Source organism: Perca flavescens, chromosome 19, assembly GCF_004354835.1.
Source record: "Perca flavescens isolate YP-PL-M2 chromosome 19, PFLA_1.0, whole genome shotgun sequence".
Taxonomy (NCBI): Eukaryota; Metazoa; Chordata; class Actinopteri; order Perciformes; family Percidae; genus Perca; species Perca flavescens.
This window is the reverse complement of record NC_041349.1, coordinates 8,335,192-8,479,370: the sequence shown is the minus strand read 5'-3', so window position 1 is coordinate 8,479,370 and position 144,179 is coordinate 8,335,192. Positions and strand designations below refer to the sequence as shown.

The following is a 144,179-nucleotide window of genomic DNA, read 5'->3' as shown; positions in this document are numbered from 1 at the left end:
TCCTTATCTCAGGTACTGTCAGGGAATCATACTCTGCTTCTGACTGGCTAGTAGTTTTATCTAGGTACTGTCAGGGCATGCCCTCATACTCTGCTTTGACTGGCTAGTAGTTTACCTAGGGACTGTCAGGACACGCCCTCATACTCTGCTTTGACTGGCTAGTAGTCCTTACCTAGGTGTTTTGGACTCCCAACAAAGATGGAACTAGTGAGATGTCTCACATCTATTCTAAAACGGAGGCTCAACACACAGGGTGAAAAGAGGAGCTGCAGCAATGTGCAGTACAACAAAAATATGGTGCATTTTTTGAAAATTAAACCATGTAAACCTATTCTGGTATAACCTCTAAATACAGTTATGAACCTGAAAATGAGCATAATATGGGCACTTTAAGTATTTTATTTTATTTATTTTTTTATTCTTTTGCTTTCTTTTTCCATAGAACCAGAGCCAAAAAAGTATCCCGGTAAGTAATAGAAAAAAAGAACCCACAACAGCAGGTAAAGGGACAGACAGTAGAGACCAATACCGCTAAAAGAGAGAATATTGGACTGACATTCATCAGGTGAACACAAAAATGAATCATCATGTTGTTCTGTAACGGCTCAGTCTTGCATTGCCAGACCTATCTCCACAGCGCTGCGGAGGAAGGTCTGGCAACGGGAGCATACACTCCTTGAAAGGGGTAAAAAAAAATTGCTCTGGGTTGTTTGCATATATGCAACTATCCTGTAAGTGAACCGTCGTCAAACCAGACTAATAACAGACTAATAACGGCTGGATGTGGAAATAAGCAACAGTTTGCTAACAAATTAACATATCAAGTGTTCAGGACTCAGTTATTACAGGTTGGAATATTTACTCAGATTGATTTTATTGCTTGTTCCCTTTTTTTAAACTCTGAAGTAAGTACCAAACCACATATCTCATCAGTTGAATGAGTTGGTTCAGTATTTGTGTTTTGGAATCCTACAGTAAAGAACTAATCTTGACATTTGACATCTGTTCTCCAGGACGTGACAGTGACACTGGTATTGGCTACGCTTACATTGCTGTGTTTGCTGCATTACTAGAGAAATATGGAACGATCAGTAAGTCACAAATTTCTCCTCTCTTCATTCAGCAGCTTTATCTTGCCATAAGCAGTCCTTTTTTTCACATCGGACATTAAAAGATCCTTTGATGTGCTTTCAGTGGAAGTGACGGGAGTAAAAAAGATTAAAACTGGTTTTGTGTCACATAGGTACGAGTTCAAGACGAACCAGGAGAGGACGCAACAGTCAGCCAAACAAGAAAAGAGAAAAATAATATTCCTATCAACCTAAGCCCGGACAACATATAAAAACACTCCAACATAACTCTTAGCTACAAGCCAATATAAGCTACCAAATAAGAAAAAGCTTTTATTACATCCTTGTCTTTAATCAGGTGCCTCCAGGAAAACACAGTGGTTGCTAGAAAAACGGTAAAGCATTATTTTTCTATTTATTTTCTCAAAAAAAGGCAAGCCCGAGTTTGTGTATTCATTGTATCCTGGATGTACCTGATAGCAGTGGCTCCTCTGTTGGACTACATGATGGTGCTGTTTCCGTACTGTTATTTTGTTTAATTACAGCTGCTCTGGGAGATAAACTGCACTTGAGACTACATTACTGAGATCGCACAAACTAGTACGGGTGGGCAAAAGAATAAGACACTGCATTATATCGCACTATTTTTTTGTGGCAATACTGTATCGGTACACAGACGAAAGTATTGGTCTTTGCTTGAATTGTACATGAGATTTTAAGTTTTAGGTACTAGATGAAGGAAATCAATTGTGTTTACAGTCCACTACATGTTTTATCTTTTTAAATAACACAGATGTTGACCAAATTTTCTTTTGAGGGTGTAATTTCAAGCTGAAAGAAAAAGGTAATAAACTGCAATATATCTGAATATATCGTGACAGTATCGCATCACGAAGGCCTCTGGTGCTTCCACCCCTACAAACTAAGTTGCAAGGACGAAGGATGAAAGAAGGGATTAATGTGCTGACTCCGTTAATCCACGGGTTTATCTGTTATAGAAGTGATGCGGTAGGACCAAATTATGCACTTAATGGTTAAAGCAGAAGCGACAGCCATGTTTCTATGAAGGAATTCCAGTACAGAATGTTTACTATGATATAAAAATTATGTGCCTGTTCTCCTGAGCTCTGAAATCTTTGATATGTGATTGATTTTGTGATATTTTTGCATATACCGGGGGATTTTTCATATGTGCTTTTTGATACTTGAGCTTGTGATACATCAGATCAGAAAAATGTGAGCTTTGTAAGCTGTGAAATATCTGGACACACAGGATGAAGTGCTGGAACTGGAATAAAATTATGTTTTCATCATGTAGGCTACTTGAGATTTTTCTTACACTTTTAATTGAATTAACATTTCCTTCCTCATTGAATGATAAGATCTTTTTTTTCTTTTTAAAGCGCCCATATTATGCTCATTTTCAGGTTCATAACTGTATTTTAAGGTTGTACCAGAATAGGTTTACATGGTTTAATTTTCAAAAACACCATATTTTAGTTGTACTGCACAGCTCTCTCTCACTGCTGCAGATCCTCTTTTCACCTGGTCTCTGTTTTAGCTACAGAGTGAGACCTCTTTTCATCTTCTTCTTCACTACTATCTTTGATTGCACTCATGCTCAGTAGCTCAGATGTAGAGCATGTCAGCTAGCTAACTCTAGAGACAGTAAAAGAAAGCCTGTTTCTCCAACTTTGGTCAGTTACAAGGCAGGATTAGCGGATTTATTCATAATATGGGCACTTTAACACTTTAAACGTGTCAGATACACAGAGAAGACATTTGCAGTCTGTTCCCTAAAAGTCAATTCACCTAAAAGATACTTTCAGTTTTCGATTAGTTGTTGTCAGGAAGAGATTCGCTTGATTTCTAATGTAGCTGTGGTCAGTTTGTCATGAATGTGTAACAGCGATGCAGAGTAAGAAAGCTTGTTGTTGAAGAGTGAGAGACAGAGGTCAGAGAGAGAAACAATGAGAGAACAGGATCGTTGTGCTGTGCAGAGATAATCGCTCTACTTCGCAACGCCGGCAGACTGACTTTTTGAAACTAGAACTACCACCTTGTGATCGTGTGCTTCCGCCAACCAGTCAAGCTGCAGTTTACATCGATCAATACGTTTACATGCACATAATATTATTGTTTTTGCCCTAATTCCGTAAAAGACAATATTCCGACCAAGCGGTTTACATGGCTAATGAAAGAGAACATTCCACTAATATTCACGTTTAAATGCAGCCGTGCAAAATACGATTTTTTTTCAAAGTTTACCAGCGGTGGCAGAACACAGCGTCCCTCTTTCATTCCTTCAACCAGCTTCTCGAAAAGGTCGTTGTAGCGACGTGTGCTCATATTGGCTCCATCTGCGTGCATATAGTGACGCAAAAGTGTGTGAAATGCAAGGGGGTGAGCTTCGCTTCAGAACTCGAGCCATCTATGGCGCCATTTTGTTGCTAACTGGCCATCACCTCCTGTTAGCATTCCGCTGACCGCCATTATTTTTTTACGTCACTTGACAGACGAATAACTTTACATCCGAAGCGTTTAAAGACTCTATTTGTCCGTTGTTTAGTTCTAAAGAAACACGACAATGTTTAAAAGGCTCCATTACCTTGTAGCTCACGTTATGGCTCCGTAGCAGACGTTTTTGTAAAAATAGGCTAACGATTGTGTCATAACCACGAGACTTACTGTCGCATAGTAGAGGAATTACCGTATAGTACAGGAGAAGCTCGCAGGCAGTTTGGACTTCCATTAGCTGTTTAGGTTAAATTACTAAGTTAACTAGAATGTTAGTGATCAGTAATTAGCCTGTGCCCATGTTATCTCCTTACATATACCTACACTCTCCGTCTCTGTAAGATTGGGAATGATTGAGATTTCTCTTGTCACAGCTACCAGAAGACTTACAACTTTCAGACACGTTGCTCACGTCACATTTACGCTGTCTCTCTCAGTTGGAGGCTGCGCAGTAAAGCTGGCCATCACCGGAAAAGTGCTTCTAATAGCCTTCACTGGTCTCCGTCCAGAGCAACGGGCTCTGTTGGTCCATTATATATATGTCAATGGTGAAATGCGATCCACCAAGTCCGTGCACCTGCGTAGAGCCTTCCTTCTACTTGTCTCCCTCTCCTCCTCCTCTCTCCCTCTCCTCTCCCTAGTAGCGCAAAGCGAACAACAAATAATTTTGACAATTTTGTCTGGACAGACGAGGAGGTGGAGTTACAGTATTGCTCCAAACAATGCACACACACGGCGTGCGCACACACACACACACACACACACACACACACACACACACACACACACACACACCCTTTGACGGGAACACGGCGCAGCATTTTTAAGATTTCCACTCTGGAGGGTGTTTTTTTTTTAGGTTTTTAAGCCCCCAAAACGCCATCGCCGTCTAAACAAAAAGGCACATCTGATCAAATATTTTTACGTTTTCACCCACAAGCGTATTCGTGTAAACAGGGCATTAGTCCCGCCCACAGGAGATTCGAGCCGAGGAGTCGGGGGAGAGCCTCGAGGAGAGAGAAGTCGGGGCAACAGGCATTTAACAAACACGAGACATCTCTGTCTCCGAGCCGCCATTAAAAGCGACGGCAGTTAGCATAACATATGACGTGCCGCACCACTGCATCAGCTGTCCATAGTTTAGTCATACGCTGCATTTTATGATCTCCGACAGAGGAGCAGATGTGTTCGTGAAAACTTCTATATATTTACTTTGAATTCAATTCACAACGTGGATGAGAATGTACGGGGTCATACATTTGTGTATTTGTTGTATTTAACACACACACACAGGCCTATATATTTATACCAGCCTTGCCTACGTACACAGTATGGCTATAGATTTAGTGTAAAACACTACAAATGTTTGTTTGAAAAGAACTATACAAATATAAAGGCTAGGCCTATATTATGTACACACAAACACACTCTATTAATGCGTGGATAAGCTCTCTATGCTAATCCACCTGTAAGCGTAACATCTTCCACCCACCTGAATGAATTATTTTCTCTGATTTTAAATCCTACATCGTCCTTCAGCAGGCCCCTTTGCTTTTTAAATGATGTATCGTATTAATTTAGCCTTTGAGTGTTTTCTATAACAATTTAGCTTACTTTAATGATTAGAGCTGCTGCTTGTAAACGTTTCCATCCATCCACTGCAGTAGATATTGCCCGGTATTTAAGCAGCAAAACTAACTGTAGTTATATAAACTGGACAGAGCAAACAGAACTAGACCTTTGGATTCTGAAATAATCCTAATGAAGTCAAGTTGTTTCTCAAACGTCTCTCAGACTTACAAATGAAGCTGTCTGTCTGACAGCAGCTCTGCTATGTTCACATTTTAGAGAACGTTAATACTATTTTCCTCATTGATTGTGTATTATTTCACCCAACCGCTATCAATCAGAATGGTAATTTGTATGATCTGATCGGCCCGATCCGTAACGTTAACCACGGAGCTGTGGATATTATCTCTCTCTCTCTCTCTCCCACCCATTTTCTTTATATCTCTCTGCCCTTTTCTCTATCTCTCCTCCGTTCGCTCTGGTACGCCTCTTTGTTTACTTGCGGCGGGTGAAAAGTCTTCCGTGAGGATACATCAGTGTACCCTGGATTTTAACTCCTCGATCCTCACTCCTTAATGTGCATTTTAGGAATTGGGACGTCCTTCAACATAGCATGCTGAGAATGATTTCCGGCCGGAGGATCTAGGAGTCAAGGAGGTACAAATTTGGGAATTGGGAAAAGCCCCTTTAGTCTCAGTGGATGGTTCTGCAAAAAATTTAAGAGATTCCCTTTAGGCATTCCTCAGATATCGCATTCACAAGAATGGGAAGGACAACCCAAAAACATAATGCCTCTGGCTACGGCTATTGCTGGCATGAGGCATACTGGAAAAAGTGAACTGAACACAATTAAGCAGTAACATTTTCTCATCTACTTTTATTTCACCAAAAAATATAAAACATTACTATCATACCTGCCAATATTGGGCTATGAAAAAGAGTTTCATCCATTTTCAGTACAGTTGACTCTTGACTCAAACGGAAACTTGAATGTTCCGAGTGACGCACAGCACTGCAGGCGGGGTAGTTTATGTTACATATCCTACAGTATGCACATATCACAGAAACTGTGAAACACCCATTTGAGTCATATCACAATGAAATCAGGAGAATAGCGGGACAAATTACAAATCGGGGGCAGGGCAGGAGAAGAGGTTAAAAGTAGGTAGACTACCGCATATATCGAGAGTGTTGGCAGGTATGATTTTTATCCCTCAAACATTAAAAGTATGATGCACATGTGCCTGCTTATGCATGATGTACAATAAAGCTCACTGTTTTTTGTAGTTAACAATAAAAAGTTAAAAGTAGCAATCAACAGAAAACAGCGAGAGTAAAAATAGAGAATTTGTGTTTAAGGCACGACATGAAAAGGAATTTGATTTCATTGCAAGGTTTCTAGCTGAAAAAGTTTCCACCACATCCTATGTGAAAAAACATTATCATCATCATCCTCCGTATTTGCCATTCAGGTTAAGGGATTATTAATATAGAGTTTACAATATGATTTAACAGTTGTTGAGTTAGATAAAAAACAGGTCTGTGTATTGCTATGGTGACAACATTTTCTGACAGCATCAGAAAATTGCCGTCTTTGTATTAAAAGACCTGTTGATCAATTTCACAGTGAAAGCAGATTACAAATTCTGCATATATCCTTATCCTTTGGTAGTAAAGCATTCCTTTTCTGACCTTAAATGTAAATTAATTAAAAATTAGCTGCAAATTATTGAAGAAATAATATATACAATTATACTTTAGGATGGATTTAACTTTAAAAACACCAAAGCTTATTTGATCTGACATTGTGCAGCTTATTTTTGGGTAAATGCACTTGCAGCTTCTTCAATTTTAATTCAAACTGGCAATTTTCTACGTCATTCATTCAAATGAGAAAGAATGTGACGAGAAAAAAGTTCAAAGTCGTATGATGACTTTGTCATAACTATACTATTCTTGTGTATAACTCAAAGCATATATGTAGTAATTATAAGTGAAACATTTAAAATATTGCATGCACATTTCTCAATTACTAAACATGTAAATGTGATTATAAAATGCAACAATTGGACAACATGAACTATCCATATTTTACTGGCATATTTACTGTAAAACTGATATAAAACGCAACAACTGTAGCTCCAACTTCTTGCTACTTTTACTGAAGTTGTCTCGAACGGTGTTCCTTCACCATTTTCTTCATGTCATTGGCTTGTTTGAGATCAGCTACGGTGAGCAATTCTGTTTGGTCACCCTTTGGATCATGTTTGTCTCTGTAAAATAATGTTAAGTTAGTTACTAGAAAATACAAGGAAACATGCCCAATATAAACCTTGGGGGCCTTATTTTTAAGATGGGTCTAGTTTCAGACTCACTACCTAATCAGCACAATTATGACCTATCCTTACATGCAATCTCATACAGTCCATACTGTACCTACTGTAAGTATTCACATGGTTCACAGATTTTATTGTATTATGACATAATTTAATGTGACTTTTTTGACACTGATCAACAGAAACGACCCTTTAATCTCAAAGTGACATGTCATGTCATTTCAATTCAATTTTATTTATAGTATCAAAACATAACAAGAGTTATCTCGAGACACTTTATAGATAGAGTAGGTCTAGACCGCACTCTATAATTTCCAAGTCCCCAACAATTACAGTAATTCCCTCAAGAGCAAGCATTAGCAGTGGCTATTGCGACAGTGGCGAGGAAAAACCTCGGACAGACCCAGGCTCTTGGTAGGCGATGTCTGACGGGGCCGGTTGGGGCCGGTTGGGGGTGTGATGAACAGTGGCAATAATAATCATAATAAAAATAATGGAACAGTGACTTCAAAGGTAGTCGTAATTCATGTTATAGCAGGGCACATCGTGTCACACTGAGTAGTGCACACTTAACACTTAACAGATAGAATAGGTCTAGACCACACCCTATAATTGACAGAGACCCAACAATTAGTCTCCAGTATGGGTCAAGCTCGAAAAAACACTGGATGTTACACTACCTAAATGCAACTCAATGATTCAATGATGGGGGATCCCTCTCGTAAGCAAAATGACCAAAATACATCCTCCTTGTTAACTTGCCATTCCCCCTCTCCATCCCATAGTGTCATAGAGAGGGCAGGGGCTGCTTAGTTTAATATATGTTAATCTAGTCTGCCTGACTCATTGATCCTTTATCTGACTGAATATTGTGCAAGTAAATGCTAACTTCTTTCAAACTCGCTTAACTTCGGTGAACTTTGACCACAGATTTGCGCCTTGACCAATAACAAGCCGTCTTGACAGTGCCGACCTTTGAGGAAGCACCTCCAGATTTGTTGTATTTAAGTCTCAGGTCTAAATCTAGATAACCCTGATAATATCCACAACAAAAAACTATGAGGTATGTATATTCTGGACTGGTACTTTCTTTTTGTGTTTTTGCTTATGTGGTTGTTACAAAAAGAATACACTGAAAAGGTATTCTTATTCCTATCATAATGGCATTGAAGTGTGTTGAGTATGATATAAATGTTTCAGGGATTAAAATAAAATGAAAGCCCAACAATAATGAACACAAAAAATAAATAGACTTACGTTTTGAGGTGTTCTTCAATGGCCTTTCGTTCGTACACATTTCCGTTTTTTGTTCTCACTGGTTCAACAAACATCTTGTTGGTGAGTGGACAGATTAGATATTGGGGTGTAAGCTGTTTCCCAGGATCCACCAATTTCTTTTAAATAGGAAGTAAAGACAGTAAGTGTACCAGTGATACAAAGAAAATGATATGCAAGTTGCATTGTAACCCTAACTTTTTTTCATAGGTGGTTTATAACCTCTTCTCCTAAGACCATCAATTATCTGACAGGAAACAAAACCAGTGCAGAGCTTTGACTATACACCCAATGATTACCAAACCATCACTAACAAGTCTTTGATGCTTCAACAGAACATTGCCTCTTAATTACCTTTTATTAAAATATTCACTATTGGAGCAACTCTGTCTCCTAAGAAATGATGTTCCTACACAACTTAACTGCTTTCTCAAATAAGTTTTAAGAGAAAAGTATTTTCTCCCAGATTACACTAATTCGTACCAGCGACAGGCGCACATTGTTAAATGATTGCAGTTTTAAACATGTGAATTGAAACAAAACTACATTGTCAGGGGCGCCTGGTTGTTCACCGGGTAGAGCATGTACCATGAAGGCTGAGTCCCAATTGCAGTGGCTCGTGTGAAACCAAAGATGAAAAGTCCACATTGAGTTTTGGTTTCACACGGGACACCACTTGCTGTCTCCTGGGTGAAAGTTCTGCTTTTGTTTGAACCATGTCTTGAACTTTGATTAGATTGATTGGATTTGATCAGAAACAAATTTTGATATGTCCAAAATCAGGGGACAAAATAACGCAATTAAGAATGCAGCTGGACTGTATAGGAATGTCATTTTTAGGAGCTGTCGCCCTTTTTGACACTTTGATCATTTACCTTCTCCATATCATCCCGTGATTGCGAGGCACTTTCCTCTGTATGTCTTTTCGCCTCCTTTTCATACGTCTCACGGCTGGTCATGAATTCCTCAGCCAGAATGCTTGAAGGAAAAAGACACGTTATTAAATAAAATGCTTCACTGCCACTGAATCGTAAGATACTTGCGTGGTTTAATGCAATTTTAAACACAATTACACGTATATATTCAAATACAGTAACTTATAGTATATTTCTTATTCACTAGTTTTGTCTTTCTACCTAATTACAGGATTTAATCTTTATCTTATTTTTAATTGATCATATAGTAACATACACTAACCTAAAGGATTATTAGGAACACCTGTTAAATTTCACATTAATGAAATTATCTAATCAACCAATCACATGGCAACTGCTTCAATGCATTTAGGGGTGTGGTCCAGGTCTAGACAATTTCCTGATCTCCAAACTGAACGTCAGAATGGGAAAGAAAGGTGATCTAAGCAACTTTGAGCGTGGCATGGTTGTTGGTGCCTGACGGGCTTGGTCTGAGTATTTCCCAATCTGCTCAATTACTGGGATTTTCACACACAACCATTTCTAGGGTTTACAAATAATAGTCTGAAAAAGGAAAAACATCCAGTATGCTGCAGGCCTGGGTGGCAAAAATGCCTTGTTGACGCTAGAGGTCAGAAGAGAAGGGGCTGACTGATTCAAGCTGATAGAAGATCAACTTTGACTCAAATAACCACTTGTTACAACCGAGGTATGCAGCAAAGCATTTGTGAAGCCACAAAAAATGCACAACCTTGAGGCGGATGGGCTACACCAGCAGAAGACCCCACCTAAAAATAGGAAAATGAGGCTACAATTTGCACGAGCTAACCAAAATTGGACAGTTGAAGACTGAAAAATATTGCCAGGTCTGATATGTCTCGATTTCTGTTGAGACATTCAGATGGTAGAGTCAGAATTTGGCGTAAACAGAATGAGAACATGGATCCGTCATGCCTTGTTACCACTGGGCAGGCTGGTGGTGGTGGGGGTGTAATGGTGTGGGGGATCCCTTTCGCCTTCAGAACTGCCTTAATTCTTTGTGTCATTGATTCAACAAGGTGCTGGAAGCATTCTTTAGAAATGTTGGCCCATATTTTTAGGATATGGTCAAACACAGTATTAGTATGGTGTTCTTAATAATCCTTTAGGTGAGTGTACATTCAGTTGTAGCAACTCAACAGTGAGTCTGTGCTATTTACACACACACACACACACACACACACACACACACACACACACACACACACACACACACACACACACACACACACACACATACACACACACACACACCTGTTATACACTCCCATCTGTATTGACACACCTAGCACGGTGGTGTGGACAAGAGTAAATGTGAGGTTCTATTTACACACACGGTTCTGGAATCCCCAACCTTTACCACTGTGAAACTAGAGGCCTGTATGTCTCTTCTTTGGACATGCATACATTATTAAAAGCATACAATTAGCCTATTAAGATCACAAAACATAAACTGAATGAATATTAAGTTAAAGAGAGAGCTTATGAAGCCCTCCAGCCCCACCGCTGATTGTTTTTCTTGCCCACATGAAGTTTGTGATAAAGTTTTCACCAATATAATGTATTTAAAGTAATGTGAAGTGTTACGCTTATTTGTGTATTACTTTGTTCACGTAGGATTTCAGGGTTCAGCTAAAAAACAAAAACAAACACCCAACTAGAAATGGAGACTGCAGTCCTCCACAAAGGCCTCGGATGGTCCCATTTCCCAAGTTGGAAAGTTGTTCTTGCGACTTTGGTGTGTTCACGAGCATTCAAGTCATACATGTTGTTGTTCAGATTGTTTAAACAACACGTTGATAGCAGTTTCCATTATTTGAGTGACAACGAAGAGCATTGAAATGTGATCGATAATCATTTTTCAATCATTTAACACCATGTGAAGGCAGCACAAACGCCCTATGTGGCAATGTTAACAAAAGTAAAAAATGATTTATGTATTTGCCCTGTGATTCAGCTCTGCCCCAAAATATAATGGGTTCTTCCAAGGCCAATGTTTCACCCTTCCACCTAGTTTCATGAAATTCAGGTAAGTAGTTTTTCTGCAGTCCTGCTGACAGACAGACAAAGCAACCAACCAATAAACAAACGGACAAACCAAGCCGAAAAACATAACCTCCTTGGTGGAAGTAGCAAACAATGTAAGATGGGGTTTGATGCTGTGAATAGGTTGGTAGAGCAGATTAATAAATAAAAACAAATGCCAACTCAGTTCTTGGAATATGATTAAAACTAACATAGGGGCATGTACAGTATTGGTGTATTATGAGTGTGTGGGGTCTTGAATCTAACCTGTCCAGTGGATCGTCAGGCTCAGGGATGATGAGCAGTCCATATACAGCATTGAGGATATCTCTCATGGTGATTTGGGCATTGTAGTTCCGGTCAAATATGTTGTGGCAGATACGCCCAACACTGTTGATATTACAGTGGTACACCTTTGTTCATGTTAAGAAAATGACAATGCATTTAAAGAACATACATTTTCTACAATTATTTCAATTCAGGCAATTTTATTTGTCTATGAAGCAATGCTTTGCCATTGTTTAGACTACTGAAGCTGTTGGCTTATTTGGCAGGATACACGTGTGACAAAGCGAACAAGTGGAGGCTTCACTGGGTAGTCGGGACCAAACTGGCAGAACAACTCAAAGGCTCCTTTCTCATAAGCTGTGTCAGGAGGTCCATCCATTAGAATCTTCCAGAATGCTGAAAAGTTTGAGATTGCAAAATTGACATGTTGCCCTTTATCCAATATTGCTCTAAACGAATTGACTGTTGACATATGAGAAGAGGCTGTACACATTATGCTGAACATGATAAGTGTATTAAAAAAGATTTGAATGCATTATATGGGAAAAAGGATGGAAACAAGTACTTGCAAAGCAGTAGTTATTTTTACCTCAAGTTGTTTACTGGACTCACTAGTGCAAAAGCTCATGGGCACTTTTCACTTTACACAATGAACCTATCAGGTGTGGATGAACCTTTAGCTGGATTGTTCTCAAACTGCAGAATACATGGACAGTGTTGGAACTTCTATTCCCAAAGAAGGAATCAACTGACCTGGGCAGGCTTAAATGGTACAAATGGTCACTCATTTTTCTAAAGCTAAAAGTTCCTCAGCTACACACTTAGGAGTTGTAAAGTGTGCACTTTGGTTTAACACAGCTCACTTTGTTATATGCTTTTATTGTTGGTTTGGTGAGAGATGCAACAGCTGTCAGAATCTGATCTGTGATTTGATGATTGATAAGCAGTGTTGGGGTATTTACTCAAAAAAACCTGCTTAAAACTCAATATTTATAATAAAATCCTTGCCACTTACTGAAGTCAGATTCTGATGGGAGGATAGTAAAGTAGGGGTGTGGGTCACAATGCAGGCTCCTCAGCTCCTCCAGGATACGTTTGTCCTTTTCCATCAATTTCCCAATTTTGGCATCCCGCATCTTCTTTTTCAGAGCACTAGTGTGAAAGATTAGATTTTTTGTGGTCCTCTGTCAAAGATTTTCAATGAATAACTCTCATTTGGTTTCTGGCATTGTTCTTCCATAACTATTTTATTGTACTCAATAGATATTTTGAATATGTACCCAATAATTACAAAATAATAACTTTATTCCAAATTCATTGGGTTGCAATGTATAATATGCAAGACAGACATGTTTCTCAAGGTGTGGCTTGAATCATAAGTTAACCTGGCTACAATAAGGCTGCCATAATGCTTTCATGGCTAAATAAATAAGGTTTTGGCCAGTGTTTTCCACCTTTTATGATCAACATTCTTCAAGTCAAGTCAACTTTATTGTCAATTCTGCAATATGTGCCAGACATACAGAGCAATTGAAAATACATTTATCTCCGACCCATTGTGTAATAAGAACACGTACATCAAGTATAATATAAAAGATAAGTAATATGTACAAATAAGATAAAGAAAGATAAGTAATACATACAACTTTCCTGGATCTGTAAAACTGCAATAGAGCAGCTTTTCAGGTGTAAGTGTCTGAAGCTTTATGACTGGGTTTGAGGCAGAGTGTCAAAATAATCAACTACTGACCCTAAATTCAAGAAAATAACAGTTAAATGAAAAATCAAAAGGTTCCTTTCTTAAAAAATTATAAATGAACATTGTAAATGCTATTTTTTTGGAGGTTGACGAAAAGAACAGAAAAACAAAGGATTACATTTTCTTACAGTGAAATCTATGAACACTGAACAATTCTACAAATTTCAAAGCAGTATCTTCCTTATTAGTTAATGCTTGATTTCAATGTTTATTTGTTTACATGTCTGTTCCATGTGACCACTTAAAAAAGTGGGCCTGACATGATTGCTGATAAGGAAGCCAAACTATACAAGAACGTTCTGTTGCTTACCTCTCTGTTACTGTCACTTTACTGCTCATCTGACTTGGTAAGACGGTCTCTGGAAATTCATCATACCCATGAGTAGCAGAGATGGTTGTTAAAAAACTCTGAAAAATACAAAGTGGGAAATTAACAAGCACATCATTACAATGTTCGAAAGTCATTACTGCGATGGTGTTTAATTCTCAGAGCACTCCATTGATGCACTCACTGTAGTGATGGAAGATGGGTCAGCTTTGTTCTTGGGTTTCCTCAACTCCAAAGAGAGAACAGTCTCGATCTCAAAAAGCTTCAGACCATCTTTGCTTGTCTCTGGTTTGAAACAGCAACCCCCTGAAAGCAATATAGATTTAAAAAAAAAGTTAATTTACCACTAGTCTGGCACATAGGCGTCGCCACGTAATTTTTTTAATGTTTTGACTGTAGCCCCGAATGTAATTTTAAATGTAGGCAACACAAAGTGCAGGTGCACAACAATAATGATTTTGTTACCGTGACATGACGTCTACACACGGAGCTCTAAAGCAGACCAGAGTGTCACTTTGTGTCCACTCTCTCCGTAAAAATAGAGATGAGCAGCTTGGCTACTGTGGTCTGTGCAGCTTCAGGTAATCATAATGGAAAGGAGACACTGTGTCCGCGCTCCATGTATTTCTATTTCCACCTCCGATGTAGAGCAGCGTACAGCCGTTCCCCTAAACTTTGTCTCATCCAGAGACCAGCATCTCAAACAGGGCTCTGTGTGAGATGTGCATTTGACTTCTGAGAAGACTTACTACTAGACAGCTAGATATTAAGATAAGTACTTATTTTATTAGGCTTCTATGCCCCCTGTCATTGGATCTGCTGCCTTATGGTTAAATTGACTGTGTATTTTCCGCTGATTTTGCTCATTCTGCTCATTCTGCTGCCTTTTGCTGTTTGCTACTTGGTTTTGCTGCTTTTGTTGCTTGCCTCTTGTCTTTGCTGCTTTTACTATGGGTTCTGCTATTCTTTCTACTTCTGCTGTGTGTTTTGTGGATTTGCTGTGTTTTTTTGCCAGAATTTTGTGGTCTTACTTAAAATGACTGAAACCGTTATAATAAAACTAGCTTAATTTGAAGTGTGGAGTGGTGCTTAATGACTGTTCAATTTTTTTGTTGAGTGATTAGCTGGGTTGGGGCCTCCCTACCTGTAGCCAACACCAATCACCTCCTTGTATTTAATTATTTGTGTGAAGCGGCAGTTTCATCGGACGAAGACTCGAAGGACAAAGACAAAGGAGTCTACGCAGAAGTCTTCGTGGGAGGCTAAGTGGAAAATTAAGTGGAAAATTAAGTGGGCTTGATATCTTCTTGATATCTAATATCTTACTTGCACTGCTAAGTGTCTTTATCTGTAAATGTGCTGCTTCTCCATTTCTGTCCATGTATCCTATCAGAGATACTGAAAACCTTGCATAGGTTCGCAACATTTCCGCAACCCAACCTCTCTTACCTATCCCACCCGTTTCACACAACTCTCCAGTCTATTGCTCCTGACCTTCTTCCTTTCCTCACCCATCTCATTAACATCTTCTTGTCAACTGGTTGTTTCCCCGACACCCTCAAAGAGACAAGAGTGACCCCACTACTCAAAAACTCAACACTGGACTCGTCTGAGGTAAATAACTACAGACCCGTCTCCCTTCTTCCATTTCTATTCAAAACTCTTGAGCGTGCCATTTATAATCAACTCTCTACTTATCTCCACCAGAACAACCTTCCTGATCCCCACCAGTCTGGCTTCAAGGCTGGCCACTCACCAGAACCTGCCCCTCCTTGCTGTCACTGATCTGAAACTCAACCTTGACAAGACTGAGCTCTTTTTCCTTCCAGGAAAGGGCTTTCCTACCCAAGACCTGACTATAACAATTGACAACTCTGTGGTAGTCCCTAACCAAACATGGTTGTGACACTTAACAATGTTAATGTTGGTGCCATCTAACTAACCTCTACAAACTGGGCAGCTGAAATGAACATACTCTGCTATTAACAAGCTTGGCAGGCCAATCGCCATTTTGTATTGCATTAACTTTATTTTAATGGAGCCGGGCTAAGCCCCAGCTTTAGCTTGTTTAATCCAATCACAATTGTCTTGGGCCACGCAGAATAAGTGACGATGCAAAATAGATAGATGAGATAGCGGAAGGAGAGGGATAAAATCTGACATCGTTTTTATTGCAAGCAATGTACATTCAGTGACAATTAAGTAATTTAGGACTAAAGTATTATTTAAACCCTTTAAAGCACAATGTGAAACCATTGCCTCCACTAACTTAACAAGTCAAAGGCAAATATTTCATCAACTGATTAAATTGATTAATAAAATGGAAATAAATATGATTTGGTCATTTTTAGCCCATATAGTGCTGGTCTACTACAGCTTCTGAGAATATGCACACAGTATGGTGCTGATTTTGAAATAAAATACAATGCTAAAAAGAACAAGATCATGATTTTCAGAAGTAGAGAAGACAGACAGTCAACCTTACCTGACTTCCATCTGTCTGGCACTGTCCTTAGGGTGTGCAGTGAGTATTTGGGTCATTTTATTACAAATGACCTGTCTGATGATAAGGATATCTATAGGCAGCGTCGGAAGTTGTATGCTCAAGCGAACATGCTGTTTCGTAAGTTCAGCATGTGCTCTGTACCTGTGAAGATCTCACTCTTTAAAGCGTATTGTACACCTTTGAATTCTGCCTACCTGTGGTGTCATTACAAGCAAGGCAGTATTATAAAACTCATAATGGCTTATAATGACAGTATGAGGCTGCTGCTGAGAGCTCCAACAAGCTCCACTGCAAGCCATATGTTTGTCAGTGTCGGGGTACCTACCTGCTCTGCTGTTTTACGTAACCTGATGTATAGATTTATTTGTAGGGTGTCTGAGTCAGAAAATGACTTAATTGCTGTTTTTGCTAACCCTGTACGCAGTACTGTCAGATTTTCTTCCAGACTGTGGAACCATTGGTCAACATGTCTGTATGTTAGATATTGAACATTGTGGAAGGCTTTGTATCTATGTATTCTTATGTTTTACCCTGTGTGTTTTTTTTATTGTGATATGAATCCCCATGGGTCTGAAATAAAGCTTATATTATATATTAATTTAAGTTTGATAGTACACAGTGTATACGTACCAGCATTCTCTTTGAATTTCGGACTGTCCGGTAGCAATGTACCAACCAGCTCAGAATGCAACGATTCAAACCAAAAACTTGGTGTCCTGCAACACTTTGAAACTTTTCTTTGGAACTTTTGCCCAACAATGCCAAAAATAAAGTTTCTACCACAGCTTTAACAGACAGCAACGTTTCTAGGAAATTATCTAATAAGCTTTTAATTAGACCCAGGTTCCATAATCATACTTTGCTGTAACAATGCTAAGGCATACCAAGGCTTGATATGTACCAACTGCTGCTTTCATGCTGTACCTGTTGCATTGCTGATTCCACAGAGAATATTGTTCTCCACTTTTCCAAGAAGAATTGAATCCACAATGATGTTGGATTTTATCAGGTTGGCAGCAACAACATCGGGCTTGTTTAAAGACCTACGCACAAAGAATAATTCTCAATCTTTTTTCATATTAAAAAGCAACATGACAAACTAAGTGACACACACAGATTTTAACATGAAGCTAAACCTAATTCTAAGCTTGACCTTAAAACCAAGTATTAACTTTCAAACAGTTCTTTAAAATAGTTTGTCTGGACAAAATATCCCCACAATGCAGAAATGTCCTCACTATGATGGATTTTTAAATGAAGAGCTGATTGAGACAGAATATTTACATTGACCGATGCCTCGTGTTAGCAAAGGTATCATTGGAAACTAGCATAGAGAAAGAATTACCCAACATCATTTCCATCGGTGAGGCAAAGAATCCGAAATTTACAGTCTAGAAACTTCTTTGCTTTGTCCAACTCAAGAATTCCATGTTGCAGGGCATCGTACAGCTTAGTTTGTCCGTTCGCCTCAAGGGTGCGCACTTGTTCCTGGAAAAGTAAAAAAAATAACGGTTTATTTATTTATTATTTAGGTTTCACAACATATTGTTACATGGCACAGGAGCCCATGTTCTATGACACACAAAGAAAGAACCGATCACAACCTTCAGTACAGCACGTACAGTACATAAATGAACAAGGATCTGATATAATAAATGTTGATCAGGGTTTTGCAATGTGCAATGTATTGAATTTACCTTGAACTTCTCAAGTGATTCCGTAAATGTGTGGAGAGTTTCCACTGTAGAGTCAAACTTCACAAGGCCAATGATATGATGAAAGTCATAAGCCATGGTCCGTGTTGCAAAGTTGTCAAAAAGCTCTTTAACAGCATGGATTTTCTGTATGTCCACACTTCCATAGCAATTCTCTTCCATGGATGAACTTGTATCTACCATGACCTGATGAAATTAAAGTCAAGAAGGGATACAAAAATGTGTGTTAGTTTCTCATACAAGAATGAAGCACAACTTGAATATATACTTCATAGGGATCCTGAAAGAGCACTATCTGACAAAAAACGATTGGATGGTGTCTCTCTTCCAGCATCTGTTAAGTCTAGTTAATGTTATCAGCTTAGAACTAGAGGTCTTTGACCACAGTTGAAAGCTGCAGGACTTCTGACTTTTTACATTTGCTGATGCATGATGTAAGCAGACTAACCTACAGAGCTCCTGTTCAATATCTGATTGCACTCAGTACATCAGTGTGACATTTAGAAATGAGAGTGGACCACAATGACATGTCTTTGTATAGTTGTTTCACTCAGTGCACTGCGTAGCACACACTGAGCCAGATTTGTTTGGGTGTATTTGCTGTTTAGTGGAGAATGGATATTACCAGTATAGCCTCTTTTGGAGTCCTGGTTGTGGCAAATGAAGAGTCATCCCTATGGTCACCAGTTCTGTACAAAAATTAAGAATTTCATCAAAAATGTACACTGAAAATATTACACTAATATGCATTGAAAACAAATGAGATGGCGTTAGTTGTGGCATTCTTCTGACTGGTATTCTTAACAAATGACTCCTACTGTACATTTCTATTATATCTCTATGTCCTTAAAGGCACACTATGCAAGATTTGTACCTTAATATAACAGCTTCAAAGTAATTTCAATGGTAAACAAACTAGTAGGGTGAATCTTGCCGATAGCAAAGCAGGGGGGTATGCCGCTGGCCAAACCAGAAATGCAGGTTTGGGAGTTGGAGCCCCACCAAAATCTTGCGAGAATCACAAATTGCCCCTATCTGTTCTGCGAACATCCGTTACGGATCGGTGACCAACACCAGATATCTATTTTGAGTGTCTTTCATTGTGCGCACAACATCCCAGACAACATAGCGAGACCGCAGGGCTCTCCATGGATTGTTGTCGGGTGTAGGAGGTGGCACAGACGGAGGAGGGAGAGGAATAGCGGGGCGGCAGGTCCGGTGTTATGCTAAGGCTAGCATTGCACACAAGCCATCTCCACCACTTTAACTGGTAATATGCGAATAGGAAAAAAAAGTTGGTTAGTTCGTCATTTTGCACCTTGGTCAGTGAGGGACCGGTGTCTAGCGATCCGTGATTTACAAAGGGGTTGTTCAGTTATTTTGATGCTGAGCTTCAACAGTATCCATACTGTCCACTACCACAAACAAGTCCTGGCTTTAAAAAAAAGTTCCTATCCTAACAAGCACAAAATGGAAATATGTTGTTAGAATTGGAATGTTGTTGGTTTTATTCATGGATATATTTTAAGACTGTTTTATTTTCTTTAACCATAAGCAAAGAAAGTGTGTGAAGCAACGGAAATGGGGAGGCGGAAGAGGTCCAGCCAAATAAATAAGATATGAACGCATCTTACGTAGCCTAGCGGAGAAGTAAACGATGCTGTGCAGAGAAATAGATGGCAACTATGATTTAAAAACGGGAATAAAACAAATTTCATTTTCACTTTTACCGGAGGCTGTATTACCGAGGGTCAGCGGCGCTGCGCCCGGGCTCTGGCGCACCGGAGCCGGCTTGGAAGCCGATGAAGGATCGGTGGTGCCCCATATTTATAGTATCTATGCCATGGCAACCAAACTTCACTGGTGAGACAAATGTGACGGTCAGGAAGACGTTTTGCCAGGGGGAAAAACTGATCAGAAAATAACAAAAATGTAACGGAACATTGTAGAAATGTAGTGGAGTAGAAAGTATAGGTAATTGCTGCAAAATATAACAAAGTAAAAGTCAAAAGTATGCACTATTGATTCTACTTAAGTAAAGTACAGCTACGTGAAAAATGTACTTAAGCACAGTAACAAAGTATTTGTACTTCGTTACATTCCACCACTGGACAGGACTGAGGACTCCAGTAAGAGCATAGGAGGGGGCTGTGTATGTACGTGCATGAGAACTGGTGTAATAACAGGACAATTATAGATAAACACTGTTCCCCAGACCTTGAGGTTATGCCAACCTTTTTTTCTACCGAGAGAGCTAACAGTAGTGATCACCGCGGCTGTGTATATTCCACCCAACGCCAATGCAAACACGGTGCTCTCTCTTTCCTGCTCAACACCATAAACAAACAGCAATGGGCCCACCCCGACAATGTTCACATAATCGCAGGAGACTTTAATAAGGCCAACTACAACTTTATCAACATGTCAAGTAAACTTGCTTGCATTCTATGTTACTTTCTCTTTGTATGTCAGTTTTTATAAAGTTGTTGATTCATCCATAGTTGATAATAAGACCAGTCCTACAGGGGGGGGGGGGAATCAGGCTGTGAGTGAAGAGATGGCTCTGCTTGAGTGGTATTTACGGCAGTAATGTTAAATAAAAATACTCCACAGCGACTGTAGGGGTAGCTGTTTGACAAAAAACAAAAACTGCATAGTATGCCTTTAAGTTTTTAAGTAAATTTATGACTTGTTGAGATTTTTACTGGACTAATAGATGTGTTTCCAATAAGAAGAAAAATGAGAACAAAGTTATATCTTGTTCTTATCTAGTTTGAAAAAATAAAAATATAATAAGTACTTACATTGTTGCTAATACATTCACATCCATAGTTGTTGTTTTGCCAACCAGACAATCATGCACTTTGATCATTGTAGGCTCCAACTTATTTTTTGTCAAATAGACACCAAGGTTGTCTGCCAAAAACAAAAGTACAGCAAGTCATAACATTACTAGCACAAAAGAATAAGCAAAATGTGAGACATGGGGAATTCTGTAGTTCTTCACATAAAAGAAGCCAGGAATAATTAAAGTAATACAGAAGTATTAAGTTCAACAATTGCAGAGTGTTTTTTTATGGTCAAGTATCGCCCCCCCCCCAAGACGACTGTGATTGGTATAAAGAAAGGTGAACAATACAGACCGTACTGCAATGTGGAGATAGGTCTGGCAATGCAAGACTTCAATAAAAATGAACCAGGTTAGAACAATGTTTGTTTCTATATTAAAATGGTATCTACATTTTTGTTTTAGTTTGGTACCCAGGAATATAATCTTCTGACCTCTTTGAATTTAATTGTGATTGGGGCCTTAGGTTAGGCAATTAGGTTCATGTTGCAGTTACATCCATGACTCATTTTAAGCCAAGCTTGATCTTTTCCCTAACCAAGTTTTTTGTTACCGAATTCTAACCATATAGTTTTGTTCCTTAACGATAACCATGCAATTCTGTTGCTCAAATCTAACTAGTTCTGTTTCACAATGCTAAATAGAACGGTCTTATATGTCATTTTTAGAGTCATTATAATATATCTATTCTGTTATTTAGGTAAAAGGGGTGTTGGACATATTTGGTCAGGAGCACTGATTGAAGCTGCCTCTAACCAAAGCAGAACTGCTAGTACCTACGATGCAGCTGCCTCTAACAGCCTCTGGATGCTGATTTTTTACTCAGCCAAATGTCATATATTTATTGAATCATCAAATTTATGAAGTTAGGCATTCAGATTTGTGCAGTACCTTTACTCAGGTAAACCAGTCGTACATCATCCAAACCCAGTTCCTTCAGAAGCAGTGGTGGAGTGACATTAAGTTGAGGAAAAGTTTTCAATTCCTCTGCCATGTCTCCAAATGTCTTCTCAGTATGTATGTGAAAGCTGTAATTTAATCAATTGGGTTACTGTCAGAACTGTATTAACACACAAGGTGAGATGGAAAACAATACTGTTTTAAGAAAGTTTGTGAAGTAGTGCACTATTGTATCTAAATATCCGGTAAGGACTTAGGCGGCCGACAGGGCAAACGCCCTGCAACTTAACCCATTTAGGCCTAAAACGCCTGCTAAAAAAGGACTTTTTTGCCTAAGTACTTTTCTGTAACCCCCTCCCAAAACCTAAGGGTTTCCAGAAATATTTGTCAAAATTTGTCAAAGCCTACTAAAATCTTAATTTCTCAGGCTTTATAGCAGATAAAAACATGGAATAAAAAGCATTTGAAAGCTTAATTCTTTGGCTTTCAACTTGACCGACTTGCTTGGCCATAATCTTCAAATGCATTTTAAAAAAAAATCTATAAAAAAAAATATCAAGAATATTTTGAAAATCCGTACAGATCCATTTTTATTTCATTATTTCATACTTTTGAGGTACCAAAGTGACAAGCGAACATCACTGATACAAAGTTATAGAAAAAAAAAAAAAAAAAAAAAACAGAGGGTTACTTCTCCTTTACATAACAATTACATATTAATTTATGTTAATTTTGTTTCTTGTATTATTTGGATCGGACTTTGGATAAAAGTGTCTAAGAAATCATAACAAAATCCCTATGCATCTCTGCCACTCACCCCAAGAATATGTCAGCCAATCACAGTACATATACAGTAATTGGCCATGTGCCTTGAAAAAGACGACACCGCTCAAAATGACGCAGATGTGTGATCAGGTCTTAAAGGTAAACACACACAGATGTGTGATCAGGTCTTAAAGGTAAACACACACAGATGTGTGATCAGGTCTTAAAGGTAAACACACACAGATGTGTGATCAGGTCTTAAAGGTAAACACACACAGATGCGTGATCAGGTCTGAATGGGTTAAGAAAACACCTGCAAATACACACAACACAACCAAATACACAAACGCGCTGCAAATAAAGAAATGATGCAAAAAGTGAAGCACACAAATCCCGAAAACAAATGCAACAAAAAAAAGCTGCATCCAGATTACACAATGTCAGTTCTCCAGGCCACTAGAGGGAGCAGCTAAGTGCAACAGCTTGATTTTCCACCCCATGGGGAAAGAGCACTCTGCCTTTTTATTTGAGTCGGGTATGGCTGCATAGTAAAAAGAGAACTCTCGTCTCATGCCCTCCCGTCCATAGACTGTATATTAAATTCATATAATTATTATGATTATTATTAATAACATAATATATTAGTAATATACAGTCTATGCTCCCGGCTGGTGCCGTCCCCGAGCTTCGACTTTTGATGTTTTTGAACTAAACAGTACGGCAATCATGCTAATGAATACAAAAACTATTTCAGCAGATGTCTTAGTTACAACACGATGGAGCAAGCAAAGCAGTTTTGTGTTTATGTGCAGGCTGGATTTATTCAGTTTGATGAATCCCACGGTAAATTGGCTGGTTTACTAAACAGGGAGGGATTATAGTCTGTTTTTTGTATTTCAAGAGTGAATTGCTCAACAATATGAATACAGATTGATCACTTATTTTGCTGTATAATCAAAATATTACACTTGAGGAGGCCTACACTTCAGTGATGCACCTGGAAATTAAACCCTCTCATGTAATATGGCTTAGACAAATGTCAACGTTAAACGCTGATGCAGTTTTAAATGTTTTATTACCATGAGTTTACAGACGTCTCTGCTGATTGAGTATCACCTGTGACCTGAACAGAGACACACCCACCAAATGAGAGAAAACCTATGTCAAACATAGACTCTCTCTCTCTCCCTCCCTCCCTATCTCTCGCTCTCTCTCTCTCAAAATCAAGCTGTTGCACTTAGCTGCTCCCTCTAGAGGCCTGGAGAACTTCCGTTGTGTAATCTGGATGCAGCGTTTTTTTGCTGAATTTGTTTTCGGGGTTTGTGTGCTTTTCTTTTTGCATAATTTCTTTATTTGCAGCGCGTTTATGCATTTGCTTGTGGTGTGTTTATCTGCAGCGCGTTTATGTATTTGCTTGTGGTGTGTGTATTTGCAGCGCGTTTGCTGAATGCTGCGCATGTGTTGTCAAATTAATGAAATTGTTTTCTTAATTTGCTTCTATTTTGTCTATTTGCATGTGTTTTCTTAAGTTGCAGGGCATTTTTCCCTTTCGGCCAACCTAGTATAGGCTTACTACATTGCCCACACTAAGAACCAATCAAAATCAGTAAAACAAATTAAATATTGATCAATTTGGACAACTTACTGGAAACATCATTACCTATATTTTAATTTTATTGTTTAGGTCTGTGTACTAAATGTTGAATGTTCATGCCAATTGTTTGTTCACAAATGTGCATTTTCTAATTGTCTCAGTTTTCATTAATATGAAATTCGACAATACATACTTCTGACCAGTCACACAGTCATGAGATATCCAGAGAGGATATGTTTTAATTGACGGATGAACGCTGAGCAAAATCCTCTCAATGTTAGTGGCTCTGGTGAGGGACGTTTCTCTCAAAACCACTTCAGAGCAGTTTGGAATCTTCTCGCCATCTTCAAGAAATAGAGAAAGTCAAAATAGTATACCCGTCATTACGCATAATCAGCCGTTAACCAACAACATAGGGGAAAAGAAAAAATATTTCATATTTGAATGACGTGACAATCAGGTCAACCTCATCAAAAGACCAAAGACATTTCTTCTTAGGCCTTTAGATTCCCATAGGAACATAGGCCATCGACGAAGCTCTTCCATCCTTTTGTCTCAAAGACATTTACACCCAGCAATTAAATAAATCCCAAATCCAGTGTTCAACAAAAAACTCTGTGGCACATACATCTGGAACAATTAGTTAAAAGCCAGCCCAAGGCTATATCGGTGTAAGTATTTCTTAATTACTGGGAATTTACTGTTTCATGGTTTGTACCCAAATTAAGCAAACATTCACAGCAGCTTGAAAACAGGAACTTGTTTGTTTTTTTCTCTAATACAAAAGGAGACCCTGAATATTAGTTTGAATAATGCATTCAATAGCGCTCAAAACAATTTAGCCTCAAGTGGCAATCCCAGGGTTCAAACCCTTTTTCGGGGCTAAGGCTTGGGTGTGGCATGGTAGCTCCATACTGCCCCCTAATTAGTTTAAGCCTTAGACTGTATTGTTGATGCCCCCTATATACTCAAAAATTTGGCGCACACATCAAAACCTATGAGCATTGCGAGACTGTCCAGGGATTTGGGCCATGCATGTTTAGCAGGCTCCATAGAGCCCCCACAATCTGTAGAACACCTTAATTTGGACAGAGTTGCTCTGCTGTTCATGAAATTTGGGACACACATTGCTCAAACCGTTTCTGACATATCTCCACTTTACTATCAGTAGCCCTACCCAACAGAAATTCAGCAATATTTCATTTTATGTTTATCACATATTTTACCCACATTTTGTCAAACTCCTAGGGGCTTTATCCGTCTCGGTATCCATATTATTTGTCTTGTGTTTTATTGGTATAATCTTCTGACTACTGTGACCTTAAATTCACTGATTCACTGGTTACCAGTTGCTGCACGCATCTGATTCAAGACACTAGTACTTGCATACAGGCCCAGGAATGGATCCAGCCCAGCTTACATCCAGGACATGGTCAATCCCTACACCCCAGCCCGCCCACTGCACTTGGCTGCATCATCCAACCTGCATGCTGCCCCCTCACAGCGAGGGACAACTAATCACTCAACAAAATCCTGACTGTTTGCTGTCATGGCTCCTAAATGGTGGAATTCACTTTTTTTTTATATGTATATAGGGTCTAACCGTGCTCCTCTCCCCCTTTTTTGCAGTACTTATTTTATTCCATGTTGTTATGTTTTTTTACGTATATGTTGGCACTGGAAAAGGAGTTGCTTTAAATCTCATTGTACATGTGTATAGTGACAATAAAAGGCATTCTATTCTATTTTATCACGACAGCCAAATGCACTTATATGTGGCTCTTTGTAGTTTGGCTTATTTAAAGCTAATGTATTTGCACTTACTTCTTGCTGTCCGGAGTTTGTACCTTTAAGGTTGAAAGCACTTAATTGGAAGTTGCTTTGGATAAAAGCGTCAGCCATCTTGTGCGTTTTGCCATAACACAGGAAGCTGTTGTAACTTTACATAGTCCAATCTGCCTGAAACTTTGCATGTAGGGCTGTGCTCGATTCAAGAAATTATTTGTCGACTAACACTCATTCAATTGTATCGACTAATCGATTAGTTGATTTAATCGACAGATCTGTAAATCTGAGTTTCTCCGCAAAGAGTCACGCAAAAGCACCACTTTAATTCTTGTGTTTACCAGAGATGTGCTCGTACGTTTCTTGGAAATAAGTCATTCAGCATGAAAAAAAGCATCAAACATGACTAATGGACTAAAGAAATCTAAGTCGACTAAGACAAAAACGACCGATTAGTCGACTAATCGACTAAGAGGGAGCAGCCCTATTTGCATGCATGATAAGAGTTCCTTGCTGCTTGCAGCTATAAATCACCTTTGTTATGTTATCTTTATCATATTAGGCGTTTAGATGAGCTGGCTTGGCTTCACTTGGCTTACTTGGCGTACTCGACTTTGTTACAGTGAAACTGCATCCAAACATATTAGCAATAAACTTGTTTGAGGAAAATGTTTGAAATGTGTAGGAAGGTTTGCTCATGTAATTTTAAACCATAAGACATTTTACTTTTACCTTTGATTTTTTGAAGTACAACTTCTCTTTCAAAAACACCTGGTATTCCAGGTACATTGACGGGATCACAGAAACGGCTGCCTTCTTCAGACATCAGAGAACATGGTGCGTAGTTCTCGTGGTCTGATGTTTCTTTCTATGAACAAAAGGATAAACAAGGGGCATTAGGCAGTAACCCTCAACTGGAAGTCTATAACACTTCTATATTCCATTCAATTCAGTGTTCATACTTATACCCACAAAAGTAATAAACAATCAGTTGATAACCCACGTAATTGTGAGCTACGAGGAGCAGCTTTTAATGACCCCTATTGATATTTGTTGTTATATGCCCATAGATATTATGACAGGTGTAAAATAGAAAGTAAGGTGACTTAGTTTAAAGAGCGACAAAGTCTGTGTAGGGAGAAGGGATGAGTCAAACATACACAGGACTTTCACACAAGACACCGCTGTTCATGTCACCTAGGAAACCAAAAGTCAGTGTTGTTATATTTCAAGTCACGTACGCAAGTATGTAACTACATCCCATATTTATTTTTACCCAATCTGTGATCTTTTTCTAAACCTAAACATATTGTGCAGGGCTCGACATTAAGTTTTTGAGGCACTTGTCCTTTTAACAAGTATATCTACATTTCACTTGTCCATGCACAAAATTTATATATATAATATATGTATTTAACTCCTAATAAGACTGTAGAGACATGCCTATAGGTAGCAGTATACAGCGCTATGTTTAACTCCTAATAAGACTGTAGAGACATGTCTATAGGTAGCAGTATACAGCACTATGTTTAACTCCTAATAAGACTGTAGAGACATGTCTATAGGTAGCAGTATACAGCACTATGTTTAACTCCTAATAAGACTGTAGAGACATGTCTATAGGTAGCAGTATACAGCACTATGTTTAACTCCTAATAAGACTGTAGAGACATGTCTATAGGTAGCAGTATACAGCACTATGTTTAACTCCTAATAAGACTGTAGAGACATGCCTATAGGTAGCAGTATACAGTGCTATGTGTACGACTTCTTCATTTGGTTACAACAACAACAAAGGTGCTTAAAATTGTAGAAAACCACAATGTTTACTACGTGTGATGCACGACGTAGCCATCTTTGAAAGTGAACTCAGGGTCCTCTGAGTTCAGACGACTTGACGAGTCGTATATACGACCTCGGTTGCGTTCTTTTTGTAACTTCCGGTTTGTAACTCCACAAAACGACTCGTAAATCGACTTCAGTGGACAAAAAGAACGAACGATAACTGACGGGCAAACGAGCAGCGGAGTTGACACGCTACGAGGCAGAGTCAAATTAACTTCATGCTTCATCCACACAAAGCACACTGCTATCTCCAAGAGTGACAGCTTTATTTGGCTCACTTTCTGTGAACAATGTGGCGACGGGGTAAAGTTAAGGCAGAGTTAGCTAGCTAACGTTAGCTAACTAACACCGGATGGTTGGCTTGCTGGTTCCGCCGTGCTTTTATGCTGCATCGCTTACAGAGAACGAGCTGAACAGCTAGCTAGCAGTCCGTCCGACATTAGCGGTCCGCTGACCCACTGCTGCTGGGTCTAACGTTAGCGGTCCGCTGCCCTGGATTGTGGGGAAAACATTAATTTGTTTCAAATCGGTAACATAGACGTAATGAGTGGCACATAACGTGAAGTTCTGTTTTATTTTGTTTTATTTGAGTTTTAACTTGTCGAGTGGGGCAAGTAAATTTCTCTTCCACTAGCCCAACAAAAAATCCACTTGTCCCGGACAAGCCTTAATGTCGAGCCCTGTAGAGCCGTTTCAGAATATTAACCACGTGTTTAAAACTGTGACCGCTTCACAACGTTAAATAGAATGGTCATATTTTGTAAGATATACGTTGCACATTTAAATTATACATTCATGAATGCGAACCATACGGGAGAACACATGAACTGAACACCTTTTCAAGTGGACTTGGGCATGGATCATTTTCACACTAATCAAACAAACTGGACTTGGGATCAAGTCTACTCTGATCCGGCCCAGGTCTCTGATCCGAATAAACTAGTAGTAAAAGCCCCTTTACAGCTTTACATTATATTTTTATATTTTGAATTGTCACCTGTATTGTACTTTACATGAATAAAAATGTTTCCACCATAAATTGGTGCATTATAATGTATCAGAATGCAGGAAATGAGTGTTTCAAGTGTTTGACGCTCAAAATGTCACCCCATGGTCAGTCATGTAAAGGAAATGGCCTCATAACCTCTGTGAATTTAGATTCTGCCTCCAAACTAATGTAGAAATACCTTTGCTTCAGATAAGAGGTGTGCCCAGCAGTATGTTGAATACTCAAAGACATCAAGGTCATCAATGATCTTGTCTCCACGTTTTGTTCCAAGCGTTGGCAAAAGCTCTCTAAAGAGCATGTACAAGCCTTCAACCACTGCGATCTACAGGAAAAGAAAAAAAATATTGTTACATGAAGAGGACAATAACATTTCAAGCAATGAAACAAAATGAATGATGCCTCAGTTTAAAAACAATGCAGTGTTAATGTGAATGTACTCAAACCTTCAAAACACTTCAAAAAGATCAGTGCTGGAAGAAGTATTCGGATCCTTTACTCAAGTAAAAAGTACTAATTCCACTCTGTAAAAAATACTCTGTTACAAGTAGAAGTCCTGCATTGAAATTGTTCCTTAAGTAAAAGTATGTAAGTATCATCAGGAAAATGTACTTAAAGTATTAAAAGTAAAAGTACTTGTGTGTTTTTTTTGCAAAAGTGTTAGCTTGTAAAGTAAAGTCAGATGAATTTAGTGGAGTAAAGAAGTACAATATTTCTCTCTGAAATGTAGCAGAGTAGAAGTAGAAAATGGCATGAAAAGAAAAGACTCAAGTGCAAAACAAGTACATCAACATTTGTACTGAAATATTGCAATGGAGTAAATTAATTACACGTCACCACTGAAAAAGTGGTCCATGCAAAAAAAAAAAAAAGGTAATGAAAGTGATCTTGCATAGTTTACCTTCTGATTCCTGGATATGACCTCATTCCTCCAGAGTAACTGATGCAAACTTTGGGCCAGAGGATTACATCCAGTCAGTTGTCGTATGTATGCCATTAAATTTTTTTCTAGACCCATATCTTTCTGAAGTGGAAAATATCAAAACAATTACAAACTACATTGTCCACACACAAAGGGGAAAGAGCATCTCAAAGAGTTAAACAATGTAAAGAGTTTGTAGTTCTTTTCCTGAAAGGTTTGTCAATTATGATGCCAATAAAACAAAACACACATACACAGAGCAAAGGAGCAACATATATTTTCTTTTATACAACCTTTCTTCAAAGTTCATTTAATTTAGCATTGTATCCAGATTTCTGCTGTTTGTCTGAACTGCATGTGTGCGAAATAAATAAATATGTGGCAGTAAATATGTTAATACATTTTTAATGCATAGAATAATAAGCTATTAAAATAAAAATTGTTGGCATGACATTATAAAATATGTTTTAATGTTAAACGTGCACAGTGAGTCTTAATGATTTACTGGATCTGTGGATGGCTACCTTAGTGACTATCTTAACTACAGGCTAGTAAGCCTATAAATGTTACGACATTTTAAATGGGCAAAGACAACATAAGTAATGAAAAAACTGGCTTATCCCAAACAGTTCAGACATACATGTGTGACTCTGCTGGGAACAACTGGACACAGCAAAATAAATAAATAGGTCGGGGGATAAACAGTTATGTAAAAAAATAGATCCACAATTTTATATATATATATATATATATATATATATATATATATATATATATATATATATCTATCATGAAACTGTGCTTACAATGATATAAAGTGAAGACAAGAAGACACTGATTCCTTTGGTGGTTTGTTGCACTGAGGGCACAACATCATCGATGAAGAATTCGTTGTGGTCTGGAACGTCATCAGGAAACGTGGACAGGGAGAAGTGCGCTGTCGACCCATCTGAGATTCCACAACTTTCCAATGTGTCGCCACTACCGTGTCCCCCTCTGAAAATATGAATAAGCACATCACAATCTGTATCATTATTTAGATCAAAAGCCATACTATACATGCAAAACAATAATTCTGACATACTTGTAATGAAGAACATGTCCTGGGATTCCACTTTCATTGACGAGCTTGTTCTTCAAATTAGCTATTGTGTCGCTTGCCAAATTCACCGTCACCTCAAAGTCTCCCTAGATCAAATATTCAAAATAGAAAATTATAGCACCACCTGCTGGTGGATGTGTTTAATTTTTGGTACGTACACCAGTCTATACAGTACCACCCCTGAAATTCTCACTTGCAAAACTGAGAAAGGAAGAAAGTTAAGGGATAGAAAGTGCTGTCCTTCAAGTAGTTTACATCTCAGAAGTTTAGACAGGAACAGTGCACAACTGAACATTAACCTTATATAAAAATTAGTAGATGCATTGTACAAAGTTTAGCACAATGGACAGGTACTGTGGATAGAACATTGAATGAATAACAGAATTCAATGCAAATGGAATACAAAACACCAGGTTGTACAGTTTAACAAACAATACAGTTCACATTTCCCATACCACCTAATCACGATAATTCACAAATATCTAAAAAAAATTGTAGCAATAACATTATCAGGGGCTCAGCCATTCCCACATCCTAAAACCATGCTTTAATGGAAATTTTTAACATCTTTTTCTTTTACAAAAGGAAAAGCAGCAGGGACGAAAACTATTTTTATAAAAGTATTTAGGTCAACTTTAACACCTCCGGTTCAGACAAAAGAAGCAATATTTACAACTGATAGCCATTTTATTATATCCAGAAGTCTTCGATGCTGCTTATCTAAGGGGAAGAAATTCATAAACCTACCTTGAGCATGATGTGGCATCGAACTTTATCAGTCCCGTAGGTTTCAGTAACCTCTCGCGTCAGCATGTGAGGAGCTGCTGTCAGGTTCTCCTTTGGCGTGAATATGGCATAGATTACATCCTTATTTTCAATATGTCTGTCTTTTAAAGACCCTGTAGGTGAAAACCAAACAAAAAAACACTTTCCATATTTTGTTGCACAGAAAAAACATTGCTGACCTTCTACAGTCTCAGTGTACAGAGAATTATGCACTGTATCTGTTTCGATCAAATCCTACACAGAGTGGTGTTAAGAATTACAAACATATTTCCATTTTGTATTTTTTCTCTATTATATATACACTTGTTTTCACTGACTGGCACAACAGTTAATTGTATGCACAAAATGTACAAACGACAAACCACTGAAAACTTAAGATATATTATTTATTTGAAGGCCTAATAACTGTTTAAAAAACATATCTATCTTACATGTGTTGAAGAAGGGATCATCTGTCAAAGGCATTCCATCCACTGTGTAGAGACAGACCCCTTTGGATTGATTTACACTTTCCATGTGACAGATCCTCAACATCAGATCTTCAACTGTATTGTGCGCAGGATCCATATCTGCATATTCAAAATGGCAATGGTAAAAGTATAAAATGGCATGTGGATGCTATATTTTTCACAATTACTGTCATATACAGTCCCATCCAAAAGTATTGGAATGGCAAGGCAAATTCCTTTGTTTTTATTGTTCACTGAAGACATTTGGGTTTAAGATCAAAAGATGAGTATGAGACAAGAGTTCAGAATGTCAGCTTTTATTTCCTGGTATTTACATCTAGATGTGTTAAACAACTTAGGACATATAAGTTTGTTTGAACCCACCCATTTTTCAAGTGAGCAAATGTATTTGAACATGTGACTGAAAGATATCTCTCATTGACCAGATGTTGCCTTTGAGGTTGATTGTTCAAACATTAAATAGCTCTGCATGACTAGTCTAAGTTTTCATCCTTGGTTTAAACCTATAAAGAATGCATTTCCTGTTAAAGAGGATAAACCAACATGAAGACCAGAGAGCGGTCTATGGGAGAAAAGCAAGCCATTTTCAAACTGAGAAAAGAAGGAAAATCGACCAGAGCCATTGGAAAGACATTGGGCATAGAAAGCACAACAATTGGGAATGTCCTGAAAAAGAAAAACTAATGTCAAACAGGTCAGCCAAGGAAAACAACAGTAGTTGATGACAGAAATATTGTGAGAGCTGTGAAGAAAACCCTCAAAAGATCAGCAAGTGACATCACCAACGACCTCCACAGTGCAGGGGTGAAGGTATCACCATCCAGTGTTCGAAGAAGACTTCGAGAGCAGAAATATAGAGGCCATACCACAAGATGCAAACCACTCATCAGTAGTAAGAATCGGAAGGCCAGATTGGAATTTTCAAAGAAGTACAGAGATGAGCTGCAAAAGTTCTGGAACACAATCTGATGGACTGATGAGACCAAGATGTATCTCTACCAAAGTGATGGAAAGGCCAAAGTGTGGCGAAAGAAAGGAAATGCTTATGATCCGAATCATACAAGCTCATCTGTGAAGCACGGTGGAGGTAATGTCATGGCTTGGGCGTGCATGCCTGCTTCTGGAACAGGCTCATTAATATGTATTGATGATGTAACTGATGACGGTAGCAGCAGAATGAATTCAGAAGTACACAGAAACATTTTGACTGCCAATTTAAAGAGAAATGCAGTCAAACTAATCAGGAGGAAGTTTGTCATGCAGCAGCACAATGACCAAAAGCATACTGCCAACAAAACAAAGGACTTCATCAGGGGGAAAAAGTGGAAGGTTTTAGACTGGCCAAGTCAATCACCTGATCTAAACCCTATAGAGCATGCATTTCACCTCCTGAAGAATAGACTGAAGGGAGTGAGAACTGGAATACAGGGTACATTTCAGAAGAAAGTTACTTTTATAAGTCTTACCTACTGCACCTTTAAACTGCAAAATATCCGAATCAGGTGGACATTAAACAAATCTTTCCCCTGACAACTCTTGAATACAAACTCTGTGTAATGTCCGATTGAGTCCATGTGTGAATAGAGCAGCTCATTGTCCGGAAAATTCACAGCGAAAAGAGTGGGCATGTTGATGACATTTCTATCATGTGACTTGCGCCCAACCAGAAGTAAACAAACATCTTAGGGTGAAGAAGAAGGATGATTTACAGATCATACTTTCCCTCCATCCATTCACTTTCAGCCTTAGAAACTATATATGGATGCTGCTCTCCCAAAACTATTTGTGCATTCTCTCACCTAAACCAGACAGAGTATTTCCAGGAAGTATTTTTTTTTTAAATTCAATAAATTAGGTGAATTTCTTACCTCTGATATATTTTGGTTCAGGGCATTTGGGATACGTGTACTGCAGACAGAAGGACTCCAACGACTTCTTCACAGACGTTGCAGCTGATGGAGCTCTAAGTCTGCGAATGCTGTCTTTCATGGTCGAAAAACGATTCCTTTCCACCTGACTTAATCCTGTTTGGAAATATGTATGATTATCACATTATATTTTAATATGGAAAACTATTTTTACTTGGACCATTACGTACTGTATCCTTTATAGTGTTAAACAAATGTTATATAATTAGCCTAGAAAATAAATAAATATTCCAAACATATGAGCAACATGTGTTGGAGTATAGAATAATTTATACCCAGCTTTGGAGAAGAATTAAAAAAAAGAATAATTAGGCCTGTTCACAAATAATTTATTGTATTTTTGTCTAAATCTTCCCTTTTGTTTACTTATATCTGCTCTCTCTCACTACTATTCACTATGTATATTTTTATTTATTTATTTTATTTATCTCAAACAATCAACAATGTTGCAAGAGAAAACAAAATAAAAATAGTTAAAACCACCAAATTAAAACACAATCAGAATTTACCAAAGCCCAACAAAAAATACATATAATAAAAAGGATAAGTTTGAGAAGGAGCAGGCAGAAGCATACAGCTATCATATTATTACAAAACAAATAGATATGCAAATACAGCATACAATCTTTCATATCTTTCAATAACTTACAATACAATACAACACAACAATACCTTTACATTGCTTTTAATCGCAGTTTGCAGAAAAGGTTGTTTGAACATACATTGTCCTCTTAAATGATATCCCCCGTTTCTTTCATTAAACATTGCACGTATGTTACATGGTAAATTATTTTCTTTAACTTTAAACATAAATTGTGCAGTTCTGAATTTAACAATGTCCATACATTTCAGCAAATGTGAATTTAAAAACAGATGATTCGTGTGCTCATAATTGCTCTTTTTTGCAATATTTTGTAAGGTGCTTTTGTAGGTATTTCCCCAAACGTTCACACATTATAACAAATATGGTAAAATAAGTGTACAGTACAGAGTATGTAGTATATTTTGGTTCAATATGTATCTAGTTTTGCTCAATATACCAATACTCCTGGCCATCTTCATGCACATATATTTAATGTGGGGCTTCCAGCACAATTGGTGGTCAAGGACAACACCCAGAAATTTACTTTCATAGACTCTTTCAATTATTTTGTTATCAATTACTATTTTAACTTTTGTATTTATTATACAATTTACAAATATCATGAATTTAGTTTTGTTCAAGTTTAAAGATAACTTATTTGAATCAAACCTTTTTTTAGATCAACGAAAATCACCACTGCATAGTTTTTGTATTCAATACAATTTGTTAATCTTTCTACTAACTCAAGTGGGCAAATACTGCCTTTCAAAAGGTCAAGATCCATTTGTGGTTATGTAAATTAAACCAATGACTCATGTGGTAATCCTCAGTAGGTATGGCACACTATTTAATTAACTCGCATTGGACGATGAATGTTTTCTGAAAAACCTGTTTTGCCGGTTAGTTTTAGCTGTATGTGTATAAACCTCAATTCCTTCTCTCTTTCTTCCAACAGTACATGGCTTTCTATTATTCATGCTCCAAGACCACAGTACATGTCTTGACATTAAAAAACAGAGAACAACTCATGTTATAATGTAAAAATCGGTTGTCTTTTAAGTTCAACAAATAATTGCTTCTGAAATCTATACTAAATACTTAAAGGTGCCCTGCCACACGTATTTCATTACTTTGTACTTTGTACTTTGATTTCTGCCAGTTCTCATTAATATTCAACAAGCTAAGCTGTTTGAATCTGATTGGCTAACCAATGCTAAACCAGCTAGCCAATGAGAGCCTGGCTGTCAGCATTCTTTACCCAGTGCAACTGGTTGAGCTTAGGCAACATTATGTCAGACTGACAAGCTTTTGTAATTGGCCTGATTTCTCCGCTTATTTCTGTTCACTGGCCAGAGCTGACAGAGGAGGTAGCAGTTCATTTTCTCATTCACAACATAACACAAAAACATATAGACCTAGCATATTTAAAAAAATATACACAAAAAACATGATTTGATAAATGTAAATGGGAAAATGTGTTTCATTTGAAACCAAAAGAGAGTGTAACCAGCTTAGGTATTTTGTTTATATTTGATATTTTAGGTCTTTATATTGATAAAAAACAAAATGCATGAGGAAAAGAGAGATATTTTGCATATTGGCAAAAACATTCTGCTCAGCGAAGCCTGTCTCAAGAACAGAGAACAACTCATGCTATCATGTGTACATCTTTGGTATCTAGACTTGTAAATAGTTCAGTTATCCTTACCGATGTTGTTCAAGTCTTCATCTGTTACACCATCAATGAAATCTCTTTCATCCTTCACACCAAACTCAACAAATTTCAGGTAGTAAGAGTCCAGTCTGTGCTGCTCAAGTAAGTTGAATATTGCATTCATCTAAAATACACAGAAAAACACACCAACAGCAGAATATTCAAAATAAAACCCATAACTACTCATAAGATATGAACTGATATCTTCACTTATAATGTACAGAATATTTAAAGAAGAAAAACTTACCTTGCTGTGTTGAAGATGAAGTGCAACAGTTGTGCCATTTAGTTTCTCTTTCCAGCATTTATTCCAGCTCTGTGTGGCTGCTTTGAGGAAAACGAAACCTAAGTAAATGTGGCTAAGGGGATTACCCAATAGATATCACGAGGGAAATACTGTATGCACAGGCCTGCTTGTGTTTTCTCCTCCCTTTGTAGGGGTGTAGGCCGATTCCAGAAACTGGGTTTAGTAATTAAAAGCGTTCCATTTTAAAAAACACAGTGTGGCTTTTATTGTGAAGCAGCCACAGGAAATGCAGTCTACTTCTCGCTGACATTAACACCGCTGTTTGGGGACTCAAAAACTAGACATGGATATTTTGGGCACTCAAAAAAAATACCAAAACTGAATGGCCATGGCATGTACACTAGCCTACTGGGTTGTCAAAAACACTTAACACCCTGCTTAACAGCGAGTAGCAAATTGAGAATTATGAATAATGATTATTAAGCTTTATTACCGTATGACTATAATTTTAGCACTTATAAATTATGCAATATGATTGTGGGATTGTTTGTGAAAAAAAGATAGATCTCCATGTATTGTATTGTTACTCAAAATAGATTTCATTTCAACAGAACAAGTCTTCTGGAAAAGATTAACTTGGACCAACCCTAACTAACAAAAGAACAAAATATTCCTTCTCCTCCCATAGCTTTAATATCCAATCGGTTACCTCGTGATGCTACTAAGCAGAAAGTGTTTTTGTGAGTGGTGTGATAACATAAGCTTAAAATATCCAGTGTATCTGTCCTTCAGATCCTATTCAGCACTCTGTTTTGATTGAGCATAATAATAACAATAATAATAATGAAGGAAAAAGTCACTGAAAGCGTCAAAGTGTCAAAAAGCGACGCTTGGTCAGGTGTTTCTGGTGTTTGTTACTGACACAGAAAGTCTTCTTTAGCGTCATATTTAGACGCCCTTGGTCGAGACTCTTGGCGTCACTTTTTGACGCTCTCGGGACTCACGCCTAGATCTTTGGTGTCATATTTAGACCAATTGGTCGGGACTATAGGCGTCACTGTTTGTCGCTCTGGGTCGGGAACTGAGATGCGGCACAAGAACGGGACACAGGCAGCGCCAGCAACAGGCTTTGCTCTGTATGTAGGTCACCGTTGTTGCCAGATTTAGATCAAGCAAACACCATGATCCTTGCTACCAACAAGGTAGGGTTGCCAGGTCAGTCAGAATCAGGTAAAGTTAGATGGGTCACGGTCACGGTCTGTGTCGCAATATTGTTTTTCCTACTATGGCCGAGCCAAGGCCCGCCCCTCAATAGCATTCGCACACTACTATTGGCCAGGCGTCCATGCTTACATGTACAGGTCCTATCCCCTGACCAATCGGCTATCCTAACTTTAACAACTCAAGGTCAATGCCTAACCCCAACCAATCGAGCTGCTATTGAAGGGCGGGTCTTGGCGTGGCCATAGTAGGAAAACATTTTTTCGTCCGGGTCTATGGTCGGAGTGAAGTTTGAGGGGCCCCCAAGTGGCTGCTTCCCCCTAAGCAGCCACTTATTTTGCTAATAGGAGGGCCGGCTCTGCCAAGTGTCAAGATTTAGGAGTTGGGAGAGATAACGGGCGGGTATTTCATGCTTTACTGAACTTTATGTGACCCTTAACTTTCTTGAGTTTCTGTTTTCAATGTTTAAATACTGGTGATGTTTGTGTTTAGTTTACACAGCTGCTTAATGAGAAGTAATGTAAAAAAAAGCCCTTATTTGGCCATCGGTCATAGAGCTTATAAGTGAGCCTTGTTAAGTATGATGTAATGAGAGGTAGGCTGGGTCTAGCGTGGTAATAAAGATCATGTTGCATGAGAAAATGAAAGCAGTAATTTCTTTAATTTGCAAGTCTAAAAATACTTGTGGAAGAACATTTAGGAATAGTTTAAGTGTGGTTGTCTGAGCTTCTTCTCCATAGTCAGTGCATTAGCTACAGAAGATGTTTGGAGAGTTTGGAGAAGCAGGCAGGAGTACAACACAGAAGCTTAGAAATGTCCTGCTGTGGACGGGGAAGCAGTTAAACACATTTTAGACACCTAAAAACATCTATATCAATTTCAGTGGATGCTATTTTTAGACAGATGGTTAATTCAATCCCCTGCCAGGTATTTTTGAAAGTGCTTGCCCTTTTCAAATGATTCTGTGTGGTGTAAAAATGTTTTGCATTTTAGTTATAAAAAGTAGTTTGTATTTTTAAATCCATGTAAGATTTGTGGTGGAATGTAACTTAGTACATTTACTCAATTACTTAAGTCCAAATGTTGAGGTACTTGTACTTTACTTGAGTCTTTTCTTTTCAAGCCACTTTCTACTCCACTACATTTCAGAGAGAAATATTGTACTTTTTACTCCACTACATTCATCTGTTACAGCTTTAGTTACTAGTTACTTTACACATTAAGATTCCTGCACACAAAACACATGTAGTTTATAAAATCTAATGTTTTATTATAACTGAAACTAGCCAACAATAGAACGGCCTATCCAGCTGGCATGATTAGACCATTAAACACACAGCTGTTTGGATCATTAAGTACTTTTTGTACATTTTCCTGATGATCCTTACATACTATTACTTAAGTAACAGTTTCAATGCAGGACTTTTACTTGTAACAGAGTGTTTTTACAGTGTGGTATTAGTACTTTAACTACTTCCACCACTGGATTTCTTTAACGTGACCTTCCTGTTGTGACCATTGAACCCACTATTTCCTCCCTCATTAGGTATCGATGATAAATCTAACTAACTTGACATTAATTTTACTGTCCCAACAAGTGGCCACTTTACCACCATGTACAATTTACACAGCACTGCCGCTAGTAACACATTAAACCCATTCCCAGTGTTGTTGCCTAAACCTAACCCTAACCTGCATGTTGAAAAAGGTGCCGACCAAGCGGACGATGTGACGAGTTCAGAGTGAGAAAGTGTAGACACAACAGTATTTACCTGGAAAGTTAGAGACACTGTGTTCACAGGGAATTTGAGACTGATGTGTTGGGTTCTAGCCACAGAACACAACCGAGAAACTTCACTCAGAAAAAACAAAACCACAAGAGTTTCATGTCACGCCACAAATAACAAAATATTAAACATTTCATTAAATTGAATCTGCTAAAACACATACTCCTACCTTTTTACTGGTTTTCAGTTTACTCGCTAAGTTGATTTGACAATGTCAGTTTAAATCAGTGTTTGTAGAACAACTGTTCCACTTCTTAGAAATCAAACCGACCTACTTTCAATTCAAATAATCTCACCACAACTGACTGACACCGGCAGGAACGGCTGAGTCAGTAAATCACTGACATTACAACAGAAAATGTCTGACCCTTTCATGTATGTATTTCAAAGTAACATTTATACTACGGAAGAACAAGAAAGTGAGGGGTTTGACACAAGTTATTTAATCTGCGAAAGATTTACTCAAGTCGATTCTGGACAGAGACTAAATGTCAACTAGGAAAAACAAAACCGGCAGTTGGACTAAAACTTCGCACCTCTCATATTTGCGGGGTGAAAACAAACCACAAACACCCTCCACTTGCTTTTCACACTCTGCAGCATTTAACACAACAGTTATGTATTTTGTAACCAACCCAATGTACAGTCCAAACCAGACTGTTATGAGCGATACAACTTTCTTTATAAGCAACATTTTAGACACAAAGGTCAGAGGCCATAACACCCTGATGGGATAAAGGCTGCATTCTGTTTCTCTTTTCTTTCCCACTTGTCTCCTACCTGTGAGTAACTTAGAGGAAGCGAGGGACATAAGGAGGAAAGCAAAGCAGTCTATTCCAGATGTAATGACCCAAAAACAATCTTTACTTTTATAGCTCCTCACAGGGGTTTTGTGAAGCAACATACATGAAAAAAAAAACGTACTTAAAAAGGTCCAGTGTGAAATGTTTTTAGTTGTTCATTATCAAAATCTGTGTTGCCCGTTCACAAACTTGTCATTTTTCATGAATATTTACCTCCACCATCAATTCAAAGTATTACTATTGGCTTGAAAGTTTACGCTTGCATTCGCATGAACTGGGGTAGACGCTCCATATTCATGCTTCATCGATCTTGAAATACGTTATCCGTTGTCACATGATAAACTCACACGTGCTACTAATGCTGCTAATGGCTATCGTTGCTTCCCAGCCCCGGCAATTTTGAAGAAAGAAACATGGGGTCTTCCTCGCCCAGAAAAAGAAAAAGGATATTGAAGACTGAGACCGGCTTTTTGAAGCATGAAGGCTACCGTAGCTGTAATACGTACTTTTAACTGCGTGGTGCGAGAAGGTTGATTGCCATATACAATCTCAACGCTAGATGGGAGAAATTCCCATACATTGGACCTTTAAATGTTATTCATTTGCATCTGAATTTTTATTTATTACAATACTGCCTACTTTAAGAAAGATTTTTTTCTGGACTGGCGGGGGTTCTCTCGGGCCTGAATCTTTCTTAAAGCCAAAATAACGGCAAAAATCCTTTGTGTTTCACACAGAAATTACATTTCAATGATGTTTCCCCTATATTCATTCTGCGCACACCCATGAACTGCAGCATTGCACTGCTGTAAGTCCATGAATGCAGCTGTTTGTATACATCCATGGGTAACAGCAGGACAGTCAAATGTGTTATCTAAACTGCTAAAGTCAGTTGAAACGTTGTTGGTAGCCTAACGGTAACAAACAGACTCTGTAGTAAACGACACGCTAACGTGCCAACCAAGCCGGTTACTTAAGCTGAGATGGAACAGATTATATTCGTTTAAAACCATAAAAAGATTAGTGGTGCTGTTTAACCCTTATTGGTATCTGTAAAGTTTGCTGGATATAATGCAATGTTGCATTTTAGGTTGAGTGAGCACTGTGCTAAAGCAGTCAACCTAGGGGAAACACTGCCTTCACTTCAATTGCTAATCACAGAGATTTGATGAAGCAACAAACATGAAAATGCTTCCTGAAATGTTCTTTATTTGCATCCGAATTTGTAGTAGCACTTGATCATATTTCTCAATTAGTTCAGATAAAGTAAAGTTGATGTTGCAGATCAGTCTTCAGATTTAAAGAACTCTAGCATGGATTTAAAAGAAAATAAAAACATCATTTATATGTAGTCAGATAATACGACTGAACGCTGGAGGTCAAGGGGATCTCCTGTGTTGCATGTGATGCTGAGTTTCTTTGACACTTTTACCAGTGTGTAGGACTACACAACTATTTCCATGATGACATCGTTGCTGCCTCTTCTCTCTGCAACCACCCCAGCTGCTGCGAGCAGAAAGACATCAAGTTTCCATTAGCATAATGAGATTTCTTGTCTTAATAATCATCAATGATAATCAGATGAAGGTTATACGAAAGATTAAGATGTTTGGGTTTCCTTTGAGAGCAACTCTTTCAGTACAGAGAATGATCAGTAAATTGCAAAAGCCGCCTGCACATTGTGTTGCAATATGCAGGTGGCTGCAGAGCTTATGTCCAACCTCAGACCACAACACGTCGTTCCAAATTGACATAAAAAACTAGAATTGGCGTATTTCTTTCTGACCAACATAAGAAAGGAGGATTAGGTTAAATGCTGCGAGCAACTGCCACCATGTCTCCTAAAAATGACTTCTGACTGTAACTCCCATTCCCACACAATATACAGCCAACATGAACACAATATTAGACTAAACAATGAAGTGACCTAAAATAACTCTTGCAGAACAGGATGTGGCCTAGAAAATCTTTAGCATGAAATGTCAAAAAGGTGAACTGAGTGGTGAAATGTGTGAGTCACAGTTGAATCATATGATATATTAAACTTTATTCACATACATGATTATGTCCATGATCGTCTCTACAAAGAGATATCTATATGAAGCCGAATCTTTAGGCAATGGGACAAGATTTTGATGAGAGATTTTGTTTTGGGCGGGTTAGTTTAAACGGAAATTAGTTCTAACTCCGCTTAAAATCCAAAATGTTCGTACAATTCCGAGATTGAATCCAATCGCTGGAATCATCTTTTATGCAGATGATACAAGTGTCTTCAGCTGATTGTGTTTAAGTGATACTTTTAGGTTTAAATTCATTTTCATCAAATTATTACCCTAAAATGTTGAAAGATAGCGTAGTTGTAGTAAACAAAAGTAAAAAAAGTATTTCAGGGACCAAACAAGCTAAATGATAGCACACCTAGCTAACAGCACTGTTTTGTTGTCATGGCGTGATCTGATTAGCTAAAACATCAAGTATAGACAAGAATGTCTGCGTGGACACTTGCTGAAGTGTTCTTACCTCTGTTCCTGTCTCTGTATATGAGTCCCAGTAAGATAGTGGACACCACGTAAGGAGTTCCCACCAGCAGGTGAAACAGCACCCTGGAGAAAGAAAGTGAAAAGGAAGCTGCAGGCGGAGCTGAAGATGAAGGGAGAGGGGGACCTGTAGAGAAAAACTGATGTCAGAAACAATGTGAAGAAAAACTCAATCAATGACTAAAAAAAAGAAACTCATATTTCATTATTATATACATTTCAGCTCCTTCTTAAATTTTTTTTTGGCATTTTTGGCAGTTTTAATCTACCTATTTTTGATGTATGAGAAATCTACATATTTAGCAGAGTAGCAATTTTTTACAATACATGTTACAAAGTGCATTAGCATTTAAGAATGCAGCACAGAAAATAGACCTAAATCTACAAAATTAATCCACAAAATAATCAAGTTAACATTTGCAAAGACAAGTTTCTATAATTCCAATCCGTGTAGTTCAGCAGTATTCTTCCCCAACTTTGTTTGTGTACTGTTTTGTTCCTCTGCAACTTTAAATCATTAGGAAACCATTGAAAGTATCAAAACACACAAAATGGCGGCCTGCTCATAAAAACATTACTCCACAGCGCTACTAGTGGTCAAAACCTCCATGTGTCCCTTTAATACCAGGCTGAAAAGCAGCGACTTCTCCGGTCTTCAGTACTACAACAATGCTCTGTAGCACCTGTAAGTGTACTGGCACACCCAGCAGTCAAGTTGCATTGTGGGTAATGTAGGTGCCTGGTTTGGAGTGAAATAAGATGATTCTGCTGCATCGATTTGGATCAGTATAGAAATGCAATGCTGAACCAGAGGAGTATTTAGAGTTGCTTATTAAAAAAACATTGTGGGCAGCTCAAATGTTGCCCTGTTGTGTAAGAACCTATTTATATATTTGACAGACTTTTTCTCAGTTATTTAACAACTGTAGACGGTTTATTTTACCTTCAACAGCCATCCAGTTGCCTAGTGACTCTTCATATCCAGGGATGCTGCATACGTAGAGTCCCTCATCAGATTTGGAAACACTTTGGAGGGTCATCTCTCCTGTAGAGCTGCTGCCGATGACTCGGCCATCTTTATGGAAATCATACGTGTGATTGAGGAAGGGTGTGTCTGTTTTACAGCGCAGAGTCACGGCAGCGCCCGGCAACACAGGGAGGCCGGGACTCTCCAGGAGCACATTGCGATCTTTGGAACAGAAAGAAAGTCAGTTTGTGCTTTCATCAAATACTTCTTCATAATTTCTAATACAACATTTACTTTTAACATGAAGCTTTCGTACATATGAAGTAGCTACGAAAAAGTAAGGCACTGTAATTGGTATGTATTGCATGTATTTCTCGCAGTCAGCACCACTTTGGGGTGGATGATGGTGTGGATGTTTGGGTCATAAAACAGGACTTTTAATCCAGGGAGCAGAATAAGTGTCTCAGGGAAAACACAAGACTTTCACCCAGGAAACGCAGGAGTGTTTTAATCCAAACCACAATCTTCTTCCTAAACTTAACTAGTCGTTTTGGTGGCTAAATCAATTTGGTGCGTGACGCCCACTTTTTGTCAGCTAAACTCAACTGCCACGGCAGGTCCCTCGAGAAAAACGCGATTACGCGATCACATAATTCAATGCATAATCAGCCATCAGCCAAAGTCTGCATATCGATGCGGGGGCCGCATTTTTTCAAATACGCCGCATAAATTGCCGATATCCGCGCAAAATATGCGGGGCTTGCCATGTTGCCATGGGAACGTTACGAAGTGACGTAATTATGCGATTTGAACATTGAAAAGCAGGGTGTTGGGGGAATCACTTTTTTTTCTCCTTTTCATCAAACCGCAGTTACTGCAAGTTCCCGCAATTTTCGGTTCGAGTACGGATCACGTTCTTACCACAAACGAACCGCTCCAGAGTTGGATTGAAAGCGTACTGAGACCCCCCCCCCCTCTTCAAGCAGGTCTCGGTACGCTTGTTTGGTCCGCTTTTGGTGCGCACCCAAGTTCGATTGCCGCGTTCTCACCTGCCCAAACGAACCACGCCAGCGGGGCAAACAAACTCTAGTTCGGTTCAACCGAACTGAAGGCTGTCGGCGTAAAAAACGCACCAATTCTCTTCTAATTTTCAGAGCAGAACATGAAAACATCACGACTTGTTTCCGGGTGTTGCGTGCAGTACCGGTGACGGTGATGTTGACGCCGTTGCTCCTCTCCCCGCCCGCAGACTCGCACCAGTACGTCCCGGTGTCTGATGGGTAGGTGTTTTTGATGACGCAGGTAGAGCTCGAGAAGGCGGTGCCCCAGCCGGCGGTGCAGGGTCGGACCCCGCCCTCCGGCGTTTTCCTCTTCACCTTCCAGCCGGTGGAGTTGAGCGGATCCTCGCAGCGCAGGGTGACGGTCTCGTACCGGAAGAACTGAGACATGTCAGGGCTGATCTGAAGACAAGCTGCACCGAGGGAGGACGGAGAGAGAACATTTTATGAAAAAGAGCAAATGAGAAAAGATGAGACCGAAAGAAGCAAACACAGATGTGTTGGAAGAATGGCCGACAGCCAGATGAAAAGGAAGTACAGATACATTTAAAGAAAGAAACAAAAGGAAGGAGGAATGAAAGGATCAAAGAAAACAAAGTAAAGACAGGAAGAAAGTCAAACAAAATAAAGTGACAAATACATTTTATGAAAGAAACAAAGGAAGAAAGAAAGGATACAAGAAAAAGTGAAGACAGGAAGAAAGTAGAGGAAAGCAAAGAGTAAAAAAAATATGAAAGTGTGACAAGGATGGTGGAGGAAGGTGTGAAACGTGTCAAAGACAAAGTATGAAAAGTATAAAAGCAGAGAAAGTATAAAAGCACAGAGAAAAAGATAAAAAAAAAAATGTGAAAAGGACGGTATGATATGAAAAAGAAACAAATTTGAAAATGACTCGACGAAAAGAAAATAGCACAAGAAGTAAGAATTCAACCAATAAAGACAAACAATAAAGCCAAAAAGGACAATAAACAAATTAAATCAAGGATTTTTGAGTTCATAACGTCAAATATCACTTTAGCAGCACGTTAAGACTTTGAGAAAGACAGATTGTTTTTGACACAGTAAACAAAGAGTTTGTACTCACACAGCACCAGGCAGAACGGCGTTAACTGCATCCTGTCTCACTGACGACTGACAGGACCGGTGGTCTGATCTCTGCACTTCCTCCCTCAGAAACTCCCCCCTCACTCACATGTTAGGTGCCACGGTAGCTGCTTGAGTGCAACAACTTCAACAATTCAGTTTTCCTCTAAAGACGAAGATACACAAAACAAACGCTTTCATTTACAGTTTCTCTCGATTGCTAAGACATAATTCATGAAACCGGCACCCATTCTTCTCAAAACTGTAAACACAAAACTAAATTCTCGAACTATGTATACAGAAAAAACCTGACTCTGCTGGCAAAATCAAACAATGCTTTCAGATCATACACACAGCCAGTGAATACCTTAACACTACAGAGCATTCATTAGACATTACCTTAAAAAAATGAGAGAACACAGTGCTTGGCAGGGCATGTTACAGAAATTTTATACGGTAAACCCATTTTGAATATTGAATGTCTGTATATTAGGCACTTGTAGAACAATACAGGGGTCCAGCTGCAAAAGGCCAAAGAACAAAGAAAACTAAATTAAAAGCACTACACTACACTAAAAAAAGCGTAGAAAAACTGCAGTACACTAAAAAAATATCGTGAACCCACAAAATTGAACATCAACATTCACTCTAAACTGGGTTATATTCTCTACAATCAGTTTGATCGCCTCAGTAGAAACATGCGTTGTAAACGATGACAACGGAGTTGTAGTTGTGTTTAACGTTTGCTGCAAGTGAGAATGTGTTCAGAGATTTGTAAGTTCGACAAATGGGTTTAGGCCGCTGAGCATTTGGTTCAGATAATGGGGTTTAGTGTTTTAGCAATTCAGAAAATCTGTAATTACTTTAAAGGTCCCATGGCATGAAAATTTCACTTTATGAGGTTTTTTAACATTAATATGAGTTCTCCCAGCCTGTCTATGGTCCCCTAGTGGCTAGAAATGGTGATAGGTGTAAACCGAGCCCTGGGTATCCTGCTCTGCATTTGAGAAAATGAAAGCTCAGATGGGCCGATCTGGAATCTGCTTGTTATGAGGTCATAAGGAGCAAGGTTACCTCCCCTTTCTCTGCTTTGCCCGCCCAGAGAATTTGGCCAACACATGAGAGAGAGAGAGAGACATCATGGCTTTCAAACGAGAAAAGTGGCAGTTGGTCAAGACCACACCCCCACCCTCCACCTTGGCCCCCCCTCTCTCCTCCTCAATAGCTTCAGACACAGAAATGGCACATCCTAAGGAAAGCTCATTGTTGGACTGGCTCTAGTGGCTGTAATTCTGCACCAAAGCTGAAATTCAGGAAATAGACTTCAGATACAGTATTAGGGGACCACTAAGGTCTATATAAAAGAGACTTCACATACAGTATTAGGGGACCACTAAGGTCTATATAAAAGAGACTTCACATACAGTATTAGGGGACCACTAAGGTCTATATAAAAGAGACTAAAAGAGGGGACCACTTCAGATACAGATACATTAGGGGACCACTAAGGTCTATATAAAAGAGACTTCAGATACAGTATTAGGGGACCACTAAGGTCTATATAAAAGAGACTTCAGATACAGTATTAGGGGACCACTAAGGTCTATATAAAAGAGACTTCAGATACAGTATTAGGGGACCACTAAGGTCTATATAAAAGAGACTTCAGATACAGTATTAGGGGACCACTAAGGTCTATATAAAAGCATCCAAAGAGCACCATGTCATGGGACCTTTAAGGAAATACCTAAACATAAGACGGTAACACTTTACTTGAAGGTACCGACATAAGAGTGACATGACACTGCCATGACACATGAACCCTAACCCTAATTCTAACCCTAACTTGACAAAAAACAAATGACACTTACTAAATTAAGCGTTATGTCATAAACATTTGACTTGTTTATAATGTTTATGACACATTCATGACAGTGTCATTTCACGCTTATGTGGATACCTTCAAGTAAAGAGTAACCCATAAGACTTTGCATTCAGATTCTTTTGGCAACTTTTGGTTTGGCACAACAAGCTGTAAACACGGTTTCCCACTGTTAATATATTTATTAATGTAGCTTTGAAAAGAAAAAAAAAAAAAAAAAAAAAAAAAACAGTTGGAAGTCAAGTTCTCCTACATTTCCCAAACTCCCATTCAACAACAACCGGAAATGAGAGTGAACTTATGTTGTGTCTGTGTTTAACGACCGGATCATTTCCCGATGGGACCCATTGCAAGTCATAACATTTTGAAAATAACCTTTTTTAAAGATTAAAATTATATCTCATTAAACCTATTTGAACTGAGCTTTTGGATTGTTAGAACTGATCCACCAGGGGGCGCACTATGTGTGTCATCAGGTGTCATCTTGTATTGTGTGAATGAAGGGAGCACTGAAATTAAACAAACAAAGTGCTTTATTGTACAAGGCAGATTAAAAAGTACAAAAATACAATTCCTATTTACATAATTTGTACAGAAATTACATAAAAAAATACTTAATTATATAGAACCCGAGACATCTTATTGTAAAACATTACAATATGCAAAATCTTTTTTAAAAAGGTCCCATATCATTCTCATTGTCCTACTTGTAGGAAAAGGCCATAATGATCGCTCTCGAGAGAGACGCTTGACCAATCGGTGTCGAGAGCCATCTTGTCAATCACTCGCGCTCCGACAGCTGAAGAGGACAGAACGCAACAGCTGTTAATTGTTGTTTAACGTTCTTTTCCCCGTTTTTGGACTTCTTGAAGGGATGTGTGTAGCCCGGACACCCTGCAGCGGCCTGGTTTCCAGTAGTTTTTACACTACTAGAACATGTGTACATGCTTTAAACAAAAAATAAAAAAAACAAATTTTTTTAGCAACTGTCTATTAAAGCCCCCTGCTTGAAAAAGCCCAGTCCACGCTGATTGATCAGCATTTCGGGGTCTTCGCATCTGGACTCAATGCACCGTCATTGCAGTCGGGGGAACAACCGTAACGGCAATGTAGCGACACTTTCTACCTATATATGGTATTGTTGTGACATCACAACCGTACGGAAGTCCGTGACGGCTCGTTTAAAGACAGTTTCTGAATACGGGCTGTGTGCATTTCTCTGTGGGTTGAGCATTTCGATACTTGTGTGGTATGCCTCGGTTTTGACTTTTTAAACAAAAGCCTACCTCGTCTATATACTTTTATAGTGACTTTAAGAGGCTCTTTCATGTTTATTTATTCACCTGTTTTGCACTTTTGCTGATGTTTTTCACAAAAAGGACTGCATTCAAAAATTCTATTCTATGTTTTCTATGAATCATAAACTGCTTTGTGGTCTTTCGGCCTGGGTCCCAAAGTCAATACTTTTAAGCCACCAACCAAATGGCCTCTAAAGTATCGAGTAAGAGTATCGAAAAATGCCTCAACATTCAATAGCACTTTTTCACGGCAGACATGTTGACGTATGATGATGTATGAAAAAACAGGTGTATTCAAACCATTACTGAAGGCTGCATTCCACTTAGGAGAGGCCCTGGTATTGTAAATGCTGACTCACCGAAATAGCTTACTGGGACACTTGATGGAATTGTTAAGGTTATCAATTTCAGCTGTGCTTTTCCTACAATGACAAGTCAAAATGTCTGCTGTGAAAAAGGTCCATACCTAAGCAGTGAATCTCATCAGCGTCAGTGAGCCAATACGCATGCAGCGTGCTTCTACCAAGATGTAATAATGTTTGTGATTGGCTGTCTTACGTTACACGTCATAGAGTCAGGGCTCACGTAGTAGGAGCTGAGAAATATCTAAAAAGATTTGTGCTGTAATGTAATTTCTTTTTGTTTTATAAAATTGGTATCGAAAGATGGTATCGTTTAGGACTTGAGTGGTTCTCAACCTTTTTTGTGCCAGCGCCCCCCTATCCATTATCCAGGTCCCTAACACCCCCCATCAATTATGTAGGCTAAATGCCCCGAATATTAATGATTACGCCCCAATATAGGCCTATTATTGTTGTTACTATTGTTATCAAAAAGAATCAAAAAATCTAATCATTGAATGACAAACACCTGTATTAGTTTCCCAGGTATCAAAAAAGCCATGTGAATAGAAATGATATACATTTACAGGTTTTAAAGAAAAATGCAACCATTTGACATTCAAATTAAATAACAGCAGCCAATCAGAACGACTAGATATGTAACATTCAAACTATAATTAGGTATTATCAAAAGACCTGCTGCATGGTGTGAACCTCAGCACCTTTAGAAGATGACTATAATTTGAATGTCCATTTTTTGTTTGTGAAGTGACCTTGGGTGTCATGAAATGAGCTTTAAATAAAATGTATTATGCTTATTATTATTATTACAAACACTAACAGTAGCCAATCAGAAACTGCTAGCAATTTAACATTCAAATCTATTTTTCATTCAAATCTAAAATCGAACTGTTCCAACGGAAAAACAAGCTGGCACTTATCAAGGGGTAAAAGCAGAAGGATCTCACACACACAAACACACACACACACACACACACACACACACACACACACACACACACACACACACACACACACACAAGTATTTTGGTGATGACAAACGACTTGAAGAACGACACCTTCTGCCGAATGGAAATAAGTTTACAACCTTTGAAAGTTAGTGAGAGCCCTTTTTTTAATGCTTAGAAGAGTCTAGCTATGTTTGCTATCGCCTGTCTTGCGAGTAAATAGCAGAAAAAAACATTTGGAGAAAACGCAACCCCACAACGCGCTGTGTTTTGTGGAGGTGTGAGAGTCCCGTACAGTAAACGGTGACATCACTGCCTCTATCGCTTCCATAAGAAAGTTTTAAAAAACCAAATATAAGCCCTGAACTGGCCGGGAGTGTATGGAACAGCTACATGTTTGCCAAACAAAAAAAGCACAGTCAATATCTCTCGCACGTCTCTTTTCTTTCTCTCTTTCTCCGTGAAATGAAGCTGCCTTCAGGTACAGTTGTGAAGAAGTACGTTGTGTTTAATAAACCATCTGACGAAAAAGTGTTACGGTTAAATATAAAGTCTACTTGTGCTACATCCCCAGTCTTTACATCATACTATGTAAAGACTGGGGATGTTGCAGGGCCACAGATTTAAAGACTACACCTATACTTGATTTGAAAAATGTGACCAAGCTAGCTAGCTACCGTTAGCTGGTGAATTAAGGAAAGTTTACAAATATTCTGTTCTGCCGACAGTGGAATTGTTTTAAAGCTTTTTGGTGCAAGGACAGCATTATTATGGCTCTTCTGTTAAATCTGCCAGGAGTGTGAAGCGGTTATTGGACGGTGGAAGAACCGAGGAATGTCGGCGTTGAGGCTTGGCGAATGGAAGAGGCTTGTCACGAGTTTCACTCTTCGAACGGCCGATGCTGGAGAGCTTCATCTTCGAAGCGCTGACAGCAGAAGAACTGGTCAAGAAGTTCAAAAGAGCCGGGCTGCTGTTCCTCCGACGGGACCTGTAGACCGGGGGGTCGGGCGACGGATTACTGCTCTGCCTCATAAAGCCAGGCTTTGGGGTCCTTTTCTGCGGTACGTGGACAGATTCCTGAGGGCTGCTGTTGGCAAAATCTGCGGGACTGTGGAGGAGCATCGGCTGGTCGTGCTGCCAAACAACCGGACTTGGAGATTTAATTTCGCTCTCTAGCTGGCAGATTGTTTCTTCTTTCTCACGAAGCTTCGTCTGGAGGTCCTCTATTGTCAGCTTCTCATTGACGCAGCAGTCCTTCTCTACCACGACGCAGCGCAGCAGCGACTGATTCTCAGATATGTCACTTGATGTGCTTTGGTCTGACGACTTTCTTTTCACTGGGAATTTTTGTCCCTCTGCTGTGTGAATACAAAACAGAAAAAATTCACTGTTAATATGCACATTAAAAGGTCCCATGACATGGTGCTCTTTGGATGCTTTTATAGACCTTAGTGGTCCCCTAATACTGTATCTGAAGTCTCTTTTATATAGACCTTAGTGGTCCCCTAATACTGTATCTGAAGTCTCTTTTATATAGACCTTAGTGGTCCCCTAATACTGTATCTGAAGTCTCTTTTATATAGACCTTAGTGGTCCCCTAATACTGTATCTGAAGTCTCTTTTATATAGACCTTAGTGGTCCCTTAATACTGTATCTGAAGTCTCTTTTATAAAGGCCTTAGTGGTCCTCTAATACTGTATCTGAAGTCTCTTTTATATAGACCTTAGTGGTCCTCTAATACTGTATCTGAAGTCTCTTTTATATAGACCTTAGTGGTCCCCTAATACTGTATCTGAAGTCTCTTTTATATAGACCTTAGTGGTCCCCTAATACTGTATCTGAAGTCTCTTTTATAAAGGCCTTAGTGGTCCTCTAATACTGTATCTGAAGTCTCTTTTATATAGACCTTAGTGGTCCCCTAATACTGTATCTGAAGTCTCTTTTATATAGACCTTAGTGGTCCCCTAATACTGTATCTGAAGTCTCTTTTATATAGACCTTAGTGGTCCCCTAATACTGTATCTGAAGTCTCTTTCCCAAAATTCAGCCTTGGTGCAGAATTACAGCCACTAGCACCAGTCCCACAATGAGCTTTCCTTAGGATGTGCCATTTATGTGTAGATAAAATTGAATTGTGTCTGTAGCTATTGAGGAGGAGAGAGGGGGGGCAAAGTGGAGGGTGGGGGTGTGCCCTTGACCAACTGCCACTTTGCTCGTTTGAAAGCCATGATGTCTCTCTCTCATGGGGTTAGGGGCCAAATTCTCTGGGCGGGCAAAGCAGAGAAAGGCGAGGTAACCTTGCCCCTTATGACCTCATAAGGAGAAGATTCCAGATCGGCCAATCTGAGCTTTCATTTTCTCAAAGGCAGAGCAGGATACCCAGGGCTCGGTTTACACCTATCACCATTTCTAGCCACTGGGGGACCATAGGCAGGCAGGGGGAACTCATCTTAATGTTAAAAAAACTCAAAGTGAAATTTTCATGGCATGGGAACTTTAATCTTTGATTGAAGGACTATTCCGGTTCTGTGCTGTGTGTCGTTTTGTGCCAAGCTCTGCTTGTGTTGTCTCTTTCTTGCTTATTTGTATTTTAAAAAGCCCTTTTTAACACAGAGGACTACAGATTAAAAAGAATTGCCTTTTGGCTATCTCGGGCATTTTTAACCCATGTAAAATCAGACTTTTAATGAATTTGCACTGTCCCCTCAATATTGAAATTGTGATTATTTAACACGATTGCTCTTTGTTTTTTTGGAAAGACGTTGCAATTATTGAAGTAAAAAAAACTAATAATAAACTAATAAAGGACTATTCCGGTTTATCATATCTCTCTGGTTTAACCACAGTCTCAATGATGGGTTCCAAAAGTGTTGTACTCGCCAAATTAATCTCGGAGAACTGAACACGGTGAAAATGCAAAAAAAGAAGTGAGACAAGGGAAGAAATACTGGTGGTGATGTTTAAAACAAAACTCCAGGTTAACCAATGTTGCAAACTTTGTGCACACCTGTATAGGGGGTGGGTATCGTTTGGATTTTTAAGATTCCGATTCCTAATCCGATTAATAAAAACTGAAAAATATGTAAAGATGTAATATGTTTACCAGCGATCACGTGAAGTGAATGATTAATATGCTTTTACGTCCGTTTTGGTGAGTGAAGAGGGAAAACATGTCATTTTAAAAGTAGCCTACATTTACGGTACCTAGCTAACGGTAGACTACAGAGAAAGTGTGATATTTTTACGTCGGTTTCGGAGCGACAGAGTGAAAATATTTCAGTTGACACATTTAAGTGGAACCGAAATGAGGAACCGAAATTTGTGTTCTAATCCGGTGCGATTCCTACCGGTTGCGTAGGGAACCGGATTTCGGTACCCAACCCTACACCTGTATGCATGTCATTTTGTCTTTTATTCTCTGCTGTCTGTGAAACGAAATGCCCCCCCCCCCAGGGGATAATAAAGTTTACCTATCTTAACCTCAAATAACGTTCAATGATTTGTGGTTTTAAACACTAAAACCTGGCAGACACAGAGAGCACACAGCTAGTCAATCTCCATGCAAAATAGATTTGCACTTTTACTGCTTTTTCTAACTGAGTGATTCTGTAGGCCAAATGTAGTACCGTCTCAGTGTTCGGGACTTACCAGATTTGCCACATCTCTTCCACAGACAGACAGCTAACACACATAATGGAGCCGACAGAAGTAAAATGGTCACTCCGACAGCGATGGCAGCCGGCAGAAAGCAGGACCGCCCTCCGCCAACTGAAAGAATAATAAACAAGACGCTGACGTGAGTCAATTTTCTGACATATTTGATCAAATATTATAAACCCCACGGTGTTTGGCAATCCAGCCGTACAGAGAGTTTGAGCGGCAGTGTACCTGGTATGATAATCTCTGTTTCCCTGGTCTGGTTGGTCTCCGGCTGGTGAACTCTGCAGGTGACCCTGTGAGGAAAAGACTTAGTTACGTTTTAAAAGTGGAACCAAACAGGCCTTTGGTAGAATCTGAATTGAAGTTTGAAATTTGAACCTGTTGGCAGCAGCATCCTGGAGAGTCACTCTTCGTGTCACAGTGAAACATTCGTGAGCACCTTCATCTCTTTTGGGTTCTTCGGCACGGATGTATTTTCCCCGTTCATCCAGAAAGTTGATCTGTGGCTCCGGCAGCCAGCATTTGGCCTCGCACTGCAGAGTCACCCCCCCACCCTCAGCTGACGTCACCGAGACTTTTGGCTCAGAAACGGCAACTATAAAAAAACAGGAATTACACAAAGTGTGACCTTTGTTGCGTTTTTTTAAAGATTATCTTTTGGTCATTCTTAGGCCTTTATTTGACAAGACAGCTGAAGACATGAAAGGGCAAAGAGAAGGGAACGACATGCCGCAAAGGGCCGCAGGTCAGAGCCAAACCCGGGCCCGCTGCGCCAAGGAGAAAACCTCCACATACGGTCGCCACCAACCTGTGACCTTTGAATGTTCTATCAAACGACCATTACATATTAATGGGGACAATACTTACTGAAGACATTTCATCTCTTTGGCTCTGTGAGACATTACATCATCATTTAAACATTTGAAGTGTGGATGCAGAACTTCCAAGGGGGTTTCAACCATTCATAATTATAATATAGACCTACCACGCCCAGCCATGTTGGAGTGGTTATTAATCTCTAACCGTTTTTATTGCCAGGCTCGGTTTGTGACACTCCCTTCACTCTACCATAGCACCTTATCATGGTCATTGCATCACATGGTCAGTCCATACCAGACCTTTGTAATCACTTCACAAATTGTTCTCTCTCTCTCTCTCTCTCTCTCTTTCTCCCTCTGCGGGAAATCAAATATACGACTCAATATAACTGTGATCCACACCCACAGCGTATAATTCCATAATTACAGCTCAATGTTCTTTCATCTTGGTAAGATGTCCAGTGTAAACATGATATATATTTAATAATCTTTATATAGTGCTTTTGAAAGAACTCATTAAATGTTTTAATCTGCACAATGTAAATAAATATAATGAATGCCGCAATCCGTAACAGTCCAAAAAAAACGGCATTTGAGACACTGGGACCAAAGGATGTTAGGCGTTTGTTTTCTAGGTAAATGATTGAAACAATCTAACAAATCTAAAACCAGAATCTGAATTAAACTACAGTATGTTCCAGAATGTGAAGAAAAGGTAGTTCCCAATCTTTTGCATGTTTGTGTGATGCTGTGCTTGCCTGTGTGTGTAACAAGCATAGTGTGCACGCCGTGCATAAGCCTAGGCACATTTTACTAATTTGCTGTTAAAGTAACAACGAAATGCTGTCAATGGCGCGATCACTTCCCACCGCCTCGAGATAGCAATATACGCCCAGAATTCACCTGAACACACCTCCCTGTAAGACCAGCGTGCCCATGGGCGCAGGTGCTTTTGCTATTTAAACGAAACTGACAACTGCGTAGGTCTTAAACTAGCATGCGTCGGGATCTGCGCTGTGCCGGGGGCAAGATAGGGCCCTGAAAGTTTTATCAGCCTAAGTGAAGAACTGTCCCCGTCTAAACACTAGGACCACACCGGGATTGGGACCTAACTGACATTAATATTTGTTTTTTTTCCAGAGTTGAACCAGCAGATGAATGGCTAAATTAACGGGCCCTGAGGCTATACTGTAGATGTTTTATTTTCTAAATCTCCGGGCAACCAGGGTTGTCCTCAAAGAACATCAGCCTGACATAATTAATAACGTTTAACATAGTGTGCTTTTCAGTGGTGGAATGTACTCTTACTCAAGTACAAATTTGAAATACTTTGAGTTTATCCATGTTCTGCTATTTATTTAGTAGTAATCCTCTACATCTCAGGAGATGAATATTGTACGGTTTACTCCACTACATTTGTCCGACAGCTTTGGTTACTTTTCATCACCCAGATGAATAAACTTGACAGGACGTACCCACAACAAGCTCCACTGCTGTAACGTCGTGGGGGGCGTCCCGCCCCAGCCTCTTGCATCGGTACATCCCCGCATCGGACAGCCGCACGTTGGCGATCCTTAACGAGAAGTTTCCGTTCTTCTGCTCTTTTGCGATGAGGCTCGTCCTGTACCAGAAGGCCGGATGCTTCTCCTCATTAATCTCGTAGCCACCCCGGTACAAGAAGACGATGTCGGGATGCAGGCCTTGCTTGGACCACTCCACTGTTGGGACGTCGGAGCTGGCGGGGAGGCTGAAGTTGCACGGCAGAAGGACAACGCCGCCAGCAAAGGCCAGGACCATCTTCGCTGGATCATCCACTGAGGATTCTCCTGGGGAGAGACAGAGATAAAGAAGTTCAAGACATACTTTACACATTGGGTTATTGTGTTATAGAGGGGGGGTCTGTTTCCAATATATAGCCTACCATAAAAATTTGTCTCAACAAAGACTGACCGCCTGGATCAACAACGCAAGTACATTTCAAGGATAAAGCCGGATGTCAGGCTTTGCCCCTCCCGTCGTGCTGTCTGTTGCCATTCTCAAATTCCCTTCATTTCGGGAGACAACAACAACAATAAAACTGCAGCTAACCTGTCCCACAGACACAAACACAATATCATGGTATACTTTAACCTTATCATACTATATGACTCATCTAGGTAAAATACATGTCTAAATAATAGAAATAGCTTAACAGACGTTTGGGGACAGATTGGTGGGATTGCTGTGGATGAAATTCACACAGAGATACACTGGTAAGAGCTAATGAGTTTTAACCATGTATCCAGCTAATTTAAATAGCTCACGTTACTCTATTGTGTCAACAGTTAACTTCATTTAATATTGTATGTGACGTTTCCTTTTGCTGGTTGCAAATGTTCCACCAAAACAAGTTCCTTCCTGAGACTATTTTGCAGAGCCACTGTCACTGCGTCAGGAACTTGTGATTGGTTTAAAGAAATGCACACAATCCAGAGCCTTTTATTCTCATATAGCCTAGAATATAACTGTGGTGGAGCCAGTACGACACCGATGAAGGTACAATTCATCACAGGGCTGTTTAGATCAGTTGTGTATTTAATAAACCTGGCTGTTGGAATAGTACAATGCCGAGACATTTCAAAGAGTTAGGATTTACCCGCAACCTTCAGGCCTTTAACAATTATTTAAATTAAAGACTCTTTGGTCACAACTCAAAGACAACTTCATTTGAGGTGGACCTCTAGAAAGACAATTCATTTAACAAAATGAAGCACACACAGATACTTGAAATGTATCTTGCATCATAATAGCATTTTAGGCTGCATTAGTTACTATTAGTTTGAAGTCATTGCTTACATTGTTATGCTATCTTTCTGTACATCTCCTCCTTGACATCTACGCACTTCAACTCCAAATTACGTAACACCTACGCAGTGGGACTCTCCTGACTCTGAACTGGGCTGACAAGGGTGTGGAAGTGTGTTTAACTGTTTGTGTGATAAGATTCTCCTCTGTCTTTTCATTTGTTTCCTTTTCCAAGAAATGCTCGTTACTAACCCAGCTCTGGGGAGTTTACTCCCTGGAGTCCATTTGTTTTTTTTTTTCGGCCAGAATATTCCATGGCACCAAGAACTGGGTCCTGGGTGCACTGGCGCTGTGGTCCTGATACACCCTGCTACGTCCTGCAGCGTCGCATCTACTGCGTCCACCGATGCTCTGCTGTGCCACGCTACATCGTGTAACGCCCTGCTGTGCCCTTCTATGACATGAACTACTACGACTACCATTGTAGTGACATAGTCACATTAAAGATAATGGAGCAGTCTCCATCATCTTTAATGTGACTATTATTGCCACTGTTCATCACACCAACGGGCCCCGTCAGACACCGCCTACCAAGAGCCTGGGTCTGTCCGAGTTTTTCCTCGCCACTGTCGCAATAGCCACTGCTAATGCTTGCTCTTGGGGGAATTACTGTAATTGTTGGGGCTTTGTAAATTATAGCGTGTGGTCTAGACCTACTCTATCTGTAAAGTGTCTCGAGATAACTCTTGTTATGATTGGATACTATAAATACAATTGAAATTGAATTGAAGATTCACCCTAGCACCATGGTGCTTGCACATATGAACAAGTCTGCAACTCCAAACTGGGGTGAAAATGTGAAAAGGAAGTAGGGCTGGGCAACATATCAATATTATATCGACAGGGCCTGAAATAAACACCCGACCACCAGCCAAATGCGGGTGAATTTTGCAATTGGCGAGTTGCACTGTCAATCTACCTGCCCCATTGGCACAGTGACATTGTCAGGTAGCCAATCAGGGGCCCGAATCACTGGAAGACATTGATTGACACCCAGGGCCCCCTATTGCATTTTCATTACTCGCGACGATCCCAGCAGTCCCACGTGCAGCCACTGACCAAGCGGGAGTGAGAACCATTGACATATATACAATGGACCAATAGACCCCGTTGCTCTGGACGGAGACCAGTGAAGGATATTAGAAGCACTTTTCCGGTGATCACTTGCTTTACTGCGCAGCCTCCAACTGACAGAGACAACGTAAATGTGACGTGAGCAACGTGTCTGAAGGTTGTAAGTCTTCTGGTAGCTGTGACAAGAGAAATCTCAATCATTCCCAATCTTACAGAGACGGAGAGTGTAGGTGGATGTAAGGAGATAACATGGGCACAGGCTAATTATTGCTAACTAACATGCTAGTTAACATTAGTAATTAAACCTAAACAGCTAATGTAAGTTCAAACTGCCTGCGAGCTTCTCCTGTACTATACGGTAATTCCTCTACTGTGCGACAGTAAGTCACTTGGTAATGACACAATCGTTAGCTTATTTTTACAAAAACGTAAAGAAAAGCAGTCTATGCTGTCCAATGCAGTGAGTAAATGCACATACATGTTTGTTGTGGAAACCAAACAATTGTTACAAGGGGCGTGAAGAAAGATTACAGGGTTACCCAAAGTGTTTGCAAGCCCGGTGGGCCACCAGGCCTTAATTGGCCCCCACCAGGCCTAAGTCTCTGTCAAATTTCGTTAATGTATTTTTAAGACGTTTTCGGTTACAGTGTGACGGCTTGGTTGTAAACTTAGAACTAGTCAGATTTTCAAAACACCGGTTAGCTTTGAGCACTGAGTTAATGTGCAGCCCTATGGAATCTGTGAGGAATCTCAATTTTGCAACTCCTACCATGACTGTTATCACAAAAAACATTGGGCTTTACATTCATGCTTGCCCTGTCAAAAAAAAGAAGACACTTTCCAATGGGGTAAACAACTTTTCTGGGGGAAACCCTGGATTATGTTAGTGTTAGTCAACAAGAGTAGAGTGATTAAAGTAGTTAAATTCCAACACACAGTTTTTATCCACTTGATCATATTGGAATCCCTCTGATATCAGCTGAGTCATTAAAGTGTGACGCAAACACAAAGTGCTTTCGGAGTGTTTTAGTGTTTAAATCTGTCCTTGCAAAACCTTTGGCATGTTGCAATAACTCGGCAGGTGACTTCACACTTTGCTGATAACAGGGTTTATGGGAAACGCATTCAAATATAGTTCTCGGTTTTCAGCAGAAAATGTTCCTTCAGTAAATGATTATTTTCAATGTTGATTTTCTTTACTTGCAGCCCTAAAATGTATCTCTTAACTAATGATTATTCAGTCATTTTGGATTATTTTAATACAAATCCCATTAATCAATTGTTGTTGTTTGGTTTGTAAAAAAAGTAGTAGTGAGAAATGAATTTGTTTTGTCCAACCAACAAAGTCAAGTTCCTTAAAACACTTGAGGAAATGTACTTAGTGACATTCCACAAGTGATTTCTAACCATTTTTCAGTGAGGCATACATTTTTAAATTCACGTGCAGCCTGTTAAACACTAAACTAGCATTTAAAATGACAAAAATAGTGAGAACTTAGTTTGTTTTGTCCAACCAACAGACTCAAACCAAGTAGCCCTACCTCACATTTCATTTGTACGTAATTTGAGTAAAATGGCAATGTACGGCGTTCATTCACGTGCAGCCTTTCGAAGACTAAACTAGCATTTGAAATGACATTAATTCATTGTTTGGTTTGTAAAATAAAAGTGACAAATGTGTTTGTTTTGTCCAACCAACAGACTCAAGTCGAGTACTGTACCTCACATGTGTACATAGTTTGACTAAATGTACTTAGTTACATTCCACCACTGACTTATTTACACATTTATATTAGCCTGTTGAAGACTAACGTTGCACTTAAAATGACGACATAAACTTACTACATACCGGAACAACTTGGCAGCAGAGCGGCGAGCAGAAACAGACGATAATCCATCACCAAAACATTAAAACTAGGGTTTTCTAGTGAGGTTACCCGTGAACCCCCTGCTTCGAGGCATGTATCGTAAACATGAACCAATTTGGAATGAAGCTTTGTATCGGAGCTCGATTCGTTTGGAGATAATCACGTGACCAGTGACGTCCGAAGCTTCGTTTCACACACACCCACGTCACTGCTTCGAAGTTCAATTCAAAAGCTGCGCGAGCAGCGCGACACGGGGGCTGGGGTTGTTGCAGTAGAGAGTCAACAGAGTCAGGAGAGTTAGTTAATAGAGAGATTATTATAGCCAGTGAGAAAGTGTATAGCCAATAGAAAGTTCATAGCGAGTAGCCTAGTTTATAGTGAGTAGAGAGTTTATAAAAGAGAGTTTAGAGTGCCTTGCACTGCCTATCTCACCTATTTGGCTGAGGAGACAATGGCCCAATCCCAAAGTGAGCCCTGAGGACTAAGGACTAAAGACTCACAGACTTAACTGATCTCAGGTGCTAAGTGAGTGAGTGTGTGAGGCCACATGGGCTCAAATAGGTATAAATGGGATTGGGACAGCACTTCACACGAGATCACATGTTACCTTGGCGACGTTTAATAAAAAAGATGTTGCTGACACTTGCCGGTTTGGGAATTTTCACTTTAAGTTTGTTGCTTTCCACACGGCCAAGGCCCAGGAGACGGCTGCGTGATTCCACATTATTTCAAGCTCTTGTTTTACAAGCTGGAAAACAGGTTGGTCTGTTCCGTGGCCGTGTGTCGTGCTGTTGTTTACCTTTGTAATTTCCGGATTTCCATACGGTCTCCGCGGTAAACGTCACAGCGCTTTGAACTGTGGGTAATTCCCTTTGGTGAAGTCTGCTGCAGACTCACGGAAAGGGCTCGGTAAGTGTGTACTCAAACCCTCACGCCCTTTGAAATTCGACATTGGGACAACCCTAAGCCCTTACGAATTTCGCGAGAACGCGCACCAAAGTCCGTGAGTCTGTGAGTCCGGACTTTGGGATTGGGCCAATGTTGCTCTAGGCTACATAGGCCTAATCACAGAAATGAGTGTGCAATGTGCAATGTGTTCTTCATTCATTTCCCTCCCAAATTGATGTATTTGTTTTCAAACACAAGACAACCAAGTTCACAACCAAAATCCTAACTTTATAGTTCTTTTTTTTGGCGGAGAAGGCAATTACATTTTTATTTATGCAAGGTCCCACATCTAGGCTTAGTTATTTAGGTCATTATTTGTTTATCAATGAATTCATACTCAAAATGTGTTCATCTTCAACTCTAAAGTAGAGTTTAGATTCTCTGCCCAAGCCCGAGCCCGCCAGACTTTCGGGCCGGGCCGTTATTTTCCGCCACTATCCTGGGCCGAGCCGGGCCAGGCCGGGCCCTTGATCAAGCTTTTGTGTTTTTTACTAGGCCTATAGCCTAATTGTTTCCTTTTTATTTTCATGACTATTTACATTGTAGATTCTCACTGAAGGCATCAAAACTGTGAATGAACACATATGGAATTATGTACTTAACAAGAACGTGTGAAATAACTGAAAACATGTCTTATATTTTAGATTCTTCAAAGTAGCCACCCTTTGCTTTTTTTTTATTAATAAGGGATAAAATTCCACTAATTAACCCTGACAAAGCACACCTGTGAAGTGAAAACCATTTCAGGTGACTACCTCATGAAGCTCATTGAGAGAACACCAAGGGTTTGCATTGTATCAAAAAAAGCAAAGGGTGGCTTTTACTTTGAAGAATCTAAAATATAAGACATGTTTTCAGTTATTTCACACTTTTTTGTTAAGTACATAATTCCATATGTGTTCATTCATAGTTTTGATGCCTTCAGTGAAAATCTACAAAGTAAATAGTCATGAAAATAAAGGAACACATTGAGTGAGTGAGAAGGTGTGTCCAAACTTTTGGCCTGTACTGTACTGTATATATATATATATATATATATATATGATACATTTTAAACATTTCACACATCCTGCTGCCTTTTTGAAATCTAGTTTGGCCCAGTATTTTATTTGTCGGTGTGTCCCACCTTGTGTCAAACATGCAGTGATTAAAAGCAAACCTAAACCCAACAGTCCTTGGTAACTTCAGGCCTATATTCTTTTATACTGCAGGTTAAAACATGTTCAAAACCTCGGTTTTAAAACCGGTTGTTCTGGTTAAGGTTTTGATTGAGAAGTGTGCTTTTCAGTGGTGGAATGTACTTTTACATACGTGCTGTACTGAAATTTGACAAACCGGTTGAAAAACTTAGACAGAACCATGAAAGTTCATTTAGACTACTTACGGACTGTCTAACCTTTGCCGCTGCCAAAATATCTATGCACACAACAACTTTTCATACCTCATTTATTGTGCTACCTCACGGTCGCAGGCAAGTCGGTATGTGACTAAACCATTAGAGAGACTCTACAATTGTGCATTGAAAATATTGGCTAAAAGTCCAACCAGATCACATCACTGTCACGTGCTGAGAGATCTGAATGTGTCCAGATTTGACAACTACATTGCATTTAAGTGTTTACATGAACAGGCTTCTCAGGCTCACTGTGACATGGTGCAACCATTACAGGCCAGTGGATCTCCTTTCGAAAAATCTCCTTTGGCCAGACATCATTCACATTTAAGGGAGCCAAGGCATGGAATGAGCGGTTATGTCAGTTACTGTGTCTACTCTTTTGTTTTATTTTTATCCATTGTGTCTGAATTATTCTGCACCCGGTGCCAAACATCACACCTGATCCACATCAAACTGAAGACATGGCAGAACTGTGCGTCATTTTCCTTCATCCCCTTCTGCTCATCGCTCTCATTCTTCACGCGTAGTCGGAAATGTACTATTTGTGAACAGCTGCACTCTGTTCAACCACAAGAGGACGCAGCAGGCATACAACAATCTTCCGGTCCTCGCATCCACCATGAGCCTATCAGGCGTCAGTATTCACTGACATCAGGCACACCCCTGAGTGTCAAAGTATATGGGAGCTGTACCACTTTTAATTTGGGTATGACGTTTAGACCAAAAAGCATGGATTTCAAGCGTTTCTTCAGCCACTTCTGTCTACAACAGTCGAGAACCCTTTTGCAATTATGTTAAGCACATTATGTAATCTGAAAACTGCTGCCCTGATTAAAAAAAAAACACAACTGATCTCAGCTGGTATTCTGTCTGGAATGGAAATTTATAAGTGACCCCAAACTTTTGATCGGTAGTGTACATACACATTGTTTCCCATTGTTAATATGGATATATTTATTAATGTAGCTTTGAAAAGAAACAATAAATACATTTGCAAGTCAAGTTCTCCTACATTTCCCAGACGCCTGATCAACAGCAACAACCTAAAATGAGATTGAGCTTATTACATTGTGTCCATGTTTTTACTGCTTTTCCTAGAAGACACAAACACTGACGCAAAAGACGACCAGATAATTTCCCGATCTGACTCATTGCAAGACATTTTTTTTTTTTAAACTTTGAAAATAATAAATAAATATCTATCAAACCTATTGGAAAGGTTTTGGAATTCTGGCTGCTGGTGGATAAAAACATACAACGCAAAAGCAGAAAGAGGTTTTGCATTGTTAGAAGTGATCCACCAGGGGGCGCACTTTGTGTGTCATCAGGTGTCATCTTGTATTGTGTGAATGAAGGGAGCACTGAAATTAAACAAAGTGCTTTATTGTGTAAGTGTAGAGGACAGAAAAGGCAGAAAGAAAAGTACAAAAATACAATTCCTATTTACATTATTTGTACAGAAATTACACTAAGCATACTTAATTACATAAAACCCCAGACATCTTATTGTAAAACATTACAATATGAAAATTTTCAGGTTCATATTTTAGGTTCCTACTTGTAGGAAAAGGCCGTAACAATCGCTCTGTAACAAGACACTTGACCAATGGGTGTCGAGAGCCATCTTGTCAATCACTCGCGCTCCGACAGCTGAACAGGACGGAACGCAACAGCTGTAAATTGTTGCTCGTTGTTCTTTTCCCCGTTGTCGGACTCACTCGGGGAAGTGATGCGTGTAGCCCAGACACCCTGCAGCAGCCTAGTTTACAGTAGTTTTTACACTACTAGAACATGTTTACATGCTTTAATAAAAAAAAAAAAAAAAAAAAAAAACTAATTTTCCAAATTTTGTCCGTCCATTTCTCTGTGGGTTGAGCACTTCGATACTTTCACTTGTGTGGTATGCCTCGGTTTTGACTTTTAAAACAAAAGCATACATCCTTTATATATTTTTATAGTGACTTTAAGAGGCTCTTTCATGTTTATTTATTCACCAGTTTTGCACTTTTGCTGATGTCTTTCACAAAAAGGACTGCAATCAATTTCATACTAGTAAAATTGCAATAAAGACTCTTCTATTCTACGTTTTCTATGAATCATAAACTGCTTTGTGTTTGGCTTTGTGCTCTTTCGGCCTGGGTACCTGAGGAGTAAATCTCATCAGCATCAGTGAGCAAATATGCACGCAGCATGCTTCTACAAAGATTATAATGTTTGTAAGTAAGTAAGTAAGTAAAGTTTATTAGTATAGCACATTTTCACAATAAAATGTAAGACAATACATTAAAATACAAGAACATTTAAATAAAAATAGAAACCAAAACAAACAACCATAAAATCCCCTCGACTAACTAAAATCCCACTTGAATAGCAGAGTCTTGAATTGCTTTTTAAAAGATCCAACAGAATTCATACAACGTAGAGAGGGAGGGTAGTCATTCCACAGCCTAGGAGCCACTGCTTGGTGTGATTGATCCCCTTTAGTGTTAAAATGGGTGCACCACTAATAGCCTCTGACCTAATGACCTCATACTACGGCTGGGAGTATGAAGCTGTATCAAGTCAGAGATGTAGGGAGGAACTTGACTGTTGCGAATGGCTGTCTACCGTTTCACGTTGTAGAGGCAGGCAGACAGGGCTCACGTAGTTGGGGCTGAGAAATATCTAAAACAATTTGTAGTTTAGTGTAGCTGTAGTTTTGTAGTTTTCATAAAATTGGTATTGGTATGTTTTCTCCGAAACTTCTTCCAGGACATGAACACCTGTTTCCTGGGTGAAAGTCTTTCCTTAACTCACTGTGTCTGAGACAACCCTCCCTTTGGAGCGTATTAGATTGTGATTGGCTTAAAGAAATGCAAACAACCCAGAGCATTTGTTTTCCTCCTATCCCAGAATGCATCTGTGGTGTAGCCAGACCTTAGTCCACAGCGCTGTGGATAGAGCTAGCAATGCAAGACTAGTAAAGAGTAAAAATGCTTTATGTGTCTGCATTTGGGTCTTTCACGTTAACTAGTTTCTGAATTGTTCTTAGTATTAACAGTTGTTGTAAAACCAGTTACAGACAGATTCAGCAACCTGTATGGCCTATTTCTCGCTTAAAAATGTTTTCAGAAAAACATTTCGGTGAACAATTTTCGTAAAATGCGAGATCGTATCCCGAACGAGCCGCCATTATGGTCGGCTTTGAAATTCGGGAGAAGCCAGACCTACGTGACGCATTCGTCATTTACGGTTTTCATTTTTTGGGCGACAATACAGATTAGTGCCGCCTGCTGTTATGGAGACATATTACGTCTCGCGCACGTGCAGAACATACACTCAAGTCGGCGTAGCTTCGGTGCGTTCCGAGGCACTTTTTGGACCGACGGGAGGCGAATGACCAGTAAGACAGCCTTTTCTGCTGAGTGACTGTCGGCCATTGGGTTGGTGTGGCAGGGCCTTAAAAGGTCCAATATGTAATATTTATACTGTAATAAATCCAAAAATGACACCAATGCCTCATCAGATATTAAGGAAACATGTTAAACTGAAATACTATCTTTTCTGACAACAATGCTAATTTCATTATTTTTTCTTTTTGAAATTTACATTCCGTGACGGAATTTATGTTTTGATCTGTGTGTTGTTATCAACGGCCCAGTTTGACAGGCAGGCTGGGTTGCCAGATATACCTGTAAAAACGTAAACCCAGCGCGCTACAGCTGTAACGGTAGTACAGCCATGAAAGCAGCAAACAAACGAACAGGATCAACGGAGATAGATTCTACAGGACATAAAAAAAGAAAACAGCATGTTTCTAACAGTTGCGTGACCAGAGACGTAACAACCCCCTGGTAAATATTGGAGATGTATTTGAAAGATGGAGGCAGCTTAGAGCCCAAAAGGACGCAGAGTTGGCTTATTTTCTCCTGAACAGGTAAGCATTAGCTTCAGGCTAATTTATCACAGCTACTAGGGACGGGCATTTTTTGTCATTTCAACATTTGTGTACTCACATTGAATTATATAGCTAGAGTCTCCGAGTTGGTTACTCGCAAAAACAATTGAGACATAGCCAGTAAAGTGATCCCAACTGGTCCTGGCTAACGCCGCCATGCTAACCCTGCTAACTGTTGTCATGGCTGTTTACAGCGTGTAGCCTCTTCAGCGGCCGGAGCCGACAACGGTGAGTTATTTTAAACCACGAGAGGGGGGCTGTAAATCGGAAAGAGAGGACTGTGAGTTTGCAGTGTGTTTAGCGATTGTTGCCGTAATTCTAAGCCAATGAAGTGTGTCGGCAAGGTAGTGGTATTTTTAGCGTTTCGTATTGTAATGCTAAGCCGAGGAAGTGTGCCTGACTGGCGTGTGGAGAGGACAGTGAGGTTGTTGTGTATTTAGCGGTTCATACTGTAATTTTAAGCCAAAAAAGTGTGTCTGTCAGTTGGTTACAGAGCTCCACGTGAGGACGGGCTTTTATGACTGTCAATATAGCCAGCATCTAACGTTAGCTACTCCGCTGTGCTGTGGAGTAATGTCTGGCTATGTGAGACTAGCATCTAACGTTAGCTACTCCGCTGTGCTGTGGAGTAATGTCTGGCTATGTGAGACTAGCATCTAACGTTAGCTGCTGTGCTGTGGAGTAATGTCTGGCTATGTGAGACTAGCATCTACCGTTAGCTACTCCGCTGTGCTGTGGAGTAATGTCTGGCTATGTGAGACTAGTATCTACCGTTAGCTACTCCGCTGTGCTGTGGAGTAATGTCTGGCTGTAACTATTTTAACCGCTAGCTGCCAGTATTACACACAATATTACATATTGCACCTTTAATACCTACCAGACACTAGAAGACTTAGAACAGACTTTGAAAAGACTAAAGTCTGACACCACCTCACATCTGACGTTGAAGACTGTCATAATATGTAAAGACAGGGCCACAGATTGAAAGACTATAAGTATACTCGTTTTGAAAAATGTAACCAAGCTAGCTAGCTACCACTAGCGTTAGCTGGTAACTTGAGGGAAAGTTAACAAATATCCATTCTGCCGACACTGGAATAACTTTAAAGCTTTTTGGTGCAAGGACAATATTATTATGGCTCTTCTGTTAAATCTGCCAGGAGTCTGAAGCGGTTATTAGACGGCGGAAACACCGAGGAATGTCGGCGTTGAGGCTTGGCGAATGGAAGAGGCTTGTCACGAGTTTCACTCTTCGAACGGCCGATGCTGGAGAGCTTCATCTTCGAAGCGCTGACAGCAGAAGAACTGGTCAAGAAGTTCAAAAGAGCCGGGCTGCTGTTCCTCCGACGGGACCTGTAGACCGGGGGGGCGGGCGACGGATCACTGCTCTGCCTCATAAAGCCAGGCTTTGGGGTCCTTTTCTGCGGTACGTGGACAGATTCTGGAGGGCTGCTGTCGGCGAAATCTGCGGGATTGTGGAGGAGCATCGGCTGGTCGTGCTGGCAAACAACCGGACTTAGATGAGATTTGTTTTCGCTCTGTAGCTGGCGGGTTGTTTCTTCTTTCTCGCGAAGCTTCGTCTGGAGGTCCTCTATCGTCTGCGTCTCAACGACGCAGTCGGCCTTGTCTGCCACGACGCGGCGCAGCAGCAACTGATTCTCAGAGCTGCCACTTACTGCGCTTTGGTCCGACGACTCTCTGGTCACTGGGCATTTTTGTCCCTCCGCTGTGTGAATACAAAAAAGAAAAATATGCACCGTTACTATGCACATGATGACTTTGATTGAAGGACTATTCCAGTCTTGTTTTGCATCAAGCTCTGCTTGTGTTGTCTCACAACGAGGACAGGGGACTAAAGAATCAAACAATAGCCTTTTGGCTATCTTGGGCATTTTTAACCCATGTAAAATCAGACGTTTAATGAATTTGTAATGTCCCCTTTATAAAACAATCATAATCACGATTATTTTGGACAATACTGAAATTGCGATTATTTAAGTAAAAAAACAACACTTGAATCAACAATGAAAACACCATGAACTGTGCCATTTCCTTTAATACCTTTCCCGTTTGAACATGTTTTTTTCCCCCATTCATAACACGAGACAAACTAAGAGTTTACTTGCAAAACCTAATGTGCAGAATAATCGGTTTTCTCGATTACTCTGTTTTTGAGCCGGAATTGTAATTGCCATTGAAGTTTCAATTACTGCACAGCCCTAGTCAATACCCAAACTAATCTTTTATTAAAAAGGACTATTGCGGTTTATCATATCTCTCTGGTTTAACCACAGTCTAACGATCGCTTACAAAAGTGTTGTACTCGCCGTGTTAATCACTGAGATCTGGGAACACGGTGACAACGCAAAAAAGAAGGGAGAAAGGGGGAAGAAATGAAGGTAAGGTAAAGATACTTTATTGTCACATACACATACAAAAGTCATTCTCCGCATTTAACCAATCCCTTAAGGGAGCAGTAGGCAGCCATTTACAGCACCCAGGGACCAACTCCAGATCTGAGCCAGTGCCTTGATTAGCTTCAACCTAGTCCCTGTTTTTTGATGGTGGGGGAAACCGGTGCACCCAGAGGAAACCCACACAAACACGGGGTGAACATACAATCCCCACACAGAAAGGCCTGGAACGACATGGATTCAAAGCCAGAACCTTCTTGCGGTGTGCTAACCATTGGGCCACCATGCTGGCAGTGAGGTTTAAAACAAAACTCCAGGTTAGCCAATGTTGCAAACTTTACTATCCCCTATGGCAGTGGTTCCCAACCTTTTTTCCTTGGCCCCCCCCCTACTCATGTCTAAGAAAAGTTGAGCCCCCCCCGCCCCCCCCAAAACCGAAGCTGGGGTAACTCTCGAGATAGAGCCTTACTTTCTTTTTTGATACAGAGTTATCAGCACTGTTACGTTTCTCCGCCATGTTTCATTCAGAAAATAGTGATGCCATGGCAGCAGGAAAAACGAGGATACAACAAAATATATAGTTTTCATACAGACTTTTGTATACATTATATATTCTAGGGTATTATCATAATTTGTTTAAATGTGCAAATATATATATTTTTTTTACCTCAACCTCAAACCAGATAAAGACTTGCGCCCTCCCTGTGATCTTTGCCGCCCCCCTTGGGGGTGCCCGGACCCCAGGTTGGGAACCACTGCCCTAGGGGATAATAAAGTTTACCTATCTTAACCTCAAATAACGTTCAATGATTTGTGGTTTTAAACACTAAAACCTGGCAGACACAGAGAGCACACAGCTAGTCAATCTCCATGCAAAATAGATTTGCACTTTTACTGCTTTTTCTAACTGAGTGATTCTGTAGGCCAAATGTAGTACCGTCTCAGTGTTCAGGACTTACCAGATTTGCCACATCTCTTCCACAGACAGACAGCTAACACACATAATGGAGCCGACAGAAGTAAAATGGTCACTACGACAGCGATGGCAGCCGGCAGAAAGCAGGACCGCCCTCCGCCAACTGAAAGCATAATGAAAAAGACGCTGACGTGAGTCAATTTTCTGACATATTTTATCAAATATTATAAACCCCACGGTGTTTGGCAATACAGCCGTACAGAGAGTTAGAGCGGCAGTGTACCTGGTATGATAATCTCTGTTTCCCTGGTCTGGTTGGTCTCCGGCTGGTGAACTCTGCAGGTGACCCTGTGATGAAAAGACTAGTTACGTTTTAAAAGTGGTACCAAACAGGCCTTTTTTAAAGTCTGAATTGAAGTTTGAAATTTGAACCTGTTGGCGGCAGCATCCTGGAGAGTCACTCTTCGTGTCACAGTGAAACATTTGTGGGCACCTTCATCTCTTTTGGGTTCTTCGGCACGGATGCGTTTTCCCCGTTCATCCAGAAAGTTGATCTGCGGCTCCGGCAGCCAGCAGTTGGCCTCGCACTGCAGAGTCACCCCCCCACCCTCAGCTGACGTCACCGAGACTTTTGGCTCAGAAACGGCAACTATAAAAAAAACAAAAAAAAAAACAGGAATTACACAATGTGTGACCTTTTAAGATTATCTTTTGGGCATTATCTTAGGCCTTTATTTGACAGGACAGCTGAAAACATTAGCTGCTTTCTGACCAAGTAGTTACAGGGACGTAGTTCTAGGAAAAGTCCACTTCCAAGTAGAGATGTTCCGATACCGATACCAGTATCGGCTCCGGCTCAGATACTGCCTAAAACGCTGGTATCGGTATCGGGAAGTACTGGAGTTTATGCACTGATCCGATACCACGTAATAAAGCCTTAAAGAAAATCTACGTTAAAGTAGTTTATTTATGTTCTTTTTCCGTTATAACTGACTGTCAAACTGGAGAATAAAAGAAAGTTCTGGGGCATTCATTGTTTGGGTTTGTTCATGTTTCACAAAGAGTTTAACCTGAGCCAGACCGACAACAAAGATAGAAATAATATCACATCCATACAGGGATAGTAGTATACAGCTGTTAAAACATAACGAAATATAGGACACTCTGGTATCGGATCGTTACTCGGTATCGGCCGATACGCAAGTTCAGGTATCGAATCGGTATCGGGAAGCAAAAAAGTGGTATCGGGCCATCTCTACTTCCAAGCAGTTCTACTAACTACTCTCCCCCAAAAACGTTTTTTCCATTTGCATTCGCACTGGCCAAGTGGCCATAGGTACTATAGGAGGGGTAAGGGAGTGATGCAAGCACGGCAACGGTCTTTATACCGTTAAAATCAGAAAACAAATACACCAAAAAAAGTATGAACTAAATACTAAATCTAATGTACATAGCCTATTTGTCATAATTTAAACAAGTCTCCTGAAGAGAAATGGGTATCTCTCTCTCACTTCATGGAGCTTATCAACCCCAAAAACTTTGAAGCAAATTGTCAATTCAGCATCAATCTTCGCAAGACTGTCTATATTCAAAATCTAAACCGTTAATTTCTCGCCTAAAACGTTGTCAGAAGTGAATTTAGTGGTGAATAAGATGGCGAAAATTGTTAAAATTGTCCCTTTGTTGGTCTGTCTGTACCGGAAACCCGACCCTCGTTAACCGAGGTTCCTATGTTGAAAAGGGAACAAAGAAAAAGAGTTTCAAATTATAATGATTTAAAAACATAAAAAGATGCATTGAAGACACTGGGACCAAAGGATGTTAGGCATTTGTTTTCTTCATACCTGCACACTCAGAAGGGCTGCAAAAGTTGACAAGTCATATCTCTCTTAAAATAAATGGAAAACACAACATTTTCCCAGTGCTAAAACAATACTTTTAAAACGGTGCCTGAACTGAAAGATTTATATAAAAAAAAGGAGCACCTTGTTTAATTGTATTTTGATGTTCAAAAATATAAAACAATAAAAAGTTGATCTGAAACAACAAAATAGGAGCACAAACGGTGACATTAAAGAACAACTTGTGTATTGCTAAGGCCACAGGGGTCAAAATTAAATCATTTATTAAAAATGTAATAACAGTAACTTATTTCACCAGTAAATTCCTGTTAACGACAAAAACAACCACTGGATGGATGGGAAAATTACTATGAATGAATGCACCACGAGGTTGGCGAGGCAAAGCTTGTTTCATCAAACAAATGAATGTAGATGTTTTGTTTTATTTTCTAAATCTCCAGGCAACCAGGGTTGTCCTCAAAGAACATCAGCCTGACATAATTAATAACAATTAATACAGTGTGCTTTTCAGTGGTGGAATTGAAATACTTTACCTGAGTATATCCATGTTCTGCTACTTTCTACTTGTATTTCTCTAAATCCCAGGAGGTAAATATTGTACTTTTTACTCCACTACATTACATTACATTACACTACATTACATTACAGACACTACATTTGTCTGACAGCTTTGGTTACTTTTCAGACAACGGTTTTTCATCCCCAGATGAATAAACTTGACAGGACGTACCCACAACCAGCTCCACTGCTGTAACGTCGTGGGGGGCGTCCCGCCCCAGCCTCTTGCATCGGTACATCCCCGCATCGGACAGCCGCACGTTGGCGATCCTCAACGAGAAGTTTCCGTTCTTCAGCTCTTTTGCAATGAGGCTCGTCCTGTACCAGAAGTCCGGATTCTTATCCTCAGGAGTTTCGTAGCCATACCGGTACAAGAAGACGACGTCGGGATGCAGGCCTTGCTTGGACCACTCCACTGTTGGGACGTCGGCGTTGGCGGGGAGGCTGAAGTTGCACGGCAGAAGGACAGCGCCGCCAGCAAAGGCCAGGACCGTCTTCGCTGTATCATCCACAGAGGTTTCTCCTGGGGAGACACCAGAGGTAAAGAAGTTCAAGACATACTTTACACATTGGGTTATTGGGCCCTATCTTGCACTCAGCGCAATTGACTTTGTACACCGACGCATGTATCATTCCTATTTTGCACCCGACGCACAGCAGACTTTTCCCTCCACAGATGCACATCGGTAAATTAGGGAATGTATTGGCGCTCCCGGGGTCGGTTCAGCGAAAAGAGGAGGCGTGTTCCGGCGCAAATGTTCCCTGGTGCTATTTTGCAGTTTCAGAAAACAACTCCGCAACTGACCAGGAAAGTGGCGCTAGTCTAAAGTCAGTGGCGCTAGTTTAAAGTCAGTGGCGCTAGTCTAAAGTCAGTGGCGCTAATCTAAAGTCAGTGGCGCTAATCTAAAGTCAGTGGCGCTAGTCTAAAGTCAGTGGCGTGTTATTCAGATGCTATTTTAGGGGCACATGCTTGGCCATAATGTAGCGTGCGCACAATGCGCATACACTTTGCTGGTCTCATCCACATGGACGCAGCAGTTCCCATTTTTGCAAACCATACATAATTACAAAGAATAATATTACTGAAAATGCGCTTCATGTGTTTGGATAGATCAGGAGGCACTTTACAGTACAGTCCTCAAATAGTCGCAGCATTCTTTGTGGCTTGTTGTGTTTTACACAACATTTCCATGAATCATGGATGTGTTGATGACATAAATGAGGAAATATTAGAGGACTTAAGGAGACGTGATGTTGAACTTTGGCGGGATTGGACACTTGAGGGTCCTGGAGTGCCAATGCGCAATGTTCTCTTAGTGGAGCAGGTGGACGGAGATGGAGTGGGGGGGAGGAAGGGGCACAATAGGAGCAGGTGGTGCGTTCGGAGGCCCACGCTTTCGGGGAATGATTGTAAAGATTTACAAAGAATACATTTCCTCTCTAACTGGGATGTTTTGGGACCGATTGGTGGGATTGCTGTGGACAAAGTACACATGGTGATACACTTGTAAGAGCCAATGAGGTTTAACCATGTATCCAGCTAATTTAAATAGCTCACGTTACTGTATTGTGTCAACAGTTAACTTCATTTAATATTGGATGTGGAGTTTTCTTTTGCTGGGTGCAAATGATCCACCAAAACAAGTTCCTTCCCGAGACCATTTTGCAGAGCCACTGTCGCTGCGTCCAGAACTTGTGATTGGTTTAAAGAAATGCACACAATCCAGAGCCTTTTGTTCTCCTATCCCAGAATATATCGGTGGTGGAGCCAGTACAACACTGGTGAAGGTACGATTCATCACAGGGCTGTTTAGATCAGTTGTGTATTTAATAAACCTGGCTGTTGGAATAATACAATGCCGAGACATTTCAAAGAGTTAGGACTTCCCCGCAACCTTCAGGCCTTTAACAATTATTTAAATTAAAGACCCTTTGGTTGAACTGGTCACAACTCAAAGACAACTTCATTTGAGGTGGTCCTCTAGAAAGACAAAATTTATTTAACAAAATGAAGCACACACATACTTGAAATGTAGCTTGAATCATAATAGCATTTTAGGCTGCACATTGCTATTAGTATTAAGTCATCTAGTCATCTACTGAACTGGGCTGACAGGGGTGTGGAAGTGTGTTTAACTGTTTGTGTGATAGGAGTCACCCTGGCACCATTGTGCACGCATGTATGAACAAGTCTGCCACTCCAAACTGGGGTGAAAATGTGAAAAAGAAGTAGGGCTGGGCAATACAGTGGGGGAAATAAGTATTTGACCCCTTGCTGATTTTGCAGGTTTGCCCACTTACAAAGAATGCAAAAATCTACAATTTTAATCATATGTACATTCTAACAGTGAAAGACAGAATCCCTAAGAAAATTACAGAAAATCACATCATATGAATTTATTAAAATTGATAACCATCTGATGAGGAAAAACAAGTATTTGACCCCCTGGACAAACACCATGTTAATATTTTGTAGAAAAGCCATTATTGGCCAGCACAGATGTCAAACGGTTTTTATAGTTGGTGACAAAGTTTGTGCACATTTCGGCAGGGATGTTGGCGCACTCCTCCCTGCAGACAGCCTCCAAATCATTCAGGTTCTCGAATTTTAAGCTCCCTCCAAAGATTTTCAATCAGATTCAGGTCTGGAGACTGGCTAGGCCACTCCAGAACCTTGATGTGCTTCTTCTTCAGCCACTCTTTTGTTGCTTTGGCGGTGTGCTTAGGGTCGTTGTCGTGCTGAAACACCCATCCTCGACCCATCTTCAGCTCTCTCACTGAGGGAAGGAGATGTCGGTCCAGAATTCCACGATACATGGCCCCGTCCATCCTCCCCTCAATACGATGGAGTTGTCCCGTCCCGTTGGCTGAAAAACACCCCCAAAGCATGATGTTGCCACCACCATGCTTGACGGTGGGGATGGTGTTCTTTGGGTTGTACTCGGTGTTCTTTGCCCTCCAAACACGACGAGTTGAGGCCAAAAAGTTCTATTTTGGTCTCATCTGACCACATCACCTTCTTCCAGGCCTCTTCTGAGTCGTCCAGGTGGTGAATGGCGAACTTCATGCGGGCCTGTACATGTTTCTTCTTGAGCAGGGGGACCTTGCGTGCGCTGCAGGATTTCAATCCATGACGGCGTAGTGTGTTACCAACCGTTTCTTTTGTAACTGTGGTCCCAGCTGCCTTCAGTTGATTCATCAGTTCCCCCTTGTGGTTTTGGGATGATTCCTCACCGTTCGCATGATCAGGGACACCCCACGAGGCAAGATCTTGTGTGGAGGCCCAGACCGAGGGAGGTTGGCGGTGGTGTGGTGCTTCTTCCATTTCCTGATAACTGCACCGACAGTTGATCTTTTCTCTCCAAGTTGCTTTCCGATTCTCTTGTAGCCCATCCCAGCCTTGTGCAGATCAACAATCTTGTCCCTGATGTCCGTAGAAAGCTCTTTGGTCTTGCCCATGGTAGTGATGTTGGATGCTGGTTGTTTGGGTGTTCACAGGTGTCTTTTATACAGGTAACGAGGTGAGGCAGGTGTATTTGATGTAGATAATTGGTTCGGATTGGGGCTGTGTCTTAAAGAAAGACTAACTGGCTTGTAGGAACCAGAATACTTGCTGTTTGTCCAGGGGGTCAAATACTTGTTTTTCCTCATCAGATGGTTATCAATTTTAATAAATTCATATGATGTGATTTTCTGGAATTTTCTTTGGGATTCTGTCTTTCACTGTTAGAATGTACATATGATTAAAATTGTAGATTTTTGCATTCTTTGTAAGTGGGCAAACCTGCAAAATCAGCAAGGGGTCAAATACTTATTTCCCCCACTGTATATCAATATTATACTGACATCGATATATGAGGCCAGATATGGTCTTACATTTTGTAATATCGTGATGTGACTTTTCCTGGTTTTACAGGCTGCATCACAGTAAAGTGATGTCATTTTCTGATCTCACCAAACTGTTCTAGCCATTTCATTATTTGCCTTTACCATCTTAGTCATTATATCAACATTATTGGTGATTATTTATCATAACTCTCATTGTGTTTATATTTTATGAAAGCACCAATAGTCAACCCTACAATATCGCTGCAATATTGACATTGTTGTATTTGATCAAAAGTAGGGTGGGTACCGAAACCCGGTGCTAATACGGCACCGTGCCTTAACAACCGGTATCTACCGACCGAATAGTAACGTGGATTTCGGTGCCTCATTTGGTGCTACTGAAATGCCAGCGCTGCACTCTAATGCCCCGAAACGGACGTTAGGCAACAGAAGCATCGCTGCAGGTGCACCGACTGTCTTTTTGTGCTCCTTTTTTAAATATATACATATTTTTTAAGTATCTGTTTAGGTACTGGCAACATTTTAAAAGTATCGTTTTAGCACCGGTAAAACGACACAAAGACAGATACTGAGCCACCCTAAAAAACGGACCCAAACACAAGAAAAGCAGTCTAGTATGCTGTCCAATGCAGTGAGTAAATGCACAGACGTGTGTTGGGGAAACCAAACAACCGTTACACAAACGCATGGCCCAACACTTCAGGTCAAGACTCAGCAGTTGACTTACATCTCAAGGATAAAGGACACTCTTTTGAGGAGCACCAGGTACACATTTTAGACTGAGAGGATGGATGGTTTTAAAGGGGTGTGAAGAAAGATTACAGGGTTACCCCCACGTTACCGTGTTTGCAAGCCCGGTGGCCCACCAGGCTTAGTCTCTGTCAAATTACATTAATGTATTTTTAAGACGTTTTCAGTTACAGTGGGACGGCTCGTTTGTAAACTTAGAACTAGTCATATTTTTAAAATCACCAGTTAGCTTTGAGCACTGAGTTAATGTGCAGCCCTATGGAATCTGTGTGGAATCTCAATTTCGCAACTCCTACCATGACTTATCACAAAAAACATTTGGCTTTACATTCATGCTTACCCTCTCAGAAAAAGAAAAGACACTTTCCAAGGGGGTAAACAACATCTCTGGAGGAAACACTGGATTATGTTAATGTTAGTCAACTAAGAGTACAGTTCTTAAGTAAATCTAGCTACTTAGTTAAACTCCAACACTAGAAATGTAAACACACACACACAGTTTTTATCCGCTTGATCATATTTGGATCCCTCTGATATTAGTCATTAAAGTGTGACGCAAACACAAAGTGCTTTCGGAGTGTTTTACTGTTTAAATCTGTCATTGCAAAACATATGGCATGTTGCAATAAGGCAGGTGACTTCTGATAACAGGGTTTATGGGGAACACATTCAAATATAGTTCTCTGTCATCAGCAGAAAATTTTCCTTCAGTAAACGATTATTTTCAATTTTGATTATTTTCTTTACTTGCAGCCCTAAAATTTAACTATTAACTAATGATTATTCAGTCATTTTGGATTATTATAATAAAAATCCCATTAATCAATTGTTTGTTTGGTTTGTAAAAATAATAGTGAGAAATGAATTTGTTTTGTCCAACCAACAAAGTCAAGTTCCTTAAAACACTTGAGGAAATGTACTTAGTGACATTCCACAAGTGATTTCTAACCATTTTTCAGTGAGGCATACATTTTTAAATTCACGTGCAGCCTGTTAAACACTAAACTAACATTTAAAATGACAAAAATAGTGAGAACTTAGTTTGTTTTGTCCAACCAACAGACTCAAACCAAGTAGCCCTACCTCACATTTCATTTGTACGTAATTTGAGTAAAATGGCAATGTACGGCGTTCATTCACGTGCAGCCTTTCAAAGACTAAACTAGCATTTGAAATGACATTAATTCATTGTTTGGTTTGTAAAATAAAAGTGACAAATGTGTTTGTTTTGTCCAACCAACAGACTCAAGTCGAGTACTGTACCTCACATGTGTACATAGTTTAAGTAAATGTACTTAGTTACATTCCACCACTGACTTTTATATTAGCCTGTTAAAGACTAACGTTGCACTTAAAATGACGACATAAACTTACTACATACCGGAACAACTTGGCAGCAGAGCGGCGAGCAGAAACAGACGATAATCCATCACCAAAACATTAAAACTAGGGTTTTCTGTTTGCTGGAAGAATTAAAAACATGAAAAGTTTGAGTAAAATACTCCAGCCGGTCAGCAGCAGAGCAGCTGAGTCAAACTGTGTGGCGAAGAACAGAGAACTTCCCATTTGGGCTTGACATGATGGTACGTTCAGGATCACTGGGAAAAGCCAGTGACACACTGACTACGTTTGTTTTTTTAACACACACACATATATATATATATATATATATATATATATATATATATATATATATATATATACACACAGTACAGGCCAAAAGTTTGGACACACATTCTCATTCAATGTGTTTCCTTTTTATTTTCATGACTATTTACATTGTAGATTCTCACTGAAGGCATCAACACTATGAATGAACACATATGGAATTATGTACTTAACAAGAACGTGTGAAATAACTGAAAACATGTCTTTATTTAGTCATATTTTAGATTCTTCAAAGTAGCCACCCTTTGCTTTTTTATTAATAAGGGATACAATTCCACTAATTAACCCTGACAAAGCACACCTGTGAAGTGAAAACCATTTCAGGTGACTACCTCATGAAGCTCATTGAGAGAACACCAAGGGTTTGCATTGTATCAACAAAAGCAAAGGGTGGCTTTTACTTTGAAGAATCTAAAATATAAGACATGTTTTCAGTTATTTCACACTTTTTTGTTAAATACATAATTCCATAAGTGTTCATTCATAGTTTTGATGCCTTCAGTGAAAATCTACAAAGTAAATAGTTCAACACAAATGTGTTTGTTTTGTCCAACCAACAGACTCAAGTCGAGTAATCAGGGCAGCAGTTTTCAGATTACATAATGTGCTTAACATAATTGCAAAAGGGTTTTCAACTGTTGTAGACAGAAGTGGCTGAAGAAACGCTTGAAATCCATGCAGATCTTGCAAATCCTTGCAAGACATTTTTTTTAATTTTGAAAATAATAAATAAATATCTATCAAACCTATTGGAAAGGTTTTGAAATTCTGGCTGCTGGTGGATAAAAACATACAACACGAAAGCAGAAAGAGGTTTTGCATTGTTAGAAGTGATCCACCAGGTGGCGCACTTTGTGTGTCATCAGGTGTCATCTTGTATTGTGTGAATGAAGGGAGCACTGAAATTAAACAAAGTGCTTTATTGTGTAAGTGTAGAGGACAGAAAAGGCAGAAAGTACAAAAATACAATTCCTGTTTACATCATTTGTACAGAAATTACGTTAAGAATACTTAATTACATAAAACCCCAGACATCTTATTGTAAAACATTACAATATGCAAAATATTCTTTTAACGGTCCCATATCATTCTCATTTTCAGGTTCATACTTGTATATTGGGTTCCTACTTGTAGGACAATCGCTCCGTAACAATCGCTCCGTAAAAATGTTTTTCACAAAAAGGACTGCATTCTATTTCGTTCTAGTAAAATTGCAATAAAGACTCTTCTATTCTACGTTTTCTATGAATCATAAACTGCTTTGTGTTTGGCTTTGTGCTCTTTCGGCCTGGGTACCTGAGGAGTAAATCTCATCAGCGTCAGTGAGCAAATATGCACGCAGCATGCTTCTACCAAGATTATAATGTTTGTAAGTAAGTAAGTAAGTAAAGTTTATTAGTATAGCACATTTCACAGATAAAAATCGCAAAGTGCTTCACAATAAAATGTAAGACAATACATTAAAATACAAGAACATTTAAATAAAAATAGAAACCAAAACAAACCACCATAAAATCCCCTCGACTAACTAAAATCCCACTTGAATAGCAGAGTCTTGAATTGCTTTTTAAAAGATTCAACAGAATTCATACAACGTAGAGAGGGAGGGTAGTCATTCCACAGCCTAGGAGCCACTGCTTGGAATGATTGATCCCCTTTAGTGTTAAAATGGGTGCACCACTAATAGCCTCTGACCTAATGACCTCATACTACGGCTGGGAGTATGAAGCTGTATCAAGTCAGAGATGTAGGGAGGAACTTGACTGTTGTGATTGGCTCTAATGTTTCACGTCATAGAGGCAGGCAGACAGGGCTCACGTAGTAGAGGCTGAGAAATATCTAAAACGATTTGTAGTGTAGTGTAGCTGTAGTGTTGTAGTTTATTTTTGTTTCTCATAAAATTGGTATTGGTATGTTTTCTCCTTGTGTTTTCTCCTTAACTTCTTCCGGGACATGAACACTCGTTTTCCTTAACTCACTGTGCCTGAGACAACCCTCCCTTTGGAGCTTAGTACCGTCCAAGACGATTGTGATTGTCTTAAAGAAATACAAACAACCCAGAGCATTTGTTTTCCTCCTATCCCAGAATGCATCTGTGGTGTAGCCAGACCTTACTCCACAGCGCTGTGGAGATAGAGCTGGCAATGCAAGACTAGTAAAGAGTAAACATGCTTTATGTGTCTGCATTTGAGACTTTCACGTTAACTAGTTTCTCACACTAGACACACCAACCCGATTATCGGCCGTCGGACAGTCTGACTCGTCTCTGTTTTGTGTGCTCCGTGCCGTCGTCAGTCGGAGGAGCCGTCACCTTTAATTTGGGCTGATTTGACTTGTTGAATCAGTCGGACTCGATGACCAATCTGATTGGTGGAGTGCTAGCCCTTGACTAGTGAATCAGTGCACTTATGTTAAAACACTTACCGGAAACGGCGAGCGGGATGAGCGTGACTAAGCCACTCAAAATCTGACGAAAATCTTTTAAACTGACCTTTGTCGATCAAAAAAAACCCCAGACAGATTCAGCAACTGTATGGCCTATTTCTCACTTGAAATGTTTCGTTAACTATTTTCGTAAAATACGAGATCGTATTTCAAACGAGCCGTCATTATGGTCGGCTTTGAAATTTGGGAGAAGCAAGACCCGTGTGACGCGTTCGTCGCGTTTCCGGTTTTCACTTTTTGGGCGACAATAGAGTTTAGTGCTGGCTGCTGTTATTACGTCTCGCGCACGCGCAGAACGTACGCTCAAGTCGGCGTCGCTTCGGCGCGTTCCGAGACACTTTTTGGACCGACGGAAGCCGAATGATCAGTCCAACAGCTATTTCTGCTGAGTGACTGTCGGCCATTGGGTTGGTGTGTCAGGGCCTTAATGCCTACCAGACACTAGAAGACTCAGAACAGACTTTGAAAAGACTAAATTCTGACACCACCTCACATCTGACGTTGAAGACCGTCATAATATGTAAAGACTGGGGATGTTGAAGGGTCACAGATTGAAAGACTACAACTATACACCATTTGAAAAATCTAGCTAGCTAGCTATCGTTAGCTGGTACCTTAAGGGAAAGTTAGCAAATATCCGTTCTGCCGACACTGGAATTGCTTGAAAAGTTGTTTGGTGTAAGGACAGCATTATTATGGCTCCTCTGTTAAATCTGCCAGGAGTCTGAAGCGGTTATTAGACGGCGGAAACACCGAGGAATGTCGGCGCTGAAGCTTGGCGAATGGAAGAGGCTTGTCACGAGTTTCACTCTTCGAACGGCCGATGCTGGAGAGCTTCATCTTCGAAGCGCTGACAGCAGAAGAACTGGTCAAGAAGTTCAAAAGAGCCGGGCTGCTGTTGCTCCGACGGGACCTGTAGACCGGGGGGGCGGGCGACGGATCACTGCTCTGCCTCATAATGCCAGGCTTTCGTGTCTTTTTCTGCGGTACTTCGATAGATTTCTGTGGGCTGCTGTCGGCGAAATCTGCGGGTTTGCGGAGGAGCATCGGCTGGTCGTGCTGGCAAACAACCGGACTTAGATGAGATTTGTTTTCGCTCTGTAGCTGGCGGATTGTTTCTTCTTTCTCGCGAAGCTTCGTCTGGAGGTCCTCTATCGTCAGCTTCTCATCGACGCAGTCGGCCTTCTCTACCTTGACGCAGCGCAGCAGCAACTGTTTCTCAGAGCTGCCACTTACTGCACTTTGGTCCGACGACTGTCTGGTCACTGGGCATTTTTGTCCCTCCGCTGTGTGAATACAAAAAAGAAAAATATGCAACGTTAATATGCACATGATGACTTTGATTGAAGTACTATTCCGGTTCTGTGCTGTGTCTCGTTTTGCATTAAGCTCTGCTCTGTTTGTGTAGTCTTTCTTGTTTATTTGTATTTTAAAAAGCCTTTTTTACCACCGTGGACAGGGGACTACAGATTCAAAAAATAGCCTTTTGGCTATCTCTGGCATTTTTAACCCATGTAAAATCAGTCCCCTTTATAAAACAATCATAATCACGATTATTTTGGTCAATACTGAAATTGCGATTATTCAACACATTTGCTCATTGTTTTTTTGGAAAGATGTTGCATTTATTGAAGTAAAAAAAAAAAACTTGAATCAACAGCGAAAACACCATGAACTATGATATTTCCTTTAATACTTTTCCCGTTTGAATATGTTTTTTTTCCCCCATTCTTAACACGAGACAAAGTAAGAGTTTACTTGTACAACCTAATAATTGGTTTTCTCGATTACTCTGTTTTTGAGCCGGAATTGTAATTGCCATTGAAGTTTCAATTATTGCACAGCCCTAGTCAATACCCAAACTAATCTTTTATTAAAAAGGACTATTCCGGTTTATCATATCTCTCTGGTTTAATCAAATGAAGGTAAGGTAAGGTAAAGGTACTTTATTGTCACATACACATACATGTAGCAAAATCCGTTCTCTGCATTTAACCATTCCCTCAAGGGAGCAATAGGCAGCCAGCAAACTTTGTGCACCCCTGTATTTATGTCATTTTGTCTTTTATTCATTGCTGTCTGTGAAACTAAATACTCCCCAGGGGATAATAAAGTTTACCTATCTTAACCTCAAGTAACGTTCAATGATTTGTGGTTTTAAACACGAAAACCTGGCAGACACAGAGAGCACACAGCTAGTCAAACTCCATGCAAAATAGATTTGCACTTTTACTGCTTTTTCTAACTGAGTGATTCTGTAGGCCAAATGCAGTACCGTCTCAGTGTTCGTGACTTACCAGATTTGCCACATCTCTTCCACAGACAGACAGCTAACACACATAATGGAGCCGACAGAAGTAAAATGGTCACTCTGACAGCGATGGCAGCCGGCAGAAAGCAGGACCGCCCTCCGTCAACTGAAAGGATAATGAAAAAGACGCTGACGTGAGTCAATTTTCTGACATATTTTATCAAATATTATAAACCCCACGGTGTTTGGCAATCCAGCCGTACAGAGAGTTAGAGTGGCAGTGTACCTGGTATGATAATCTCTGTTTCCCTGGTCTGGTTGGTCTCCGGCTGGTGAACTCTGCAGGTGACCCTGTGAGGAAAAGAGTAGTTACGTTTTAAAAGTGGAACCAAAAAGCCTTTTTTAGAGTCTGAATTGAAGTTTGAAATTTGAACCTGTTGGCAGCAGCATCCTGGAGAGTCACTCTTCGTGTCACAGTGAAACATTTGTGGGCACCTTCATCTCTTTTGGGTTCTTCGGCACGGATGTGTTTTCCCCGTTCATCCAGAAAGTTGATCTGCGGCTCCGGCAGCCAGCAGTTGGCCTCGCACTGCAGAGTCACCCCCCCACCCTCAGCTGACGTCACCGAGACTTTTGGCTCAGAAACGGCAACTATAAAAAAACAGGAATTTGCAACGTGTGACCTTTATTTTTAAGATTATCTTTTGGGCATTCTTAGGCCTTTATTTGACAGGACAGCTGAAAACATTAGCCACTTTCCGACCAAGTAGTTACAGGGATGTAGTTAGAGGAAAAGTCCACTTCTAAGCAGTTCTACTAACTACTCTCCCCCAAAACCATTTTTTTACCATTTGCATTCGCACTGGCCAAGTGGCCATAGGTACTATAGGAGGGGTAAGGGAGTGATGCAAGCACGGCAATGGTCTTTATAGCGTTAAAATCAGAAAACAAATACACCAAAAAAGTATGAACTAAATACTAAATCTAATGTACATAGCCTATTTGTCATAATTTAAACAAGTCTCCTGAAGAGAAATGGGTATCTCTTTCTCCCTTCATGGAGCTTCTCAACTCCGAAAACTTTGAAGCAAATTGTCAATTTGGCATCGATTTCTTGAAAGACTAAATAGTTAATTTCTCGCCTAAAACGTTGTCAGAAGTGAATTTAGTGATGAATAAGATGGCAAAAATAGTTTAAATTGTCCCATTGTTGGTCTGTCTGTACCGGAAACCCGACCCTCGTTAACCTCGGTTCATATGCTGAAAAGGGAACAGCGAAGAGACCCTGCCCTGAAGTAGGAGCTGAAAGAGTTACAGGAACTGTGGTCAGAGGATCTTAACAATCCCCAAATTGGTCCAGTCGGAACACAAGAAAAAAAGGGTTCTAGGAATTTTATGTTCTAGGAACTGCAAAAATCCCTCCGGTCGGAAAGCGGCTACTAAAGGGGTGAGAGACAGGGAACCACGTGCAGCAAATGTCCCTAGGTCGGAGCCGAACCCGGGCCTGCTGCGCCGAGGAGCAAACCTCCGCATATGGGCGCCCGCTCCACCAACCGAGCCATTCAGGGGCCCACAACATGTGACCTTTGAATGTTCCATCAAATGCTCATTACATATTAATGGGGACAATACTTATTAAAGCCATTTAATCTATCTGGCTGTGTGAGACATTACATCATCATTTAAACATTTGAAGTATGCAGAACTTCCGAGGGCATTTCAACCATTCATAATTATATTATACACCTACCCAACATGGCTAGGAGTGGTTAATCTCTAATAGTCTTTATTGCCAGGCTTGGTTTGTGACACTCCCTTACCATGTGCGTGGACACAGGCAGGTAATTATTACTAATTACAGCTACCACACCCGGTCGTGTTGGATAGTAAATCTGTAACATCTTTAATTGTCAGTTTTGGCTTGTGATACCTAGTGGCACCTAAATAAGGCACTGAAATCCGCGTTTCTATTCGGTCCGGTAGATAACGTTCGTTAAGGCACCGGTGCCGTATTAGCACCGGGTCTTGGACCCCTCCCCCCGAATAAAAACTCTTTGGATCTACACGATTCAATTCCATCAAGTGTCTCATTAAGCTATTTCAGTGAGTCAGCATGCACAATACCAGGGCCTCTCCTAAGTGGAATGCAGCCATCAGTAATGGTTTAATACCAGGGCCTGTCCTAAGTGGAATGCAGCCATCAGTAATAGTTTTGAATACACCTGTGTTTTTCCTACCACCACATCAGCAGATGATTGGCCAAGCAAACAGATGGATGTAGGTGTCTAAATTTCCAGGAAACCAGGGTTGTCCTCAAAGAACATCAGCCTGATATAATTAATAACAATTAACACAGTGTGCTTTTCAATTTTTCAGTACAAAATTGAAATACTTTACCTGAGTATATCCATGTTCTGCTACTTTCTACTTGTATTTCTCTAAATCTCAGGAGGTTAATATTGTACTTTTTACTCCACTACATTTGTCTGACAGCTTTGGTTACTTTTCAGACGATGGTTTTTCATCCCCAGATGAATAAACTTGACAGGACGTACCCACAACCAGCTCCACTGCTGTAACGTCGTGGGGGATGTTGCCCATCAGCCTCTTGCATCGGTAATTCCCCGCATCGGACAGCCGCACGTTGGCGATCCTCAACGAGAAGTTTCCGTTCTTCAGCTCTTTTGCAATGAGGCTCGTCCTGTACCAGAAGTCCGGATTCTTATCCTCAGGAGTTTCGTAGCCATACCGGTACAAGAAGACGACGTCGGGATGCAGGCCTTGCTTGGACCACTCCACTGTTGGGACGTCGGCGTTGGCGGGGAGGCTGAAGTTGCACGGCAGAAGGACAGCGCCGCCAGCAAAGGCCAGGACCGTCTTCGCTGTATCATCCACAGAGGTTTCTCCTGGGGAGACACCAGAGGTAAAGAAGTTCAAGACATACTTTACACATTGGGTTATTGGGCCCCATCTTGCACTCAGCGCAATTGCCTTTGTACACCAACGCATGTATCATTCCTATTTTGCACCCGACTGTGTATCCAGCTAATTTAAATAGCTCACGTTACTGTATTGTGTCAACAGTTAACTTCATTTAATATTGGATGTGGAGTTTTCTTTTGTGGGGTGCAAATGTTCCACCAAAACAAGTTCCTTCCCGAGACTATTTTGCAGAGCCAACATCGCTGCGTCCAGAACTTGTGATAGGTTTAAGAAATGCACACAATGCAGAGCCTTTTGTTCTCCTATCCCAGAATAAATCTTTGGTGGAGCCAGTACAACACTGGTGAAGGTAGGATTCATCACAGGGCTGTTTAGTTTAGATTAGTTGTGTATTTAATAAACCTGGCTGTTGGAATAGTACAACGCCGAGACATTTCAAAGAGTTAGGTATTCCCCGCAACCTTCAGGCCTTTAACAATTATTTCAATTAAAGACTCTTGTTGAACCGGTCACAACTCAAAGACAAGTTCCCTTGGCATTTGGAATTAAAATAGCCCCACATCATCACATACCGTTCACCATACCTAGAGATTGGCATGGGGTACTTTTCATAAAATTATCTCTAAATGCAAATTAAACCAGCTATTAGGCTAGCTGAAATAAAACCATGCCAATCTCTAGGTATGTTGAACGGTATGTGATGATGTGGGGCTATTTTAATTCCAACGAACAAGGGAACTTTATCAGGATGCATAGTATCCTGGATCCATGAAATAACTGGCCTTTAAAAATAAAAATCTGCCTGAATTTTAACATAGGGGTGTACTTACTTATGCCCCCTGTATTTTAAGGAAGAACATTTATTTATTTACGATACATTATTCATTCACAAAGAAAATTGGTGTCCTTAAAGATTGGATTTTTCCTCACTTTTTAATTAAGGCATTAAGATCAATTTCCAAAAGATTATATTTTTATTCTTCTTTTTAGTCAACTTTAGCATGGGTGTCCTAATTTTTTTCACATGACTGTAAATGAAATGAAATTGTATCAATAGTGATTCAGCCATTTCTCTCGCTAATGATAATGGGAGGCACCACCTAACGGCATCAACACTATTGAGAAACACCAGCCGGCTTCTTTCCATGGAAGCTAGGAATGCATTAAAAGGCCATAAAAATGCCACTGTTTAGTTGGTTAGGCTACATTTTACAAGCATCTTCTTATCAGGGAGATTTTTAACAAACATTACATCCTGGTGTTTTCTATACCTAAGAACACACAAAGACAGATACTGAGCCACCCTAAAAACCGGACCCAAACACAAGGAAAGCAGTCTAGTATGCTGTCCAATGCAGTCAGTAAATGCACAGACATGTGTGTTGGTGAAGCCAAACAACCGTTACACAAACGCATGGCCCAACACTTCAAGTTAAGACTCAGCAGTTGACTTACATCTAAAAGGATAAAGGACACTCTTTTGAGGAGCACCAGGTACACATTTTAGACTGAGAGGATGGATGGTTTTAAAGGGGTGTGAAGAAAGATTACAGGGTTACCCCCAGTGTTTGCAAGCCCGGTGGCCCACCAAGCTTAGTCTCTGTCAAATTTCATTAATGTATTTTTAAGACGTTTTCAGTTACAGTTACAGTGGGACGGCTCGTTTGTAAATTTAGAACTAGTCATATTTTTAAAATCACCAGTTAGCTTTGAGCACTGAGTTAATGTGCAGCCCTATGGAATCTGTGTGGAATCTCAATTTCGCAACTCCTACCATGACTCTGTTATCACAAAAAACATTTGGCTTTACATTCATGCTTGCCCTCTCGGAAAAAAAAGACACTTTCCACCGGGGTAAACAACGTCTGTGGAGGAAACCCTGGATTATGTTAGTGTGATTCAACTAGGAGTACATGCTTAATAAATGTAGCTACTTAGTTAAACTTCAACACTTGAAATGTAAACACACAGTTTTTATCCGCTTGATCATATTGGAATCCCTCTGATATCAGCTGAGTCATTAAAGTGTGACGCAAACACAAAGTGCTTTCTGAGTGTTTTACTGTTTAAATCTGTCCTTGCAAAACCCTTTGGCATGTTGCAATAACTCGGCAGGCCACTTCACACATCACTGATAGCAGGGTTTATTTACAATCCGAGGAAACACATTCAAATATAGTTCATATAGTTCAATATAGTTCATCATCGTCAGTACATCTTCATCAGATGTAACCACACATCGAAACGTTAGTCACTGTTATGCACCTTTAGAAATAAAATCATCAAGTAAGAAGACATCTGTGTTGCACCGGCAATGTTTTGCTATTTTTGAGTAAATGTACTTAGTTAAATTCCACCATTGATTTATACACATTTATATCAGTTAAAGACTAACGTTGCACTTAAAATTACAATAAACTTCTTACATACCGGAACAACTTGGCAGCAGAGCGGTGAGCAGAAACAGAAGATAATCCATCACCAAAACACTAAAACTGTTTTTTCTATTTGCTGGAAGAATTAAAAACATGAAAAGTTTGAGTAAAATACTCCAGCAGGTCAGCAGTAGAGCAGCTGAGTCAAACTGTGTGGAGAAGAAAAGAGAACTTCCCATTTGGGCTTGACTTTATAGTACGTTTAAGATCACTGGGAAAAGCCAGTGACGCACTGACTACCTTTACATGCACATGATATTCTGGTTTGCCCTAATTCCTAAAAAGACGATATTCTGACTAAGCTGTTTACATGGCTGTCAAGACATTGTTTATGTTAATAAAATTGTCCCGTTTACATGTCAGCTCTGTGCGTTGCTCTGTGACCAAATTTATTGCAACTTCTGAAATCTAAAATGACAGTTATCATCTAATTGCTGTCCTATCTCAGCCCCTGATGTCATCCTGATTGCACTGCATTTCCTTTCAAGAACTATTTGTTATGAATTTAGATATTTCACACATCCTGTCGCCTTTTTGAAATCTAGTTTGGCCCAGTATTTTATTTGTAACAAATCCCTCGGTGCGTCCCACCCAGTGTCAAACATGCAGTGATTAAAAGCAAACCTAAACCCAACATTCCTTGGTAACTTCAGGCCTATATTCTTTTATACTGCAGGTTAAAACATGTTCAAAACCTCTGTTGAGTTTCTTCACAAATCCAGCCGCTGTAAGGAGACGAACCGGTTGATCTGGTTCATGTTTTGATTCCTGCTATGTTAAAATTTCTTCATTAAAGTGTCACTTGACAACTGCGTCAACACCACCAACACAACACGTCTTTTACTGCCTTCAATGAGGTTTCGCTGCAGGCTGTAACATATTTGTAAAGTTTATTTATGTAGGAAACAAATCATCTTCATCTTAAGTATCTATGACATACAGCATGTATCCAGTAACAGAAATCCCCTGCTACTGTACTAGAAAACAGGCTATACATCTGTATCCTTCTAACTTTTGTTGGCCTCACTGCCGTGTTTTTGTAACCAGATCTGGATGTATTATATACTCAGCAAAAAAAAGAAACTTTTATTTTATTGTCAGCCAACTTAACATGCGTAAAACTTTGTATGAAGATAAAAAGATTTAACTACTAAGAACTAAACTGAACAACCTTTCACAGACATGTGACTTAACAGAAATGGAAAAATGTATCCCTAAACAAAGGATGGTCAAAAATCAAAAGTCACTGTCAGTATCTGGTGTGGCCACTAGCTGCACTTAGTACTGCAGTGCATCTCCTCCTTATGGACTGCACCAGGTTTGCTAGTGCTTGCTGTGAGATGTTACCCCACTCTTCCACCAAGGCGCCTGCAAATTCCCCAACATTTCTGTGGGGCATGGAAGGGTACCACATGAGGGAGGAGGATGTATTCCCCGTAACATTCCGTAACTTTTGATTTTGACCATCCTTTGTTCACAGACACATTTTTACATTTCTGTTAGTCACATGTCTGTGAAACGTTGTTCAGTTTAGTTCTTAGTTGTTGAATCTTTTTATCTTCATACAAAGTTTTACGCATGTTAAGTTGGCTGAAAACAAAAGCAGTTGAAAGTGAGAGGACGCTTCTTTTTTTGCCTCCAGCTAATTAATGACATAACAAACAGATGACTAAACGGGCCCGCCGCTCAGGCTACATATGTTTTGTTTTGTTAAGTCTCCAGGCAACCTGTCCTCAAAGAACACCAACCTATAATACATGCCAATTAATATAATTAGTAATAAATAACAAGCTTGAGAAGTGTGCTTTTCAGTGGTGGAATGTACTTTTAAAATAGTGCTGTACTGAAATTTGACAAACAGGTGAAAAACTTAGACAGAACCATAAAAGCCAACTTATATTCATTTAGACTAATTAGAGACTGTCTAACTTTTGCCGCTGCCAAAATATCTATGCACACGACAACTTTTCATACCTCATTTATTGTGCTACCTCACGGTCGCAGGAAAGTCGGTATGTGACTAAACCATTAGAGAGACTCTACAATTGTGCATTGAAAATATTGGCTAAAAGTCCAACCAGATCACATCACTGTCACGTGCTGAGAGATCTGAATGTGTCCAGATTTGACAACTACATTGCATTTAAGTGTTTACATGAACAGGCTTCTCAGGCTCACTGTGACATGATGCAACCATTACAGGCCAGTGGATCTCCTTTAGAAAAACCACCTATGGCCAAACATCATTTTCAATTAATGGAGCTAAGGCATGGAATGAGCGGTTATGTCAGTTACTGTGTCTACTCTTTTGGGTTTTTTATCCATTGTGTCTGAATTATTCTGCACCCGGTGCCAAACATCACTCCTGATCCACATCAAACTGAAGACATGGCAGAACTGTGCGTAATTTTCCTTCATCCCCTTCTGCTCATCGCTCTCATTCTTCACGCGTAGTCTGAAATGTACTATTTCATCTTCTTTCCTCTTCCTCTGCATGAACAATGTCGTCATAAACAGCTGCACTCTGTTCAACCACAAGAGGACGCAGCCGACATACAACAATCTTCAGGTCCTTGCATCCACCATAAGCCTATCAGGCGTCAGTATTCACTGAACCACCTGTGAAATGACGAGCCAGCTTGATAAAGTGCAAACCTTTCCCCTGACATACAGGACAGATTTCTACATACAACTACCCGCCCTGTCTTCAAACTACTACTTACTGAATTATGGTGTGGTCTTATTAGTGAAGTGCAGATTAAACTATTAAGATATAACATCTTGCCTTGTTAGTTTGACATAGTTGATAACACTCAAACACAACTTCATAAAAGTGTCTCCATGCTAATTTGTTTGGCATCTTAACCAAAAGACCATTAATTTCTTTTGGGAATTCATCTTTAGAAAGGCTGATATAGTTAGTGGAGGACCCCAGGGGTCAATTTTTGGACCCCTGTCTCTAGATACTGCCACTAAGACACATCGTTCAGATGTAATCACATCACACTATGTGACTTTAAATATCTCTCTCCCTGTTTAAAAGAACTAGTTTGATATTTAGGGAAATATTTGTTGCGTAGTTAGAAGTGAAAAAAGTGCCTACAAGCACCTCAAAGCTCACTAATTAAAACATGATGTCTTCTTAGGCACATAACCCCCATACAACATGTAGTAGTTGCAATATGATATCTTGTCTTCAAGTCCTTGACCTGTTCACTGGATCACCTGTGAAATGAGGAGCCAACTTGATAAAATGGAAACTTTTCCCCTGACATACAGGACAGTTTTCTACATACAACAGGAACCCAGCCCAAGCAGCCACACATCAGCTCCAACGTCTGACTGTAATTCAGATCTTCCGCCAAAGACTTAAAGGTACACTGTGTAGTGTTTTAAGTATTTTATTAGCTAAAATCAATGTCTTTATTCATAAATATGTCCTCATTGGTGTAAAATTAGCTCTGCCAATGATCTGACGTATCCTCGTAAGCGAAGAATTTCTTATCTGTATTTACATTGGACGGGCAAGTCTAAGGAGGCTTCCATGTCATTCCACCATTTTGAAAAACTGTAATTGCTGAGAGGGACATAACGCACTAGCCTACCTGTCTAGCTAATCCACAACGCCTTTTCATTCAGAGCCAGCGTCACGTGACTGAAACCAACTGAAACGGAGAAGGAGATCAGTGAGAGGTGCTTGTCATCGCCCCGGCAAATTTGAAAGCCTGCACTGCACTTTAGTTCATAATGGAGGATCGTACTTATGGCGAGCCACAGGAGAAGACATCCTCATCACCAAAAAAGCGAAAAAGGGAATTAAAAAGGCAACGTGACACAAAGCGGATACCGTAGTTGCAACACGCATTTGAAAAAGCGAGGCGCTAGAGTGCACTATTTGTTTGAATGCAAAATACAATTTCACCGCTAGATGGGAGAAATTCCTACACAGTGTACCTTTAAGATCGTTGCCCTGTTCTGATATCTTAAAACATACCAAGAGAAAAGGAAGCTCACCGCAGATGTGTTCGGGTTTCTTCTTGCTCCTGTGGACTTCATGTCTGTCTCAATGCAATTGTCAAGTGCCAACACATCACCTCTGTTCCCAGAGCTTTACACCAGCTTCCTAGGAATAACAAAAAAGATTTCTATATATTGTTATTGACGTACAAAGCACTGAATGGTTTGGAACCAAATTACATGTGTAATATTTTGCTCTGTAACGAGCCATCTAGAGCGCTAAGATCCATCTGGGTCAGAACCAAACGTGCAGAAACAGCTGCTTTCAGTTCCTATGCACTGAATGTGGAATAAACTTCCACAACACTGGAGATATGTTCTTTTAAGTTAAGGCTTAAAACGTTTGTTTGCCATTGCTTTCCATATGATAATTTAGAGATGGTCATTCCTACACGTCTATGCTTCTAGTCTTTTAAATCTACTGTTTTTATGATTGTGTAATTTTCTGTTTTATTTGCTTTGTATGACTACACTTTTGTAAAGCACTTTGAATTGAATTGTGCTATATAAATAAATTGCCTTGTCTTGCCAAACTCGTTAACGTTGAGCACATTATGGCCTCCGTACAGGCACCATGGTACCTAGTCTCACATTGCCAGACCTTCCTCCACAGCGCTGTGGAGGAAGGTCTGGCTAGTCCACACAGCAGCCCGGGACGGGAGAAAAACGTGCTCTGGTTTAAACCAATCACAATAGTCTTGGGCGGTGCTAAGCACCGGACGGAGCAACGGTGCCTCTGCAAAATAGCCTCGGCAAGGAACTTGTTTTGGTGGAACTTGTTTTGGTGGAACTTGTGTACGTTCAAAAGTAGTTTTAGGGCTCCTGCACACCGGCCGCGTGGCGCGAGTGTGGTGTTTCTGTTGCGTGTCAGTTGCGTGGTGGCTGCGTGGCGTTTTCTGTCTTTGCACACCAGAAATGTGTCTGACGGGGCAATGCTGCTAGCTTTGTTTGTACACATGTATGTTTACCATTGATAGAATGAAATAATAGCATGTTCTTCAACTTTATTTTGTAAATATTTTTGTTTGTACATTTGTTTGCACATATTTCAATATAAGTTTTTATAGTTCAATTCCCTTTCCTGAGATAATAAAGTCCACGTTATTGTTTTATCAGAATCCAATTAATATTATTATTTTGAATTGCATTTATATCTGCATTTATATCAAAACATAGAGACTTTCAAACATCAAAATTTCATTTATTAAATGTATTTGAGTCAAAATTACATATAAACATCTTTTCGTGTTCTATTTTGCCTGAAAATGTTTCCAACACGCTTGCGTGTCACATGAAAAATTGGCGTCGGTCCTATTTCTAGCGTGCACACGTTTTCGAGACGTGAGTGTCACGCAGGCAGTGTACAAGTAACATGGGAGCCAAAATAAAAATGGACACGCCACGCAGCTGACGCGCTCATGCCACGCTCACGCCACGCTCAGGCCACGCTCACGCCACGCAGGCAGTGTGAAGTAGCCCTTAGTCGTGCAACAGAAAACTCTGATTGGACAGATAGTCTAGCTAGCTGTCTGGATTTACCCTGCAGAGATCTGAGGAGCAGTTAACCATACTCAGTTGACCATAGTTCCACCGGAGGTTAGAACGCCAACACAAAGAAAGAAGAAGGGGACGGACATCCGGCCAAAAATGGCTAACGTCCGGCGCAATGGAGCAATCCTGGTCGTCAATATACATTACATGGCACCAAACCTGGCAACCTCAATGAAAGAGCAAGACATCAGGAATATGTTGTTGCATGGCACATATGCACATCAATGGTTCACTGTGAAAAATATTGAATTTGGACAATCTGCTAAAACAGACCTTTCGATGCACAATATGTTGTGCTGTCTGTTTTCCCACATGACTTGCAGATTTACACATGAATATAAATTAGCCAACACCCTTGGTATTTTGTTGCCTAAAAACATTTTTGAAGAAGTAGAAGCTTCTGAAAACAACTCCAACAGAGAAGTTGAGGTTTTATGTGAAAATGAAAAAACATATTTCACTTAATGCCAAGTCATTACTGGAGAAAGAATGACAAATAACCTTTGACTTCAATACACACGATAAGACTGAAAACTAACAACACGATAATTCCAAACCTGTCAATTAAAAGCACAACATAACAACTGTCACCCTGTCTGTTAGAAATCATGTTTATTCATATACTTGTTTTTTTTCCCATTTACGTTGTGGTAAGAAACACAAATGACCACTTTCTAAAAGCCACACCACCCGAGTAACAGTTGCTACGCCAGTCAAGATGTGCTTTCTCGCACGGCTCTTATGCAGTCTACTATAAATGTATCTGCTGATGCAAATTAGACGCATATAAATCAAATATTTCGAGGAAACAGTGGAAACTACAGTGGTCCAGAGAGCTTAACGCACTGCAAATTACAATGCAAGGAGACAAAACCCAGGCAAAAATAAGAAAACCTTTGCTCAATGGTGTTTTAAGCCCCCAAAGTCTCCTTCCAGGCGGCGCTGGGACCTTTGACTTCAAGGTACCTAACCCTAACTTTAACCCTAACCCTTAAAACACTGATAACAAAACCTTTGGTCACCAATTTCACAACACGTAGCTGCAAATAGAGAAAACACACACGCCAGAAGTGCATCACTTTCATACGGAAGCCTGAAAAGGTAAGATGCAGGCACTGTTGGCCAAAACCTACGTTTATTCCCTACGTAGATGATAATCTTTAAAGTTTATCTTCTAATTCAGAGATATTATCTTGTATGTATGAAATAATCTTCTAATAATAATAATAATAATAATAATAATAATAATAATAATAATAATAATAATCTCCTAAGAAGGTTTTACCTTCTTAGGGGGCTTTCACACCTACCTGGTTTGCTCCAGACTTTTCGACTGTTCAGTTTGATCCAAACCAAAATTACAGGTGTGAAACCTCCCCCGGACCAAACAGCCGAAATTTGACCAAAAGAGATAGTCTCAGGGCGTTTTCAATTGCCTGCTGCTCTCCCCTACTGTCGCAGCTCTTTTTGTTTTGTTGTGATGTTGAGAAGCAAGACACAGGAACTTTCTTTCTGCAGAATAGACACAATTTAGACACAAACGGAATGTGAATGTGCTCAGAGCAGACAGCTGTCGGCTATCAGAGCAGAGAATACATTAGCAGTTTACTTGTTAATTGGTAGTAAATGTACAGTGAATATGCTGCAGCTCCTCAAACCCCACATAAAGTTCATGTGTCTTGCTTCTCAGCAACATAACAAAACAAAAACAGCCGCGGTAGCACAGGGAGAGCAGCGGATCAAATGCAAAGACATGAACATTGGTCCAAGCGTTGGTTAGGAAATTTCAGGTGTGAAAGCCCCCTTAGTTAACTACAAAAATACAACTTCTTTATACTTTTCAGTGTCCCCTGAAGTTGTTTGAATTGTTACAGACCTCCGTCACAGCTCGGCCGAATCAGCGGCAGGTAGTAGATGTGTTAGCCGCCAGCGATTTGTCCGGGATAGAGTAGCAATGTATGTTCATTTTAGTTTCTAGCTTCCATGTATGTTAGATGGCACCAACATTTGGTCTAATCATAACTGGTCCGGCAACCCAAAGGCCAGTGTTTTGCTTCCAGATTTGTGTGCATGGTGACTTATGATGGGGGGGTCTGGGGGCCAACCCTGAACATTTTGAGCATTAAATACTTCATTTCCTGCATTCTGGTGAATTTTTATGCACTTTTTTTTTTTACCTTTTTCTGAATCAATTTATGCTGGAAATAGATTTATCTAAACGGAAACAGAGATTACAATCCAAATATAAAAACATAATGGAATATTTTGCAGTAAGGCTCTCAGCCGTTCTGTATTGCTTTCATCTATTTATTCTCCTTTGGATCGATGTTTCTAATTATATCTGAGTCAGCACACATGTAGCCTAGGCCTCATTTACTCTTCCCACTTTTGCTTCTTTTGTTGAGGAAGTAACCACCTTAAATGTGCATATTAAAATTATTCACCTGAATGATACATGAATTCATTTTAATGAATTAATAAACCCCTGGACTGTAAAATTTAGATGTGTTTGAGCAAGATTTCTCCTCATGTTCAAAACTTTGTGCACATTCAAAATACAGCATATCTCATCTGTGTTCTCTGAGGTTTGGAGGAATTGTGATATGGTGAGAAAAATAAAGTGATAATACAATAGGCTATTACAAGAATAAAAAAATAATCCATCTGCACCATAGTCTGCTGTGCATTACGTGATATATCTGCTGAGACGGTAGATGTCAGACCTCCTGACAGACTCAGAGCCCCGTTTGGGTCTCTGGTCTCTGAATGAGACAGTTTAGGGAAGTGGCTGAACGCTGCTCTACATCGGAGGTGGAAACACTACTACGCAGAAATAGGGACACATCTACCAGCATGCCCACAGCAGAGCGCGTCCATTATAAACACGGAAGGTGTCTGTGCCGCTGCTCGTCTCTATTTCTACAGTGAGAGTGAACACTAAGCGACCCACAGGTCTGCCTCAGAGCTCCGTGTGTTTGAGTCTGACCCGTAGACTGGAAACGTCGCGTAATGAAAGGTTGACAAGTAAACGTGTGGCTGAGTGGGCGCCCTAGGATGATCATGTTTAATAAACACGTTTTATTTGGGAAGTAGACCTAAGGGCGACACGGGGCCCCCAACACTTTTGACGCCCTATGCAATCGCCTAGGTCGCCTATAGCAAACAAAGCTCTGCGACGCTGGCTACGGTGCTCCGCATGGTGCTCCGCATGGTGCTCCGCATGGTGCTCCGCATGGTGCTCCGCATGGTGCTTCGTTGTATCAGCGGTAGTTTGTGGTTCAGTTACCCGAGAATAGGTGACTTTGAGCCAGGTACAGAGCACCGCAAACTGTTTCGGCGGTCATTACGGTAAAATGTAGGCAACAAAAAGTGAGCGTTATGCGCTTATATACCAAGATGACTACTTAAGTTTAGGAAAAAGATTGTGGTTTGGGTAAGCGTAAGGGTTAGGGTTAGGGTTAGCCTGCCCCTATATGTACGAACGTGGTTCATGCGAACAGCCTGTATACACATGGACCTATGGATTACTTAACTTATGTTAACAGGAGGTATAAAACATGTTACCTGTGTCCCTTATAGATTAAAAAGGAAATATACTACTAAATGTGAAGAACATGTCTTTAGTGTTTGATATATTTGGGTTGCTTAATGAACAACTTAATGAATCAATTCTGACTGATACATCTGAGTGGAGGACATCTCCGACTGCATATAGACACAAAATCAAGCATTTTTACTGAATCAATGTAAAGATATTCCAAAGTTATAGTTCCCGTCTGCTCGATCTGTGACGCTTGAATGAATTTAATTGACATAAATGTGAATACAGCGATATTACAGTTGTAGCATCGACTGATTTAAACACAGAGATGTAATTGATCGCTGGTTTGGCTGCATGACATTCCTAATCTCTAATAACCATTACTAATAACAGCTTGTTTTCTTGTGATAATGAGTTAATTATCTTAAGGCAACAAAGCTTGTTTTCTCCAGATAACCGTCTCAGCTTCGTACAACGATGACCACATGCAGCAGTATGTTGTTCAAGTTTCTGAGAAAACGTTTGTATGTATGAGAACAGTCGCACGTCTGTTCACACCTCTGAGAGATGAGATAAGAAGTGGTATTTAAGGGCAGATCTTCCTCTTGTTCAGCACCTTGCCCACAGGACGGCTGAGAGAAAGGAAGAGAAGGAAATACTGCAGCAGGTTTTTTGACAAACTTTCTTATCATCATCTGACTTTCCTTTACTGGACCGACAGTCAGTGTGCATTGTCTACTCCCTACACAAGTATGAGTAACATGTCTATCTCTCTGTATTAAAGGTATCATCTTCACCATGAAGACACTGACTCTGTTTGCACTGGTTTGTGCATTGACTGCTCTGACTGGAGCTGCTGGTGAGTATTTGGTATTAAGGATGTATTTATTGCCAATAAACTGTTACAATCCAAGTCAATAACTGTGTTGTCAAACTACTTCCAGCTGTTCCAGAGGAAAAGGCCGATGAAGACCAAACAGGTGAGTGGATTTAAGATGTTCTCGTCGATAGATTGTACGTTGTCTTGATGCTCTGCTGTGATGACTTCAGCTACACTTTGTGTTTATGACCAGTTTCTCCTGATAAAAAACTACTTATCGCAGCTGAATTTTTAAAACTGTTGATTTTCAAAATGTATAAAAGGCTTATTTTAAATTTTACTTCAGAATAAGTCAGATAAAATCGCATCGTCACATTTAAATATATTAGTAATACTCACAGACTGACGTAAAGGGTGACCAAAAGCATTGATTTATGAAAAAAAATTGATGACGAAATATGGACATACAAGATTTCTGCTCGACAGTGACGTTATGTATTTTATTTTTCGGTCAACGTTGTTTTATGTTACATATTTTAAATGTTGTCGTACTGTTTTCTGTCATATTATTTTATCGTGCATCATGAAGATTTATTTATTTATATTAGGACAATGCACATTAATCAACATTTCTGTAAACGCACCAGTGTTAGCCAGTCGGCTAATTTTCAACTGTAGTCCTAGTTGCATGCATGTCTTTATGGTGGGAAGAAACTGGAGCACCTGGAGGAAACCCACGCGAGCACGGGGAGAACATGCAAACTCCACACAGAAAGGCCTGGGACGACCTGGGTTTGAACCCAGAACCTTCTTGCTGTGAGGCAGAAGTGCTAACCACTGAGCCACCATGCTACAGTATGCTACATCAACTTATGTCATTATTACCGCCAGGGAGGATAGGTTTTCGGCTCCGTCTGTCTGTCTGACAGCAGGATTACTAGCCCCATTTTTATGCAACTTGGTGGAAAGGTGTAGCATGAGCCAAGGAAGAACCCATTACACTTTTAAGCGGATCTGAATTACATTAAATGACATTAACATTGTAAAATAGGGCATTTGTGCTGCAATCATGTGGTGTTGAAATAATCTGAATAACTGGGAAAATTCACACTTCCATGACATTGTGAGATGGGGCGTGCTTTGGCGGAAAACAGTGCTCTCTGAGGGCCCTTTTTGTGTTAATATATATATTATTTTATATTGCGTTATATAATGCTTTGTTGTATTATAATATAACGTCTTCATACTATCAAAATAAATGGATTTAATATAAAAGTTATAAATAAAAGAGATTTCAACCCAAGCAAACTATTTGTTCCTACAAATAGCTGATATTAATCTGGCCAAGAGGACATTTTGTTCGACAAGACGTTGTTCCAGTGGTTGGACTCCGTACAATGGACGCTGTTTCCGCTTTGTTCGAAGACCAATGACCTGGGCTGCAGCTGAGGTAATGTTGGCGACTTTAACCTCTACAACAACTTCACTTAGTTTGCATACACATGGGCATTCGGTTACTTGGAATCTTTTGCTGACTTGGTGTTGTCTTTCTTACTTTCTTTAAAACTCTCTCTCTCTCTCTGTCTGTCTGCTTGTTTGTCTCCTGTACTGTAGAAAAACTGCATGTCCATGGGTGGACACCTCGCGTCCATTCATAACAACCTGGAGTACCATAAGCTTCAGAGTCTCATGAGCACCCATCGTGTGTACAAAGAAACATGGATTGGAGGAACTGACGCCCAATAGGTCTTTTATTCATCGTTGCATAAGTTGCAAATATTACATTTCTGTAACATCAATTTCCTCCCCAGGGATCAACGAAGGCTTATCTTACCTCATCTCATCTTAATTTACTTGAGTAAAACAACTTAAACCAGGGGGGTCAAGTATACGGCCAAAGGGTCCAATCAGGCCCACTGGATGACTTTGCAAAGTGTGAAGATTGCAGAGAATGAATAGTTCCAATTCCAAATGTCCTACTTTAATCTCAATCTCAATCTAATATCAGAGTTCTTTAACACTTGTGTTATCTTCTCGTCGACCATGCAACTTTTGGTTTTTCTGCGCTTTATTTGTTTTTTTCCCCCACGTTTTTGAAGATTTTTCAGACATTTTTGTCACTTTCTTTCGCGTTCTTTCATAAAAATTTAATAAAACACCCAAATTCAATGAAATTAGTGAAACAATCATTTATTTTACTTGTGAAGAGCATTGTATGGAACCATCCACGTTTTGGGCGTGACAATTTGGTTGAAAGAAACCCAAATGTCGGATATAGTAACTTTTTGAAAATGGGTCAGATTTGACCCAAGGAAAACAAGGGTGTTTTTTTTCTCTGAATATTACCCCTCTCTCACGGGTCCGTAACATTATTTTATTTTCCTACGATGGCCTTAGAACGCTGTCGTAGCAGAAGCAACTTGTGTTTGCCAACAGCGAGCTGACAAGAATCTCTGTGGCAGATAAAGTTTCTGATCTTTCTGGAGAGGTTTACTGGTCCGGCCCACTTGAGATCAAATTAGGGGGATGTGCCCCATGAACTAAAATGAGTTTGACACCTCTGGTTTAAACCCTTTCATTTCATGTCATATTCACTTCCATTCTTGATTCCAGGAGAAGCAGTGGTTCTGGAGCGACGGTAAACCTTTCAACTATGTGAAATGGTGTCGTGGGGAGCCTAACAACAGCCTTGGCAAGCAGCACTGTTTGGACATTAATCATGAAGGTAAAACAACACAGTGCTTTTTGTAGCAGTGAGCCTGATAAAAGGTGAAATGAAAAAAATACAAAATGATCTTATATCCCCAACCGGCCCGTCAGACACCGCCTACCAAGAGCCTGGGTCTGTCCGAGGTTTCTTCCCAAGAGGGAGTTTTTCCTCGCCACTGTCGCACTGCTTGCTCTTGAGGGAATTACTGGAATTGTTGGGGCTTTGTAAATTATAGTGTGGTCTAGACCTACTCTATCTGTAAAGTGTCTCGAGATAACTCTTGTTATGATTTGATAAACCTCTTTCTGAGTCAGATATCTTTTGGTTTCATCAAATCAGTAGGTGGGTTAACTATACACAGCATTACATCATTTACATTTTGACGATGATTTGTATCTTGTCAGTATCCATAGTGTTGTCTGTAACAATTTGTCACGGTTAACAGTTTGAGGTTTTGGTTTGTGTAACATTCACTGACATAACTTCTTTTCTTTTGCTCTTGCAGGTTACAAGTGCTGGGATGACCTGCAATGTAACCGCCAATCTCCGTCTATCTGCGCCAAGAAAATCTGATGGTTCCTGGGCTGACCCAGTGACGTGAAGTACCCTGTAAAAAGCACAAACACTGGTTTGGGTTTCTGACTTTGAATACATCTGTCTTTACTCCATCAGTCTCACATATGAGCTGAATGGTCTCATTTAAGTTTCATATCGTGATTTCTGTTCTATCGCTGTAACGCTACTTAAGGAAGGAAGCGACAGGTGACAATAAGGAGCTGGACTGTCTCTGAGGCTTTTTGCCTTTAATAAGAGCCGACTGAATGTGTTATGAAAAGATTGCTTTTAGCACAACCTGACATGTATTCTTTTAGAGTGAACTCTTCTTTCTCGTCTTATGCAACATTAAAAGCCTCAAGTACTGAAACAAGCTGGTCTGTGTTTTATCTCCTGTTAAGATAGAAATGTCTCGATCCATGGAGCTGAATGGACATATTTTAATGGTTTTCTATCGGCTGAAATAAAACCGATTTCTTTACTCTGCCCTTTTGTCCCCCTCAGCCTATTAATGTTGGAACATGAATGGCCTTTATGACAGTGCAGCACTTCACTGTGTATGCAAGTAAAGTTTAGACACTGAGGTTAGAAAATGAACTCTAAACTTTAAAAGCAACATTGTGTTTTTATTTATGTGCGTGAGATTTAATTCAGGGATTTTGAGCATCAAAGACTTCATTTCCTGCATTCCGATACACTTTTATGCACCAATTTATGGTAGGAATACCTTTCTTTATCCTATGAGAAGGAAAACAAAAATGACATTCAAAATATATCAAAAATATAATGGAATATAAAGCAGTAAGGGGGCATTCACATCAGTGACCTAAGCATGGATCACAAAACTTGACCCTTGAACTTGAACTTACAAGGTCTATAGACAGGAAGGAGTTATGCAGAAATGATACGGTGAAAGAGGTGTGGATGACCATGATACCAAACCTGGCATCCTCTCTGTAACAACAAGACGAGCTCAGGAATATATTGTTGAATGTGACATATGCACATCAATGGTTCACTGCGAAAACTTTTGAATTTGGAAAATCTGTATGCTTTTCTCTTGTCTTTATTAAACAAAGCATGTACACAGATGAAAAGGAACCCTTTGATGCACAATACTGTTGTGTTATATGTTTCCCCGCATGACTTGCAGATATACTAATGAATATCAATTAACCAACAGCCTTGGTATCTTGTTTCTCAAAAACATTTTGAAGAAGTAGAAGCTTCTGAAATCAACTTCAACAGAGAAGTTGAGGTTTCATCAGAAGGCATCGTTACTGTCTTACAAGGTTACTCTTTTCGCAAAGTCATTATTAAAGAAATTGATATGAAACAACACAATAACTCCAAATTAATAATTCCAAACCTAATAAAGCAATACACATCTTTTAATTAAAAGTAAATCAGGAATGGATAACTCTCTCCATACATTTCACATTTTAAGGAGCAAAAGGACTATGTTTCACTACTCCATTTCTAAATACAATCTTAACATTTTACTTCAAAAATCCTGGTCAAGGATTCCATGCCACCACTGTTTGAAAATTTACTGTTCTGGGTTCCTGGGGTTCAATTTAAGACTCTTATATTTGCATTATACATGCTTCCCCTTGGCTTCACTTCTGAGAAATACAACATTTCGTATCACTCTTATGCAGATGATCTGAGCCAATAACGTGATCTCATAGGAAGGCTTATGAAAGCATGTCACCATTAATGACATTTCACAAGCTGCATGTATGTAAGCCCCATTGTTGTTCACATAGTTTAGCTGACCTGTCACGTGGAAGTAGGACTGGGCAATATGGAGAAAATCATACATCACAATATTTTTGACCAAATACCTCGATATCGATACCGCAACAATATTGTAGTTTTGACTATTGTTGCTTTCACAAAATATTTACACAATGAGATTTTTGATAAATAATCATCTGTAATGTGGATATAATGACTAAGTGGGTAAAGGGAAATAATATAACAGTTACAACAGTCTGGGAAGTTCAGAAAATGACCTCACTTTACTGTAATGCAGCCTTTAAAACCAGGAAAAGACAACATTTATGCCATATTACGATATTACAGTATCCAAAATCTAAGATGATATCTACTCTCATACCACGATATCAATATAATATTGATATATTGACCAGCTCTATGTGGAAGTTAAGTTTAGCTGACAAAAGGTGAACGTGAGGCGGGTACTGGTCACCGTGAGAGGACAGCAGCCGTGACAGTTAAGTTTAGCCACAATAGTTTGTTGTGATTCAACGATTGTGTCAGTTAAGTTTAGGTACCAAAATACTAGTTAAGATTAGAAAAAAAGATTGTGTTTTGGGTTGTAACACTCCCGGGTTACCTGGGATCCGGTGAGTGTTGAAATATGTTGAGGAACTCATTTTTATGATTATTCCGACACCACATGAATAGAGCACAAATGCCCTACCTCATGTTAACGAAAGTGAAAAATAATTAGTATATCCGCCCCTCCAGAATTTAATGAGTTACTCTTTGGCCCATGCTACACCCTTCTTGCGTTTCATGAAAATTGGGCCAGTAGTTTTTCTGTAATCCTGCTAACAAACAACCTGAGCAGAACATAACCTTGGCGGAGGTATTATTGAAAACTAAACTGAAGTAATCCTGTTTAGCCCTTCTTTAAAGTATCTCTGGAGATTCAGCCATGATGATATTTACTATTAAACTAAGTAATGCATTCTGTTCTTTACACTAAACGGTTGTTTACTGTATCTACTCTCGTTCTATGTGACACTTAAATATTAAACAGAAGTTGGGGAAGTGTTGCATCAGAGTTATTCTATCTGTGCTGCACAAATTCCACTGGGTCACTAAAGTTGGTTTTACACATTGCAAAATCATCTTTACCTTGAAACCTATACGGAAAAATAAAAAACATAAAGACAGTCTCTCTGAACCCTGTGACTTCCAACAGCTGACCAACCAAAGGCAGAGAAGTGACCAAAGGAAATACTTTTAATAATATTTGTATGCAAGTAGGCACATTAAATGTCAAGTTGCAATGGTACAGAAGCTGAGGACGGCATTTCTTGCGTTATTTCAAGAAAACAAAAACATAATTTCCTCTTAATACTCATAATGCGTTATAGAGTGTGGTCTAGACCTACTCTATCTGTAAAGTGTCTCGAGATAACTCTGTTGTGATTTGATACTATAAATAAAATTGAATTGAATTGAATTGAATAATGTTTATCAGGCCCAGATCAAGCTGACGGTAATGGACTTGGTCAAGTTAGCGGAGGGATGAACATGTGACATCCAATTTTCAAACTAAGGTTTCAACAAAGGGCATTAATCAACAAATTCTCATGAGCCTATCTGCATGATGTACTATGAAAAGTTATGCAGAAGAGTTATAACTCGTATGATATCCTTCATAATTAAGGCGACCAAGTAACGGCCGGTCACATGACAGTTTTGTCTTTAATGTTACATTAAAGCAGTGGGTATACTTGAGCGTGACACCGTGTGCTGGCCTCCGTAGATGGCGCACGCCATACGAGCATGCACGGAGACGTAAATGCTCAACACATTGGTCGTTGCACTACTCTCCGAAACACCAAAGGGCGTACAAACAAAATAATCTGTGAATAAGCAAGAAGTTGTAGAGAAGAAGCGAGCGGAAGTTAAAGGTCCCATGACATGGTGCTCTTTGGATGCTTTTATATAGGCCTTAGTGGTCCCCTAATGCTGTATCTGAAGCAGAGGTGTCAAGTAACGAAGTACAAATACTTTGTTACCTTACTTAAGTAGAAATTTTGGGTATCTATACTTTACTGGAGTAATTATTTTACAGCATACTTTTTACTTCTACTCCTTACATTTTCACACAATTATCTGTACTTTCTACTCCTTACATTTTAAAAATAGCCTCGTTACTCCTATTTCAGTTTGGCTTGTTTTCATTCCGGCTTGTCATCGTTCAACACACACGCACACACACACGCACACACACGCGCACACACACACACACACACACACACACACACACACACACACACACACACACACACAAAAACCTATCCAGATAAATTCGCGCCATCCGGAGAGAGTGAATTTGATTGTGGTTGGATGAGAAGTATAAACATATACCATTCCGACACCCTATTGGTTTGTACGCGATCCATCTAATGCTAATACGGCACCGGTGTGCGAACCGAATTGCAACGTGGATTTCGGTGCCCTATTAGGTGCCACTTAGATGCCTGCGCTTCTCTCTGATGCTGCGAAAATGGACGTTAGAGGGAACTGAAACATCGCCACACGGGACACTAGTAAACCCTACACTCAACAGCAGGTAACGTTAGCCTAGCGTTAGCTATCAGCGGGAGTAAACACGGTTAAAATGCTGACAGCTAAACGGTGTAAAAGTGTGTCTGTATTTCACTGGAGAGGATTGTAACACCAGACTGTAGTTGCCGTTGTCTGAAAAACACAGATGAGATATGTCACCTTTTTCAGCCCTTCTGAGTTTGCAGGTATGATTTTAATCTAACATTATTATTATTATAGTCATTATGGCCTTTAGAAAAAAATTGTTTTTGTGGAGGTGGGGTAGTGCACTATTAGGCCCCCTGTGGGGCGGGCTAAGCTTTTGTCCTTAATGGACCATTTCCCCCCCTTACATTACTTTTACTTTTATACTTTAAGTAGTTTTGAAACCAGTACTTTTACACTTTTACTTAAGTAAAACGCTTGAGTTGATACTTCAACTTCTACAGAAGTCTTTTCAAACCCTAGTATCTGTACTTCTACTTGAGTAATGAATGTGGATACTTTTGACACCTCTGATCTGAAGTCTCTTTTATATAGACCTTAGTGATCCCCTAATACTGTATCTGAAGTCTCTTTTATATAGACCTTAGTGGTCCCCTAATACTGTATCTGAAGTCTCTTTTATATAGACCTTAGTGGTCCCCTAATACTGTATCTGAAGTCTCTTTTATATAGACCTTAGTGGTCCCCTAATACTGTATCTGAAGTCTCTTTTATATAGACCTTAGTGGTCCCCTAATACTGTATCTGAAGTCTCTTTTATATAGACCTTAGTGGTCCCCTAATACTGTATCTGAAGTCTCTTTTATATAGACCTTAGTGGTCCCCTAATACTGTATCTGAAGTTTCTTTTATATAGACCTTAGTGGTCCCCTAATACTGTATCTGAAGTCTCTTTTATATAGACCTTAGTGGTCCCCTAATACTGTATCTGAAGTCTCTTTTATATAGACCTTAGTGGTCCCCTAATACTGTATCTGAAGTCTCTTTTATATAGACCTTAGTGATCCCCTAATACTGTATCTGAAGTTTCTTTTATATAGACCTTAGTGGTCCCCTAATACTGTATCTGAAGTCTCTTTTATATAGACCTTAGTGGTCCCCTAATACTGTATCTTTGAGCGTCTACGACTTAATTTCCTGCATTCTGACAAACTTTTATGCACCAATTTGCGGTGTAAATACCTTTATTTAGCCTATGTGAAGAAGAAAAACACAGATGACAATTCAAAATATATCAAAATTACAATGCAAATAATGTTGTTGTGTCCTTGGGCATTTTTAAGTGGCTATATGGAAATCCTGGCGCTTTCTTAGTGGGTATACTGCGTAAACCTGCGTATCATGTAGACTACACCACGGCTCTGTGGTGTGCACATCATATGTTTGTACAGACGAAGCTGCTCTTCCCAGCCAAATGTGTTGAACTGAAAGCGCAGTGCCCGCTGTGGATGCGTAGTTAAAAAAATTCAGAGGTGCATGACCCCACGCCGCAACAGCTTGTGGAGTCTTCGCGCTTGAAACAACAGCCATTGTGACGTCAATATATGGCTCACGCACCTCGTGCCGGGAACATCGCGACTTCCATAAACTGAGCTTAAACCGACAAAACGTGACTGTGAGCCGGGTACAGAGCACCGTGAGGTGACGGTTGAGCAGCATGCAGCAACCATCCAAAACGACTAGTTAAGATTAGAAAAAAAGACTGTGGTTTGGGTTAAAACCAGTCCCCTTTTCTGAGTCAACGTCTTGTATTTTCCCCTTAACTTCTTCTGTGGACACAAACTCCACTCCCCCGCTTGGAAAACCCTGTGTTTTAGGAACCCCATGACCACCCCAAACTCCTCCCAAAGCAGATATTGTCGTGCCAGCAGCCACAATCCAGGTGCCACCACAATCCAAGGAAGTAAAAGTTCCCCTCAGCTTCATGTGGGACGTTTGAATGCATTTAAATTAACATTAATGTAAGTATAGATGGCGGCATTACAGTTGTAGCATGGCTGATTTGACCACGGAAATGCCAGTGCCGGCTGGTATGAAAGCAAAGCATTCCTTATCTCTAATACAAAATAAATAAGGGTAAACAAGCTTTTGCTTTCTTCTCATAATGAGTTAATTATCTTGAGATACCAACGGAAATTTTAACAAGATAATGGTCTCAGCTTCCGTGCAATGATGATCAATGCAGAATGTCGTTCAGATATCTGAGAATATGTGTGATATCTGTGTATGAGAACAGTCATCCGTTGTGAGTTCCCTTTTTTTTGAGAGATGAAATAAGTAGCTTTATGGTGCTGGTCTTCCTCTTGTTCGGCACCTCATCACAGGACGGCTGAGAGAAAAGAAGAGAAGAATATTATGCAGTAAGTTTTGTTACAAACTTTCTTATCATCTTCTGACTTTCCTTTACTGGACTGGCAGTCAGTGCTCATCATCTGTTCCCTACACAAGTATAAGTAACATGTCTGTCTCTCTGCATTAAAGCTATCATCTTCACCATTATTTCAAGTTATTAAATACAATCCCAGAATTCCAATACTTATACTATCATGGTATTTAGTATGCCAGAAGAAAATGTAGTATGTATTTTCCTGTGGGTTCTTCACTATGAGCAACCTCTTTCATACACAAGTAGTCATGTGATCCATTGTTAATGTACACATAATGAATTGAAGCCCTATTCGCACAGGACTAGTATTGGGGACCTTTAGTGATTTGTAATAATTACAAGGTTGTCTGTGATCTTAATCCATGCCATGTCTGTAATTTGTCAAGTAAAAATTCCACTGCAATCATTCATCATTGTTCATATTCAAAAATTAAAGAGCCCCTATTATGTGTTTTTGGATTTCTTTTATATGGAGGACAGAACATGACTTGAGTCTCAATAAATAAATGCATGAATAAATATATTAATAAATACAAGAATAAATAAATACAGATATAAATAAATAAATACATATATGCAGTATATATATATATATATATATATATATATATATATATATATATATATAAATACAGGATTAAATAAATAAATAAATGAATAAATATATGCAGTAATAAATGAATAAAAAATAAATGAATAAATAAAAAATAAAAAAAGAATACATAAAAGAATAAATAAATAAATTAATGCTTTAATTTTATATCTACATTTTTGTCCAACTACATTTCTTTATTTCTTTATTTCTGTGTCCATATGTTAATGAGGTCTCAACCTCAGTTTAAAGCATGATTGGCTACAGGAGTGAGCTTGATTCGGGTCTATTACTTTTGCCTTATAGTGAGACCATAGACTGTAACGTGTGAGACATTGCAGATTGCATGATCGTTGCACATATAATTCTTAGGTGTAGCACTGCTGGAATGTATGACTCTTGTTTTCATTGCTCGTTGCTAATGATCACATGTGAGATTATGGAGTTTTTGCATTTGTCTAACCTCAATGTCTTTACATACTTATGCAGTGAAGTGCTGCAGGCTCGTATAGGAGAGCTGTGTTCCAACAATAGCAGCCTGAGGGGGACGAAAGGTAGTAGAGAGCAGAGTAGAGAAATCGGTTTTATTTCAGCCGATAGAAAACCATTAAAATATGTCCACTCAGCTCAAAGGATCGAGACATTTCTATCTAAACAGGATATAAAACACAGACCAGTTTGTTTTAATGCTTCAGGCTTTTAATTTTGCATAAGACAAGAAAGAAGAGTTCACTCTAAAAGAATACATGTAAGGTTGTGCTAAAAGCAATCTTTTCATAACACATTCAGTCTGCTCTTATTAAAGGCAAAAAGCCTCAGAGACAGTCCAGCTCCTTATGGTCACCTGTCGCTTCCTTCCTTAAGTAGCGTTAACAGCGATAGAACAGAAATAAAGATATGAAACTTAAATGAGACCCTTCAGATCAGGTGTGAGACTGACGGAGTAAAGACAGATGTATTTAAAGGCAGAAACACAAACACACCTCCCCCAGTGTTTGGGCTTTTTACGGGTACGTTAGGGTGTCAGACCACGCATCATCAGGGTTTCTTGGCGCAGACAGACGGTCTTGCATAGTTGCACTGACGGTCGTCCCAGCATTTCTGAGCTGCATGTACAGAAAAAAGTCAGCGAATGTGAGTCAGTGAATGCTACACATGAACAAAAACTCAAATCGTTCAACGTGACTAATTATTCTAGATGGGTACAGTTAGATAAAACTATGATCAATGATAAGTTGCAGATCATTGCGAAAAACGTAAATGTTTTAATACTGTGTATGGTTAACCCACCTACTGATTTGATAAAACCAAAAGATATATGACTTAGGAAGACTTTTTTCTCAAGATACAATATGTTACATGAGCTGTCTGAACTATGAAACCTTGGAATTCATCAGTATCACTGCTACTTTACAATAATCAATATGTCATTTTACCTCCATGATTCATTTGCAAACAATTCTGCTTGCCCCAAAGGTTATTAGGCTGTCTACGACACCAGTTGGAGTAGCGGAAAGGTGTGCCATCGCTCCAGAACCATAGTTTTTCCTGGAAAAAAGAAAGTAATTGAATAAGCCATGAAATTAAAATATTTTAAATAAACTTTTATTGATCCCCAGAGGGAAAATGCAGGTGTTAAAGCAGCACAAGGACAGAAATAAGGACAGATACATAAAAAAAGTTTTTTATAATATATATGATATCTAATTATATGCGTGTGCATATGAGCGACAGCGTTGGTTTTACACGCCGAGAGTTGTGACAAAGGTCATTTTTTTATGATCCACATATTTGGAACAAACTCCCAGAAAACTGCAGGTTTGCTGCAACTCTCACTTCATTTGAATCATGGATGATGCTGTCTTTTAAAAAATAAAATAAAAGTAATTGTTCATTTCGTACACAGCAGTGCAACTTTTATTCATGTATTTCATTCCTGTCTTATGCTATTTTACCTGTTTTTAGATTCTCTTTAACAAATGTTTTTGACTGTTTTCAAATGCTCTTTACTGTTTTATGAAAAGTACTTTAAATGGCCTTGTTGCTGAAATGTGCTCTATAAATAAAGCTGCCTTCCCTTGTTTGACAAAGCGTCAGTATTTGACAAGTTTGGGGAAAAAGCTATGAGAGCCGTGCAGACGCAATCCCAGCCCACTATTTTTCAAATATAATATACAGTGAAATGGAGTAATATAGCATGTATACCGTATATAGAGTTTGTATATATAATATGTAGTATAGTACAGCAATGGAGTATATAATATAAAGTATAAGTGTCAGTTTAGTATATTATATAATAAATAGTGTAAATTTGGTTTGCAATATTTGCAACTTGTGCAATGATGCCAACATTACCTCTTGTGCATCAGTGCCTCCAATCCAGGTTTCTTTGTACGCATGACTGCCGATCACAATCAGCCTCTGAAGCTCGTGGTACTCCTTGATGTTGCGAACGGACGCGAGGTTTCCTCCCATGGCAACACAGTTTTTCTACAGTACGGGAGACAAAGACAGACAGACCAACAAAGAGAGGAGTTGTTAAAGAAAGTACGAAAGACGACACCAAGTCGGCAAAAGATGCCAAGAAACCAAAACGTCCATGTGTATGCAAACAAAATGAACTTGTTGTACAGGTTAATGTCGCCAACATTACCTCAGCTTTAGCCCAGGTCATGAGTCTTGGAACGTAGAGGAAACAACGGCCATTGAACCTAGTCCAACCCCCGAAGCATCCTCTTATGACCCACCTCTTGTCCAGATCAACATCAGCTATTTGTAGGAAAAAAGTTCAGTGGGTAATGTGGAGGTTCCAGTTAAAGTCTCTTTTTGTGGAACTTTTATATTACAATATGAAATCAATTTATTTTGACAGTATGATGTTGTAAATGCACAATAAACACAAAGAGTAGGTGAAGTCATCGCAGCAGAGCATCACGAAAACGTACAATCCATCGAAGAGAACATCAAAAATCCACTCACCTGTTTGGTCTTTATCGGCCTTGGCTTCTGGAACAGCTGGAAGAAGTTTGACACCGCAGTTATTGACTTGGATTGTTACGGTTTATTGGCAATAAATACATCCTTAATACCTAATACTCACCATCAGCTCCAGTCAGAGCCGTCATGGCACAAACCAGTGCAAACAGAGTCAGTGTCTTCATGGTGAAGGTGATAGCTTTAACGCAGAGAGACAGACATGTTACTGATACTTGTGGAGGGAACAGACGATGCCTACTGACTGTCAGTCCAGTAAAGGAAAGTCAGAAGATGATGAGAAAGATTGGAACAAAACCTGCGGCACAATATCCTCTTCCTCTCTTCTTTCAGCCGTCCTGTGACGAGGTGCTGATCAAGAGGAAGACCAGCACTTAAATACAGCCACTTATCTCATCATCTCTATAAAAAAAACAGGGAACTGAGAACAGACTGCTACTACTATCAGTTCAAGTCATAGATCTATTATCTTCATTGGAACTATAATTGCCACTGTTCATTATACCAACTACCATATTTATGATGAATCATATTTCTCCACATCTGTATATCTGTATCAGTGTGTCTATGTCTCAACAGGCAGCAGACGGCCGTCCACCAAGAGCCTGGGTCCGAGGTTTCTGCCTGTAAAAAGGATTTTTTTTCTTCGTCACTATCACACCAAATGCTTGCTCGTGGGAAATTGTTGGGTCTTTGTAAATTATAGAGTGTGGTCTACACCTACTCTATTTGTAAAGTGTCCTGAGATGACTCCTGTTGTGACTTGACACTATAAATAAAATTGAAATGAATGGAATGTGCGACTGTTCTCATATCGGAAAAAACTTGGAAGCTGAGACCATTTTCTTGAGAAAATTTGGTTTGTCATCACAAGATAATTAAGTTATTATGGGAAGAAAAAATATTGTTTACCCTTATTATTTACGCTTATTAGAGATTAGGAATAGTTTGCTGTCAAACCAGTCATCACTTGCATTTCCCTGGTCAAATCAGCCATGCTACAACTGCAGTGCAGCCATCTATACTGATAATTATGTTAATTTAAATGCATCCAAACGTCCCAGATCAAACTGAGGGGAACTTTTACATTGGAATATCTCCATATACACTGCCGGGAGACTTTTTATGACACACTGAGCTCCTCTCTCTCTCTCAATCTGCGTGCATTCATGTCCCACTAATGCATGTTACTAACTTAGTTTCTTGCTCAGGATTCTTGTGCTTTCTCCCCTCAGAGATATCCTTGGATTGTGGTGGCACTTGGATTGTGGCTGCAGCTGGGCCACTTAGGGAGGAGGTCGGAGTGGATTGTTCGGTCCCCAAACACAGTGCATTCAAGCAAGGGAGTGGTATTTGTGTCCCAGAAGAAGTTACGGGACTTTCACCCAGGATAAGTGTGTACGAGTGGTAATTTGCTTGTGTTTTCTGTCTCTTTGCATTGTAATATGCAGTGCGATGAGCTCTCACTGTTTCCTTGAACTTTCATTTATATTAGACTAATTTACATCAGCAGATACATTTGTCATTGTAAACATAACATTAGCCGTGCGGGTATGCAAATCTTGACAGACGTTTTAGAAAGTGGTCACATAATTTGGAAAACAAGTACACAAACAAGATTTCTAAGAGTCAGGGTTAAAGGTTAAATGTGGGGGCAACATTGCTGACAAATTTAAGGTAGAAATGCCATTTATATGAAGTTGGAAACTCAAAGTTACACAATATAGACTCGAGCCCAAAACATGCACTTTTCCTTGAAAAAGGCAAAGTTCCTGCATATGTACTGTAGGAGAGCCCAACATCTATTCATAAAATCAGCTTTAGGTTATTATAATTATAAGTGTGCTATGGTGAGTGAGAAACAAACTGCTCGAATGTTGGAAGTAACAGCTGTAATGATTTAACATTAATAAAAACAACAGGAATGTTATAAAATACAAACTGGTACACTAACCAGGTTTAGAGGGACTTCCTTTATACTTTTATATTGTTCAGTTTATTATTTAAGGGAAAGAAGGCCTTCACAGATGATTTTGCAATATGCAAAACCAATTTCAGTGACACAGCGGAATTTGTGCAGCACAGACAGAATAGCTCTGATGCAACAATTCTTCAACTTCTGTTGAACTTCTGTAAGTTCAAGGAACAGGATACATTACTTTGTTTTATACAAATATGATGACTGAATCTCAACAGATACTTTAAAGTCAGGTCAGTTTCATGTATATAGCACATTTAAAAACGACAGCAGCTGACCCAAAGTGCTTTCCATTATAGTTTGATGGGTTAGGATCTGCCTCATTGCACTTATACAAAATGAAAGAAATAGAATGTGCATAAGCGGTAATAATACAAAATGTCAGAAGAAAATAAAGAGAAGGCATGACTAAAACATGATAAAATTACAGTCGAAGTTATAGAACATTAATATACAGCGAATTACAATAACCAAGCCAAGAGGTGATTAAAGCATGGGTAATGGTTTCCAGGTCCTTTAATTTGGCAAAAACTCTGCCCTTCGCAACACAACTGGCTTGTCTGTTAAAATTCTAAGATTTTTTAAAATTAATTGTAAACATGATTCAATTCAATTTTATTTATATAGCACGTTTAAAAACAACCTCAGTTGACCAAAGTGCTTAACATGCTCCAAAAGCAACGAAACAATAAACACAAACAAGGCACGATGTACAATACAAAATAACTGACAGTAGAAAGAGAATAAGGTCAATACTGTCAAGATATCAAAGCTCAACTTGAATTGAAAGCCAATGAATAATAGTGGGTCTTAAGCATGGACTTGAACGTTTCAATGGTCCGAGCTGTTCTTACATGAACAGGTAAACTATTCCAGAGGTTTGGAGCAGCCACTGAAAAGGCTCGGTCACCTTTGGTTCTTAACCTGGATCTGGGCACATCGAGGAGCATCTGATTGGACGACCTCAGTGCTCTGACTGGCGTGTGGACATGTAAGAGCTCTGATAAATAAGAAGGCAAAGACACATTTAAGATCTTAAAAACAAGTAATACAATTTTAAATTCAATCCTGAAACAAACAGGAAGCCAGTGGAGCGTGGCCAAAACCGGTGTAATATGGTCACGCTTTTTAGTCCCTCCAAAAAGTCGAGCTGCTGCGTTCTGGACTAACTGTAACCGACGAAGGGATGACTGATCCAATCCAACATACAGTGAGTTACAGTAGTCTAAACGGGACATAATAAATGCATGCATGACTCTTTCAAAGTCTTTACGTAGCAGGTAAAGCTTGACCTTAGCCAAAAGTCTCAGCTGGAAGAAGCTAATTTTAACAACAGAACTAATCTGTTTGTCAAATTTAAAAGCACTGTCAAAAATCACTCCCAGATTTCTGGTAAAAGGACGAATTTGGGAACCTAAAGTACCGAGAGTATCTACACAGGCACTGAAATGTTCAGCACGTCCAAACACAACAACTTCGGTCTTATTGTCATTAAGACAGAGAAAATTCTGATCCAACCATATTTTGAGATCACTCAAGCAGTTTAACAACGGCTGGATAGTTTCCTTCTCATTGTTTCTTACAGGCAAATAGATTTGTACATCATCTGCAAAACAATGGAAAGAAATGTTGTGTTTTGACATCAGTTTAGTTTTTTATAATACCTCCGCCAAGGAGGTTCTGTTTTCTGCTTGGTTTGTCTGTCTGTTTGTTTGTTTGTTAGCAGGATTACAAAAAACTACTGGCCCGATTTTCATAAAACTCCAGAAGGGTGTAGCATGGTCCAAAGAATAACCCATTCAATTCTGTGGTATAGAATCACCAGGAGGATACACTAATTATTTTTCACTTTTATTAAAAATGTGAGGTAGGACATTTGTGCTGCATTCATGTGGTCTCGAAATGGTCTCCTCAACATATTTAAACACTCACTGGATCCCAGGAAACAGGTGTTCATGTCCCGGGATTGTTTTAATCCAAAACACAATATTCTTTCTAATGCATGTTGTTTAATAATGTCGTTTTGGTGTCTAAACTGTCAACGTCACAGGTCAGCTAAACTAGGTGAACGACAATGTTTGTGAAATGTCATTAATAGTGGCATGCTATTCATACGCCTTCCCATGAGATCACATTGTTGCCTCAGATCTGCATTACAGTGATACATTTTGTGAAATGTATGGAGAGAGATATCCATCCCTGATGTGTATTTTATTTAGAGGATGCATATTGCTTTATTAAGTTTGTATTGTTTCATCTCACTGTTTCTCATGAGTAGTGTTGAGTCTCATTGTGTGTATGGATGTCCAAAGTTACGTGTCTTTATGTGTGTTTTTTTTCTTTAATAATGACTTTGCATAAAGAGTAACCTTTTAAGATAGTAACAATGCCTTGGATGAAACCTCAACTTCTCTGTTGAAGTTGTTTCAGAAGCTTCTACTTCCTTAAAATGTTTTTGAGCTGCGAGACACCGAGGCAGTTGGTTAATAAATATTCATGAATATATCTGCAAGTCATGCGGGGAAATATATAACACAACATTATTGTGCATCGAAGGGTTTGTTTTAGCTATCTGTATGCTTTGTTTAGTAAAGACAAGAGCAAAGCATACAGATTGTCCAAATTCAATGTTTCCACAGTGAACCGTTGATGTGCATATGTCACATGAAACAACATATTCCTGAGCTCCTGTTGTTGTTACAGTGAGGATGCCAGGTTTGGTAGCATGGTCGTCTATATCTGGCAACTGCTGTAAAAAGCTGATAAGCCAACATAGCTGAAATACAGCATGTAATTCATGCATTTAAGGTGAGCCTTATTTGATGGTCAGATCAGACCTCCAGTTTGGAGTTTGGTACTTGCATGTTGATGTGAACCTGTCCTTTAACCAAACTCCAGCTCTCACTAAAAGATGTTGCTTACTTTGACAAAAGCTGTGACTTTCTGTGTCTGTGTTATATGTTGGAACCTTAAAAAGACAATACTGTATGTAGACTCATTTCTTGTATGCTGTATGTAATCAGATCGACAATATTGTTGTGGCATACACACACAAAGTGACTAAAATGGTTAGATTTTTTTCACAACAGTCAATGGGTAATAAAACAGAACCCCAACTCAGCTGAAGTGAGTTTCCTAACACACACACACACACACAAACACACACACACTTTGAAACAAGAGTTCTTTCTTGCTGTGTTTGTTCTTATAATTAATCCTATGAAAATGAGCCCTGGCATGTCCACAGGACATCAGTGGTGGGTTGAACGTCAAAAGGTAGAGATCAGGTCAGACAGAGGAGCAACAAGAAACCCGAGCACATCTGTGGCGAGCTAGTTTTTCCTCTCAACAATCAGGGGAACAGGGCAACAATCTGAGGTCTTTGGGGGAAGATTATGTGTGGCTGATTGGGCTGGTTTCCTGCTGTATGTAGGAATCAGTCCTTTGGCTCCTCATTTCACAGGTGGTGAATACTGACGTCTGATAAGCTCATAGTCGATGCAAGGACTTGGAGACAAGATCGGTGGGATGTGACGTTTTCCAAAAGACAAGGACTCCATGGAATAATGGTCCTCTGGTTACCACGCAAACAAAACTAGCACTGAGACACATTTCTCAAGTGTTTAATTGTTGTTGTTTTAATGTTATCAACTATCTTAAACTAATTCACTAATTAACAACTTTATATAATGGCTGGTGTGTGCGGGCTAACAGGGATACAACCCAAACACAAACTAATTAGATAGATTGGATCAGTGCAGCGGTTTATTAAAGGTACTTATGTATTGCCTAACTGGCATGTACAGGAATCATTATGCAGGAAAGAGTCAGAAATGAGGAGGAAGTCTATACAAGCATAGGTGTAGATTTTGGGGTGGGGGTGGGCATAATATTCAAAACACACCCCCAGTAGCAGAGGACTTTTATTTTGTACAACGTCCAGCACGTGACTCATAGACCCAACAATGCCTCGGGTAAAGTAGTTTGACACATGTTTGTTGATTCAGCAGGATAATATTAAGGCTCTCAGGCATTCAATGTTTTCAAATATGTATTCTCCTGGATCAACATTTGTCATTATTTTCCATTTAATTAGAATTTTCATGGTGCTTGAAGTTTGTGTTGTCCTTTTTATGAATAAAGACATTTCCACCATGAATTGGTGCATTACTAGCCTGACAAGCCAGACCCACATCCAGATGTTGGGTCTGGGAACTCACCATTGACGGAGCTCGATCCGAGGGGCGGGATAAACGGCTGTCTTTCAAATTCCCTCCGCACGCAATAGGACAGCGCTCCAACCAGGCAGAGCAACGAAGAAGGTAGCGGAGCTAGTTGGTAGATTAAACTTTTGCCGTATCCAGTCGGCAAACCTCCGAACACATCTTCCTTTTTTAAGAATGATTTCTGTGCCGTTCTTTGTTCTTTTCTCAAAGAAAAGCTGAACTCCAAGTCTTCCAGAAGACTGCTGTTCCCAGCAGCAGCAGCAGCCATAAGCCCCGCCCACCGACTCTATATATACGATGTGATTGGCCTGACCAAAATTTGGTTTTGCCAGCTCGCAAGCCAACGGAGACTGCCTAGCCCCCCCCCCCACGGCTGCAAAATAAATTTGCTGCCACTAGGGTGCGTCTAGATTTCTAGGCTAGTGCATTACAATTTGCAAGAAAAAAAGTTTTTGACGCTTAAAAGTCCATGGGGGAGGTCCACCTCACCCACCAGTTTATTTATTTACCCATACATTTTAAAAAAGGAAATCTAAACCCTCTATGCAATAAATAGTCTTCAATAGTTAGAAAATTAAGAGGAGTAGAAAGAAATGTTGTAGTTATAAAAATGTGTGGAGGCCAACAATGTACTTTTGAATATGGAAATAAGCTGTAGCTATGAATAATTCAGAAGTGCATCTGAATAACAACGCACCTCATGTAAAAAGGAGTAACACAAACATATTCACTCTTAAATAACATGTAAAAGAGATTTAAAAGAATTTAAAAGAACCAATTTTTCCTTTCGATATTTCTCTTTGTACATACAAATTTAACCAGTGGTCTGGACCTTTTGTACGAGTTATGTACAGACTTAAAACAATTGTTTGACTAAAGGATTTGTATGCTCCTCTGGTCTACAAGTGTTTTGTGGACTTGGAGTACCCCCCAAAGAGTCACGTGGGGTGTACTGTAGGAGTATGGCCAGATCCATCCGGTACTTATATGTGAGCTGTGTCTGTATTCTTGGCAAACATTCAAATATGTTTTCTTTGGGTGTTGGTATCTGCCAGGATTGTCTTTGTAGCAGATTCTGTTTCTAATTTGAATGCACAATATCTCAACGCAAAGCTGGGAGGAGCAAAGTGTCCACATTGGGATATCAGCATTGCATCACTGCTCTTTGCAGACAATGTAGTTCTTTTGGCTTAGGAGTTCCACTGTCTTGGGGTCTTTTTCATAGGAAAATAGAGTGTGAGATTGACAGGAAAATTGGTGCAGCATCAGCAGTGATGCAGTTGTTTTTATGGGACTGTTAAGAGGGAGCTGAGCAAGAATACAAAGCTTTTATTTGAACTATGAATCTACGTTCCAACCCTCACTTTGGGTGTGACCGAAGGAATCAGTTCACGGATTTGTGAAGATTCGTGAAGAGGTATTTTTTTTTCTACCAAACATTGAAGCGGCATTGTTCAGTGTAATCCCTGTGACTACTTGATGTTGTGTTGACTTGAATAATATGCAAGTTTGTGATTCTAGTGGTTCTTTTACATGAGGTACAGAGAGATTTTCATGTATTGTGAGTGTGTAGGATACAAATTGGCCACGAGGTGTCACCATTGGGCTGTGTGTCAAATGTGTATTTAATCTGGAAAGTTTTCTGACAGTTAACAGGTGTGTTGCAGTCGGAGGACCACAAACAACTTTAAAACATTACATTCAGTGGCATAAGGAAACTTCCTTATTAAGTGATTTATTAAACACAATGTCGACATTTAAACAGAGTGATCATGTTACTTCACAGAGGTAGTCACATTTCCTGCTCTAAGCAGGTAGATAATGGGCCTCATGCAGAAACATTTTTGTCTTAAAATGTTCGATTCAACTTGATGAATGCCACCTGTTCAGAAGGAGGGCACATTCATGATATCCGCAGACTTTATTCTTTTGTTGACATTTGAATTTAGAAGGTGCTGTCAGACCCAAACAACTTCTGACTTTGTTTGGGATCTTGGAATACACTTTGAATTATTTCAAGGCAAAAAAGTATTTTTCCATGATTAAAAGTCAATTTTTGGCCTCCACACATTCTTTAAACTGCAAGCATTCTAGCTACTCATCTATTTTTCCTCACTATTTAAGACTGACTGAATGCAGTCTACACAGACACTAGTATAGTGTAGTGTACATTTATCACACAGGGAACGCCACAATGCTTCTTAATCTTTTTATTTTGGTGCTGTCACTTGTCAGCTTGGGGAGAGGAAAAAAAACAACATGAATAATGCATTGTTTTACAGGTATGCTTACAGTGTGGATTGAAGTCACTTACTTCTTTTTCTAGTTTTTGTCCAGTCGTGTTTGCTCTGTATGAACATTAATTGTAGAAAGATATTTAGAATGAGACATAGCTCATAGAGATTTGTGCATAAGGTTGTAAAACATATTCTCGGATTGTGAAAAAAGTGTTTAAAATTCAGCCTAGTCCTTAGGGTAAATTTCACGAGGAACATTAATTCCCTCTGCTCACTTTTAAGGCAAAGTAGGCTAAATAATAATACATTTTATTTATATAGTGCTTTACATGGTGGGCTACTCAAAGACACTTTACACTGTACACATGATCCAAAGCACATTGGTGACACCTAGTGGACAATATGTGTCCTACACACACACACACACACACACACACACACACACACACACACACACACACACACACACACACACACACACACACACACACACACACACACACGATAGGCTACATGAAAATGGCTCATACAAACAAGTTACTAATGCTTTTGAAACAAGCTTTTTGATCAAATCATTAATTTAGCACATGAAACCTCATGTAAAACAACTTCAAGAATCACAGACTTTCATTCTTATATACTATATAAGCCTTTAAAATACACCATAGTCATTATTTTGTTGCAGCACACAGGGCACATGCTAAAATGGCCCTGTAGTCTGGTTTATGATGGACAAACTAAAAGAGCTTTAAAGATTCACATATCTGAACCAATCAGCAGCCTCGAGGCCTGAAAAGTAAAGCCAATGCTGAAGGTCCTTAAACCTGCATTCTTTCTTATTTCTAGCAGGGGGCGACTCCACTGCCTCCAAAAAGAAGTCTAGGACAAGGCCTCTTTTTCTCACTTCATTTCTTACCTTAGTAAACATTTTGCTGACAAGTTTATTGTCTCAATCACTAGATTTGAGTTTTGAATTCAAGAATGGATTTCAATTCTTTGCTTTTCAGGATTTTTGAATGGCGGTTTAATGTTCATACAATCAACTTTGCTGCTCTTTCGGCCATGACTCTCAAAAAACAGTGACTTATGATGCAGGTGCACAAAACTGTGAGCAGTCAGCACCACAGTCTGCGTGTGTTTGTTTAGTCATGAAATGCATCATACATCAGTCGATGCCTTATACAAAACTGTATGAATATAATGAATGCAAGCTCTCCATGCAAACCCATAATATATATGGTCAAATACACAGGTAATTTACAGATTAAAGTTTTGACAAACCTTTGAAATATATGGAGGGTAAAACAAAACTCTCCAGGTGTTTAATATGGTATATAACAGAGGTTATCAAACCTATAAATCGAAGGGCATCTGAATTTTTTTTACGGAACAATTGGCAATAATTAAATAAAATGTAATCAACTTACCTATAATTTTCATGCAACATACATTTGAGTTAAGTACCCGGTTGTTCTCTCTGAAATAACAAAAAAATCATTTTAGATGTAAAAATATGTCTATAAATGAGAAGGGTATGTATGGACTTATCTGACCCTGGGGGATACGGTGAATAAGCTGAAGTCTCAATAAGTCGGCGAGTTAGACCCAATTCAGCCTTATCTCAGTTCAGTTTGGGTCTTAAAGCTATAGTGCGTCTTAAAAAGCTTTGTATCAACTCATTTGGCAATAATCGCGTGAATGTAACAGACGTTCATTAATGTAAAAAAAAAAATGCCTTAAAGCTTTAAGTCTTTGACTGAGGTGTGGCTCCACAAAGAGAGCTGAAGTGACCCATTTTATTTCAAGATGGCCCCTTTGAAGAGTCTCTCTTTGTCTGTGTGAGACGATAAAGTATAGCAGGTGTAGACGCAAATGCAGTGATACCAATGACTCACAGCTCAGTACATCCAAAAGACAGATAAACCACAACTAAACACGAGGAACCAGGGCTGGAACGCAGGAAAACAAGGAACGAAAGGAAGCAACATGACATCTGAAACAGGGAAAACACCCAGATTAAAAACACAAGGGAGTAATTCACTAAACACAGGTGGGGTAGAAAACCATTCAGGACGTAATAGGCTCGTTCGAGGTGAGCCAGGTCCGCGTAGAATCGATCACCGGCGATCGCCGCCTGTTGCATGCCGGTTAGATTTGTGTCCGACTCGATCTGACGTCATGCAAACCTGCCCATCAGATCAAGGCGGCCGCAGGTTTGAGACACAGGCGGCGCAGTTGCTTTTCAGGAAACGCCGGCCTCTCAGCTGATTTCACAGCTGATTGGTTCATAATCGACTCAACGTGATGACGTGTTATATAAACATTTTATTGCTTTTGAATCGGAGGGATTTGAATTGCCATTAGTCCGATTTAAAGGCTTAATCTGTACAGAACACCTGTTGTGTGGGCTAATAGTGACGTTTAGAAGTCAGAGAGACTGAAACCGTTCAGATTACTGATCATCTACAGCGTGTCGTTTATTACCATCAGCAACAGATCACATGCAGAGAATTTTGACAGCTACTCTGTCATGATAAAAACAACTGGAGACTGTGTACAAGCTGATATGTGTGTCTGATAACATGTTATTAAATCGGAATCAGACCCAACAGGATGGGAGTGTTTCTTTGACATACTGTTCAGCATGTAGGGATGGCTGGAGTGAAGCTTTGTCGAGATCCCGAAGCGCAGATGTTTCGAAACACTGATTCAAAGCGTGATTCAAAACACCCATGTCACGTGACTACGGCTAAATGAAACATCGGAGTGTTTCACAAGTGTTTCAACAGGCGGCACGAATCAGCGTTTGATCGACAGGGTCGGGAACACACAATCGCACCTCAGTATACAAGTGAAGTCAACGCATCTTGACCTCGTGGGTTTTTGTGAGAGGAGTTTGATTTTGAGATAGCGGGTTTTTGGTGATATAATGACATTCATAGTGCGAGTTGTTTAGTTATATTTAGGCTTACATTTAAATTTACACATTGACTGATAGGCTAGAGACAGACAGCGTATACATAGTGACACATTAACATATTGATAGGTAGATACATATATAGATACACAGATAGATAGATATATAGATATATAGATATAGATAGATAATTAGGATTGAAATATAATAAACTGTTGGGACATTCATATTTTTGAATAAAAATCTATAAAGAATTGAGACTTTGTGGCTTGATTTCTTTTATTAATATTCTTTTGTTATGACCAAAATAACATTATGCACAGTGAGGAGCCTACAGGTTACAAGCGTTACATATTAGAAAAATACAATAATAAAAAATGGCTCATTGTCAAGGTTGTTTTAGATCAACACCTGCAAGTGACCACTAGGTGTCATCGTTGAGACGGGTGTCGGATTGTTTCGAAGCCTCGACACAATATGGCACATTTGCTTCAACGGTTTCCTTGTTTCACGAAGCCTCGATCTGCCCACCACTACCAGCATGAAGGTTGCTGGAAACGGCTGGAAAATGGACGACTTTACCGCAGCTTTTTATCTTAGCCCCCACTTTACAGGCGAGGCGCAGTTCATCACGAACAAGCCTAATGTTTCAGGCAGAGGCCCTTCAGAAATGAGCAGTATGAGAAACGTTACCACAGTTACCACAGCTGGACGCATGGCTCAGGCCTCACTAACTCTCAGTGCTTCGATGCTGGAATATGACCTGGAAATGCAACAGTCTGAAGTGTTAATATGTTACATCTTAGTTTTCAGATTAAACAAACAAGATATGTGTTAACTTGTTGATGGTTCGACATAGCTGATATGACCCCAGGTTTTAATTATTGGACCCCTTTTGTTCAGTCTGTAGATACTGCCACTGAAACACATCATTCAGATGTAATCACATTAACCACAACAATTGTCCCCGTTAAAAGACTTAGCTTAGCTTGGCATTTAACAATTGATGTCTTGTTTGGCACATAACATCCCTAAAATGTGTAGGCAAATGGAATTTCGTCACATCCTACCAATGTTCAGATCTCTGCAGTAGCTTTTTGACAAACTATCAAATATAAAATATATACAAAATATAACTCACTTGTTCCTTAAAGATACAGAGAGAAAGAGAAGCTTACCACAGATGCTTTGTGGTTCCTTGTTGCTTGTTTCCTCTGTCTGATTGTTAGGTGGCACTTCCTTTCACTGTTAAACTTGTCACTCATGCCCTGTGGACATGTTAATGGCTCAAATTCATATGGTAAATTATAAGAACAAACAAGAAATAATTATCATGTGTTCAGACACTCAGTTGAGCTGACTCGGGATTGGGATTCAACTGATAACATGAAATAAATAATGTAAATGCATTCTGTATTGTCACTTCACTTTGTTGCACTCACAGCCCATGTGGTTTGCTGATACACAGTTTACTATATTAGCAGGGCACCCTCAAAATTGTGTTTGTTTATGTGTGAGACCTAATACAGCCTAAACTCAGCTCAGTTGGTTCTTTTCCAACTCCCTGACCCAGGTGTGGTTCAACAAAGAGAGCAGAAGTGACACTTAGATTTCATTTAAAAATATATATATATATATATATATATATATATATATAAGCTCATTTAACTGTGATATTGCCTCTGTTCTAGAAACTGTTTAATGAACATTTCAATTGCTCAATTTATATGTAAGAGCCTTGAGGGAGTTAACATTGATGAGAACCACCAATGGTTATTTGCTTCGACAACATTGAATGTTTAAAGATAGATGGTGGGGATACCAAATATTATTCAACAGACTCTAGATCGTACGTGAACTTTTAAATGGTGCTATGGTTAATGTACTAAACACATTTTGAAAGTTTGAAAATGTATATTTGAAAATGTCATCTTTGGTCAGAAGTAGAGATGATTGCTTTCAGACGTGATGCATGCAGAACAGTTGCACATATAAGTCTTATGTGTAACACTGGTGGAATGCATGACTCTTGTGTCACTGCTCGTTGCTAATGATCACATGTGAGATTATGGAGTTTTTGCATTTGTCTAACCTCAATGTCTTTACATGCTTATGCAGTGAAGTGCTGCAGGCTCGTATAGGAGAGCTGCATTCCATCAATAGCAGCCTGAGGGGGACAAAAAGGCAGAGTAAAGAAATCGGTTTTATTTCAGCCGATAGAAAACCATTAAAATATGTCCGTCCACCCCAAAGGATTGAGACATTTTTATCTAAACAGGAGATAAAACACAGACCAGCTTGTTTCAGTGCTTCAGGCTTTTAATTTAGAATAATACAAGAAAGAAGAGTTCACTCTAAAAGAATACATGTCAGGTTGTGCTAAAAGCAATCTTTTCATAACACATTCAGTCTGCTCTTATTAAAGGCAAAAAGCCTCAGAGACAGTCCAGCTCCTATTTATGTCATTTGTCGCTTCCTTCCTTAAGTAGCGTTACAGCGATAGAACAGAAATCAAGATAGGAGATTCAAATAAGACCGTTAAGCTCAGATGTGAGACTGACGGAGTGAAGAAAACCTCCCCCAGTGTTTGTGCTTTTTGCTTTTTCATCAGGCTTTCTTGCCACAGACAGACGGTCTTCGATAGTAGCACATAGAGTCATCCCAGCATTTATGAGCTGCATATACAGAAAAAAAGGCGAATCAGCGAATGATACACATAAACAAACACAAACTGTTAAACTTAAGTAATTATTCTTGATGGGTACAGTTAGGTAACACTATGATCAATGAAAAGATACCGATCATTGCGAAAAACATAAATGAGGTAGTATGGTTAACCCACCTACTGATTTGATAAAACCAAAAGATATCTGACTCAGGAAGACTTTTTCGCCCAAGATACAATATGTTTTATGAACTGTCTGAACTATAAAATGTACCTTGAAATTCATAAGCATCACTGCTACTGTACAATAATCAATATGTCGTTTTACCTCCATGATTTATTTGCAAACAATTCTGCAAGCCAAAAAGGTTATTAGGCTCTCCACGACACCAGTTGGAGTAGCGGAAAGGTGTGCCATCACTCCACAACCATTGCCTTTCCTGGAATAGTGAAATTAAAATCTTTTAGATAACCTTTATTGATCCCCATAGGGATGCAGGTGTTGCAATACCACAAGGACAGAAATAAGGACAGATTTTTATAAAATCGTGGGCCACGTGTGCATGTGAGCGAGAGCGTTGGTTTTACACGCCAGGAGTTGTGACAATGGTCATTTTTTATGGTTAACATATCAGGAACAAACTCCCAGAAAACTGCAGGTTTGCTGCAACTCTCACTTCATTTGAATCATGGATGATACTGTCTTTTAAAAAAAAAAAGAATAAAAGTAATTGTTCATTTCTGACACAGCTTACACAACTTGTATTCTTGTATTTCATTCCAGTAACACTTTACAATAAGGTACACAAAAAAATAGGTAGTTAATGATTAGTTACTGTTTTTGAAAGAGTAACGTATGATTAGTTACTGTTTTTCAGAAGGGTAGTTACCCTTTTTCAGAAGGTTAAGAAATGAATCATTTGTTACCCTTCTGAAAAAGGGTAACTACCCTTTTGAAAAGAATAACTAATCATTCGGTACCCTTCTGAAAAAGGGTAACAACCCTGTTGAAAAAGGGTAACTAATCATACGTTACTCTTTCAAAAACAGTAACTAATCATTAACTACCTTTTTTTTGTGTACCTTATTGTAAAGTATTACTTTCATTCCTGTCTCGTTCGATTTTACCTGTTTTTTATATTTTTCGTTTTTTATCTTTAATTTTTTTTAAATTACTTTAAATGGCCTTGTTGCTGAAATGTGCTTTATAAATGAAGCTGCCTTGCCTTGCGTCAGTATTTGACAAGTTTGGGGAACAGGCTGTGAGAGCCGTGTAGAAGCAATCCCAGCCCACTATTTTTCAGTATTTTGAATACAGCCCCTTTCATGATAGTATAATGTAGTATAGAATATAAAATATAATATACAGCGAAATGTAGTAATATAGCAAGTATACCGTATATAGAGTTTATATATATAATATGTAGTACAGCAATGAAGTATATAATATAAAGTACAGTATAAGTGTCAGTTTAGTATAATATAGGATAAATAGTATATATATTTGGTTTGCAATATTTGCAACTTGTGCAATGATGCCAGAATTACCTGTTTCGCATCAGTGCCTCCAATCCATGTATCTTTGTAATCATGACTGCCGATCGTGATCAGCCTCTGAAGCTCGTGGTACTCCATGAAGTTGCGAACGGACGCGAGGTTTCCTCCGATGGACTCACAGTTTTTCTACAGTAGGGGAGACAAAGACAGACAGAAACCAAATGTCCATGGGTATGCAAAAAAAAAAAAAAAAAAAAAAAAAAAAAAAGGAACATGTTGCAGAGTTTAAGGTCGCCAACATTACCTCAGCTTTAGCCCAGGTCATGGGTTTTGGAATGTAGAAGAAACAACGGTCATTGAACCTAGTCCAACCCTCGGAGCAGCCTCCTCCGGTCCCCCTCTTGACCAGAGTAACATCAGCTATTTGTGGGAAAAAATGTTCAGTGGGTAATGTGGAGTTTCCGGTTAATGTCTCTTTCTTTATAACTTTTGTATTACAATATTAAATTCGTTTATTTTGATAGTGTGATTGAGTTTTGATAAATGCACAATAAACACAAAGCGTAGGTGAAGTCATCGCAGCAGAGTTTCACGGTAACGTACAATCCATCGAAGAGAACATCGGAAATCTACTCACCTGTTTGGTCTTTATCGGCCTTTTCCTCTGGAACAGCTGGAAGAAGTTTGACACCGCAGTTATTGGATTGGATTGTTACAGTTTATTGGCAATAATAATGGCCTCCTTCCGTACGCTGCTTGGATTCAGTGACCAATTTTAAAACGCAGTTGAAAACTCTTCTTTTTAAAGAGGCGTTTCAATAGACCATAGGGTGATTAGGTCGGTTTTATTGTGTCTTAAGTGTATTTCTGTTTATTTTCCGATTATGTACTGCAATGTATAAATGTTGTGTATCCACCCATTTGTTGTGAAGCACTTTGTGATTTTTATCTGTGAAATGTGCTATACAAATACATTTTACTTACTTACTTACTTAAATACATCCATAACAGTTAATACTCACCAGCAGCTCCAGTCAGAGCCGTCATGGCACAAACCAGTGCAAACAGAGTCAGTGTCTTCATGGTGAAGGTGATAGCTTTAACGCAGAGAGACAGACATGTTACTGATACTTGTGTAGGGAACAGACGATGCCTACTGACTGTCAGTCCAGTAAAGGAAAGTCAGAAGATGATAAGAAAGTTTGTAACAAAACCTGCTGCAGTATTTCCTTCTCTTCTTTTCTTTTAGCCGTCCTGTGACGAGGTGCTGAACAAGAGGAAGACCAGCACTTAAATGCAGCTACTTATCTCATCATCTCTCAATAAACAGGGAACTGAGAACAGATGTCTGTTCTCATACACAGATATCAGACATATTATTATGATAGATAGATATCTGAACGACAAATGTTAAATGCTGTGGCAACACTGCTGACAAATGTAAGGTAGAAAAGCCATTTATATAAAGTTGGAAACTCATAAACGAGGAGACCAAGAGTTACGCAATATAGACTCGAGCCCAAAACATGCACTTTTCCTTGAAAAAGGCAAAGTTCCTGCATGTGTACTGCAGGAGAGCCCAACATCTATTTATAAAATCAGCTTTGGGTCATTATAATTATAAGTGTGCTATGGTGAGTGAGGAACAAACTGCTCAAATGTTGGAATTTTACATTAATATGAACAACAGGAATATTATAAAATACAAACTGTTACACTAACCAGGTTTGAAGAGACTTTCTTTATACTTTTATATTGTTCAGTTTATTTTTTAAGTAAAAGAATGCCTTCAAAGATGATTTTGCAATATGCAAAACCAACCTCAGTGACACAGCGGAATTCGTGCCGCACAAATAGAATAACTCTGATGCAACAATTCTTCAACTTCTGTAAGTTTAAAGAACAGGATGCTTTCTTTTATATAAATATGATGACTGCATCTCCACAGATACTTTAATTTATATAGCACATTTAAAAACAACAGGAGCTGACCCAAAGTGCTTTCCAGTTGAGGCAGATGGGTTAGGAACTGGCTGCCTCATTACACTAAAGTGTCCACCAAGATTTTTAACTTCATTATGCATGTTTGGGCCTGAGCGCATTGGTTAGGTTAGTGACAGAGCTAGAAGGCCCTTACATGATGACTTTAGTTTATTTTTCATAATACCTCCGCCAAGGAGGTTCTGATTTTTGCTCGGTTTGTCTGTCTGTCTTTTTTTTTTGTGTTAGCAGTATTACAGAAAAACTACTGGCTATATATCGCTATACTATATACCACACGATAAAAGTACAGTCGAAGTTATAGAACATTAATATATAGCGAATTAGAATAATCAAGACAAGAGGTGATCAAAGCATGGATAATGGTTTCTAGGTCCTGATGATATAAAAAAGGCTTTCATTTTGCAAAAACTCTTAGCTGATAAAAGCTGCCCTTCACAACACAACCGGGACGGACGAATGCTTACACATCTAAAAACACGGCTAAAAACATATCTTTTCCAACTGCACCTTGGATTATTCTTCTTATTATTTTTTAAATAAAAATAAGCACTTACAGCTGCACTTTCATGTGGCTCTTAGAAGGGCCAAACATGATTACTTCAGTTTGGTTTTCATAAAACCTCCGCCAAGGCTATGATCTGCTCAGTTTGTCTGTCTGTTTGTTTGTTGGCAGGATTAGAGAAAAACCACTGGCCCGATTTTCATGAAACTCAAGAAGGGTGCTAGCCTGGTTGACACCAGACCCTGGTGGGTCTGGGCAAAGTTCATTCGCAGCGCATTTCCAAAGGGGCATCGCCAACGGACGCTGCTCAAATGCCTCTGGGCGCAATTGGATAGTCCTCCAACCAATCAGAGCAACGTTACGTGTGACATAGCGGCGACAGCGACATCAACGGGTTGCTGCCGAAGCAGTGGCCGTCATGTTGAATGTAAACAAAAAGTTGCTTGCCTTCGCTGCGCTATCGTCATCGTGTAAAGCCCACCTCAAGGGTTGTGATTGGTGCCTCGATTTGGAAAAATTGGAAATGGGCTTGAATGGGCCCTTGGCCAGAATGACTTGCGGAGCAAATCTCAAATTTGTCAGAAGTTCGTCAGGGTTTTCCCAGGCTAGAAGGGTGTAGCATGGGCCAAAGAATAACCCATTGAATTCCGTTGTGTAGCATCGTGGGGCGTAGACACTAGTTATTTTTAACTTTCATTAACATTGTGAGGTAGGACATTTGTGCTGCATTCATGTGGAGTCGGAATAATCATTAAAATGAGTTCCTCAACATTTTTAAAAACTCACCGGATCCCAGGAAAAAAGTGTTCATGTCCCGGGACTGTTTTCAACCAAAACATAATATATTTCTAATCTTGTCTAGTCGTTTTTGTGTCTAAACTTTCACGTCACTAGTCAGCTAAACTAGGTGAACGACAATGGGCCATACATAGCTCGTGAAATGTCATTAATAGTGGCATGCTATTCATACGACTTCCCATGAGATCACGATGTTGGCTCAGATTATCTGCATTACAGTGATTCAAAATGTTGTTTCCGAAAAATGAAGCCAAGGGGAAGCATGTATAATGTGAATATGAGAGCCTAACATTAAACCTTAGGAATCAGTGGTGCCATGGAATTCATAAACAGGATTTTAAAAGTAAAGTTGTAAAACAAGCTTTAATAAAATTTTGTAAAGATTGTATTCATTTACACAAGAAATGGAGTAGTGAAACATAGTCCTGGTTTTGCGTATGTATGGAGAGAGTTATCCATCCCTGATATATTTTTATTTAGATGATGTGTATTGCCGTATTATGTTTGGAATTGAATTATTAATTTGGAATTGTGTTGTTTTGTCTCAGTGTTTGTCATGAGTAGTGTTGAGTCTGATTGTGTGTATGCATGTCCAAAGTTACGTGCTATTTTTTCCTTTAATAATGACTTTGCATAAAGAGTAACCTTTTAAGACAGTAACAATGATGTCTGATGAAACCTAAACTTCTCTGTTGAAGTAGTTTTCAGAAGCTTCTACTTCTTCAAAATGCTTTTGGTAGACACCGAGGCAGTTGGTTAATAAATATTCATGAGTCATGCAAGTCACGTGGGGAAATATATGACACAACATTATTGTGCATCGAAGGGTTTGTTTTAGCTATCTGTATGCTTTGTTTAATAAAGACAAGAGCAAAGCATACGGATTGTCCAAATTCAATGTTTCCACAGTGAACCGTTGATGTGCATATGTCACATGAAACAACATATTCCTGAGCTCCTGTTGTTGTTACAGTGAGGATGCCAGGTTTGGTAGCATGGTCGTCTATATCTGGCAACTGCTGTAAAAAGCTGAAAGGCCATTAGAGATGAAATACAGCATGTAATTCATGCATTTAAGGTGAGCCTTATTTCATGGTCAGATCAGACCTCCAGTTTGGAGTTTGGTACTTGCATGTTGATGTGAACCTGTCCTTTAACCAAACTCCAGCTCTCACTAAAAGATGTTGCTTACTTTGACAAATCATCTGACTTTCTGTGTCTGTGTTATATGTTGGAACCTTAACAAGACAGTACTGTGTGTAGACTAATTTCTTGTATGTAATCAGATTGAGAATAGTGTTGCTGCATACACACTAAAAAGTTCATCAGTCACTAGGTGGTGAAACAGAACCCCAACTCAGCTGACATGTTTCCTAACACACACACTTTGAAACAAGAGTCTGTCTTTCTTGCTGTGTTTGTTCTTATAATTAATCCTATGAAAATGAGCCCTGGCATGTCCACAGGACATGAGTGGTGGGTTGAACGTCAAAAGGTAGAGATCAGGTCAGACAGAGGAGCAACAAGAAACCCGAGCACATCTGTGGCGAGCTAGTTTTTCCTCTCAACAATCAGGGGAACAGGGCAACAATCTGAGGTCTTTGGGGGAAGATTATGTGTGGCTGATTGGGCTGGTTTCCTGCTGTATGTAGGAATCAGTCCTTTGGCTCCTCATTTCACAGGTGGTGAATACTGACGTCTGATAAGCTCATAGTTGATGCAAGGACTTGGAGACAAGATTGGTGGGATGTGACGTTTTCCAAAAGACAAGGACTCCATGGAATAATGGTCCTCTGGTTACCACGCAAACAAAACTAGCACTGAGACACATTTCTCAAGTGTTTAATTGTTTTTGTTTTAATGTTATCAACTATCTTAAACTAATTCACAAATTAACAACTTTATATAATGGCTGGTGTGTGCGGGCTAACAGGGATACAACCCAAACACAAACAAAGTAGACAGATTGGATCAGTGCAGCGGTTTATTAAAGGTACTTATGTATTGTCTCACTGGCATGTACAGGAATCATTAGGCAGGAAAGAGTGACCTGTTACCTGACAAAAAAAGGATCCTGCTTAAATACACCATGTAACCCATGGCACAATGATGACACATAGTGGACAATTTGTGTCCTACACACACAAACACATTACATAAAGTTACCAAATGCTTTTTATACAAGCTGTTTGATCAAAACGCTTATTCAGCACATGCAATAGCACTTTGAGAATCTTAAACTTCTGTATTATTCAAGTCAATACCACGATACTAAAATATTTCCACAGCACTCACAAGGATAACACTAATGGATGCCGCTGTCATTCTATTATTCCTTTATTCGGATCCCCATTAGCTGCTAACAGTGTACCAGCTACTCTTCCTGGGGTCCACATAAAACAATCACAACATATACTGTACATAACTTGTTTCTTTTGTTATAACATTAAATAACAACCTTTAAAATAAACCTTAATATCCTTCATAAACTGCAGCAGTACATAAGATGTCCACATGCTGAGAAGTCCCTGTCGTCTGGTTTATGTTAGACAAACTAAAAGAGGTTTAAAGACTTGCATATCTGAATCTTTCTGAGTCGGGGTCTTGTTATGTGTCTATGCATTCGTGACTGCTGCGAGAGATGCACTAATAGCATTTGGTTCCACATTGCTCGGCCATTTGTATTGTACCATTACAAAGCAGTATGAAGGTCTTTTCACACATAAAGCGATTGTAGATTGCGAGGGTAGGCGCGGGCAATCTGACGGGCAACGCGACATGTGGGGCGCAATCCCGTGAAACTGTCGCGGTCATGCTTGTCACACGCACACGCCCGCCGCAAGAGCTGAATTGTCTTGAACTTGTCCCTACGCAAGCAACGCGTCGTGCAAATCAATGAACAAGTGACTGAACGTTCGAGCGCGGATCCATGAGACTACGCAGGGGAAGTGAAAAGCCTTTAAGACAACAAGTCATCCCTTTGGTCTCATCAGCCTGCCACAGCCTTTGTGCCTTAATGTTGGCCTCAGAGATGAAAACCAGGACAAAGGTCAACATCCTCAGTTGGCTATCCATCTCTGATTGGTGGCTGTTGGTTTCATGAAGGACAGAGAGCAGAAACAAATGTTCATTGAGGCTAAAAACTATGTTTTCTAGTCTATTCAGCTTGCCTTCTGTCTCCAGTGGTTTACAGTTACTCAGCACATGCAAAGCACTGATGGTGGATGGCATCGCTACAAACATTCATTCAGACTTTTACAGGTATGGGATGAAGATCATATATATATACTGTATATGACAATAAATATGTCCATTGGGTGCCCCCATAGTTTTCTTTTTACAGTCCCATCTGTTAATAATATCCTTCTCTCTGTGTTAGACGATAAAGTTTGTACTGAGTTCATTTCAGGTGAGTGACATCGCCTGTGGTCTAGAAACTGTTTAATGATCATTTTAATTCTTCACTTCATATTTAAGTGCTTGGAGGGCGTTTACATTGATGAGCACCACCACTGATAGTTTGTTTGAGAACTTTAAATATTTGAAGTTGGAGGGTAGGGATACCAAATATGATTCCACATACTTCATTCCCTAACTGAACTTTTAAATGGTCCTTTGGTTCATGTAGTCTCTGGGCTTTCTTGAGTTGCACCCGGCGACACAAGGGGGCACAAGGGGCTTTGCCCCCTCAGTTGTATTTCCTGCCCCCTTGTTTCAGCATCACATCCATAAAACATACAAACACAACACAATTAGGCTACTAGGTCTCCATGGGGTCTTTATCACAGCGGACTTTCAACTACTAATAATGTAATCCTATCTGCGGCGATATTTCACACAGAGAGCAACCGGAATGGACAACTTAACTGCTTCAAGAAATGCCATATTTGAGTGCTGACCCTGTTGCAGCAACAGGGTAAAGCACTTCATTTTAGCCTACTTTATGTATTAAAAAAAAAAAAAAAAAAAACACCCCGTCACAATTTAACCTGCCCCCTTAGTCATTTTACCCTGACACCGGGCCTGACTTGAGCATAGATATGAACACATTTTCTAACTTGTTTTTTTCTCACCAGGTTACCTCTACATTCTACACACAGTACTGGAGTACGACTTTACCAGTATGTGCGCTATGGGATACACTGGTAAATCCGTACTCCAATAAAGATTGCCACTTCAGATATGTGAATCTTAAAAACCTCTTTCAGTTTTTCCAACATAAACAAGACCAAAGGGACATTTCAGCATGTAGACCTTGTGCTGAAGTTTGAGTGATTTGTGGTGAATTTTAAAGGAAATATCTGAAAGTGACATCAGTTGATGAATTACTTTTTCTTCAAAACATTGAAGCGGCATTGTTCAGTGTAATCCCTGTGACTACTTGATGTTGTGTTGACTTAAATAATATGCAAGTTTGTGATTCTAGTAGTGCGTTCACATGAGGTTACATTTGCTGGATTACTGTTTTGATGAAAAAAGTTTGTATCAAAACTAAATTAACTAAAAAATAAATTAGCAAGTTTATTTTAAGAGTAATTTTCATGTATTGAGATGTGTTGGACACAAATTGGCCACTAGGTGTCACCATTGTGCTGTGTGTCACATGTGTATTTAATCAGGAAACTGTTTTTGTCATCTAACAGGTGTGTTGCTAGTCAAAGGACCACAAATATCTTTCAGCTAGGTGCAGCTCATGTAAAAGTTTAATGAAACGTTGGATTCATGGAGCTTGATGGACACAGTTTTTTTCAAAAACCCTGATAATTACACTTGTGCGCTCCATAAACCTTCGTTGCTGGAGCCTATTCTTTCAGTTGCAACCCTGGCAGATAAGCAATCGTGGAGTAAATAAAAAATAAATTTATGAACCTAATTCAAACCGATTTGTCGCATTGGCAACATACGGCTAAAGAAGCTGACAAAGATAACAAGTGACCCACTGTTGTGATACACAAAACACTGGGTTGAACCTGAAGTTACCTCGGTAATCGCAAATCTTGCTTCGGAGTATAGGCCTCAAGTCAGACACTTCCTGGAGAATTTTCTCATGATGACAACAAGACTTCAGGAAAAAAGTCTGCCACATCACTCCTAATAAAGCCACAACATATACACGTATTTCAACATTCAGCTTTTGTGTGGATTAAACAAACAAGATAACATATTAATTACTTGCATAACATGACCCTCGCCCTTCCTGTATCCTCTGGTAATTTCAAATAAAGCTGCTTTATCGTAACTAATAGTTTCATAGTAGTGATAGTTGATGAAATTAAAGGTCTTGAGAAATATGTCTAAATGCTCATTTGTTTGCATCTCAACCAGGAGACCATTCAGGCACATAACCGCCCAGAGGCCTGTACTACGAAGCAAGATCAACTTGTCCTGGATCTCTTTCAGTTATCCGGCTTTTGTTTGCGCACCACGACCAATTGCAAACATCTACCAGAGCCGCATGTTATATATAAGAAGAGCAAATTATAATTCTACATAAATATGAAGAACACAGACACGGTTTTACAGGGAAAACGCAATACAGTCGCTGCTTCCTAAAACAGGAAGGAAAGCTGGCAAAAAAAAAGAAAAAAAAATTGCCGACGCTGTAGATGTTTAAATCACAACTCCAATATCACTTCCCAATCAGTCAGGACCAAGATCTGACCATAATTACACTTGGGCTTTCCATAAACTGTTGTTGCTTTAGCCTATTATTTCAGTTGCCTTAACGTTACCCTCTCGCCACATCGTTCACAGAAAACGAGTTGAATAAAGCTGTCACCCGTGGCGATAGCAATGTGCATTTCTTTTTTCATGTGTGCTGCCCATAGGTGCTGCCTGAGCAAGCACAGTCAGCCCAGTGGCTTGTTTGAATTTGGTTCACCAATCACAACAGAGTGGGACAGCTGACCAATCAGAGCAGACTGGGCTTTTTGGGGAGGGCTGGCCATGAGCTCAGACACAGTGTTTCAGGCAGAGGCACTTCAGTAATGAGCAGTATGAGAAATGGTAATACGTTTTTTGAACATCATAGCATGTAAACCAATGGTAGTAGACTCCAAGAGTACAAATATAATGCTGAAAAGGAGGATAATAGGGGCTCTTTGATTTTCGGCCTCCATGAATTCTAAAAGCTAAAACCTTTCTTTCAACTCTACTATTTTTCTTCCACTGCTGAAAGAAACATTGAGTAAGGGTTATTATCAATAAAATCAACAATCTTCTCGTCAGACGAATCAGGGATTTTTTCTGCAAGTTTTGGTCCAACATTTACAAAATAATTATTGAAGCCATTTACTACATCATCTATATTATTAATAATCATATCATTATTAATAAAGTGATGGTGATAATTAACTTGTTTAGAACCATTACCAATAACACTATTTAATATATTCCATAAACCTTTAATATTGTTTTAATAATTTGCTATAATATTCTTTCCTACAATTTCTCATAATACTAGTTACTTTGTTTCTACATCTTTGGTTGTATTTTTTATGAATTATTTATAAAGTATTTTTTATGCAGGCATTTTGTAATCCCGTCAACCACGGTCTGTCTGAATATTATAATATATATTATAATATAAGTTTCCTATTGATTCGTTTGTCATACAACAATTTAAATACCCGTAAGAATATATAATATGCTTTATCAATGTTTTATTCATTATATACCTTTTCCCAATTTCCATTTAATAATTAATTTTTTAAAGCGTTTATTGCCATTCTGTCCATATTCGTCTGTACTCACATTTAATCTCCTGCTTTTCCTTCTTATAGTCATTATCAAAAACTGTAAACACTGGTAGATGGTCACTGATGTCATTGATCAGTAATCCACTGATTGTGTTATTTTTTGTAATATTCGTAAATATGTTGTCAATCAAAGTTGCACAGTGAGATGTAATCCTGCTGGGTCTAGTGATTTTTGGATAGCGGCTTAAGCTGTACATTGTGTTTATAAAGCCTACAGTTGGTTTGTGGTTATTTTGATTAAGCATATCTATATTAAAATCCCCACGGATGAACTTGACCTTTTGATTTGACATTGTGAACATTTCTTCCATCCACCCCTTAAATAGTTCAGTATTGGAACCTGTCGCCTTTATGAATATAGCTAACAATTGCATTATTCTTCTTTTCTATTCAAATTTCAACTGTCAAACATTCTAATAAATTTCCTATTGCAGTTGTCATTTCCTCTACCACCTTAAAATTTAGGTTTTTGTCCACATACACAGCCACGCCTCAGTTACACAGTTTGCTATATTAGCAGGGCACCCTTAAAATTGTATTTGTTCATGCGTGAGACCTAATACAGCCTAAACCCAGCTCACTTTGGTTCTTTTCCAACTCCCTGACACTCTTATATTTTCAGACAGTGAGAAGATAAAGTCTGTACTGAGCTCAGTTAAGTGTGACATTGCCTCTGGTATAGAAACTGTTTAATGAACATTTTAATTGCTCAATTTTCTTCTTTGTTTTATTTTTTTTTAAAGATTATTTTTTGGCCATTTTCAGCCTTTATTCTGACAGGACAGCAGAAGACATGAAAGGGGTAAGAGAGGGGGAATGACATGCAGCAAAGGGCTGCAGGTCAGAGTCAAACCTGGGCCCGCTGCATCAAGGAATAAACCCAGTGACGGACTGGTAATCTGGCAATTGGGCAGATGCCGTTTGGGCCGGCCAATCAGAGAGCCGCATGATTGTCACTTACTTAATTGTAAACACTTACTTAATTGTAAACAGCTGCCCATATAATTTTTCTCGGCCCCCTTTCAAGCATCAATAACAAAGTTCTTTTGCCAAACAATAGCCAAATGTATCCAAATCCTTCACACCTATTAGTTATGTAATCTGATTTGTATTTATACCACATGAGTCTCTCGATATCACAGTCATGGTTACCCTCTACAGTCACAAACTTTTACATCAGTCTGTATTGTTTTGTAGCAAAATTATTTATTCAGATCAGATGTTCAAAAACGTAAACGTGCATGGTTTGAAATAAAACAAATCTACCTGCATTTCTTTTATTTGAATATTTGTTTGCAAAAGTTAAAATGAAGCAATGCCTTCTGGGAATTTCAAGACAGAATCAAGTAGACCCGAGTAGACCGCGTCTGCGTCTTTATGTGTCTATGGTCTGCGTCGGCGACAGCGTGGTGGTTGGAAGTTGAAAATAGGAAGTTGTAAGCTATGGTTGGAAGTTGTTGACAAAAAAATTAATCGAGGGGGGGGGGCAGAGAAAAAGAGAGAAATATAAGAGAGCACTGTTGGCGGACGTCGAAAAATGCTGCAAACTGACTGATTTGTTTTTAAACTCAAGTGCAGCTTCAGCTAGCATTAGCGCTAATACAGCTAGCATGTTAGCGACACAGCTGAGCCAGCACACCAGGGAGAAAGACAGGAGAGTGAGGAATATGAAGAAGAGGAAGAACAAAACGAGCAAGAGGAGGATGAAGAGATAACGAATCTGTGGAACTAACCAACACAGAACAACAAGCCTGCTGTGGGTCTGAATGTGGATTACCAGAAGCAACAGAGATGGAGACCAATGCTGCAGGAGGGAGTGTAGGTACAGTAAGTTTGGCTTCTTCAGAATATTATATTATTATGGAGCGGCTGGCTCTGATGATTTTTTTTTTTGGTGCAGTTCTTTATAGCATGGGAGTTTACGTTTACCATCACTGGGGCTATCAAATGTGCATGTTCTTTCCGTGCATTAAAAGTTCTATCTGCGAATTCTTCTTGTTTAATTCCGGTATACTGCGCGCAGGTTTTCTGCATTGACATATATATATATATAACTATATTATTATAGTATATAATTATTATTATAACTATGTTTTCTGGCGCATACAAGTTCCTCTACTCAAAAGACCAAGATTTCTTGCGAATAGAACATGCGCAGAACACAATTTTGTTTTTCTTTTGATGGGGATATGCCGATATGCGTTTGCATGACCAAAATTTCGGGTTAGACAAGGGATAACCCAGGTAGCATATTGAGCTTTTTAAAAACCGGAATATGAGCATATTCGGGTTTTTGCCGGTGTTTACATGGCCTTGCGCGACCGGGTTATTGCTAATATTCCGGTTTTGAACGGGTTATTGGCTGCATGTAAACGTAGTCAATGATGAGAACCACCAATGGTTATTTGCTTCGACAACATTGAATGTTTAAAGATGGACGGTGGGGATACCAAATATTATTCAACAGACTCTACTCCCTACGTGAACTTTTAAATGGTCCTTTGGTTCATGTACTCTCTGGCAGGCGCGTAGTCAGTAATGGGCCAGGGCAGCACTGGCCCGCCCCAATTTACTCACTGGCCCGTCCAGGCAAGTTTGATCAAAATACAGTTTGTTATTAAAAATATTCAAATGTATGTAAAAAAAAAAAAAGAAATAAAAGGAGAACAAGTTGTGTGTGTTTAATGTGTCTTGTCTTCTACTGATTAAAACTAAACTGTGCAGACATTTCCCCAGCGGAGCTGACAGCCCATCAGCCAGAGAGGATGAGTGCTGGCACTCACAGAGCTAACATGAACTAAAACGTGTTTCATGCTTCTTACGTTATTATTTAAGTTACCTAGTAACATCATGAACACTGAAGATGGCTTCTAGCTGAAACATGTTTGTGTTTTGCCCACATTAAATAAGAAGATAACTTATCTGTGAGTGACGTAGTTTTTAGTTTTCTTTGATCCTGTCACTGCCGTAAACGCGATACACTGTCTAAGATTTGGAGCTGTGCTGGCCACTTTTCATTATATCTTTCATAATTCAAACAACGCTTGGCTGGAAGTTTTCATTCTTTGATTTTCTAATAAAATAAAATATGTCCATCCAGCCCCAAAGATCAAAATATTTTTATCTAAACAAGAGATAAAACACAGACCAGTTTGTTTTAATGCTTCAGGCTTTTAATTTTGCATAAGACAAGAAAGAAGAGTTCACTCTAAAAGAATACGTGTAAGGTTGTGCTAAAAGCAATCTTTTCATAACACATTCAGTCTGCTCTTATTAAAGGCAAAAAGCCTCAGAGACAGTCCAGCTCCTTATTGTCACCTGTCGCTTCCTTCCTTAAATAGCGTAACAGCGATAGAACAGAAATAAAGATATGAAACTTAAATGAGACCCTTCAGCTCAGATGTGAGACTGACGGAGTAAAGACAGATGTATTTAAAGGCAGAAACACAAACACACCTCCCCCAGTGTTTGGGCTTATTACGGGTACGTTATGCCTCTGAACCAGACCAGGCACCATCAGGGTTTCCTGGCGCAGACAGATGGTCTTTGTGAGTCGCACTGCATGTCGTCCCAGCATTTCTGAGCTGCATGTACAAAAAAAAAGGTGAGTTAGCGAATGCGAGTCAGTGAATGCTACACATGAGCAAAAACTCAAACTGTTAAACGTGACTAATTATTCTAGATGGGTACAGTTAGGTAACACTATGATCAATGATAAGTTACAGATCATTGTGAAAAACGTAAATGTTGTAATACTGTGTATGGTTAACCCACCTACTGATTTGATAAAACAAAATGATATCTTTTCTCAGAAAGACTTTTTCGCTCAAGATGCAATATGTTATATGAGCTGTATCACTGTTACTGTACGATAATCAATATGTCATTTTACCTCCAACATTTATTTGCAAACAATTCTGCCTGCCCCCGAGGTTATTAGGCTCTCCACCACACCAGGTGGAGAAGTTGAAAGGTGTGCCATCACTCCAGAGCCATTTCTTTTCCTGGAATAAAGAAATAAATTGAGTAAGCCATGAAATTAAAATCTTTGTGTACTGTAAGTGAGAGTATTGGTTTTACACGCCGAGAGTTGTGACAAAGGTGATTTTTAATGCTGCACATATCTTGAAAAAAAACTGCAGGTTATCTGCAACTCTCACTTCATTTAAATCATGGATGATGCTGTCTTTTAAAAAAGAGAAGAAAAGTAATTGTTCATTTCTTACACAGCAGTGCAACTTTTACTCTTGTATTTCATTCCTGTCTTATGCTATTTTACCTGTTTTACCTGTATTCTCTTTAACAAATTCATTTTTGATTTATTATTTTGATTGGTTTTATCTGCTCTTTAATGTTTTATGAAAAGTACTTTAAATGGCCTTGTTGCTGAAATGTGCTCTATTAATAAAGCTGTCTTGCCTTGCTTGCCAGTATTTGACAAGTTTGGGGAACAGGCTGTGAGAGCTGTGTAGAGGCAATCCCAGCCCACTACTTTTCAGTATTTTGAGTACAGCCCCTTCATGATAATATCAATATAATTTAATATAGAATATAAAATATAATATACAGTGAAATGTAGTAAGATGTAAGTAAGCATGTTGTATAAAGTTTATATTATATATATATATATATATATATATATATATATATATATATATATATATATATATATATATATATATATATATATATGTTTAGTACAGCAATAAAGTGTATAATTTAAAGTATAAGCGTCAGTTTAGTATAATATATAATAAAAAGTATGTATATTTGGTTTGCAGTATTTGTAACCTGTGCATTGATACCAACATTACCTCTTGGGCATCAGTGCCTCCAATCCAGGTTACTTTGTCCTCATGACTGTTGGCCTTGATCAGCCTCTGAAGCTCTTGATATTCCAGGATGTTGTGAACAGATGCAAGGTTTGCTCCCATGGACTCACAGTTTTTCTACAGTATGGGAGACAATCAGACAGACAGACAGACAGACAGACAAAGAGAGGAGTTGTTAAAGAAAGTAAGAAGGAAGACACCAAGTCAGCAAAAGATGCCAAGAAATCAAATGTCCATGTGCATGCAAACAAAATGAACTTGTTATAGAGGTTAATGTCGCCAACATTACCTCAGCTTTAGCCCAGGTCATTGGGCTTGGAATGTAGAGGAAACAACGGCCATTGAAACTAGACCAACCCCCGGAGCATCCTACTCTGTAGTACCGCCTGACAGCTATTTGTAAGAAAAAAGTTCAGTGGGTAATGTGGAGGTTCCATTATATTACAATATTAAATCCGTTTATTTTGATAGTATGAATATAGTAAAAATGTAAAAAAAAAGTGTAGGTGAAGTCATCTAGTTTAAAATCGACTCACCTGTTTGGTCTTTATTGGCCTTGTCCTCTGGAACAGCTGGAAGAAGTTTGAAACTGAAATTATTGACTTGGATTGTTACAGTTTATTGGCAATAAACACATCTGTATAACTTAATACTCACCAGCAGCTCCAGTCAGAGCCATCATGACACAAACCAGTGCAAACAGAGTCAGTGTCTTCATGGTGAAGGTGATAGCTTTATTGCAGAGAGACAGACATGTTACTGATCAGCCGTCCTGTGATAAGGTGCTGAACAAGAGGAAGACCAGCACTTAAATACACCTACTTATCTCATCATCTCTCAAAAAAACGGGAACTGAGAACA

The 144,179-nt window shown here is 39.5% G+C and overlaps 8 protein-coding genes, 1 long non-coding RNA gene and 1 pseudogene across 9 annotated transcripts in view; 2 read left to right on the top strand and 8 right to left on the bottom strand.

The window, feature by feature from the left end:
* LOC114573993 (uncharacterized) overlaps positions 1-2,328 on the top strand; it is a 3,880-nt gene extending 1,552 nt beyond the window's left edge. Inside the window, exons 2-3 of the long non-coding RNA XR_003695007.1 lie at positions 443-1,091; positions 1,244-2,328. This is a non-coding gene — a long non-coding RNA (uncharacterized LOC114573993). The remainder of the gene's footprint in view (positions 1-442; positions 1,092-1,243) is intronic.
* A 3,677-nt stretch (positions 2,329-6,005) lies between these two features.
* Positions 6,006-36,960, bottom strand: LOC114573981 (uncharacterized). The gene is made up of 25 exons (XM_028606253.1): positions 36,837-36,960; positions 36,584-36,713; positions 34,233-34,388; positions 32,326-32,463; positions 31,856-32,007; positions 31,091-31,194; positions 30,813-31,002; positions 29,986-30,108; positions 29,266-29,409; positions 26,966-27,101; positions 24,642-24,792; positions 22,081-22,217; positions 21,146-21,257; positions 18,967-19,030; positions 18,324-18,527; positions 17,972-18,114; positions 17,551-17,669; positions 14,305-14,426; positions 14,103-14,200; positions 13,049-13,185; positions 12,305-12,429; positions 12,013-12,158; positions 9,643-9,745; positions 8,750-8,886; positions 6,006-7,429 (listed from the first exon to the last, which is right to left on the bottom strand). Exons 2-25 carry the CDS (start codon positions 36,711-36,713, stop codon positions 7,315-7,317), a joined length of 3,186 nt encoding a protein of 1,061 aa, XP_028462054.1. The 5' UTR covers positions 36,837-36,960; the 3' UTR covers positions 6,006-7,314.
* A 4,898-nt stretch (positions 36,961-41,858) lies between these two features.
* Positions 41,859-46,670, bottom strand: LOC114573989 (Fc receptor-like protein 5). Its single transcript, XM_028606261.1, has 5 exons — positions 46,294-46,670; positions 45,356-45,622; positions 44,128-44,373; positions 43,168-43,311; positions 41,859-42,153 (listed from the first exon to the last, which is right to left on the bottom strand). Exons 1-5 carry the CDS (start codon positions 46,322-46,324, stop codon positions 42,092-42,094), a joined length of 750 nt encoding a protein of 249 aa, XP_028462062.1. The 5' UTR covers positions 46,325-46,670; the 3' UTR covers positions 41,859-42,091.
* Positions 46,671-51,271: 4,601 nt separating this feature from the next.
* Positions 51,272-79,211, bottom strand: LOC114573984 (butyrophilin subfamily 3 member A2). The gene is made up of 7 exons (XM_028606255.1): positions 79,110-79,211; positions 61,028-61,079; positions 56,736-57,086; positions 54,821-55,037; positions 54,671-54,735; positions 54,431-54,550; positions 51,272-52,139 (listed from the first exon to the last, which is right to left on the bottom strand). Exons 2-7 carry the CDS (start codon positions 61,074-61,076, stop codon positions 51,550-51,552), a joined length of 1,392 nt encoding a protein of 463 aa, XP_028462056.1. The 5' UTR covers positions 61,077-61,079; positions 79,110-79,211; the 3' UTR covers positions 51,272-51,549.
* LOC114573982 (butyrophilin subfamily 2 member A1-like) lies at positions 68,133-79,126 on the bottom strand. Its single transcript, XM_028606254.1, has 6 exons — positions 79,058-79,126; positions 73,250-73,600; positions 71,090-71,306; positions 70,941-71,005; positions 70,701-70,820; positions 68,133-69,053 (listed from the first exon to the last, which is right to left on the bottom strand). Exons 1-6 carry the CDS (start codon positions 79,104-79,106, stop codon positions 68,461-68,463), a joined length of 1,395 nt encoding a protein of 464 aa, XP_028462055.1. The 5' UTR covers positions 79,107-79,126; the 3' UTR covers positions 68,133-68,460.
* Positions 79,212-82,409: 3,198 nt separating the features above from the next.
* Positions 82,410-89,462, bottom strand: LOC114546207 (butyrophilin subfamily 2 member A1). The gene is made up of 6 exons (XM_028564895.1): positions 89,414-89,462; positions 86,596-86,946; positions 84,475-84,691; positions 84,327-84,391; positions 84,087-84,206; positions 82,410-83,075 (listed from the first exon to the last, which is right to left on the bottom strand). The coding sequence occupies exons 1-6, from the start codon at positions 89,460-89,462 to the stop codon at positions 82,483-82,485; spliced, it is 1,395 nt and encodes a 464-aa protein (XP_028420696.1). The 3' UTR covers positions 82,410-82,482.
* Positions 89,463-99,163: 9,701 nt separating this feature from the next.
* On the top strand, positions 99,164-102,909 carry LOC114546058 (ladderlectin-like; annotated as a pseudogene).
* A 7,856-nt stretch (positions 102,910-110,765) lies between these two features.
* On the bottom strand, positions 110,766-124,030 carry LOC114546045 (ladderlectin-like). Its single transcript, XM_028564696.1, has 8 exons — positions 123,982-124,030; positions 122,773-122,822; positions 113,011-113,085; positions 112,890-112,925; positions 112,564-112,679; positions 112,266-112,400; positions 111,347-111,458; positions 110,766-111,016 (listed from the first exon to the last, which is right to left on the bottom strand). The coding sequence occupies exons 2-8, from the start codon at positions 122,783-122,785 to the stop codon at positions 110,949-110,951; spliced, it is 555 nt and encodes a 184-aa protein (XP_028420497.1). The 5' UTR covers positions 122,786-122,822; positions 123,982-124,030; the 3' UTR covers positions 110,766-110,948.
* Positions 124,031-126,615: 2,585 nt separating this feature from the next.
* LOC114546000 (ladderlectin) lies at positions 126,616-129,669 on the bottom strand. The gene is made up of 7 exons (XM_028564634.1): positions 129,639-129,669; positions 129,447-129,521; positions 129,062-129,097; positions 128,729-128,844; positions 128,476-128,610; positions 127,256-127,367; positions 126,616-126,937 (listed from the first exon to the last, which is right to left on the bottom strand). The coding sequence occupies exons 2-7, from the start codon at positions 129,505-129,507 to the stop codon at positions 126,870-126,872; spliced, it is 528 nt and encodes a 175-aa protein (XP_028420435.1). The 5' UTR covers positions 129,508-129,521; positions 129,639-129,669; the 3' UTR covers positions 126,616-126,869.
* A 12,333-nt stretch (positions 129,670-142,002) lies between these two features.
* Positions 142,003-144,036, bottom strand: LOC114546206 (ladderlectin-like). The gene is made up of 6 exons (XM_028564894.1): positions 143,976-144,036; positions 143,855-143,890; positions 143,608-143,711; positions 143,301-143,435; positions 142,379-142,490; positions 142,003-142,070 (listed from the first exon to the last, which is right to left on the bottom strand). Exons 1-6 carry the CDS (start codon positions 144,034-144,036, stop codon positions 142,003-142,005), a joined length of 516 nt encoding a protein of 171 aa, XP_028420695.1.
* Positions 144,037-144,179: the final 143 nt, after the last annotated feature.

What these genes read in the sequence shown, in the direction of transcription:
- LOC114573989 (XM_028606261.1), bottom strand. Translation starts at nt 46,324, where the DNA reads ATGCAGTTAACGCCGTTCTGCCTGGTGCTGT. An exon ending in GCCGTTCTGCCTGGTGCTGT is followed by an intron (nt 45,623 to 46,293) that starts GTGAGTACAAAC and finishes CCCTCGGTGCAG; the next exon opens with CTTGTCTTCAGATCAGCCCT. An exon ending in CGTCAACATCACCGTCACCG is followed by an intron (nt 44,374 to 45,355) that starts GTACTGCACGCA and finishes TCTGTTCCAAAG; the next exon opens with ATCGCAATGTGCTCCTGGAG.
- LOC114573982 (XM_028606254.1), bottom strand. Translation starts at nt 79,106, where the DNA reads ATGGATTATCGTCTGTTTCTGCTCGCCGCTCTGCTGCCAAGTTGTTCC. An exon ending in AGCAGTGGAGCTGGTTGTGG is followed by an intron (nt 71,307 to 73,249) that starts GTACGTCCTGTC and finishes TTTTTTTTATAG; the next exon opens with TTGCCGTTTCTGAGCCAAAA. An exon ending in CAGGATGCTGCCGCCAACAG is followed by an intron (nt 71,006 to 71,089) that starts GTTCAAATTTCA and finishes TTTTCATCACAG; the next exon opens with GGTCACCTGCAGAGTTCACC.
- LOC114546045 (XM_028564696.1), bottom strand. An exon ending in GGCTCTGACTGGAGCTGATG is followed by an intron (nt 112,926 to 113,010) that starts GTGAGTATTAGG and finishes AACTTCTTCCAG; the next exon opens with CTGTTCCAGAAGCCAAGGCC. An exon ending in GGCCGATAAAGACCAAACAG is followed by an intron (nt 112,680 to 112,889) that starts GTGAGTGGATTT and finishes TCCTACAAATAG; the next exon opens with CTGATGTTGATCTGGACAAG.
- LOC114573984 (XM_028606255.1), bottom strand. Translation starts at nt 61,076, where the DNA reads ATGGATTATCGTCTGTTTCTGCTCGCCGCTCTGCTGCCAAGTTGTTCC. An exon ending in AGCAGTGGAGCTTGTTGTGG is followed by an intron (nt 55,038 to 56,735) that starts GTACGTCCTGTC and finishes GTTTTTTTATAG; the next exon opens with TTGCCGTTTCTGAGCCAAAA. An exon ending in AACAGAGATTATCATACCAG is followed by an intron (nt 54,551 to 54,670) that starts GTACACTGCCGC and finishes TTATTCTTTCAG; the next exon opens with TTGGCGGAGGGCGGTCCTGC.
- LOC114546207 (XM_028564895.1), bottom strand. Translation starts at nt 89,462, where the DNA reads ATGGATTATCTTCTGTTTCTGCTCACCGCTCTGCTGCCAAGTTGTTCC. An exon ending in TCTGCTGCCAAGTTGTTCCG is followed by an intron (nt 86,947 to 89,413) that starts GTATGTAAGAAG and finishes GTGTCTCCCCAG; the next exon opens with GAGAAACCTCTGTGGATGAT. An exon ending in AGCAGTGGAGCTGGTTGTGG is followed by an intron (nt 84,692 to 86,595) that starts GTACGTCCTGTC and finishes GTTTTTTTATAG; the next exon opens with TTGCCGTTTCTGAGCCAAAA.
- LOC114573981 (XM_028606253.1), bottom strand. Translation starts at nt 36,713, where the DNA reads ATGAATGCAATATTCAACTTACTTGAGCAGCACAGACTGGACTCTTAC. An exon ending in GTGAATGTATTAGCAACAAT is followed by an intron (nt 19,031 to 21,145) that starts GTAAGTACTTAT and finishes ATTTTTGTACAG; the next exon opens with AACTGGTGACCATAGGGATG. An exon ending in AATCACTTGAGAAGTTCAAG is followed by an intron (nt 18,115 to 18,323) that starts GTAAATTCAATA and finishes TTACTTTTCCAG; the next exon opens with GAACAAGTGCGCACCCTTGA.
- LOC114546206 (XM_028564894.1), bottom strand. Translation starts at nt 144,036, where the DNA reads ATGAAGACACTGACTCTGTTTGCACTGGTTTGTGTCATGATGGCTCTG. An exon ending in GGCTCTGACTGGAGCTGCTG is followed by an intron (nt 143,891 to 143,975) that starts GTGAGTATTAAG and finishes AACTTCTTCCAG; the next exon opens with CTGTTCCAGAGGACAAGGCC. An exon ending in TTTGCAAATAAATGTTGGAG is followed by an intron (nt 142,071 to 142,378) that starts GTAAAATGACAT and finishes TTGTACATGCAG; the next exon opens with CTCAGAAATGCTGGGACGAC.
- LOC114546000 (XM_028564634.1), bottom strand. Translation starts at nt 129,507, where the DNA reads ATGAAGACACTGACTCTGTTTGCACTGGTTTGTGCCATGACGGCTCTG. An exon ending in GGCCGATAAAGACCAAACAG is followed by an intron (nt 128,845 to 129,061) that starts GTGAGTAGATTT and finishes TCCCACAAATAG; the next exon opens with CTGATGTTACTCTGGTCAAG. An exon ending in TTTGCAAATAAATCATGGAG is followed by an intron (nt 126,938 to 127,255) that starts GTAAAACGACAT and finishes CTGTATATGCAG; the next exon opens with CTCATAAATGCTGGGATGAC.